Source organism: Pleurodeles waltl, chromosome 4_1 (assembly GCF_031143425.1).
Source record: "Pleurodeles waltl isolate 20211129_DDA chromosome 4_1, aPleWal1.hap1.20221129, whole genome shotgun sequence".
Classification (NCBI taxonomy): domain Eukaryota; kingdom Metazoa; phylum Chordata; class Amphibia; order Caudata; family Salamandridae; genus Pleurodeles; species Pleurodeles waltl.
Window position 1 is genome coordinate 5,404,654 of NC_090442.1, and position 144,179 is coordinate 5,548,832.

The following is a 144,179-nucleotide window of genomic DNA, read 5'->3' on the forward strand; positions in this document are numbered from 1 at the left end:
ATACTAGGCTCTGATTGAAAACGTGGAACAGGGAAGGCTGTGATTGCAGATTAGTGAATCAGTTCCTAGATGATAAACCACATGAGGAAAAACCTAATAAAACCATTTAATTTCTTGAATTTGGTTCACAGTTCAGGGTAGGGATGTTGTCGCTGGCAAATTTTATGTGTTAATGGAGGTATAAAAATCATACCAATTCTTTTAGGAGAAAAGAAAAATATGGAGCATATTTTTGCCCTTTATTTTTATCTATAAAGATATCCTGCGGTGAGATTATTCTACAACTCAGATTAAATCCATGGGAACCTGAATGATATAATACACCATCCATGTTAACATGTAGAGGGTGGCATAAGTGGTAAAAATACATCCTTGTGTGTACATAAGTTGTAACTTGTTATGTATTTTGAGCATGTACTCGGATTGAGATAGAAAGATCCTGCTTGCAAGGCTTACTACAAGTGAGAAGCTGATGGAAGGACAAGTGCACCTGCTGGTGTACCTAGGATATAATGTGAGTGTTAGAAATGGGGTTCCTGGTTGGCTAGGGTAGGCACCTCAGGCAGGAACTGTGAGAAAGTAGCCTCTTTCTAGCCTTGTTACCCCCACTTTTGGCCTGTTTGTGAGTGTATGTCAGGGTGTTTTCACTGTCTCACTGGGATCCTGCTAGCCAGGGCCCAGTGCTCATAGTGAAAACACTATGTTTTCAGTATGTTTGTTATGTGTCACTGGGACCCTGCTAGTCAGGACCCCAGTGCTCATAAGTTTGTGGCCTATATGTATGTGTTCCCTGTGTGGTGCCTAACTGTCTCACTGAGGCTCTGCTAACCAGAACCTCAGTGGTTATGCTCTCTCATTTATTTCAAATTGTCACTAACAGGCTACTGACCAATTTTACCAATTTACATTGGCTTACTGGAACACCCTTATAATTCCCTAGTATATGGTACTGAGGTACCCAGGGTATTGGGGTTCCAGGAGATCCCTATGGGCTGCAGCATTTCTTTTGCCACCCATAGGGAGCTCTGACAATTCTTACACAGGCCTGCCACTGCAGCCTGAGTGAAATAACGTCCACGTTACTTCACAGCCATTTTACACTGCACTTAAGTAACTTATAAGTCACCTATATGTCTAACCTTTACCTGGTAAAGGTTAGGTGCAAAGTTACTTAGTGTGAGGGCACTAGCCAAGGTGCCCCCACATTGTTCAGAGCCAATTCCCTGAACTTTGTGAGTGCAGGGACACCATTACACGCGTGCACTACATATAGGTCACTACCTATATATAGCTTCACAATGGTAACTCCGAATATGGCCATGTAACATGTCTAAGATCATTGAATTGCCCCCTCTATGCCATCCTGGCATTGTTGGTACAATTCCATGATCCCAGTGGTCTGTAGCACAGACCCTGGTACTGCCAAACTGCCCTTCCTGGGGTTTCACTGCAGCTGCTGCTGCTGCCAACCCCTCAGACAGGCATCTGCCCTCCTGGGGTCCAGCCAGGCCTGGCCCAGGATGGCAGAACAAAGAACTTTCTCTGAGAGAGGGTGTGACACCCTCTCCCTTTGGAAAATGGTGTGAAGGTAGGGGAGGAGTAGCCTCCCCCAGCCTCTGGAAATGCTTTGTTGGGCACAGATGTGCCCAATTCTGCATAAGCCAGTCTACACCGGTTCAGGGACCCCTTAGCCCCTGCTCTGGTGCGAAACTGGACAAAGGAAAGGGGAGTGACCACTCCCCTGACCTGCACCTCCCCTGGGAGGTGTCCAGAGCTCCTCCAGTGTGCTCCAGACCTCTGCCATCTTGGAAACAGAGGTGCTTCTGGCACACTGGACTGCTCTGAGTGGCCAGTGCCACCAGGTGACGTCAGAGACTCCTTGTGATAGGCTCCTTCAGGTGTTAGTAGCCTATCCTCTCTCCTAGGTAGCCAAACCCTCTTTTCTGGCTATTTAGGGTCTCTGTCTCTGGGGAAACTTCAGATAACGAATGCATGAGCTCAGCCGAGTTCCTCTGCATCTCTCTCTTCACCTTCTGATAAGGAATCGACTGCTGACCGCGCTGGAAGCCTGCAAACCTGCAACATAGTAGCAAAGACGACTACTGCAACTCTGTAACGCTGATCCTGCCGCCTTCTCGACTGTTTTCCTGCTTGTGCATGCTGTGGGGGTAGCCTGCCTCCTCTCTGCACCAGAAGCTCCGAAGAAATCTCCCGTGGGTCGACGGAATCTTCCCCCTGCAACCGCAGGCACCAAAAAGCTGCATTACCGGTCCCTTGGGTCTCCTCTCAGCACGACGAGCGAGGTCCCTCGAATCCAGCAACTCTGTCCAAGTGACCCCCACAGTCCAGTGACTCTTCAGTCCAAGTTTGGTGGAGGTAAGTCCTTGCCTCACCTCGCTGGGCTGCATTGCTGGGAACCGCGACTTTGCAGCTACTCCGGCCCCTGTGCACTTCCGGCGGAAATCCTTTGTGCACAGCCAAGCCTGGGTCCACGGCACTCTAACCTGCATTGCACGACTTTCTAAGTTGGTCTCCGGCGACGTGGGACTCCTTTGTGCAACTTCGGCGAGCACCGTTTCACGCATCCTTGTAGTGCCTGTTTCTGGCACTTCTCCGGGTGCTACCGGCTTCAGAGAGGGCTCCTTGTCTTGCTCGACGTCCCCTCTCTCTGCTGGTTCAATTTGCGACCTCCTGGTCCCTCCTGGGCCTCAGCAGCGTCCAAAAACGCTAACCGCACGATTTGCAGCTAGCAAGGCTTGTTGGCGTTCTTTCGGCAGGAAAACACTTCTGCACGACTCTCCACGGCGAGAGGGATCCGTCCACCAAAGGGGAAGTCTCTAGCCCTTTTCGTTCCTGCAGAAACCTCAGCTTCTTCTGTCCAGTAGAAGCTTCTTTGCACCCGCAGCTGGCATTTCCTGGGCATTTGCCCATCTCCGACTTGCTTGTGACTTTTGGACTTGGTCCCCTTGTTCCACAGGTACCCTAGATTGGAAATCCACAGTTGTTGCATTGCTGGTTTGTGTCTTTCCTGCATTATTCCTCTAACACGACTACTTTGTCCTTAGGGGAACTTTAGTGCACTTTGCACTCACTTTTCAGGGTCTTGGGGAGGGTTATTTTTCTAACTCTCACTATTTTCTAATAGTCCCAGCGACCCTCTACAAGGTCACATAGGTTTGGGGTCCATTCGTGGTTCGCATTCCACTTTGTGCCAGCTGAGGGTGCAAGGAAGCTGCCACCGGATGGAAAAAGCTTTGTGTTCTGCAAGAACGAAGAGGACTAGGAACTTCCCCTTTGGAGGATGGATGTCCCACGTCGTGAAGAAGCTTGCAGAGGTGTTCCCACGCAGAAAGACCGCAAACAAGCCTTGCTATCTGCAAGGGTCGCGGTTAGGGTTTTTGGATGCTGCTGTGGCCCAGGAGGGACCAGGATGTCGCCACTTGGATGAGGAGACAGAGGGGGCGCCCAGCAAGTCAGGGAGCCCTCACAGAAGCAGGCAGCACCTGCAGAAGTACCGGAACAGGCACTTAGAAGAGGAGTGAACCGGAGTCCACCCGAAGTCACAAAAGGGAGTCCCACGACGCCGGAGGACAACTCTGAAGGTTGTGCACTGCAGGTTAGAGTGTCGGGGCCCAGGCTTGGCTGTGCACGAAGGAAATCCTCGAAGCATGCACAGGAGCCGGAGCAGCTGCAAATCACGCAGTACCCAGCAATGCAGTCTAGCGTGGGGAGGCAAGGACTTACCTCCACCAAACTTGGACTGAAGAGTCACTGGACTGTGGGAGTCATTTGGACAGAGTTGCTGAGTTCCAGGGATCACGCTCGTCGTGCTGAGAGGGGACCCAGAGGACCGGTAATGCAGTCTTTTGTTGCCTGTGGTTGCAGGGGGAAGATTCTGTCGACCCACTGGAGATGTTTTCTGGTGCAAGAAGGAGGCAGGCTACCCCCAGAGCATGCACCACCAGGAAACAAGCGAGAAAGCCATCCGGATGAAGCGATACAAGGTTGCAGTAATCGTCTTTGCTACTTTGTTGCGGTTTTGCAGGCGTCCTGAGCAGTCAGCGGTCGATCCTTTGGCAGAAGGTGAAGAGGGAGTTGCAGAGGAACTCTTATGAGCTCTTGCATTCGGTATCTCCAGAATTCCCAAAAGCAGAGACCCTAAATAGCCAGAAAAGGAGGTTTGGCTATGTAGGAAGGAGGATAGGCTAGTAACACACGTAAGAGCCTATCAGAAGGAGTCTCTGACGTCACCTGCTGACACTGGCCACTCAGAGCAGTCCAGTGTGCCAGCAACACCTCTGTTTCCAAGATGGCAGAGGTCTGGAGCACACTGGAGGAGCTCTGGGCACCTCCCAGGAGAGGTGCAGGTCAGGGGAGTGGTCACTCCCCTTTCCTTTGTCCAGTTTCGCACCAGAGCAGGGCTGGGGGATCCCTGAACCGGTGCAGACGGGCTTATGCAGAGATGGGCACCATCTGTGCCCATAAAAGCATTTCCAGAGGGTGGGGGAGGCTACTCCTCCTTAGCCCTGACATCTTTTTCCAAAGGGAGAGGGTGTAACACCCTCTCTCTGAGGAAGTCCTTTGTTCTGCCTTCCTGGGCCAAGCCTGGCTGCTCCCCAGGAGGGCAGAAACCTGTCTGAGGGGTTGGCAGCAGCTGCAGTGAAACCCCAGGCAAAGGCAGTTTGGCAGTACCCGGGTCTGTGCTAGAGACTCGGGGGATCATGGAATTGTCTCCCCAATGCCAGAATGGCATTGGGGTGACAATTCCATGATCTTAGACATGGTACATGGCCATGTTCGGAGTTACCATTGTGACGCTATACATAGGTAGTGACCTATGTATAGTGCACGCGTGAAATGGTGTCCCCGCACTCACAAAGCCCGGGGAATTTGCCCTGAACGATGTAGGGGCACCTTGGCTAGTGCCAGGGTGCCCACACACTAAGTAACTTTGCACCCAACCTTCACCAGGTGAAGGTTAGACATATAGGTGACTTGTAAGTTACTTATGTGCAGTGTAAAATGGCTGTGAAATAATGTGGGCATTATTTCACTCAGGCTGCAGTGGCAGGCCTGTGTAAGAATTTTCAGAGCTCCCTATGGGTGGCAAAAGAAATTATGCAGCCCATAGTGATCTCCTGGAACCCCAATACCCTGGGTACCGCAGTACCATATACTAGGGAATTATAAGGGTGTTCCAGTATGCCAATGTGAATTGGTAAAATTGGTCACTAGTCTGTTAGTGACAATTTTGGTATACAGAGAGAGCATAACCACTGAGGTTCTGGTTAGCAGAGCCTCAGTGAGACAGTTAATCATCACACAGGGAACACATACATATAGGCCACAAACTTATGAGCACTGGGGTCCTGGCTAGCAGGGACACATAACAAACATACTGAAAACATAGAGTTTTCACTATGAGCGCTGGGCCCTGGCTAGCAGGATCCCAGTGAGACAGTGAAAACACCCTGACATATACTCACAAACAGGCCAAAAGTGGGGGTAACAAGGCTAGAAAGAGGCTACTTTCTCACACAACCCCCAAACCCCCCATATGAAGGACAATAAGGCTAACCATGGCCAGTTGAGAGTTTATTGTCTAAGTGGTGATAAGTGTAGAGTGTAGGAAAGTACCATCTTGCCTGGCATGTTACCCCCATATTTCACTGTATATATGTTGTTTTAGTTGTATGTGTCACTGGGACCCTGCCAGCCAGGGCCCCAGTGCTCATAAGTGTGCCCTGTATGTGTTACCTGTGTTATGTCTAACTGTCTCACTGAGGCTCTGCTATCCAGAACCTCAGTGGTTATGCTCTCTCATTTTCTTTCCAAATTGTCACTAACATGCTAGTGACCAATTTCACCAATTTACATTGGCATACTGGAACACCCTTATAATTCCCTAGTATATGGTACTGAGGTACCCAGGGTATTGGGGTTCCAGGAGATCCCTATGGGCTGCAGCATTTCTTTTGCCACCCATAGGGAGCTCTGACAATTCTTACACAGGCCTGCCACTGCAGCCTGAGTGAAATAACGTCCACGTTATTTCACAGCCATTTTACACTGCACTTAAGTAACTTATAAGTCACCTATATGTCTAACCTTTACCTGGTAAAGGTTAGGTGCAAAGTTACTAGCACTAGCCAAGGTGCCCCCACATTGTTCAGAGCCAATTCCCTGAACTTTGTGAGTGCGGGGACACCATTACACGCGTGCACTACATATAGGTCACTACCTATATGTAGCTTCACAATGGTAACTCCGAATATGGCCATGTAACATGTCTATGATCATGGAATTGCCCCCTCTATGCCATCCTGGCATAGTTGGCACAATCCCATGATCCCAGTGGTCTGTAGCACAGACCCTGGTACTGCCAAACTGCCCTTCCTGGGGTTTCACTGCAGCTGCTGCTGCTGCCAACCCCTCAGACAGGCATCTGCCCTCCTGGGGTCCAGCCAGGCCTGGCCCAGGATGGCAGAACAAAGAACTTCCTCTGAGAGAGGGTGTGACACCCTCTCCCTTTGGAAAATGGTGTGAAGGCAGGGGAGGAGTAGCCTCCCCCAGCCTCTGGAAATGCTTTGTTGGGCACAGAGGTGCCCAATTCTGCATAAGCCAGTCTACACCGGTTCAGGGGACCCCTTAGCCCTGCTCTGGCGCGAAACTGGACAAAGGAAAGGGGAGTGACCACTCCCCTGACCTGCACCTCCCCTGGGAGGTGTCCAGAGCTGCTCCAGTGTGCTCCAGACCTCTGCCATCTTGGAAACAGAGGTGCTGCTGGCACACTGGACTGCTCTGAGTGGCCAGTGCCACCAGGTGACGTCAGAGACTCCTTCTGATAGGCTCCTTCAGGTGTTAGTAGCCTATCCTCTCTCCTAAGTAGCCAAACCCTCTTTTCTGGCTATTTAGGGTCTCTGTCTCTGGGGAAACTTTAGATAACGAATGCAAGAGCTCATCCGAGTTCCTCTGCATCTCTCTCTTCACCTTCTGCCAAGGAATCGACTGCTGACCGCGCTGGAAGCCTGCAAACCTGCAACATAGTAGCAAAGACGACTACTGCAACTCTGTAACGCTGATCCTGCCGCCTTCTCGACTGTTTTCCTGCTTGTGCATGCTGTGGGGGTAGTCTGCCTCCTCTCTGCACCAGAAGCTCCGAAGAAATCTCCCGTGGGTCGACGGAATCTTCCCCCTGCAACCGCAGGCACCAAAAAGCTGCATTACCGGTCCCTTGGGTCTCCTTTCAGCATGACGAGCGAGGTCCCTCGAATCCATCGACTCTGTCCAAGTGACCCCCACAGTCCAGTGACTCTTCAGTCCAAGTTTGGTGGAGGTAAGTCCTTGCCTCACCTCGCTGGGCTGCATTGCTGGGAACCGCGACTTTTGCAGCTACTCCGGCCCCTGTTCACTTCCGGCGGAAATCCTTTGTGCACAGCCAAGCCTGGGTCCACGGCACTCTAACCTGCATTGCACGACTTTCTAAGTTGGTCTCCGGCGACGTGGGACTCCTTTGTGCAACTTCGGCGAGCACCGTTTCACGCATCCTCGTAGTGCCTGTTTCTGGCACTTCTCCGGGTGCTACCTGCTTCAGAGAGGGCTCCTTATCTTGCTCGACGTCCCCTCTCTCTGCTGGTCCAATTTGCGACCTCCTGGTCCCTCCTGGGCCTCAGCAGCGTCCAAAAACGCTAACCACACGATTTGCAGCTAGCAAGGCTTGTTGGCGTTCTTTCGGCGGGAAAACACTTCTGCACGACTCTCCACGGCGAGAGGGATCCGTCCACCAAAGGGGAAGTCTCTAGCCCTTTTCGTTCCTGCAGAAACCTCAGCTTCTTCTGTCCAGTAGAAGCTTCTTTGCACCCGCAGCTGGCATTTCCTGGGCATTTGCCCATCTCCGACTTGCTTGTGACTTTTGGACTTGGTCCCCTTGTTCCACAGGTACCCTAGATTGGAAATCCACAGTTGTTGCATTGCTGGTTTGTGTCTTTCCTGCATTATTCCTCTAACACGACTTCTTTGTCCTTAGGGGAACTTTAGTGCACTTTGCACTCACTTTTCAGGGTCTTGGGGAGGGTTATTTTTCTAACTCTCACTATTTTCTAATAGTCCCAGCGACCCTCTACAAGGTCACATAGGTTTGGGGTCCATTCGTGGTTCGCATTCCACTTTTGGAGTATATGGTTTGTGTTGCCCCTATCCCTATGTTTCCCCATTGCATCCTATTGTAACTATACATTGTTTGCACTGTTTTCTAAGACTATACTGCATATTTTTGCTATTGTGTATATATATCTTGTGTATATTTCCTATCCTCTCACTGAGGGTACACTCTAAGATACTTTGGCATATTGTCATAAAAATAAAGTACCTTTATTTTTAGTATAACTGTGTATTGTGTTTTCTTATGATATTGTGCATATGACACTAAGTGGTACTGTAGTAGCTTCACACGTCTCCTAGTTCAGCCTAAGCTGCTCTGCTAAGCTACCATTATCTATCAGCCTAAGCTGCTAGACACCCTATACACTAATAAGGGATAACTGGGCCTGGTGCAAGGTGCAAGTACCCCTTGGTACTCACTACAAGCCAGTCCAGCCTCCTACACCCCGTCCATCTCTCCATCTAACCAACAGGAGAGAGAGAGAGAAAGAGCAGAAAGAAGGAAGGAAAAATGCAATACAACGCCCCCACAGAGCACAACACCGCAACGCTATCAGCGCAGAGAGAGAGAAAACAAATAAATAAATATGCGAGAGCACGGCACTGCCTGCCTTGCCTGCTCCACTGGAGTGGACACCTACCACTCGATCAATCACCGGGCACAACCTGCCCTTCCTGCTGGGGTGGACAATCACCACCCCCTCTGGCCAAAGTATCCCTCCCCAGCCCCTCCGGCTGGGAAATGTTGCCCCAACCCTTTCCGGTTGGGAGCTGTGGCCACACAGCGCCGTCCACTGTGTACCGAGACCATACCACTAACAGCCTCACACACATAGCGTCGCTGGATAATCAGAAACCCTTGGCTAATATTTACAGCAACTACTGAACCATGAATTCCTTAGCACTGAGAACAAAAGAGGGAAGGAAATGGCGCAATAAGGCAGAAACGATAATATCAACACAAAACTCCAGCACGCGGCCATCTGAAGGCCATCATCTGAATGTCTGAACGAGGTACTATAGAAGAGTCTGGAATAATGGGGACAGGAACATCCGCATGCCACCGTAAACAAAGAACAAACATAACAAGAAAGAACAGCAGGCTAATAGGAATAGCATATAGTACAATTATCCACAACTCCATTTAGAAGTGCAAACATAAATCACCCCGCCACCTCCCCCCTATACAACACCCTTTGCGAACAGAGGGAGAGAGAGAGAAGAAGAGGGAAACAAAACTTAAAACATAAACAGACGGGACCGAGGAAATGACAGATACTCACGACAGCACCAACACCCTGCCCCGGAGGGGGCCCGACCAGCCCAAAACGCCGTTGCCCCCCCTCCGCAGAGAGGCAGGAGCTGAGCCTGTGAGATCGTAGATCCAATCGCAATCCTCCACCAGATGTCGAAGTCAAGATATCGAAGCCAAGTCAGAGTATTTCAGATCCAGACAATTCAGGAAACAAACCGAGACCAGCCGCTCTTCTTTAGATTACTTTTAATAAGAACTAGTAAGACACAATAAGAAATACGTGTACACGGAGACTTGAGCGGGCAAAATCCAGCTCGAACAGTCTACCCAAAGAAGTAATGCATGATCTTTTATAGCATTAAACCGCTGACATTTTAATACATTTTCATTGGTTCTTGCTAATGTCGTATGATTAAATGTTTCTATATAGCACACGTGATGCTCCATATAAGGGTTAGAATCATGGACAGGAAGCTTGCACAATGTCCTCTGAATCAAATGTCTTGTGATACATCTATATGTGGAGAAAGAGGAACCATAAGTGCATACGTTAGTACTTTTAGCAGTGAGGATTTCGCAAGCTAGCATGCTGTGGTGTCTTGTGATGGCCGTCAGTTTAGCAAGCCTTGCAACATAATGCGTTTCAAGCACAATAGACATTTCTTCAAGGCCTAGTTAATTCAACATTGTAATGTGTTCAACAGAAACAGGCCTGTATTTTCATTGTGTATCACAGGGTCTACTAGGTCCAAATGGATCCAGGAGAACGTGATTCCACAGGAACACCTCTGCAAGCTTCTTCACAATGTGGGACATCCATCCTCCAAAGGGGAAGTTCCTAGTCCTCTTCGTTCTTGCAGAACTCCAAGCTTCTTCCAACAGGTGGCAGCTTCCTTGCACCCTCAGCTGGCATTTCCTGGGCTCCTGCCCACTCTCGACACTGTCGCGACTATTGGACTTGGTCCCCTTGTCTTACAGGTACTCCGGTCCGGAAATCTACTGTTGTTACATTGCTGGTGTTTGTTCTTCCGGCAGAATCCCCCTATCACAACTTCTGTGCTCTCTGGGGGTAGTAGGTGCACTTTACACCTACCTTTCAGGGACTTGGGGTGGGCTATTTTTCTAACCCTCACTGTTTTCCTACAGTCCCAGCGACCCTCTACAAGCTCACATAGGTTTGGGGTCCATGCGTGGTTCGCATTCCACTTTTGGAGTATATGGTTTGTGTTGCCCCTATACCTATGTGGACCTATTGCAATCAATTGTAACTTTACACTGCTTGCATTACTTTTCTTGCTATTACCTGCATAATTTTGGTTTGTGTACATATATCTTGTATATATATCTTATCCTCATACTGAAGGTACTCACTGAGATACTTTTGGCATATTGTCATAAAAATAAAGTACCTTTATTTTTAGTACTTCTGTGTATTGTGTTTTCTTATGATATTGTGCATATGACACCAGTGGTATAGTAGGAGCTTTACATGTCTCCTAGTTCAGCCTAAGCTGCTCTGCTATAGCTATGTTCTATCAGCCTAAGCTGCTAGAACACCTCTATTCTACTAATAAGGGATAACTGGACCTGGCACAAGGTGTAAGTACCTTTGGTACCCACTACAAGCCAGGCCAGCCTCTTACAATGTGGAAGTAGCTTTAGTCAAATATCACAATTACAAAGACATCAGCAAACACACTGGCGAAAAAACATTCAGTTGAACTGAGTGTTTGAAGAGCTTCAGTCACTCAGCACTCCTAATAAGACATCAACGTACACACTTCAGGGAAAAACCATTCAGATGCAGTGAATGTATGAAGAGTTACAGTCGCTTAGCACACTTCCAAATACACTATCGAACACACACTGGGGAAAAACCATACAGTTGCAGTGATGTTATCAAGAGCTTTAGTTGGTTATCACACCTCCAAGTACATCAGTGAACACACACAGGGGGAAAAGCATTCAAGTGCAGCGAATGTGTGACAAGCTTTAGTCAATTACCAAGCCTACAAAGCCATCAGCGAATTACAGAAGAAGATAAAATTACAACTATGAGGGACATGCAAAAGCCAGATGATGAAAACATTGATGATAGAAGTCCCGACTAGTCAGAAAAGAAAAATCACACTCAAAGCTTTGTAGAATTATAAGAGTGTCTGTTGTCAGTGATTGCTCATTTCATTTCTCTACAAATAAGAAAAAAAAAAAGAAGTTGCAAGGTACACATTAATACACCAGCAGAGTGTGGACTAAAAGATAGGAAACCTTTTTTCTCCCATGAAGTAGAGTTATATAAAAAAACATCCAAGCACATCTGTCATTGCTGCTCAACCAGTGCTTGGACTAACAAGTGTATTTTCAGCTAACTGGGATTTAGTGCTAAAACCTATAAACCCATCACACTCAAACTGATTTAACAAGCACACCCTGGAGAATATTCATAGCTGGTTGTGGTGTTTAGTACTTGTATGCAACATTGATGGTTGATTGACAGCAGCCAGAGAACAGTGTCCAAAAGCATGAGAACTGAAAGTAGGGAAAGCAAGATGGCGGCCGCTTGATTCGTCCGTGAACGTCTGCTCTGGCCAGATCCCCTTCAGTGCAGCGGTAGCAGCTCTCTTTTGAGCCGGGGGTTTCTTTGGGCGCCGGCCTAGGGGGAAGCGGTTATCTTTGTGGCTGGATACATTGTATCGGCGGGCTGCTACAAAGAAAATATTGTGGATGCTGTTGTTGCCGACGGATTGCACGTCCCCTCCGAGGAATGTGCTCTGGCTCACTCCCACTTTCGTTTGAGGGCAACGCCCGTTTTGTGGCCACGGACGCCACTCCTGGAAATCTTCTAACGCAGATTTACAAAATGGTTAGAATTTTTTTCTACTATCGGCGCCTGGCATTCAGTATTTATTGCAGTAACGCATCTGTGTTTAGGAGAGTGAAGGGGATAAAAATGCCGCCTAAAGGAGCGAAAACTACGACTTTGACTGGACGTGGAAAACCGTTAAGGATTAGTGCGTCAATTCAACAGGGGGCAACAGCGGATATAAAACATGGCTCGGGGGAGAAGACGAATCCTAAAACCAAGAATGCCTCGCTGGATAGGTTTCTTGAGAGAGGGAAGGATATATCGGTAGGGGGTATAGATGCGAGGGCCCCCTCTGCTGTTGTGGTGGCTGATCAATTAACGACTATCGAGATGGAGGCTGATGAAGGGCTCCCACCGCAGGAAGGGGGGGGCAGGTCTACACCTCAGATGTAGTGTGCTCAAAAAAGCATGTTGCCGACAATCAGGTGGATCGGCTGAAGAGCTTTCAAAATGATATGACACTGTCACATGTAGAAGTGGTGGGCCAACAACAGCAACAACAAAACTCCCCCAGTTGTGATGGAGCTAATAGGGTCGATAGCCCAGTAGAGGACCTGTTACACTTCACTGGTACAAGCTCATTAAAACAGGGTCTTATTGCGTCACGAGACAATGAGATAACGCAAGGAGACAAGTTCTTTTCATTATCGGATCATTCAAGCTGGTCAAGCAATGAGCAACTGAACTTAGAGGCTGATAGGACTTCCTCGGAGCTTGACTCTGAAATGTCCTCCTTAGTGCTAGGGAAGGAATCACATGAAAGTAGTAAGAATGCCACGGTAAGGAAGAAACAGAGGAAGAGAAGTGAACAATTAGGGCTCAATAAGCACTCTACTAATTCCCTGGATACTAAGGGTCTTCAGTGGGAATATTCTAAGGGTGATTTGACCCTGCATGATAATACCGAAAAACAATCTAACCCTGTGTCATTGGAAACCATATATCAAAGTAATATGGAACATCGAGAAGAATCTAAGTCTGAGAGCCGCAGGACCCAATTAGCCTGTTGAAAGATGCAAATCCAAATTCGCTGGGTGGCTAAAACATGTTCGGAGTTTGCTACGCGGATGGAAGAAGTGGAGACTCGTATCTCTCATTTGGAAGACGAGGCTGGATCGCAGCAAGTGACTCGAGAATCTATGGAGAAACAACTTGAGGATACTCAGTGGAAACTGACGGATTTAGAGGACAGACTAAGGCGTAATAACCTGCGAGTACTGGGTATACCAGCAGTGACTCTGCGGTCTTCCTGGTCCCACTGCGGATGTCCTCCCACCTCTTTCGGCAGTGGGTGCCCCGTCTGTTGTGGACCCCCAGGTCCCGGACTTCCTTGGCGATGACACGCCAAATGTCGACTTTCTGATGGGCGCTGACCTATTTGACATGTACAGGGTGGGAAAGGAATTTTCAACATTTTTCTGCATGTTAGATGTGATTGCCCCCCCCCTCCCCAACCCTGCCATGTGGCACATGCTCTCATCTGTCGTGCTTTGCACTCCTCATTCGCTCCCCACCCCACCATCTTACATCCACCATACACAACCCAGGCATAGCCCATTCAACGTGCACCCAGTGTACCCTGTTGGTCTGGAGGACCGTAGAGCAGCGCATACTGGGGCAGGACCCCATCCACAAGTTTCTCCAACTCTTCTGAAGTGAAGGCAGGGGCCCCTTCCCCAGTCGCAGCAGCCATTGTCTCTTCCAGACTGAGGTCACAGCAGCACTTGCAGTATAGGTCCTCTCCTGTGGATGATCAGGTCTCGAGTGATTAAGCAGATAGAAAATGGCGGTCACGCCCACGGCGGTGCGTACCGCGGCGGTGCGTACCGCGACCGCCGGCGCACATCGTCATTGGCTCCTGAGACCCATAGGGTTCAATGTTAACCAATGCTGCTTTGCGTCGCGGTCTTCGACCGCCTACCGCCACGGTGTGCCACACCAGCGCAGTGACCTCACATCCCACTGTCACACTTCACAGGTCAGGCAGCGGCCATTTCAAGGGCCCACATGGCATGATTTCTACTGCGTCACACAGGCCTAGGCCTTGCATTGCCACTCATACAAGCCTTTCAATGCATAGCGATTCGTGTACTGTGCAAGCTGTGTGAACGAACCTGTGGGTTGCTTGACTCTGTGCTCCATGTTGTCCTTCCTAGGCACCGTCCGCTGGGACTTGCGAGGAGAAGGATGAATCCTCCCGTGTACCGACCGCTGGTGGACCTGTCGACAATGGAAGAACGACACATTATACTTAGATACAGGCTTGACCGAGCCACTATACATGAACTGTGTGCCCAGCTGGAGCCAGACCTGATGTCCCCCATCCGCCAACCCACAGGGATTCCCCCTCTGGTGCAGGTTCTGTCAGTACTCCATTTTTTGGCAAGTGGGTCTTTTCAGACAACAGTGGCCATGTCATCAGGGATGTCTCAGCCTATGTTTTGTAAGGTTTTGTCCAGAGTGTTGTCTGCCCTGATGAAATACATGCGGAGATACATTGTTTTCCCTGAGGAGGGTGATTTGGCCACTGTAAAGGGTGATTTCTATGCCCTTGGACATATCCCCAACATCATTGGTGCCATTGATGGGACCCATGTGGCTTTAGTACCCCCAAAAGACAATGAGCAGGTGTACAGAAATAGAAAAAATTACCATTCGATGAATGTCCAGGTGGTCTGTTTGGCTGACCAATACATCTCCCATCTAAATGCCATGTTCCCGGGGTCAGTGCATGACGAATATGTCATGCGAAATAGCAGCATCCCATATGTGATGGAACAGCTATAGAGACACCGTGTGTGGCTAATAGTTGACTCTGGTTACCCCAACCTGCCTTGGCTATTGACCCCAGTGAGGAATCCCCGGACCAGGGCAGAGGAACGGTACATTGAGGCACATGGGCGAACTAGGAGGATTATAGAACGGACCTTCGGGGTCCTGAAGGCCAGGTTTAGGTGCCTGCATATGACAGGGGGATCCCTCATGTACTCACCAAAGAAGGTGTGTCATATCATCGTGGCCTGCTGTATGCTTCACAATCTTGCATTGCGACGCCAGGTGCCTTTCCTGCAGGAGGATGGTCCAGATGGTGGTGTTGTAGCAGCTGTGGAGCCTGTGGAGAGTGAAGAGGAGGAAGACGACGGGGACGACACGGACAACAGGGACACAGTTATACAACAGTATTTTCAGTAGCACACAGGTAAGAATCACCCACGCCATTTTACATTTACTTCTGGCCTCCTGCATCTCTACTTTCTGTGTTTCCCCCCAGTTCCTTTTCACTGATTTTTTACTTTCCCTTCCCTTTTCAGAGCTGTATGACCCACAGCGTGACTTCTGCTTTGTTTGCCCATGGACTAATGCTTATTGACACTGGTATGTTGTCATCACAATGTAAATGAACATTATTGCACCGTTATGTGTAATACATTTGTAAAGAATACAAGCAGACTCCTGACATTTGAAGTGCAATTGGTGATTTATTTTAAGTGCTGCGTATAGGTCCATGATAGTAAAACGGTGATGGGTGGGGGTGGGGTAATGTCCATGGCAGAGTCCAGTTCTCAGTAGCACAGGTGCATTGCCCATATGCCTGTGGAAGGATGGAGCAGGGGCAGTTCAAGGTTGGACAGGGTGACAATGTGGGACAGTGGGATGACATCAGGGGGTATCTTATGCTGGTGGGGGTCTTGGCATCCTACTCTGTCTTCTTGTGTGATCTCAGGTTCCGCTTGCGGGGTGGTTGATCTTCAGCAGGAGGTGGGGTTCTGGTGGCCTGTCGAGGTGTGGGGGCCTCCTGTCCACTAGCGCCGGCGGAGGTGGTAGGCTGTTCGTCGTCCGGGCTGGTGACAGGGGCCCTTTGAGGGTGCCACATGGTCCCGCAATGTGGTGACTATCTGGTTGAGGGCCAGGACGATGGTCCCCATTGCGATACCGATATTCCTGAGTTCGTCTCTGAACCCCATGTACCGTTCCTCCTGCTGTGCCTGGATCTCCTGGAACCTGGCCAGTACCGTCGCCATCGTCTCCTGGGAGTGGTGGTATGCTCCCATGATGGTGATGAGGGCCTCTTGGAGAGTGGGTTCCCTGGCCGGTCAACCCCCTCTCGCACAGCAGCCCTCCCAGTTGCCCTGTTTCCCCGGGCCTCTGTCCCCTGGACGGTGTGCCCACTACCACTGCCCCCAGGTCCCTGTTGTTGTTGGGGTGGTGGGTCAGCCTGGGTGCCCTGTAGTGGCGGACTCACCGCTGATTGACGCGTCCTGGAGACAGAGGCATGGGCCCGCTGGGTGGGAGCTGTGCTGGTATTCCCAGAGGGGGTTGGGTCTGCTGTGGCCTGTGTCTGTGTGTGGGGAACCGACTGTCCAGAGGTCCCCGATGGTCCGGGCTGGTCATCAGGTTCTAGGTCGACAGAGCTGCTGTCATCACTGGGGGCCTGTTCTGGGGGCGGGATGGACAAATCTGGACCCTCCTGGCCGGTGTGTTGGCGTTCGGGCCCTGCAGGGGTAAAAGAGTATGGTTATTGCTTCTGTGTGTGCCATGGCGTGCGATTTGTGGGTGCCCTTGTGTAGGAGGCTGGACTGGCTTGTAGTGAGTACCAAGGGGTACTTGCACCTTGCACCAGGCCCAGTTATCCCTTATTAGTGTATAGGGTGTCTAGCAGCTTAGGCTGATAGATAATGGTAGCTTAGCAGAGCAGCTTAGGCTGAACTAGGAGACGTGTGAAGCTACCACAGTACCACTTAGTGTCATATGCACAATATCATAAGAAAACACAATACACAGTTATACTAAAAATAAAGGTACTTTATTTTTATGACAATATGCCAAAGTATCTTAGAGTGTACCCTCAGTGAGAGGATAGGAAATATACACAAGATATATATACACAATAGCAAAAATATGCAGTATAGTCTTAGAAAACAGTGCAAACAATGTATAGTTACAATAGGATGCAATGGGGAAACATAGGGATAGGGGCAACACAAACCATATACTCCAAAAGTGGAATGCGAACCACGAATGGACCCCAAACCTATGTGACCTTGTAGAGGGTCGCTGGGACTATTAGAAAATAGTGAGAGTTAGAAAAATAACCCTCCCCAAGACCCTGAAAAGTGAGTGCAAAGTGCACTAAAGTTCCCCTAAGGACAAAAGAGTCGTGTTAGAGGAATAATGCAGGAAAGACACAAACCAGCAATGCAACAACTGTGGATTTCCAATCTAGGGTACCTGTGGAACAAGGGGACCAAGTCCAAAAGTCACAAGCAAGTCGGAGATGGGCAGATGCCCCGGAAATGCCAGCTGCGGGTGCAAAGAAGCTTCGACTGGACAGAAGAAGCTGAGGTTTCTGCAGGAACGAAAAGGGCTAGAGACTTCCCCTTTGGTGGACGGATCCCTCTCGCCGTGGAGAGTCGTGCAGAAGTGTTTTGCCGCCGAAAGGACGCCAACAAGCCTTGCTAGGCGCAAATCGTGCGTTTGGCGTTTTTGGACGCTGCTGGGGCCCAGGAGGGACCAGGAGGTCGCAAATTGGACCTGAAGAGAGAGGGGACGTCGAGCAAGACAAAGAGCCCTCACTGAAGCAGGTAGCACCCGGAGAAGTGCCAGAAACAGGCACTACGAGGATGCGTGAAACGGTGCTCGCCGAAGTTGCACAAAGGAGTCCCACGTCCCGGGAGACCAACTTAGAAAGTCGTGCAATGCAGGTTAGAGTGCCGTGGACCCAGGCTTGGCTGTGCACAAAGGATTTCCGCCGGAAGTGCACAGGGGCCGGAGTAGCTTGCAAAGTCGCGGTTCCCAGCAATGCAGCCCAGCGAGGTGAGGCAAGGACTTACCTCCACCAAACTTGGACTGAAGAGTCACTGGACTGTGGGGGTCACCTGGACAGAGTCGCTGGATTCGAGGGACCTCGCTCGTCGTGCTGAGAGGAGACCCAAGGGACCGGTAATGCAGCTTTTTGGTGCCTGCGGTTGCAGGGGGAAGATTCCGTTGACCCACGGGAGATTTCTTCGGAGCTTCTGGTGCAGAGAGGAGGCAGACTACCCCCACAGCATGCACAAGCAGGAAAACAGTCGAGAAGGCGGCAGGATCAGCGTTACAGAGTTGCAGTAGTCGTCTTTGCTACTATGTTGCAGGTTTGCAGGCTTCCAGCGCGGTCAGCGGTCGTTTCCTTATCAGAAGGTGAAGAGAGAGATGCAGAGGAACTCGGCTGAGCTCATGCATTCGTTATCTGAAGTTTCCCCAGAGACAGAGACCCTAAATAGCCAGAAAAGAGGGTTTGGCTACCTAGGAGAGAGGATAGGCTACTAACACCTGAAGGAGCCTATCAGCAGGAGTCTCTGACGTCACCTGGTGGCACTGGCCACTCAGAGCAGTCCAGTGTGCCAGCAGCACCTCTGTTTCCAAGATGGCAGAGGTCTGGAGCACACTGGAGGAGCTCTGGACACCTCCCAGGGGAGGTGCAGGTCAGGGGAGTGGTCACTCCCCTTTCCTTTGTCCAGTTTCGCGCCAGAGCAGGGGCTAAGGGGTCCCTGAACCGGTGTAGACTGGCTTATGCAGAATTGGGCACCTCTGTGCCCAACAAAGCATTTCCAGAGGCTGGGGGAGGCTACTCCTCCCCTGCCTTCACACCATTTTCCAAAGGGAGAGGGTGTCACACCCTCTCTCAGAGGAAGTTCTTTGTTCTGCCATCCTGGGCCAGGCCTGGCTGGACCCCAGGAGGGCAGCTGCCTGTCTGAGGGGTTGGCAGCAGCAGCAGCTGCAGTGAAACCCCAGGAAGGGCAGTTTGGCAGTACCAGGGTCTGTGCTACAGACCACTGGGATCATGGGATTGTGCCAACTATGCCAGGATGGCATAGAGGGGGCAATTCCATGATCATAGACATGTTACATGGCCATATTCGGAGTTACCATTGTGAAGCCACATATAGGTAGTGACCTATATGTAGTGCACGCGTGTAATGGTGTCCCCGCACTCACAAAGTTCAGGGAATTGGCTCTGAACAATGTGGGGGGCACCTTGGCTAGTGCCAGGGTGCCCTCACACTAAGTAACTTTGCACCTAACCTTTACCAGGTAAAGGTTAGACATATAGGTGACTTATAAGTTACTTAAGTGCAGTGAAAAATGGCTGTGAAATAACGTGGACGTTATTTCACTCAGGCTGCAGTGGCAGGCCTGTGTAAGAATTGTCAGAGCTCCCTATGGGTGGCAAAAGAAATGCTGCAGCCCATAGGGATCTCCTGGAACCCCAATACCCTGGGTACCTCAGTACCATATACTAGGGAATTATAAGGGTGTTCCAGTAAGCCAATGTAAATTGGTAAAAATGGTCACTAGCCTGTTAGTGACAATTTGGAAAGAAATGAGAGAGCATAACCACTGAGGTTCTGATTAGCAGAGCCTCAGTGAGACAGTTAGTCACTACACAGGTAACACATTCAGGCACACTTATGAGCACTGGGGCCCTGGGTTACCAGGGTCCCAGTGACACATACAACTAAAACAACATATATACAGTGAAAAATGGGGGTAACATGCCAGGCAAGATGGTACTTTCCTACACCTTGTCCCCCAGTGCTGGCATTCCCTTGTGGGAGGAGTTGTGAGGGTGGTTTGTGGGGGGGGATGGGTATGTGCAGTGGTCATGCTTAGGTGATGGGTGTCCATGGTTTGTGTTGGTATTCAGGGATTGGGGTTGTGTTGGGTGGGTTGTGCTGGTGAGACATTGGCAGGGAGGATGTGTGCTGGGGGGTTGGGGGTGAGGGCGGGGGTGTGGGTTGGCATGCTGGTGTTTGGGGGGGGTAAGGTAGTTGAGATTAGACTTACCAGAGTCCATTCCTCCGCCTACTCCAGCGAGGCCCTCAGGATGCAGGATGTTCAAGACCTCTTGCTCCCATGCTGTGAATTCGGGTGGAGTGGGTGGGGGTCCGCCGCCAGTCTTCTGCACAGCGATGTTGTGTTGTGACACCATCGACCGCACCTTCCCCCGTAGGTCGTTCCAGCGCTTTCGGATGTCTTCCCGGTTTCTGGGATGCTGTCCCACAGCGTTGACCCTGTCGACGATCCTTTGCCATAGCTCCGCCTTCCTGGCTATTGTGGTGTGCTGCACCTGTGTGCCGAATAGCTGGGGCTCTACCCTTATTATTTCCTCCACCATGACCCTGAGTTCTTGGTCCGAGAACCTGGGGTGTCTTTGGGGTGCCATGGGGTGGTGTGGGGTGGTGTTTGTGGTGATGAGTGTGGTGTGTGTGGTGGTGTGTGGTGTTTTGTGCGTGGATGTAGTGTGGGTGATGATGTTGTGTTCCTGTGTGTGTTGGGGTTTTCGATAGCTGTGCTCTCTCTCTCTCTCTCTCTCGCCTTCTCTCCGAATTTCTAGTAGTGGGGGTTTGTGGGTGATGTGGGTGTGTGTTTTATAGTTGATTGGATGTGTGGGTGTGGTGTGTGTATGTGTATCAGGTGTGTGTATTTCGAATTGTCCAATGTGGCTGTGTTTTGTAAAGGTGCGTGGATTCGTGGGTCGTAATGGCATGGGCGTGTTTGTGTTGGCGTGACGGTGGAGGTTTGGCCATCTCCAGTTTATCGATGACCGCTGATGAGGCGGCCTTCCGTGGATGTCGGGTTTTTGGCGGTTTGGCAGTTGTGGGTCAGAATGACCGTGGCGGTTTACCGCGGCCGCGGCGGTAGAATGGCGGACTTCTGACCGGCGGTAAGAGCCTTTTACCGCTGAGGTCAGAATGACCCCCAAAGTGTATTAGATGCACCAATTCAAATTGGAGAGATAATTGAAGCTGTGAGTTCCCTGGCAGCGGGGAAGGCGGCTGGGCCTGATGCCATATCACTTAAATTTTATAAGGTTTTTTGACAGACATAAAAAGGGACATACATATCACCTTTTGCAAATCACAGGCAGGCCAAGCACCCTTATCTTGGGAACACGCTAATATTATAGTGTTAAAAAAAAAGGATAAACCAGCAGAGCTTCCCAGCTCATATAGACCAATATCTTTGCTGAATGTAGACGGGAAGATCTATGCAAAGGTTTTGGCCAGTAGTTTGGCAAATGTAATAGCTAGTTTGGTAGGGAAACAACAACATGGATTTATTCCCGGCAGAGATACGATCGATCATATAAGAAGAAGAATATCTATGTTTGATCTTGCAGAGCTGCATCGAACAACTCTTGGGCTATTACTACTAGATGCCGAAAAGGCATTTGATCGAGTATCATGGAAGTTTCTATGGGAAACTCTGCAGTGGAAGGGTATAGGGAGAGGGTATATCACAGCTATAAAAGCCTTATATGTAGCCCCTAAAGCTAAAATTTGTATTGCGGGCTTGGAGTCAGGCATTATTTCAATTTCAAGGGGGACCAGACAGGGGTGCCCTTGCTCCCCCTTGCTTTTTGCTTTATGTATTGATCCTTTTCTATTAAGATTAGAAGAATGCAAAAATATTAAACCATTATTATATCATGGAGAAGCATACAAGGTGTTTGCTTATGCTGATGATGTAGCCATAGTGACAAGTAGTCTGGAGGATGCTATTAAGGCAGTTGAAATAGAGGCAAGAGAGTTTGGAAGATACTCCGGATATAAGTTGAATTCTGGCAAGACGCAGTTCATATGTTCTGAGCATACCTTATTAATAGACAAGCGGTGGTATCTGATGCGGTGTATTTGGGGGTTAAAATCACTTCTGCGGTCAATCGATTGGTGGAACTTAATTTTGCTCCATTGTTAAGTAGAATAAAAAGTGATTCAGATAGAATGCATAATTTGCACTTATCACTGGAGGGTCGTTGTAATGTTTTAAAAATGATGGTTCTCCCGAAAATACTATATTTATTTCGGGCTATTCCCCTCGAGGTTACTAAAAATTGGCTTAAAAGATTGGAAAAAATAGGGAATAACTTCTTGTGGGGATACGCTAAATCTAGAAGGGCAATGAAGTATATGACACTTTCTAAGGGTCGTGGTGGCTGGTCAGTTCTCAATTTTACACTGTATTACTATGCTTGTTGTCTCCAACACATGGATGAACTTATAAGGGGAAGCCCCAGAGGAGTTATAGAAGTAAATCAAACCTCTATTTATATTATGATGGCGGGTGGGGAAGCAAGCGGGTGGGTGTCGAAATTTGAGGAACCAAGTTATTTAAAAAAAGTAAGATTTAAGCCTTTTTTAGCTGCCTACAAGGTTTGGGCCCAGGTAAAACGGAGTATGGGATTGGGAAGGATTACAGTTTATACGCCAATTAATTTCTCTGCTATTACTACTTATATTTTTAAAGATCCTATATTAGTGTCTTGGCGTTCTAGGGGAATAAAGAATGTTGGAGACATGTATTGTAAATCTGGATGTAAATCCTTTATGGAGTTGCAATCTCAATATGGTTTACCTAAGACTCATTTCTTTAAGTTTTTGCAAATACAATTTTTTTTTTGCTGTCAGAAGCACGACATGCCAAAAATGACTGAGATTCTATTAATTGAGGCTATTAATTGTGGTGCAAATATTGGCATGATATATACTTTGCTAGTCGATCTACAATCAGACGATATGGCACATCAGAATGAAAGATGGACTACACGGTTTTGCATGGCTGGGGACTGGATGGATCAGTCTTTAGCTATGGCTGACACAACACTTCTCTCAGCTAATCTGAAAACCCAGCATTATAAAACATTGGTGGATCTATATTACACACCTGCTAAGCTGAAAGAATGGGGGGAAACCTCTGGGCTTTGTACTCATTGTGGGGAGGAGGAAGCTAAGATACTGCATATGTTTTATGCATGTCCAATGTTGCGGGTATTTTTGTGTGGGATAGAGGTATTCCTCAAGAAGATTGCGGGCTGCAACGTTCAGTTATCTGTTATGCTGGTATTACTCAGGGTTATGGATTCAACTGAAGGTATGGAGCCCTCATTGTATAAAATAAGGCGATTTTTATTTGTAACATTGGCAATAGATCGTCTTTGTATTGCAACAGACTGGATCAAAAAAGAACCCCCTACGTTTGAGGGATGGCAATCTAGATTACTTGCCATCTATAATATTGAACTAAGCTTGTATAAACTAAAAGGTTATAAGAAGAGACATAGGGGGGAACAAATTTGGGCATCACTGACCAAATGGCTGGAAAATCAAGATACACCATAGAGGTTGTTGGCTATTTTGATATGTGATGAATATATCTGTCTCCTTCCAGTTTTTTTTGTTTTTTGTGTTTGTGGAAATATCATGTTTCTTTATTTGTATAGTCCTTCTCTTCTGACATGTTAATAAAGAAAAAAAAAAAAAGAGAACTGAAAGTAGGAAAATGTGAGCTGTAACTCTCTGGGTTAATGTTTGCAGTGCACGACATTTACCTCCCAAGGCCTGATGCAGGAGAAGTGATGCTCATTTCCATCATCATATGGTACTTCCCCAGTGACGTCCTTAGGAGACTGGACGGCTCACCATGGAGTATGTAAATGATTCATTGTTAGAATAATTGCATGTAAATATATTTTATGAGTTTCTTATTTGCACAGAATTATTCAACCAAATCCTGTTTGGTTCAAAGAGCAAATCAGTGTATGGCAATCAAGGAGCGAATCGGTGTATGCTAATCGAGGAGCGAATCAGTGTATGCTAATCAATTATTAATAACTTTATTTAGTTGTTCCCAACCGTAAAGTGCATTATTACCATTTGTACAAAAACCCATGTACCCACCATATCATGTAGTATTTCATCATGAACAGCTTCTAAGAATCACAACTGTCCATAGCAGTTGCCTTCAACCCTAACGTGCATTATTCAAACATAATTAAGATCACAGTCACATTTTATAGCTTCTATAAAGTCCATAAACAAAAAACATAAACAGACTTAAGATCAGGTATTAAAACTTATCAATAAAATCACGGGTATCTTAAAATAAGATTATTTTAAAATGAACTATTAACTAGGTGCGTCGAGAGACATGTTATCTACGAATATGATAAATCACTACTCCCATCCTTTAATTGGCTGACTTCCTTCTAATTTTGTATTATTAATAGCTTTGCATATGCCAATATAGTATATTGTCCTAGATGTACGTATGGTGCTTTTTCAATAAGAGCATTTATAGTAGTAGCAAATTTTGCTCCACGACATGCCAAAGGGATTGACGGTCCTGATAGGCAAATAATAATGGCTTGCCTACAAGCGCGTATATTAATCTCCTTGAAAGTTGGTTTAAAAGATTACTTCTTGTAAGTAGTGACTCTTGGACATGTGCACATTAAATGACAAAGTGACTCTAATCTATAACCTCATAAGTGACATTTTGTTTCTGTCTTTTCACCCTTCTACGCTGGGGTGAGATCTTTGGACTCAAATATGGCAAATCGAAAAAATTTGAAACGCTGTTTAGAGACATGATGGAAGTGAATGGCAATGTATGCTTGAGGTTTCCAACTGGTATACATATCCATAACAGTCCAGGCGTGCCGTCGTTTTACTAGGATTTCTTTAATCTAAAATGAATTGCTTGTTTTTTGAAGAAAGATTACTGCACCTAGCAAATGCTGCATGCCCCATCTTACTTGCCCAAGCCTCCTGTAGACCTAGCTCTGTCATAGCTTCCTCAAGATAGACATGAGTTGGCTTGCTTTCCATCCATCTGGGCCTTTATCTCCAGCCAGCAGAGACTAGTCAAAGCTCCTCTTTCTGCGATACGGAGACACCAACATAATTTCACGAAGGCATTTAGTTGTTTGAACTTTTGATGTTCAAGTCGAAATTCCAAACAAACCTGTGCTGGAGAAGTTTCTTTTGGGAGGCAAAAGAATGCCTTGTAGGCCTTTGTTTGAACCTGATTTAAAGTAGCAGTTTCTTTGCCGTGCCAGAGTGCAACACCATATGTCAGAGAGGGTAAATCAATAGTAAACAAACAACAAATTGCGCCCCACAGACACTCCCAGGTATTTATATGAATAAACAGATTCAACCTGCTGGCCTTTTATAAACCACCTGTGTGCTTTATATTTGAAGTCCACCAGCCGCACAACTTTTGTTTTCTGTAAGTTCAGCTCTAACCCTTGCTTTTCAGTATAACTTGCCAGAGCATTGATCGATATTTGAAGGCCTATGAGAGTTTGACTTAGTATTACTATGTCATCTGCATGTTGCAGGAATACTATCTTCTCCTTCGCTTATACTGGAGGGTGGCTATCTTCAATTGACAAATATTTATACAAATCTGCTAGGTATAAATTAAAAAGGCACAGGGCTAAAACACATCCTTGTTTTAAGCCATTCCTTGTACAAATTTTTGAAGTGAGCCTACTGCCACCCCCTAATTTCACCTGGACCCACATATCACTATATACGCCAATAATTGCAGTTAGCATTTTCTCTGGCATGCCCCAATGCTCCAATTTCCTCCATAGACGGGTTTGCGGCACTCGATCAAAAGCTGACTAAAGATCAATAAAGCAGGCAAACAACCTTGATAGAATCAGTGTATGATAGCAACATTATTGCTAGGAGAAAAAGACATTGAAAAGTTTAGTTCCTAACAGGCTTTTGAAGGCTTGACGGTTAAGTAAAGACTGAGGCGGTCATTATGAACACGATGGGAAACACCGCCGACCGCCGTGGCGGCAGTGAACAGAATGCCGCCGTTGGCGGTGAATGGAAACCCGCCATATAGCGAACTGAAATTCCGACCCGCCAAAATCACCAGACCACCACTCCCCGCCATGACCCTGTTGGCGGGAATGCCGGACCTCCCCAACCAGCCACCGCCGACCATACCGACATCCCGCCCTCCAAATAATGATGCACAAATCACCTTGGCGGACAGTGGAGACCGGACGACCATTGGCGGTGCCGACCGCCACGGGCGGCAAGTGGACTTAACAGCAAGAAATGCACACATTGGATAAGCGTGCAACCCACACACCTGACACACATCCATAACCCCATAAAACACCCCTAGACATACCCCACAATCCTTTGCAACAAAACCAGGCCAAGAAGACAGAGAGCACCAGAGGCAGACACCGAACGCCACCATACACGAGACGCACACCGGCCCACAGAAGACCAACCTTACCGCGTTCCCAGCCCCGACACTATTCACCACACTCACCATGTCACCCCCCAAATATCCACGCTTCACAGAAAAGGAGTTAAGGGCCATGGTGGGCGAGATCCTGGAGGTGGAGGCACAAATATTCGGGGCCGAGGTGCAGTACACACCCATCGCAACGAAGATGGAGCCGTGGCAGACCATTGTGAACAGGGTCAATGCAGTGGGACACCTTCCACGTACCAGGGACGACATCCGGAAGAGATGGAACGACCTGCGGGGGAAGGTCAGAGGCATGGCATCAAGGCACCACATTACACCAGAATACACAGACTGGGAGGAAAAGGTACTGGCCATCCTGCACCCTGAGGGACTCACTGGACTCACTGGAGGAATGGACTCGGGTAAGTCATCAACGTTTACGTAATATACACCATACCTGTAATGCATGCACTACCCCACCCCACCCACACCCACCAGGACCAATAGCTCACCCAGGCAACAGCCACTGAATCCACCCCCCGAAGTATCCCTGGACACTGATGAGCAGGCAGGCCCCTCACACCTCACACAGTCCTGGACTGTCACCATGCAGCAGCCCCACCCAGGAAACCACTGTCACCCCTACCAGCCGCCCAGGGCAAGTGTCCCCACACCAGTGTATCCAGGCCACAGACTGGTGGAACACAGGTACAGAGGCCACAGTCTCCCACTCCCACCATGCAAGGCGGCGAGGGCCCCAGCGCAAGTGTTACTTCCAGACCTGTGCAGGGGACACAGGCACGGGGGCTAGGGCAAGTGCAGGGTCTCAGTGGGCCGGGGGGAGGCCACAGGATGGATGCAGCAGCCCAGGAAGTGATATCAGAGTTATTGGGGGCCTACCAGCATACCCATGACAGGTTGGCACAGATAGTGTCCACCCTGGAGCACAGTCAGAGGATGCAGCAGGAACACCACCAACAGGCCATAGAGAAGTGGAAACAGCACAATGCCACAATGGCCAGCATAGCAGGAGCACTACTGCAGCTGGTACAAACCCAGTCTGAGACCCACAAAGGACAGGAGGCCCCCACTACAGCACCGGACACCCACCATGAAATTACCCCATCAGTAGAAACATCCCAGGAACTTCCCTCACAGGAAACCCAAGGGCCTACCATGTCATCCCCTCAAGATCAACAGCAGGCGCCCAAACGACCCTCAGGTCAAGATATGGCACTGAAACCCCAGCAAAGAACAAGGCCCCCATCAAGAAGTCATTCTGCAACAATCTGCACAGCAACCATCCCACTCAATCAGCCACCACACATTGCTAAGAGGCAATATGAAATAATGTAAGAAATGATGGACCCATCAATACTACTAACAAGGCTGCCACCATGTTGGCATTGAGGACACCCACCCCTTACGACTTGCCATCACTGTAAATAGCACTATTCACTCTCTGCAACCTATAAAACACATATCACACCTGTAACACTGTCCCCTGTGTTAAATTGTGAACAAAGTGAAGTATGGATGCAACTGGCTGATACCACTTTATTGTCAAATCTGTACATGAAGGGATTCCTGTGTGCCTAAATGTGGGCCCTAACTAAATGCAGAAAGTATCAATCTGTACCATGCAAAACTGGACCATGTTTCACATATCATTATCATACCCCCCCTATATGACTGAGCACACTGACAGTATGTGTCACAAACCCCAATGTCAGCCCAAAGTCCCACACAGTTTTTGGAAGTAGAGTTGTATCAGTTGGGTCCTGGAATGGACATCTTCCCCTTCCGCATCATCACCATCACTCTCCTCCCCTCTCTGAGGTAGCTGGTCAGGACATACAGCACCCTCCACCTCCAAGAGGGGGATAGAATGTCTCACTGCCACGTTGTGCAGCATGCAGCAGGCTGCCACTATTCCACACACCTTTTCAGGCCCATAGGTCAGGGAACCCCCAGAGATATGTAGACAACAAAATCTAGCCTTCAGGAGATCTATTGTGCGCTCTATCACCCTCCTAGTACGTCCATGGGCCTCATTGTAATTCCTCTCTGCATCCGTCCTACGATTCCTCACTGGTGTCAGGAGCCAGCGCAAGTTTGGATAGCCAGAATCACCTAGAAAAAGGTGCACTACAGAGTAGTCACTGTTAAGCCCCTTAGTAAGACAGCCTGGCTGTTTGCTATGTGTCAGTTTGTCACAGAAACACTTACCTATGATCTACCCTCTGTCCTCTTGGAGTTGTTCCATCCTCTGTGGCACACTACTGTTCCTCAACACAAAGGAATCATGGACTGAACCTTGGAACATGGCATTCACATGTGAGATGTACTGGTCGGCAGTACATACCAATTGGATGTTCATGGAGTGAAAGTTCTTTCTGTTTCTGTACACCTGTTCACTGACTTTTGTGGGGATGATCGGAATGAGGGTGCCATCGATGGCACCTATCACATGGGGTATGTTGGCAATAGGATAGAATTCAGACTCGATGGCAGGGAGGTCAGTACTTTGGGGAAACCTCACATAGGACTGCAGGTGTCGTACAAATGCATTTAGAAATCTTGTTAGTACCATGCTGAACATTGGCTGTGAAAATCCAGCACCCATGCCCACTGTCACTTGAAATGATCCCGTGGCCAGGAAATGGAGTGCGGAGAGCACCTGCACTTCAGTAGGGATGGCATGCTGATTACGATTTCCCGGAGTTAGTGCAGGATCCAGTAAAGCACAAAGTTCCTGAATTGTTGCATGTGTGAGTCTGTAATTGATTATGATCTGACGCTCCACCATGAACCTCATATCCACAAGTGGTCCTTACACCAACGGTGCCCTTCCTCGCTAAATGGGTCCATACCTACGAGGGGTATCAAAAAGGTGTGATGAACACACATACATAGGCACACATTGTCATAAATTGTGCACTGCATATTTCTTTGTAGTGACTCAACATTAACAGCTTCTTGACGGATCTACATCTACACCTCAATGGTGTAAACACCCCCATATACCACAGAATAGCAAAACAAGTGTTATTGCCCCTTGTCTTTCTCTACATTTTTCCCTTCCAAATGTAAGCCAGTGTGTAAAAAAGGCGTCTATTTGAGAAATGCCCTGTAATTCACATGCTAGTATGGGCACCCCGGAATTCAGAGATGTGCAAATAACCACTGCTCCTCAACACCTTATCTTGTGCCCAATTTGGAAATACAAAGGTTTTCTTGATACCTATTTTTCACTCGTTATATTTCAGCAAATTAATTGCTGTATACCAGGTATAGAATGAAAACCCACTGCAGGGTGCAGGTCATTTATTGGCTCTGGGTACCTAGAGTTCTTGATGAACCTACAAGCCCTATATATCCCCGCAACCAGAGGAGTCCAGCAGACGTAACTGTATATTGCTTTCGAAAATCTGACATTGCAGGAAAAAGTTACAGAGTAAAACGTAGAGAAAAATTTATGTTTTTTTCACCTCAATTTCAATATTTTTCATTTTCAGTTATTTTCTGTAGGAAACCCTTGTAGGATCTACACAAATGACCCCTTGCTGAATTCAGAATTGTGTCTACTTCTCAGAAATGTTTCGGTTTCTGGGATCCAGCATTGGTTTCATGCCCAAGGCTGAAAGCACCAAAAATTGTAAAAATGGGGTATGTCCCAGTAAAATGCAAAAAGTGTGTTGAAAAATTGGGTTTTCTGATTCAAGTCTGCCTGTTCCTGAATCAAATCAAATCAAATCATTAACATTTATAAAGCGCGCTACTCACCCGTGCGGGTCTCCAGGCTCTAGGGGAAAAAGGGGGGTTATCGCTGCTCGAACAGCCAGGTCTTTAGGAGTCTCCGGAAAGCGGAGTGGTCCTGGGTGGTCCTGAGGCTGGTGGGGAGGGAGTTCCAGGTCTTGGCCGCCAGGAAGGAGAAAGATCTCCCACCCGCCGTGGAGCGGCGGATGCGAGGGACAGCAGCGAGTACAAGGCCAGAGGAGCGGAGGAGGCGGGTGGGGACGTAGAAGCTGAGGCGTCTGTTGAGGTATTCCGGTCCCTTGTCGTGGAGGGCTTTGTGTGCGTGGGTGAGAAGTCGGAAGGTGATCCTTTTGCTGACTGGGAGCCAATGCAGGTGTCTCAGGTGTGCGGAGATGTGGCTGCTGCGGGGTACGTTGAGGATGAGGCGGGCCGAGGCGTTTTGAATGCGTTGCAGGCGATTTTGGAGTTTGGCTGTGGTCCCGGCGTAGAGGGTGTTGCCGTAGTCCAGGCGGCTCGTGACGAGGGCGTGGGTCACGGTTTTTCTGGTGTCGGCGGGGATCCAGCGGAAGATCTTGCGGAGCATGCGGAGGGTGAGGAAGCAGGCGGAAGACACCGCGTTGACTTGCTTGGTCATGGTGAGAAGAGGGTCCAAGATGAAGCCGAGGTTGCGGGCGTGGTCTGTGGGGGTCGGTGCGGTGCCAAGGGCCGTGGGCCACCAGGAGTCGTCCCATGCGGTCGGGGTGTTGCCGAGGATGAGGACTTCCGTTTTTTCAGAGTTCAGCTTTAGGCGGCTGAGCCTCATCCAATCTGCGACGTCCTTCATGTCCTCTTGTAGGTTGGACTTAGCGCTGGCGGGGTCCTTGGTGAGGGAGAGTATAAGTTGGGTGTCGTCGGCGTAGGAGGTGATGATGATGTCGTGCTTGCGTACGATGTTGGCGAGGGGGCTCATGTAGACATTGAAGAGTGTTGGGCTGAGCGATGAGCCTTGAGGTACGCCGCAGATGATCTCGGTGGGTTCTGAGCGAAACGGAGGGAGGTAAACTCTTTGGGAACGGTTTGCGAGGAAGGAGGCGATCCAGTCCAGGGCCTGGCCTTGGATCCTGGTGGAGCGGAGGCGGGTGATTAGGGTGCGGTGACAGACGGTGTCAAAGGCAGCCGAGAGGTCGAGAAGAATGAGGGCGACTGTTTCACCGTTGTCCATCAGGGTTCTGATGTCGTCTGTGACTGAGATGAGGGCGGTTTCAGTGCTGTGGTTGGTTCGGAATCCGGTTTGTGAGAGGTCGAGCAGGTTGTTGTCTTCCAGGAAGGTGGTCAGCTGTTTGTTGACGGTCTTCTCTATTACTTTGGCTGGGAAAGGCAGAAGAGAGATGGGGCGGAAGTTTTTCAGGTCGCTCGGGTCAGCCGTAGGTTTCTTTAGTAGGGCGTTGACTTCGGCGTGTTTCCAGCATTCGGGGAAGGTAGCAGAAGAAAAAGAAGAGTTGATGACGGTGTGGAGGTGCGGGGCGATGATGTCGTCGGCTTTGTTAAAGATGAAGTGCGGGCAGGGGTCCGAAGGGGCGCCGGAGTGGATAGAGTTCATGATGGATTTGGTTTCTTCCGTGCTGATGTGGGTCCAGTTGTTGAGGGTGATGGCCGGGGATGTGGGTTCGGTGGTGTTTGGTTGGGTCTGGTGTCCGAAGCTGTCTTGGAGGTCGCTGATCTTGCGGTGGAAGAAAGTGGCGAGGGATTCGCACAAATCCTGTGAGGGCGTGACGGCGTTGGCGCTGGGGTTGGAGAACTCCTTGACGATGCTGAAGAGTTCTCTGCTGTTGTGGCTGTTGTTGTCCAGTCTGTCGGTGAAAAAGTTCCTTTTGGCAGCGCGGATCAGGTGGTGATGTTCGCGGGTAGCGTTCTTGAGGGCGGTCATGTTGTCAGCGGTGTGGCGACAAGTTTTCTCAAACCCTTTGTTGATGTCATTTTCAGGGGAAAAACCACAAGCCTTCTTCTGCAGCTACTTTTTCAAAATTTTTGGAAAAAAACTAAATTTCCACTGTATTTTGGCTAATTTCTTGGCCTCTTTCAGGAGAACCCACTAAGTCTGGGTACCTCTAGATTCCCTAGGATGTTGTGAAAAAAAGACACAAATTTGGCGTGAGTATGCTTCATTCACAAATGAATGAGTTTTTTGGGATCAAAAACTCTCCAAAAATTCTGTTAGATTCCCGCGTCTCGGCGCCACGCGCGGTGCGGCGATCAGCGGAGAAGACAACGAAACCGGTGCGCGGCGGCTGCTTACAGCGGTCACAACACGCGAGACCCGCCAATGCTAGGGCAGCTTTCAGTAGGCCGACTTAATTCAATATCACGTAGGTTATTGAGTGTGTAACCAGAGCTCCACCTTTCAGTTTAAATAAACGTCTGTTTTAACCGCGCTCACGAGACGGGCGCTTATCGCGGTGGTTTGTGGGTATGCATATATTAGTGTGTCGCCCCAGGCCTCCACGGAATACCAGTTAGAATGGCTCGGGACCTAATGACGTCCTCAGAGCGCGCGCTCATCACACACCCCTGTGCTGCCGTACCACCGGCCGCCACTAGGCGTCCCTGCACCAGAACGGTGTCTACAGTGAGCGCCGCGTGGAGTACGTCATAGGCCCCGCCCCTAGCACTGCAGCGGCCGTCCTGTGCGCGTGGCAACGCAAACAAATACCTGCTTACCCAGAAGGCGCCGCGATAAACTGGCATTTCTTGAGAACGGGTGAAACAAACGTTAATTAAATATTATAACGTGTAACTCTGATTACACATTCACGAACGTTCATATTATTGAATATAACTCGGACTTGTCCTACTCGCCCTACATCAGTGAGGTTAGAGGTTGCTGTTGAAGGCGCTCTGCCGCGATCGCCTGAGACCGGCCCCGCGGCGCGAGAGGAGCCCGCGGAGAGGCTCTTCCACGGCTTCCGTCCAGCGCGAGCCGAGCCCCGGGCCTCAGGGAGCCTGCGCGGGAGGAGGTGACCGCAGCGGCTTCCAAGCGCTAGAGACAGCGGGTGGGTGAAGGCGGTGGTCAGGAAGATGAAGGCGGGGGGTTTGGGAAGGTGAACGCTGGGGTTGGAAGGTGAAGGCGGGGCTTGTGGACTGACGAAGGATGAGGGTTTGACGGCGGAAGATGAAGGTGGGGTGAAGGCGGGGGTTGGAAGATGAAGGCGGGGGTTGGAAGATGAAGGTGGGGGTTGGGAACGATGAAGGCGGGGGTTGGAAGATGAAGGCGGGGGTTGGGAAGATGAAGGCGGGTGTTGGGAAGATGAAGGCGGGGGTTGGAAGATGAAGGCGGGGGTTGGGAAGATGAAGGTGGGGGTTGGGAAGATGAAGGTGGGGGTTGGGAAGATGAAGGCGGGGGTTGGAAGATGAAGGCGGGGGTTGGAAGATGAAGGCGGGGGTTGGAAGATGAAGGCGGGGGTTGGGAACGATGAAGGCGGGGGTTGGAAGATGAAGGCGGGGGTTGGGAAGATGAAGGCGGGGGTTGGAAGATGAAGGCGGGGGTCGGGAAGATGAAGGCGGGGGTCGGGAAGATGAAGGCGGGTGTCGGGAAGATGAAGGCGGGGGTTGGAAGATGAAGGCGGGGGTTGGAAGATGAAGGCGGGGGTTGGGAAGATGAAGGCGGGGGTTGGAAGATGAAGGCGGGGGTTGGAAGATGAAGGCGGGGGTTGGGAAGATTGGGAAGATGAAGGTGGGGGTTGGGAAGATGAAGGCGGGGTTGGGAAGATGAAGGCGGGTGTTGGGAAGATGAAGGCGGGGGTTGGGAAGATGAAGGCGGGTGTTGGGAAGATGAAGGCGGGGTCGGGAAGATGAAGGCGGGGGTCGGGAAGATGAAGGCGGGGGTCGGGAAGATGAAGGCGGGTGTCGGGAAGATGAAGGCGGGGGTTGGAAGATGAAGGCGGGGGTTGGGAAGATGAAGGCGGGGGTTGGAAGATGAAGGCGGGGGTTGGAAGATGAAGGTGGGGGTTGGGAAGATGAAGGCGGGGGTTGGGAAGATGAAGGCGGGGGTTGGAAGATGAAGGCGGGGGTTGGGAAGATGAAGGCGGGTGTTGGGAAGATGAAGGTGGTGGTACTTCCTGCTCAAGTTCCTGCCCCTGTTGTTGAAGCTGCAGAACCGGCACAGTGCGGTGTACATCGGCCTCCGGGTGCTAGATCTGCTCTGCAATGGAAAAAGCGCAAGGACCCCCAGAGATCTGCAGCAGCTCGCAGTCCCATCATTGCAGTCCAGTGGCAAGACCGAGAAATGGAGAAGACCACGGAAGCAGTAAAACACAAAAGTAGAGGTGGGAAGAGGGCTTGAAGAACCAAGCGCTGCCACTTCAGCTAGACAGCAGCGTGCTGTGCTAGAGGAGCCGCAACCACATATCACGATTAAGGAATCTTTTCTGATAACCCCTCTACTGAGGTAACTAAACCACAGCTGATGACCCCGGACACACCCCTCTTGTGCTGCATCTGCTGCAGCGGGTGCAGTCACGAGCAGTGCTTGAGTGACCTGCATCACCGAAGGCAACTCTTATCAACTGCTGCCTAACTTCAACAATGCCGAAAAAGTTTCAAATCTACCAGCAATGTCTGCACTAAACTCACTGGCTCTTTTATAAATATACTGTAAAAAAATATCTCCATCCAATGGTCTCTTGAAAATCTTTTTTTACGTTCAGATACTACACGTCATGTCGGTTGACTACCTCAGATGTGCTGCACTTGTGCTGGATTCCTCGTGGACTTATCTTCTATAAAAGCTGAAGGTTCAACTGCTTTTTTGTGGCAAACGTTGATTTGAAGAGAAATCAAACTACCAGCTCCGCCGGGTTTGTGAACAGAGATCGCGCTGTCAGCCACTAAATGACAGATTTAAGTGAACTTAATACAAAAAAGTCTCCCTCACGTGCCCCTCGCTCAGCATCCCTTGCTCTTTCTTCTTAAAACTAAACCTTGGCAACACATCAGTGTCTAAAATGTCGCTTTTAGAAAGCTTTCTGTCTGTTAAACCAAATGCTGCAGAGCTCTAGTGTCTACCTTTCAAATATAGTAAAAATATTGCTTTTGAAATATATATAAAAAAATAAGATTCATTTTTTTAAAATGGCAGGGGTGGCGGTCGGGAGTGAAGTGGAACTGTGATTTAACAACGGTCAGTGATTGCTCAACCGTTTTGTCATTGTGGTGTTTTGCTCTCTTCGCTTGAATCTTCTCACCTCAATTTGAGAACTTAAACTGCAATATTATATTTACTCCTCATCTCCTCCCTTTTTGATATTGCTTTCAAATATTTCACTTCTATTGATACCAGTGTTGATTGATGGCTTTTAACCGGCCCATTTGTTACATTTTTAAATCTATCGATTTGTTCCTAAATTCAAAGGAGGAGCAGTAAAATCTGCAGCTTGCAAGTTGTGGTGAATTACAAAACAGCTGCTTTATTTGCTATTTCCAGCACTGATCTTGTTATCTCATGCCACTGCACTGAACCATCCTTGCAGACCCAACCTTAATATTGAAAATCTCAGTGATGCGTATTTGAAGACTGAGAAGGGCTCAGGCTTTTCTTGGGTGATTGTTTTAAGTGTTTGCAAACTTGTATTACAGTAACTGTGGCAATATTAAACGTCTCACCTATTTTGATAATGTTCTCACCAAAAAGTAAATTGTGGCTCCAAAAAAGAATTGTCTGAAAAGCAGTAGTGGTGCCTTCTACAAGCAGATCAATGTTAACTTATTTAGTGATCTTCATTAATTATCAATATTGGCCACAGAAAACCTATTGAGCACTTAACTTATATCCTATAGGTCAGTGGTTCCCAAACTTTTTCGACCTGCGGCTCCCATCACCTATATTTGCCATTGCCCGCGGCTCCCCATTATGTTACTTTTTTTTTTTTCGGGTGGGCGATGTAAGCCCAGCCTCGGGAGTACTTTAATTATATCAACGAGCATAACATGGATGTTTTGTATGTTTCCTCCTCCCTGCTAGACCACATCTCCTCCAATTCAACCTCTCATTCTTAAACGTCTAAAAAATGTAGCCACATTTCCCCCCTGTGTCACACTTGCTGTCCTCCATGCACGTATTTTCTTCTCTGTTTACAACGTCATTACATTGCCTTGACCACACACACATCTCACACCTCACCTTTGGTGCACACATGCTGCCTTCAATCTGGACACTTTCTCCTCTAAAACTACTTAACAGTACTTGATCATTCACCAGTGCTTAATTTGTGCTTGTTGTTTCCGGTGCTAAGCAAAGAAGAGAAAAACGAAATAGTGTCACAATGGGAGAAAACAGAAAGCTGCAAGAGTGAGCTGAAGGGGCAGGGAGTGGCTTTAAAATCATTGAAGAGGCCTGAGATGGCTTCAGTATTACACTGCCTCAGTATTCCATTTTCGCACATTTAATTGCAGCAGCCACATGTTTAAAAGGAGGATTTTGGGCACTGGCACGTTTTTATTTACAAATTAAGAACTGCCGTTCACACTCCCACTCTGCAGTTTCTTGAGAATTTAGGAGGCACCGCTGCCTTAAATTATTTCAAAGGCTTCAGCTTTTGATAACTGTGCTTTCCAAGTTCCACTTGGTCTGTACCTCCCATAGCCGTTTTTCTGGCATCCCAACGAAAATTGCCTTCCCCTGGCAGTAAGACTCAGTAAGTAATCTGATTTGGGCATGCAAGTGAAGGAGGACTGTGGTCCTATAATTTATTTTTAACAATTTACTAGCATTTAGTAAACACAAATGGGGGAAAAAAGGAAAGGTGTGCTTAATAATAAGAAAAGGGTGGAAGGTTAATCTTTCACAAAGCAGAAATGCTGCAATTTTCCCCTGGACTTGTCATCAACAAGGAACTAATAATTCTAATAATGTCTTCTAACCTAAATAAACAAACTCAACTTCTGTGTGTGTGCTGAATCAAGCTGTTAGCAGTTTTCTCCTGTCCGGAAACTACACAGGGGCCTCGTGCCCCTGGGAAATATCCATCTGTTTTATAAACAGAACATTAGTTATTAATAATACTATAGTTACTATATCGGCGCTGCTTAGGAGAATTTCCTGCACATTCCTGTGATCTCCGGTCCTGCCGTGCCCTCTCTCTCACCCTAGATTAGAAATCCTAATAATAATAACTATAATTACCTGATTATTGTAAATTCAACAAGGAACACGTCCGATGTGCACACTTCAAGAGGATACCACGGGAGCAATAACATTCCAGTGCTCTCTTCTGAATTTCCGACCGGCTGGCAATGACGAAGGCTTTTATTTAAGAACTAATCACGTTTGGTGAAACCATGCTGCAGAGGGCAAGACCTTGACAGGTGGGGCTTATGTAACTCCCCCACATAAAATGCTAAAGAGTTACTCGGCCGCAAAATACTTTTAACTCGTCATTAACAGGTCATTTATAAACTGCACGGATAAATCTTTTAAAAATGTTCATATCATGTTTCCAAAATGTGTGTGGCGCCTCTGGCAACTTTTAACGGCGCACCAGGGTGCCGCGGCGCACAGTTTGGGAACCACTGCTATATGTGATACCTGTTGGATGCAGGCAGGTTGTTTATATAGGATGAATAAACACTGCTTCCAATTTGCTTTAACAGCTCCTCATGTTATTTTGCGTCTCTAGGTTTGCACATACAAGGGATGAATCTTTGTTGTGAAACCTGAATGATGACACAAGCTGCTCATATCGGTTCCGTATAATGCAATTATGCGCAATGCTTGTATTTTAATAAACATCACGTGGTATGCTACCTAGCGAGGTAGTCCAAATATGGCTGGACTATCTTCCTTTATGTTGAACCGTTATCTTGAAGGTCATACACCTTGTATTTAATGGAGGTGGCCGTCCCCTGGCGCACTGCCCTTTGCTCTGAAATCATATAGCACAATGTGGGGGCCATTAAAAGTAACCAGAGGTTCTTTAAACAATGTACGAACAGTGGGAGTGTTTGAAACAAAAATAGATATGGGGAAGTAAAGAATGCAATCTTAGAATTTAAAAAAAGGGGGGACACGTCAAGTAGCGGAGGGGTGTGAGAGTAGCGGAGGTGCGTGAGAGTAGCGAAGGGACGCATGATAGAGTGTGAGAGTGGGCAAAGGATACCTAAAGGGCTGTGAAAGCAGGGAAGTAGCAACAGGTGGAGGGGCGTGCGAGCTGGGAAGGGACATGTCAAGTAGGTGACAGTGGGAAAGGGACACCTGAAAGAGCAGAGAGCGGGGAAGGGACACGTCAAGTAGTGGAGGGGTGTGAGAGTAGCAGAGGTGCGTGAGAGTAGCGGAGGGGCGTGAGAGTATTGAAGGGATGCATGATAGAGCGTGAGAGTGGGCAAGGGATACCTAAAGTGCTGTGAGAGCAGGGAAGGAACAACAGGTGGAGGGGCGTGCAAGCGGAGATGGGGCACGTGAAGGAACGTGAGAGCTGGGAAGGGACACTGTGGTAGATGGCAGAATGGAAGGGATTCTATGCCTGGGGCTGATGTCATACTTGACATCAGATTAGAGTGTTGAAGGGTGAAGTTCTGTGTTGGATTCTGGTGGAGAGCGGTTAGACAGAGGGTATCTTTCTGTTGTCATGGATAAGATACTCCTAATAAAGGACCTACTCATCTGTATCCGGACTCCTTTCTTCATTACATTTGGCGACGAGGATGACTTGTAAAGAGTATCTTAACACTGGGACAAAGAAGTCTCTACTGGAAGTATTTGAACGGAGCATTCAAGGATTACTGTTTCACCTGCAGTGAACTGTCTACTTATACAGGTGAAAGGATTACTGTTTCCCCTGCGCTGAACTCTCTGCTTATACAGGTGAGCCTTAAAGTTTAACCTTAAAGCCTCTCTATCTTCGTTATAGGTGAAAACTTTCTAGTTTTTCAACAATTTTTATTGCCGCGCGCTTCCCCATGCGCTTTCTTCATGGGCGTTTACTTTTAAATACAGCCTGCGGTGAAAACGAACACGTGCCGGCGCACGTGCTACCATCCAAAGATCAGAGGATCGCACGCGTTAATCGCGCGTGCATCAGCCTCATCTTACACGCGCATTCGTTAGTCTTACCTGACCTCCGCGCTGAGGTTGATTTTCTTTGCAGCGTTGCCTTCTCTAGCTGTCCTCTAGGTAAAAATCGAGGCGGACTCTATGATTGCATAAATAAAAAAATTTAAAAAAGGAAGTAATACAAGGGATATTTTCCTTCGAAAACACATTGAAGGTTTACTTTAAACATAATAAAAAAGAGAGTACAAAAGAGAAATCGTTTTTTTCTATATAACTGAGCAAACCACATTTTGTAAAGTACTTCACTATTTGGAAGTTTACTAAAACGAATTTATCAAGTATACAAAGGATTCCTGTAAGAAACACAGTAAGCAGAATATTTCTCCTCCACCTTTTTTCCTAACTGTGCCAGGAGAGCCACCTATCAAGTGGTCCAAATGGAAAAATACATTTCTTCATTATTCCAGGGTTTGTGGCACCAACTTATCAAATGAAAGTAAAACAGCGTTACTAATGCATTGTTTAGGGTGTGAAGGGCAGGACATTTTTGAGACTTTACCGGATGCAGGAGATGAAGAACAGATTTAAATGAATTTGAAATGTGTTTAAAGAAGCTAGATCTGCATTTTCTACCAAAAGTCAGTACTATTTTGGAGCGGTACCATTTTGGCATGAGAGAACAAAAGCCAGGGGAAAGTATTTGTTAGAAATGGGGTTTTTGGTTGGCAGTCAGGTTACCCTCTGTCCAAGCAAAAGCCCTCACTCTAGTCAGGGTAAGTCACACACTATCCAAGATTATCCTGTGCCCACCCTCTGGTAGCTTGGCACGAGCAGTCAGGCTTAACTTAGAAGGCAATGTGTAAAGTATTTGTGCAATAAATCATACAATACTACCATATAGCACCACAAAAATACACCACACAGTGTTTAGAAAAATATATAATATTTATCAGGATAATTGTAGGTCAAAAAGAATAAAGTTGCAATGGAAAATTGTAGAACTATCACAGGGAAGTGATATAAAGTGTCTTATGTCTTTAGAATATAAACAAAGTCTCTTTCAAGCACAAGTACCTGGTTGGGAGTGGAAAAATCTCCTCAGAGGGCCACAAGAGAAGAGGTGCGTGGAAAAAGGGTGTGTGCGTCGATTTCTCCCCAGCACACACGGACTTGCGTCGTTATTTTTCACGCGGGGAAGTCGGGCGTCGTTTTCCGGCGCGCGGACAGTCTCTTTCTGTGGATCGCGGGGATTACCAGATGTCCCGGGTCTGTGCGTGGATTTTCCTGCTTGTTCTCCGGCTGCGCGTCGGTCTGCGGGGCTGCGCGTCAAAATTACGATCTCACGGCAGGCGTCGCGTCGATTTCTCCTCTAGACTTCGATCTGCGGAGCTGCGCGTTGAAATTACGATCTCACGGCAGGCGTCGCGTCGATTTCTCCTCTAGAGGTCGGGCGGCGTTGTCCTTGCGAGGCCGTGCGTCGGATCTTCGATCGTCCCAAGAGCGTCGCGTCGATCAGCGTCGGAGTGCAGCGTTTTTCTCACCGCGAAACAAGCTGTGCGTCGAAATTTTTGGCGCACGGAGCGTCCAAGTAAAAGAGAGAAGTCTTTTTGGTCCTGATACTACAGGGAACAGGAGGCAAGCTCTATCCAAGCCCTTGGAGAGCACTTTCACAGCCAGACAAGAGTTCAGCAAGGCAGCAGGGCAACAGCAAGGCAGCAGTCCTTTGTAGAAAGCAGACAGGTGAGTCCTTTGAGCAGCCAGGCAGTTCTTCTTGGCAGGATGTAGTTTCTGGTTCAGGTTTCTTTTCCAGCAAGTGTCTGATGAGGTAGGGCAGAGGCCCTGTTTTATACCCAAATGTGCCTTTGAAGTGGGGGAGACTTCAAAGAGTGGCTAAGAAGTGCCCCAGGTCCCCTTTCAGTTCAATCCTGTCTGCCAGGGTCCCAGTAGGGGGTGTGGCAGTCCTTTGTGTGAGAGCAGGCCCTCCACCCTCCCAGCCCAGGAAGACCCATTCAAAATGCAGATGTATGCAAGTGAGGCTGAGTACCTTGTGTTTGGGGTGTGTCTGAGTGAATGCACAAGGAGCTGTCAACCAAGCCCAGCCAGACGTGGATTGTAAGGCACAGAGGGCCAGATGCAGGAAGAAAGCAAATTGCGACTTGCAATTTGCGAGTCCGTGCGACTCGCAAATTGCAAGTCGCAATTTGCTATGCAGAAAGGTGTCTCAGACACCTTCTGCAACTCGCAATGGGGTCGCAAAGACCCACCTCATAAATATTTATGAGGTGGGTCGCAGTTTGCGACCCCATTGCGAGTATAGGCACTCGCTAACATGGAGGCCTGCTGTAGTCAGCAGGCCTCCATGTTAGCGACCTGCTTTTAAATAAAGCAGTTTTTTTTTTTTTTTAAATGTAGCCCGTTTTCCCTAAGGGAAAACGAGCTGCATTTCAAAAAATCCGAAACCTTTTGTTTCGTTTTTTTCAGGGCAGGGAGTGGTCCCTTGGACCACTCCCTGCCCTGAAAAAATTTTTTGGGGTCCATTCACAAAGGGGAAGGGGTCCCATGGGGACCCCTTCCCGTTTGCGAATGGGTTACCATCCACTTCAAGTGGATGGTAACTGCGACTCCATTTGCGACCGCATACGCGGTCACAAATGGAATTGCATACCATTGCGAATCGCAAATAGGAAGGGAACGCCCCTTCCTATTTGCGATTCGGAAATGCATTTTGCGAGTCGGATCCGACTCGCAAAATGCATTTCAACATAGCAAAGTGGCTTTTGCGAGTCGCAAATGGCGTTTTTCGCCGTTTGCGACTCACAAAACCCTTGCTACATCTGGCCCAGAAGGATTTAAGTGCAAAGAAATGCCCATTTTCTAAAAGTGGCATTTCTAGAATAGTAATATTAAATCCGACTTCACCAGTCAGTAGGATTTTGTATTACCATTCTGGCCATACTAAATATGACCTTCCTGCTCCTTTCAGATCAGCAGCTGCCACTTCAACAGTGTATGAGGGCAGCCCCAATGTTAGCCTATGAAGGGAGCAGGCCTCACAGTAGTGTGAAAACGAATTTAGGAGTTTTACACTACCAGGACATATAACTACCCAGGTACATGTCCTGCCTTTTACCTACACAGCACCCTGCCCTAGGGGTTACCTAGGGCACATATTAAGGGTGGCTTATTTGTAGAAAAATGGGAGTTCTAGGCTTGGCAAGAACTTTTAAATGCCAAGTCGATGTGGCAGTGAAACTGCACACACAGGCCTTGCAATGGCAGGCCTGAGACCAGGAGAAGGGGCTACTTAAGTGGGTGGCACAACCAGTGCTGCTGGCCCACTAGTAGCATTTAATTTACCAGCCCTATGCACATAGAGTGCACCTTACTAGGGACTTATAAGTAAATTAATAGTCCAATCAGGTATGATTCCAGGTTACCATGTTTTAGGGGAGAGAGCATATGCACTTTAGCCCTGGTTAGAAGGGGTAAAGTGCGCAGAGTCTATAAACCAGCAAAAACAGTGTCCAAAAAGTGGAGGGAGGCAGGCAAAAAGTTAGGGGTGACTACCCTAAAGCTGTCAGGTCTAACAGTATTGAAGAATATATAACGGCTTTAAGGAAGTTAGCATCTACGTGCAAATTTGGAACCACGATTGATGAGCGCATCAGAGACCAGTTTATGTTGAGATGTTCTAGTGATAAAATAATACAGGAATTGTGGAGCAAGGATGACCCGCTGTTGCATGAAGTTATCATTCTAGCTAAAAGTGTGGAACACACTTTAGCTTGTGTTGAACAATTGGAAAGAGGCAGAAATCTGGTGATAAATAAAATTACTGCGAGAAAAGAAAACTTAAAGAAAGAAGGAGACTGTGATAAGGGAGAGGAGAGAGCTACTCAGGAGCAATGGTCCAAATTCAAGGACTCAAAGGTGGTCATTACAACATTGGCGGTAAAAGCCGCTTACTGCCGTGAAGAAGACCGCCACGACCATTATGACCCACAGCTCGCAATCCGCCAAAATTGAGATACCCACAAAAGTCCGCCACACCAAAGGTCAGTGAGAAACTGGTGAAAAAAAAAACTCCACCGTCAGGCCAACAGGAATCCGCCCACACTATCACGACCCATGAATCCACGCGGTGGTCTTTCAACCGCGGTATTCCATTGGCGGTACACACCGCATCGCTCAAAATACACACACATATCCAAAACACTACCACATTGGACAATTCAAAATACACACACCTGATACACATACACACACCACTCCCACACACCCAATACAATATAAAACACACACCCACATCACCCACAAACCCCTACGACCAAAATCCCGAAAGAAGGCCAGAGAGAGACACTACAATCTACAACCAAGCATCCACAGGCACACAACACCATCACCCACATAACATCCACGCATCCCACACAACACACCACTAAATATCACCCCACATATCACAACACACTTTCCCCACACATCACCCACACCACCCCATGGCACGGCAAAGACACCCCAGGTTCTCTGAGGAGGAGCTCAGGGTCATGGTGGAGGAAATCATCCGAGTAGAGCCACAGCTATTCAGATCACAGGTGCATCACACCTCCATAGCTAGGAAGATGGAGCTATGTCGCAGAATAGTGGACAGGGTCAACGCGGTGGGACAGCACCCAAGAAATAGGGATGACATCAGGAAGAGGTGGAACGACCTACGGTGGAAGGTGCGTTCCGTGGTATCCAGACACCACCTTGCAGTTCAGAGGACTGGTGGTGGACTCCCACCTCCTCCCCCACAACTAACAACATGGGAGGAGCAAGTCTTGGCGATTCTGCATCCTGAGGGCCTCGAAGGAGTAGCTGGAGGAATGGACTCCGGTAAGTCAAACCTTAACTACCTTATCCCCCACCCTACTTGCATGCTATCACATACCCCAACCCTCGCCCTCACCCCATCACTCCAATTCCTCACAGTTGTTCCACTATCACAAACCACACATCCCAACATCAAGCCCTGCATGCAACACCAAAGCATGGACACCCATCACCAATGCATGGCCACAGCACATAACCATAACACCCCCCTAAACCATCATCACACAAGGTCCCACACAGGAATGCAAGCACTGGGGTACACGGTCATCCACCCTTTGCACACCATGGTACACACAGACGCAATAATCATGCTTTTACACCCAACGTCACCGCACAGGAGGGTCCACACATGTCCACACCACCAACAGAAGAGGCCCACAGTGATGACAGCAGCTCTGTCCAACTGGATCTAGACGACCAGCCCGGCCTATCTGTGACCTCTGGACAGTCGGTTCCCCTCACACAGTCACAGGCCACCAAAGAGCTTCCCCCCTCTGGAAACACCAGCACAGCACCCACCCAGCGGGCCCATACCTCTGTCCCTAGGACACGCCAAGCAGCAGTGTGTCCACCACTACAGGGAACCCAGGCTAACCCACCACCCCAACAACAACAGGGACCTGGGGGCAGTGGCAGTGGGCGCACCGTTCAGGGGACAGAGGCCCAGGAACACAGGAACTGGGAGGGCTGCTGTGCGACAGGGGGAGGACAGGCCCAGGGAACCCACTCTCCACGAGGCCCTCTCCAGCATCATGGGAGCATACCATAATTCCCAGGAGACGATGGCAACGGTACTGGCCAAGTTTCAGGAGACCCAGTGGCTGCAGGAGGAACAGTATTTGGGCTTCAGGGAGGAACTCAGATCCATCAATTCCACCTTGGGCACCATCGTAGGGGTGCTGAAGAAAGTCCTCAACACCAGGAGGGACACTGTGGCCCAACAAGGGGCCCCTGACACTAGCCTGGAAGATGAACTGCCCACCACCTCCGCCGGCGCTAGTTGACAGGAGGCACCACCACACCAGCACCCCACCCCCTGCAGATGGAGAACCACCCGCAAACGGTCCATGAGATCAGGACAAAGACAGAGAACAATGCCAAGACCCTCTGCCAAGAAATGAGACTGCCCTGAATGTCATCCTTTTGGCCCACCTTGTCACCCTATCCATCCATCAACTGCCCCAGCTCCACTTCCTATGCCCCTTTGGGCAATGCACCTGTGAGACTAATAGACTGGACTCTGCCATGGACATTCTTCCTCCATCACCCCTCACCATTTCACTACCTCCTCCAATATTGAACACTTAAATAAACACCCTTAAAGCACAAAACAATCTGGAGTCTGTCTGTGATTTCGAAATAGTGTATTAACAATTACATTGACAAAATGCTCTTTCTATTGTAATGTCAACATACCTATGTCACACAGCTCTAGTCCTTGAGGAAACAAAGCAGATGTCACACTGTGGGACCCACATCTGTGAAATCGTAAGGGAAAGTGACAACTCAGTGACCATACACTGGGTGAAAAGGAGAGACAGTAGAGAAGTAGTAGTGTCAAAGTACATGTAGTAGGGAGGTCTGTACTCTTACCTGTGTCTCACTGGAAGTTTTGCAAGATAACCGAGTTCCTGTTGTCGATGTCCTCTTCTTCTGCTTCCTCGTCTTCACTGTCCACAGGTTCCACAGCTGTCACAACACCTCCATCTGGACCATTCTCCTGCAGAAAAGGCACCTATTGTCGCAAAACTAAGGGGGTGATTCTAACCCTGGCGGTCGGTGTTAAAGCGGCGGCCAACCCGCCAACAGGCTGGCGGTAAAAAATATGGGATTCTGAGCCTGGCGGGAACCGCCAACACAGACAGCCACTTTAACACTCCGACCACCACGGCGGTACAAACAAACAGCGCGGCGGTCACCGCCAACAGACAGGCGGCAGACAATGTACCGCCTACACTATTCCAACTCACCAATACGCCACCTTTTCCGGGGCGGGAGCACCGCCGATAAAAACACGGCGGAAACAGACTACGGACGGGAAAACGCTCACCACTACGCACTCCAGGAGGAAGGAGGACAGCATGGAACCCGAATTAAACATCCTACCTGCTCTCGTCTACCTTCTCATCTACCACGAGTACGAAGTCCGGCGCAGACGACAACGGTGAGTACTGCACCTACGACACACGGGAGGGGGAGGACGAAAGGTTACGGGCACACACATATGCGACCCCCCCCCCCCCAACTATGTACTCACCAATGCAGAGCACCAAGTCACAGTGACACCACCCAAACACCCCTGAAAAATGCTAGGACATAATCAAATTTGGAATAAATATTTATGTACCAAAAAGCTCCAGAAAATTATCGTACAACCATGAAAGATATCCACAACAAAACTAATGACATACACATCAGTGTATAACTGAAGTAACAAGTCCTGCACATCCTACGAATTCAGCATGTCCGTGGGCCAAAGTCTTGAGAAATAAGGGCAAAGCCCACACAGGAGACCTGAGTCCTTTGGAGAGAACACTGCAGGGGCATCAGATGTAAAAACTACAGGCACCTCAGGGGGAAGGGAAGGGGGGGGCACCACAGCCACATGAGTCCACGACGCCAGATCCACGAGGAGCCACCATGCCCACTGTACCATCCTGGGGAGTGCAAAGCCACAGTCTCTCATTGTCTCTAAAGTGGGTGGGCTGCCCACTGGACCATCCTGGGGAGTGCAAAGCCACAGTCCATCAGGTGGATGACAGTCTCCACTGGTCAAGGAGGAGGCATGGTGGGCACAGTGAACCATAAACGGTGCTTGAGACGGCGGTGCCCAGCGGATCGGTGCTTGAGAGGAAGGGCCCAGCGGAGCGGTGCTTGAGAGGAAGGGCCCAGCGGAGCGGTGCTTGAGAGGAAGGGCCCAGCGGAGCGGTGCTTGAGATGAAGGGCCCAGCGGAGCGGTGCTTGAGACGGCGGTGCCCAGCGGAGCGGTGCTTGAGAGGAAGGGCCCAGCGGAGCGGTGCTTGAGATGAAGGGCCCAGCGGAGCGGTGCTTGAGAGGAAGGGCCCAGCGGAGCGGTGCTTGAGAGGAAGGGCCCAGCGGAGCGGTGCTTGAGATGGCGGGGCCCAGCGGAGCGGTGCTTGAGAGGAAGGGCCCAGCGGAGCGGTGCTTGAGATGAAGGGCCCAGCGGAGCGGTGCTTGAGATGGCGGTGCCCAGCGGAGCGGTGCTTGAGATGAAGGGCCCAGCGGAGCGGTGCTTGAGATGAAGGGCCCAGCGGAGCGGTGCTTGAGATGGCGGGGCCCAGCGGAGCGGTGCTTGAGAGGAAGGGCCCAGCGGAGCGGTGCTTGAGATGAAGGGCCCAGCGGAGCGGTGCTTGAGATGAAGGGCCCAGCGGAGCGGTGCTTGAGATGGCGGTGCCCAGCGGAGCGGTGCTTGAGAGGAAGGGCCCAGCGGAGCGGTGCTTGAGAGGAAGGGCCCAGCGGAGCGGTGCTTGAGATGAAGGGCCAACCGGAGCGGTGCTTGAGACGGCGGTGCCCAGCGGAGCGGTGCTTGAGAGGAAGGGCCCAGCGGAGCGGCGCTTGAGATGAAGGGCCCAGCGGAGCGGTGCTTGAGATGAAGGGCCCAGCGGAGCGGTGCTTGAGATGAAGGGCCCAGCGGAGCGGTGCTTGAGATGAAGGGCCCAGCGGAGCGGTGCTTGAGATGGCGGTGCCCAGCGGAGCGGTGCTTGAGAGGAAGGGCCCAGCGGAGCGGTGCTTGAGAGGAAGGGCCCAGCGGAGCGGCGCTTGAGATGAAGGGCCCAGCGGAGCGGTGCTTGAGATGAAGGGCCCAGCGGAGCGGTGCTTGAGATGAAGGGCCCAGCGGAGCGGTGCTTGAGATGAAGGGCCCAGCGGAGCGGTGCTTGAGATGGCGGTGCCCAGCGGAGCGGTGCTTGAGATGAAGGGCCCAGCGGAGCGGTGCTTGAGATGAAGGGCCCAGCGGAGCGGTGCTTGAGAGGAAGGGCCCAGCGGAGCGGTGCTTGAGATGAAGGGCCCAGCGGAGCGGTGCTTGAGATGAAGGGCCCAGCGGAGCGGTGCTTGAGATGGCGGTGCCCAGCGGAGCGGTGCTTGAGAGGAAGGGCCCAGCGGAGCGGTTCTTGAGATGGCGGTGCCCAGCGGAGCGGTGCTTGACAGGAAGGGCCCAGCGGAGCGGTGCTTGAGATGGCGGGGCCCTGTTCAGCGGTGCTCTTCTTCACCGCGGGCCCTGTTCAGCGGTGCCTATCTCCACGGCGGGGCCCTGTTCAGCGGTGCTCTACTCCACGGCGGGCCCTGTTCAGCGGTGCTCTTCTCCACGGCGGGCCCTGTTCAGCGGTGCCTATCCCCACGGCGGGGCCCTGTTCAGCGGTGCTCTACTCCACGGCGGGCCCTGTTCAGCGGTGCTCTTCTGCACCGCGGGCCCTGTTCAGCGGTGCCTTTCTCCACGGCGGGGCCCTGTTCAGCGGTGCTCTACTCCACGGCGGGCCCTGTTCAGCGGTGCTCTTCTGCACCGCGGGCCCTGTTCAGCGGTGCCTTTCTCCACGGCGGGGCCCTGTTCAGCGGTGCTCTACTCCACGGCGGGCCCTGTTCAGCGGTGCTCTTCTGCACCGCGGGCCCTGTTCAGCGGTGCCTTTCTCCACGGCGGGGCCCTGTTCAGCGGTGCTCTACTCCACGGCGGGCCCTGTTCAGCGGTGCTCTTCTGCACCGCGGGCCCTGTTCAGCGGTGCCTTTCTCCACGGCGGGGCCCTGTTCAGCGGTGCTCTTCTGCACCGCGGGCCCTGTTCAGCGGTGCTCTTCTCCACGGCGGGCCCTGTTCAGCGGTGCTCTTCTGCACCGCGGGCCCTGTTCAGCGGTGCTCTTCTCCACGGCGGGCCCTGTTCAGCGGTGCCTATCTCCACGGCGGGCCCTGTTCAGCGGTGCTCTACTCCACGGCGGGCCCTGTTCAGCGGTGCTCTTCACCGCGGGCCCTGTTCAGCGGTGCTCTACTCCACGGCGGGCCCTGTTCAGCGGTGCTCTTCTTCACCGCGGGCCCTGTTCAGCGGTGCTCATCCAGCAGGTCAAGGGAGCCAAACCTGGCCTGGACTCCCTGCTCAGTCGCCCTCGGACCGTGACGTTTCTGGACCCTTCGGGGACGGACTCCTGGCCTCCTTAGTGTCCTCCTTCCCAGCTGGGATGTGGCATGTGGGGTCCACCTTCTCCGCGCTCCTGCTGCCCTTCCGCTCCTTTGATGGGGCTCTCGGGCCCTTGCCTCCCCTAGATGGTGTGGGTGGTGAAGTGGCCGCACATTGCTCCTTGGGGGCAGCCCTGTCGGTCCTCGCACGGCAGCCCTTGTTTTTGCGGGTCCTCTTGCCGGGGGGGGGGGCTGGACGTGTCCTTGCTGCTGATCGATGTGTCACTGCTGGCAAAGGTTGGGCTCCAGAACCCAGGCACAACAGTGACACCCGAAGCTGGGCTGGTGGTGGCTGCGGTGCTCTTGGGACTCTTTGAAGATGGATGGGGGAGCTCATCGGGGGGAAAGAGGTTAAGGTTAGCCATGAAGAGTTTTTTAGGGCCAAGGTAAAGGGTAGGAGAAGTGGAGATGGAAGTGGAGGTAGAGGAGGTGGTTGTAGGAGAGTCAGGTGTGCTGTCATTGGGTGAAGGTGCTGGTGCTGTAGGCTGTCGTGAGGTGGATGGCTGTTGGGTGGGTGGCTGCCTGCGTTTGTGTGTCTTGGAAGAGGGGGTGACAGACACAGTGGGAGAGGACACAGGGGACGTGTAAATGGCAGTGGGGGTGGTGACTGCACGAGTGTGGACTGTAGTGGAGGGTGAGGTGGTGATGGAAGCACTGGCTGATGTTGGGGTGCATGCAGGTGTGAGTGTAGACGTCACAGGGAGGGAGGAGGGAGACGAGGAGGAGGGGGACACAGGGGTGGCAGTGGCTGTTGGCATGTCTGCATCTGGGTGTTGCTTGGGTGAGTGTTTGTGGGATCTGTGGTGCTTGTGTTTGGATGAGCTGCTCTTGGGTGTTGAGGTGTGTGCAGGCTGATCTGATGGTGTGGATGGGATAGGCTGAGGAACAGGAGACAGAGAAAGGCTGGAGGCAGTAAGAAGAGGGAGGCTGGAAACAGGGACAATGGCTGCCGTCAGTGCTGAGGCCAGAGCAGTGAACGCTCGTTGATGGGCAGCCTGACCCGAATGAATGCCCTCCAGGTACGCATTGCTCTGTTGCACCTCCCTTTGCACACCCTGGATGGCATTCAAAAGGGTCGTCTGCCCAACAATGAGCGTCCTTACCAGGTCAATTAGCTCCGCACTGAGGGCAGCAGGGGCAACAGGGGCAGGGGCTGAGGTGCCTGGGGCGAAGGAGACGCGCGCCTTCCTGGGCGAACCGGCACGGAGCGAAGACTGAGGGGCTGCTGGGAGGGCGGGGCTGGTGCGCTGGGTGGCGGCTGTACCTGTAGAAGCGGGGGGCACGGATGTTGCCGCCACCCCTAGGGAGCTCCCATCCGAGGACGTGTCGCTTTCGCTGCTCTTACCAGCGGTCCCCGTCGTGGTGCTCCCCTCGCCCTCCGGATCACTGGTGCCCTCGGTGTCTGTTCCTGGGCCCACCGGGGCCTTGTGTCCTGCAGCTCCCTTGTGCTCCGATGCCAAATCTCCTCCGCCTGATGATGCTAATGCACACATGCACAAGAAGATGAAGAGAAAGGGTGGGGGGAGAAAAAAGAAGACCAGGTTGAGTGCATGCAATGTCAACACCGTTGGCGGAGAGGACAGACACAGGTGCCTAATGCACTAAGCCGCGCATTCGGGGTACACTACTCAGTACTACTGACTAAGACAACAGGCCAAGAGACGTCAAACGCGCACATGGGAGATGCTGGACCTTCAATGGCTGTACTTGTCACCCTACCGAGGTGGGGGCCGGGGGCACAGGGCTATGCCTAAGGGAGAGGACTACACTACAGAAAGCGCCCTGGCCTAATGTCACCCACAGCCCTCCTCCCCCACCCAGACGCCTCCACTGCGCAGAAAGATAGGAGAATGTGATGATACTCACCCCCTTGTGTCTGCTGTGATGTCTTAAAGCGCCCATCCAATTCAGGGTAGGCCACCGCCAGGATCCGGGACATCAGGGGGGTCATGGTGCGACTGGCACCCCTCCTAGGTTGGGAGGCCATCCCCAGCAGTGTTTCTGCGGTCTTCCTTGTTCCGCGGCGGATGTCCTCCCACCTCTTGCGGCAGTGGGTGCCCCGTCTGTTGTGGACCCCCAAGTTCCGGACTTCCTTGGCGATGGCACGCCAAATCTCAATCTTCTGATGGGCGCTGACCTATTTGACATGTACAGGGTGGAAAGGAGGAAATCATGAATGACCTGCATGTTAGATGTGATTGGCCCCCCCCACCAACTTTGCCATATGGCACATGCTCTCATCTGTCGGGCGTTGCACTCCTCATTCGCCCCCCACCCCACCAACTTACATCCACCCCAATCCACACAGGCATAGCCCATTCCATGTGCACCCGGTGTACTCACTTGTTGGTCTGGAGGACCGTAGAGTAGCGCATACTGGGGGAGGACCCCATCCACGAGCTTCTCCAACTCTTCAGACGTGAAGGCAGGGGCCCTTTCCCCAGTCGCAGCAGCCATTGTATCTTCCAGACCGAGGTCACAGCAGAACTTGCAGTATAGGTCCTCTCCTGTGGATGATCAGGTCTCGAGTGATTAAGCAGATAGAAAATGGCGGTCACGCCCGCGGCGGTGCGTACCGCGACCGCCGGCGCACTTCGTCATTGGCTCCTGAAACCCATAGGCTTCAATGTTAACCAATGCGGCTTTGCGCCGCGGTCTTCGACCGCCTACCGCCACGGTGTGCCCCGCCAGCGCATTGACCTCACATCCCATTGTCCCACTTCACAGGTCAGGCAGCCGCCATTTCAAGGGCCTACATGGCTTAATTTTGACTGCGACACACAGGCCTAGGCCTTGCATTGCCACACATACACGCCTTTCAACCCATTGCCATTCTTTAACTGTGCAAGCTGTCTGTACGTACCTGTGGTTTGGCTGACTCTGTGCTCCATGTTGTCCTTCCTAGGCACCGTCCGCTGGGACTTGCGATGAGAAGGAGGAATCCTCGCGTGTACCGACCGCTGGTGGACCTGTCGACAATGGAAGAACGCCATATAATACTTCGATACAGACTTGACCGTGCCACTATCCATGAACTGTGTGCCCAGCTGGAGCCAGCCCTGATGTCCCCCATCCGCCAACCCACAGGGATTCCCCCTCTGGTGCAGGTTTTGTCAGTCCTCCATTTTTTGGCCAGTGGGTCATTCCAGACCACAGTGGCCATGTCATCTGGAATGTCTCAGCCTATGTTTTCTAAGATTTTGAGCAGAGTGTTGTCTGCCCTGATGAAACTCATGCGGAGCTACATCATTTTCCCAGAGGAGGGTGACTTGCCTACAGTGAAGGGTGATTTCTATGCCCTTGGACATATCCCCAACATCATTGGTGCCATTGATGGGACCCATGTGGCTTTGGTACCCCCAAAAGACGATGAGCAGGTGTACCGAAACAGAAAAAATGATCATTCGATGAATGTCCAGGTGGTCTGTTTGGCTGACCAGTACATCTCCCATGTAAATGCCAAGTTCCCAGGGTCAGTGCATGACGCGTATGTGATGCGAAATAGCAGCATCCCCTATGTGATGGAGCAGCTACAGAGACAACGTGTGTGGCTAATAGGTGACTCTGGTTACCCCAACCTGCCGTGGCTACTGACCCCAGTGAGGAATCCCCGGACAAGGGCAGAGGAACGCTACAATGAGGCCCATGGGCGTACTAGGAGGGTGATTGAGCAAACCTTTGGCCTCCTGAAGGCCAGGTTTAGGTGCCTGCATATGACAGGTGGATCCCTAATGTACTCACCAAAGAAGGTGTGCCATATCATCGTGGCGTGCTGTATGCTTCACAACCTGGCTTTGCGACGCCAGGTGCCTTTCCTGCAGGAGGATGGTCCAGATGGTGGTGTTGTAGAAGCCGTGGAGCCTGTGGAGAGTGAAGAGGAGGAAGACTCAGAGGACGACACAGACAATAGGGACAGAGTGATACAACAGTATTTCCAGTAACACCCAGGTAAGAATCACCCACGCCATTTCACAATTGCTTCTAGCCTCCTGCATCTGTACTTTCTGTAGTTCCCACCAGATCTTTTTGGGTAATTTTTGATTTTCCCTTCCCTTCTCAGTGCTGTATGACGCAGTGCCTGACTTCTGCTTGGTTTGCCCATGAACTACAGCGTATTGACATTGGTATGTTGTCATCACTAATTGACAGAACAGATATTGAACAGTAATATGTAATACATTTGCTAATAATACAGCATGACTCCAAACTGATTTGTGTGCAATATGTGATTTATTTACAGGGCTAGATATTGGTACATGTGATTATAAGGGTGATGGGTGGGGGTGGAGTAATGTCCATGGCAGAGTCCAGTTCTCAGTCTCACAGGTGCATTGTCCTTTTGCCTGTGGAAGGATGGAGCAGAGGCAGTTCATGGTTGGACAGGGTGGCAATGTGGGACAGTGGGAAGAGTTCAGGGGGTATGTCCTGCTGGCGGGGGTCTTGACATCCTACTCTGTCTTTTTTTTGGATCTCAGGCTCCTCTTACGGGGTGGTTGTTCTTCAGCAGGAGGTGGGGTTCTGGTGGCCTGCCGTGGTGTTGGGGCCTCCTGTCCACTAGCGCCGGCGGAGGTGGTAGGCTGTTCCTGGTCCGGGCTAGTGACAGGGGCCCTGTGTGGTGCCACATGGTCCCGCAACGCGTCTTCTATCCTGTTGAGGGCCAGGACGATGGTCCCCATTGCGGTCCCGATGATTCTCAGCTCCTCCCTGAACCCCATGTAGCGTTCCTCCTGCTGTGCCTGGATCTCCGTGAACCTGGCCAGTACCGTCGCCATCGTCTCTTGGGAGTGGTGGTAGGCCCCCATGATGGTGGTGAGGGCCTCTTGGAGAGTGGGTTCCCTGGGCCTCTCCTCCCCCCCCTGTCGCACAGCAGCCCTCCGAGCTGCCCGGTTTCCCCCGGCCTCTGTCTCCTGGACGGTGTGCCCGCTCCCACTGCCCCCAGGTCCCTGTTGTTGTTGGGGTGTTGGGTTAGCCTGGGTGCCCTGTAGTGGCAGACACACCGCTGATTGACGTGTCCTAGAGACAGAGGCATGGGCCCGCTGGGTGGGAGCTGTGCTGGTGTTGGCAGAGGGGGTCGGGTCTGGTGTGGCCTGTGTCTGGGTGAGGGGAACCGACTGCCCAGAGGTCCCCGATGGTCCGGGCTGGTCATCAGGTTCAGTGTCGACAGAGCTGCTGTCCTCACTGTGGGCCTGTTCCGGGGGTGGGATGGACATTTCTAGACCCTCCTGGCTGGTGTGTTGGCGTTCGGGTCCTGCATGGGGTAAGAGAGTTTGGTTATTGTTTCTGTGTGTGCAATAGCGTGCGTGTTATGGGTGCCCTCATCCCCCAGTGCAGGCATTCCCTTGAGGGAGGTGTTGTGAGGGTAGTTAGTGGGGGGGGGGAGTAAGTGCAGTGGTCATGCTTGGGTGATGGGTGTCCATGGATTGTGTTGGCATGCAGGAGTTGGTGTTGGGATGGGTGGGTTGTGCTGGTGAGACATTGTCAGGGAGGATGTGTGCTGGGGGGTTGGGGGTGAGGGTGGGGGTGTGGGTTGGCATGCTGGTGGGGTGGGGGGGATATAGTAGTTGAGATTGGACTTACCAGAGTCCATTCCTCCGGCTACTCCTGCGAGGCCCTGAGGATGCAGGATGTTGAAGACCTCTTGCTCCCATGATGTAAATTCGGGAGGGGTGGGTGGGGGTCCGCCGCCAGTCTTCTGGACCGCGATGTTGTGCCTGGAGACCATCGATCGGACCTTCCCCCGTAGGTCGTTCCATCGTTTGCGGATGTCCTCCCTATTCCTGGGATGCTGTCCCACCGCGTTGACCCTGTCCACGATCCGCTGCCATAGCTCCGCCTTCCTAGCTATACTGGTGTGCTGCACCTGTGAGCCGAAGAGCTGGGGTTCCACTCTTAGGATTTCCTCCACCATGACCCGGAGTTCTTGGTCCGAAAAGCGTGGGTGCCTTTGGGGTGCCATGGGTTGGTGTGGGTGAGGTGTGGGGTGGTGTATGTGATGATGAGTATGTTGGTGTGTGGTGCTTTGTGCTACTATGTGGTGTGTGTGATGGTGTAGTGTGCCTCAGTGTGTATTGCTATGGATTGTCTGCTGTGTCTCTCTCTCCTTCTCTCAGTAATTGTGGTCGTAGGGGTTTGTGGGTGATGTGGGGGTGTGTTTTATAGTTGATTGATTGTGTGGGAGTGGGTTGTGTATGTGTATCAGGTGTGTGTATTTGTAATTGTCCAATGTGCCTGTGTTTTGGTGCTGTGTGTGTATTTTGACCGCGGCGGTGTGTACCGCCAATGGAATCCCACGTTGGAAAGCCCACCCCGTTGATTCGTGGGTCGAAATGGCATGGGCGTATTTCTGTTGGCGTGACGGTGGAGGTTTGGTCATCTCCAGTTTATCGCTGCCCGCTGATGTGGCGGGCTGCAGTGGAGGTCGGATTTTTGGAGGTTTGGCCGTTGTGGGTCAGAATGACCGTGGCGGCTTTCCGCGGCCGCGGCGGTGTTATGGCGGTCTTCTGACCGGCGGTAAGCGCCTTTTACCGCCGAGGTCAGAATGACCCCCTAAGTTGTGAAGCATACAGCAGGCCACGATGATCTGGCACACCTTCTTTGGTGAGTAAAATAGGGAACCACCTGTCATATGGAGGCACCTGAAACTGCCCTTCAGGAGGCCGAAGTCCTCTCTATAATCCTCCTAGTTCACCCATGGGCCTCATTGTAGCGTTCCTCTGCCCTTGTCCTGGGATTCCTCACTGGGGTCAGTAGCCATGACAGGTTGGGGTAACCAGAGTCACCTGAAAAAGGCAAGGGACAACTGTTAGACACACACTAACCTGTAGGGATATCCCCAGACCCAGACAACTATTCCCACTGACTTGCTTCAAGGTGCTCACCTAATAGCCACACACGGTGCCTCTGGAGTTGACCCATCACATAAGGGATGCTGCTATTCCTCAGAATGTAAGCGTCATGCACTGAGCCAGGGAATTTGGCATTAACATGGGAGATGTACTGGTCTGCCAAACACACCATCTGCACATTCATCGAATGATAACTCTTCCGGTTTCTGTACACCTGTTCACTCCTGCGGGGGGACCAAGGCCACATGTGTCCCATCAGTGGCACCTATGATGTTGGGGATATGTCCCATGGCATAGACGTCACCTTTCACTGTAGGCAGATCCTCCACCTGAGGGAAAACGATGTAGCTCCGCATGTGTTTCAGCAGGGCAGACAACACTCTGGACAACAGGTTGGAAAACATAGGCTGGGACATCCCTGATGCTATGGCCACTGTTGTTTGAAATGACCCACTTGCAAGGAAATGGAGTACTGACAGCACCTGCACTTGAGGGGGGATTCCTGTGGGATGGCGGATAGCTGACATCAGGTCTGGCTCCAGCTGGGCACACAGTTCCAGGATTGTGGCACGATCAAGCCTGTAGGTGATGATTACATGTCTTTCCTCCATTGTCGACAGGTCCACCAGCGGTCTGTACACCGGAGGATGCCGCCATCTCCTCACATGTCCCAGCGAACGGTGCCTATGAAGGACAACAGCGAGCACAGAGTCAACCAACTCAGAGGTACGTACACACAGTTTACTCAGAACACGATTCATAATCCGAAAATTGCATGTATGAGTGTTGAGGCAAGGCCTAGGTATTTGTGACGCAGTTAAAAATAAAGCCATGTGGGCCCCTGATATGGCGGCTGCCTGACCTGTAAAGTGGGACAATGGGATGTGAGGTAACTGCGCTGGCGTTGTACACCGTCGCGGTAGGCGGCCGAAGACCGCGATGCAATTCTGCATTGGTTAACATTGGACCCTATGGGTCCCAGGAGCCAATGACGATGTACGCCGGCGGTGACGGTACGCACCGCCGCGGACATGACCGCCATTTTCTATCTGTTCAATCACTCGATACCTGATCTTCAACAGGAGAGGACCTACACTGCAAGTGCTGCTGTGACCTCAGTCTAGAAGAGACAATGGCTTGTGCGTCTGGGGAAAGGGCCTCTGCCTTCAGCACGGAGGAGTTGGAGAAACTCATGGATGGGGTCTTCCCCCAGTACACGCTACTCTACGGTCCTCCAGACAAACAGGTGAGTTCACTGGGAGCATGCTGTATGGGCTATGCCTGTGTGGAGTGGGGTGGATGAAAGATAGGGCCGATGACTGTGACGGTGCAGTTGGTAATAACTTCTCTTTTTCCCCTGTACAATTCCTGTAGGTCACCACCCACCAGAAGAAGGATATTTGGTGTGCCATCGCCAAGGACGTCAGGATCATGGGGGTCTATCACAGACGGAGCACCCACTGCCGTAAGAGATGGTAGGAAATTCGCCGCTGGAGCAAGAAGACGGCAGAGGCCCAGCTGGGGATGGCCTCCCAACGTAGGAGGGGTGCCCGTCGCACCATGACCCCCTGGATCCTGGCAGTGGTGTACCCGAAGTTGGATGGGCGCTTGAGGGCATCACAACAGCAACAAGGGGGTGAGTACACTCTCATTCTGCTGATTCAGCGCGCAGTGGAGGTGTCTGGGTGGGGGAGGTGGGCTGTGGGTTTCCCTAGGCCAGGGCAAGTGTGCTATTTAGATCCCCTTTTTCAGGCAGACCCTGTGGCACCCCACCTGTGTAGCCAGCTACACCTAGTCAGGCTCCTGTGACATCCATGTGTGCAGATGTCGGCCATAGCCTTGTAGACCATGTCCCAGGGATTAAATAGTGGACCCCAAGTGCGCGGCTTAGTGCAGGGGGCTTCTGTGTCTGTCATGTCCGCCAACGGTAGCGGTAATGCATGCACTCAACATGTCTTTCTTCTGTTGTTCCCCCCCTTTTTGTGGTCTCCCTGTTCTTGTGTGCATTAGCATCATCAGGCGGAGGAGCAGTGGCACCGGAGCAGGAGGGAGCTGCATCCCACATGAACCTGGAGGGCGACACTACAGAGTCTGATTTCACCTTTGGGACGGAGGGCGAGGGGAGCTCCACGGCGGGGACAGGAGCTGACACCAGTCATACGGACTTTTCCTCTGATGGGAGCTCCCTTGTGGTGGCGGGCCCATCTGTGCCCCCTGCATCTACAGGTACCGCCGCCACCCCCCTACCAGCACCGCCTCCCAGCAGCCCCTCAGCCTTTGCCCCGTGCCCGCTCACCCAAGAGGGTGGGCATCTCCTTCGCCCCAGGCACCTCAGGCCCTGCACCAGTCACCTCTGCTGCCCTCAGTGAGGAGGCCATTGACCTCCTCAGGTCCCTCACTTTTGGGCAGTCTACCATTTTGAATGCCATCCAGGGTGTAGAGAGGCAGTTGCAACAAACCAATGCATTACTGTAGGGCATTCATTCTGATCAGGCAGCCCTCCAGTGAGCTTTTCAGACTCTGGCCTTAGCACTGATGGCAGCAGTTGTCCCTGTCTCTAGCCCCCCCCCCTCCAACTTCCTCCACCCAGAACCAATCCCCTGTCCCTCAGCCTATCCCAAGCACACCATCAGACCAGCATGCACACACCTCAACACACAAAGAAAGCTCAGGCAAACATAAGCACCACACATCCCACAGGCACTCATGCAAGCATCACACACATGCAGACATAGCAACATCCACTGCCTCCATTGTGTCCCCCTCCTCCGCGTCTCCCTCCTACCTCCCAATCTCGTCTACACTCACACCTGCATGCACTACCACTACAGCCACTACGTCCCGCACCATCACACCCACCACCACACCCCGCTCACGTGCACTCACCACCCCCACTACCATTCACACATCCCCTGTGTCCTCTTCCAGTGTGTCTGTGACGCCACCTCCCTAGATACACAAACGCAGCCACACACCCACCCAACAGCCATCCACCTCACTACAGCCTCCAGCTCATGCACCTTCACCCAAAGTCACCAAACGTACACCTCCTATAACCACAACCTCTTCCTCCACTCCCAAACCCTCTCCATCTACCCATCCCAGTGTTCCCAAGAAACTTTTCCTGTCCACCCTTGACCTCTTTCCCTCACCTCCCCCACCCCGTCAGTCTCCGAGGGCCCGACTCTCCTGGTCCCAACCTAGCACCTCAGCCACAACATCTGCGGGATCAGTGGTGCCAGTAGTCACCGGATTCTGGAGTGCACCAGACAGCAGGGCAGCCAGTGTGGCAAGGAGCCACAGCACGGACAGTCCCCCACCTGTCAAGCATCAAAAGTTGTCCAGTGCCCGGCGGGAAAGGGGGAAGACACCAGCCACCAAAGCCGTTCCCAGGGGTACAGGTGGGAGTGTGGAGTCAGCTGCAACACCTTACAAAGTGGGAAAGGGGCACAAGAAACCCGCCAAGTCTGGGAAGATCAGCACGGCGGAGAAGACTGCCATCAGCCCCGCTGCCCAGGAGGTGACTGCAATCAGCCCCGCTGCCCAGGAGACGACCGCCATCAGCCCCGCTGCCCAGGAAGCAACCGCCATCAGCCCTGCTGCATAGGAGGCGACTGCCAGCACGAGCCCCGCTGCCCAAGAGGCGACCGCCAGCACCAGCCCCGCTGGCCCAGACAGGACCACCAGCAGCAGCCCCGCTGGCCCAGACAGGACCACCAGCAGCAGCCCCGCTGGCCCAGACAGGACCGCCAGCAGCAGCCCAGCTGCCCAGGAGGCGACCGCCATCAGCCCAGCTGCCCAGGAGGCGACCGCCATCAGCCCAGCTGCCCAGGAGGCGACCGCCATCAGCCCCGCTGCCCAGGAGGTGACCGCCAGCAGCAGCCCCGCTGGCCCAGAAGGCGACTGCCAGCACCAGCCCCGCTAGCCCAGACAGGACCGCCAGCAGCAGCCCCGCAGGCCAGGAGGTGACTGCCAGCACCAGCCCCGCTGGCCCAGACACGACCGCCAGCAGCTGAGTCGCTGCCAAGGACACCGCATAAGCACCGCTGAACAGGACACCGCCGCCACAAGCACCGATGAACAGGACACCGCCGCCACGAGCACCGCTGAACAGGACACCACCGCCACGAGCACCGCTGCCAAGGACACCGCCGCCACAAGCACCGCTGAACAGGACACCGCCACCACAAGCACTGCTGCCAAGGACACCGCCGCAACAAGCACCGCTGGCCCATGATCGCCAAGAGCACTGACACTACTGAGTCCACCATGAGCAGGATGAAGCACTCTGGGCACCAAGCCCCCTCCAGAACCATTGGAGATTTACATCCACTACCTCGGTCCTTGGCAGGATGAAGCACTCTGGGCACAAAGCCCCCTCCAGAACCAGTGGAGAAAGGCATCCACTACCTCAGTCCTTGGCAGGATGAAGCACTCTGGGCACAAAGCCCCCTCCAGAACCAGTGGAGACTGTTATCCACTTGAGAGATTGTGGCTTTGCACTCCCCAGGATTGAACAGTGGGCAAACGACCCACTGTAGAGACTTGTAAGACTGTGGCTTTGCACTCCCCAGGATTGAACAGTGGGCAAACCACCCACTGTAGAGACTTGTGAGACTTTCCCTTCCCCCTGAGGTGCCTGTTTTATTTCTATCTGATGCCCCTGCAGTGTTCTCTCCGTCATGTTCGGGTACCTTGTGTGGGCCTCGACCATGCAGTGTGGGTCCAGTGTTCCACGGACTTAAATGGAGCAATATAATATACTTAAAGGGAAGAAGCATAAAGGGAAAGAAAGTGCTCCCAACAATCCCCTCATAAAAATAAGAAAACTATATCACTTAGAGATACGGTGCTCCCGGCCTCGGAGGATTCTCCCCTACCTCCAATACTGTGTAAACACAGATATAAAGAACTTCATAACATAGACCTAGGCACTCGTATATGAATTTATAGCTATAAGATTAATGATACAGAATTTTCAAAATCGTGTTTCTATAACCCACAATCACATAAGACATGCAGATGAACAGAAATCCAGTGGAATCCTTTTGAGTGAAGAGTCCATCTTTAAAAAGACACAGAACAGCCAACACGTGTTTCGTCATGGGAGTGAATACGTCCAGTGACTTTTTCAAGGCTGCAAAACATATCAGACATAAGATACATATATAATATAACATTAGTCACTATATACACTGTACATAACACACAAGACTTGTTTCAATCAAACTACCACAAATAGAGGAAATCAATTAGTTATATAATCCACGCTTTTAAATTCGAATTAGAGATCCCATTATTTACAATCATTTACATCAATTTAGTACTGAAATGAACCCAAAGATTAGCCCCATCTAGTATGAAAATGAACGGGAGGAACCAAGGCACAATCCGCGAGAAATAATGACACTCTATAAAATAAAATCAAAGCCACTGCAATTACAAGCAATCTGTAATTGAGACGATACAAGAAATGCAAAATCAACCAGTGCACTCCCAAAAAAAAAAGTATAATAAATAAACATAGAAAATATCCACGTACACCAATTGTGTGCAAGGAATCACTAAGTGTATCCACAGTGACCCAAAACAAAGCAATTCATACCTCAGCTGGGTAAAATACGGGAACCATCAGTATCCCAAAGTTCTTAACCAATAAATAGAATCGACTCTGTAAACAACAATGTGTTATATATAACTGTCAGAGCCCAACAAAAAAGCCAAGAAATAATGAGTGAAGAGATAGACACCTTGTGAGATCCACCCAAGGTTTAACATAAACACCTACCCGCCGATGGTCATATATATGTGGCTGCATACAGAATCAAGGTGTATCATAGACACCTAGGACAATAAAATTAACATAAGTTGAAGCGATGGGTATATACACCCAATAATACCATCAAGTGATATTTACTGTGCTAACAGCGCATGTGGTAATATGCCACCCCCACTCACCTTAATTAAATTCCATCAAAAGGTACAAAAAATGGAGCTCGAATTGCCAGCTCCGAAAGACGAGAGGCAAGGCGTTCCATTAATCCGCCATTATTTAAATAGCACGGTGAATCCCTTCCCAATATCGCGAGAAGACGAAGTTCCCTGCGCGCGTCAAAGACTCAAACGCGAACGCAGCATCTTGTGCGCATGTAGAAATAAGGAAGAAGAAACACAGGCGCCATCTTAGATAGAGAAACCCTGATATTGTGCGTATCCCCGGCGTACCCTAATTACTAGTCCCGAGAGCCACTTGTTTTTAATACATACGTGACAAGAGAGAATTTCTCCATACAAAGGGAGAAACAAAAATAACGGAAGGAAAAAAGTTGGTTTCCCCATTGCAAGTAAAAAAAAAAAAAAAAACACAACAAGCAAATAAGTTTAATACTCATCACAACTATAAGGATCCACCTATTAGTCATATGTCCTATAACTGAAATCAAATCATGTTTGTGCCCGGTCCCTACCTCACAAGTCAAACCAGATGGTAGCATATTCATCAAGGATAAAAGAGAAAAAATAAGGAGAAAACGTCCTCTGTTTACATTGTAAGTCAGTAGCATCAAATAACAAACAAACAACTTGGAGAAGGCCACCATATGGTATCTAATAGTGACTTGGAGAAGGCCAACACATAGAATCGTCATTATCAGTTAGTTTATAATTATTAACTTAAAATTACATAGTTTAGACCTATAAACACAAAGAAAAAATTAATTATTATCCGACTACCCAAATAATTTGAAATAAAAGACGATGTTATATTGAAGATTGTACAGTAAAATAAATACAAATGAGAGGTTAACTTCACCAACATTTGCCTCAATAATGAGGACCCATATATGAATAGTGCTAAAGTAATATAGGAGATAAAGCATCAGCACTTATAATATTAGATCAATCCAAAAAATATTCCATCTCATAGTTGGTATTGAGACCCATCTCCACCGCTCGTAATTTGAGAATCCAAAGGCATTCCCTCTTCCTCAGTTCTAACTCTCTGTTCCCACCACGTGGACTGGCATGTACCATCTCGAAGCCAAAGAACTCAAAAGCCCACGTACCAATCTGTTTGGGGCATTGATACATGTGTATGACTATGGGATAGCGTTCATCCCGCTGTATAAGAGATCTGTAGTGTTCGCTAATTCTAACTTTAAGGGATCTTATAGTGCTCCCAATGTAATATAAACCACATTTGCACACAATCATGTAAATGATAAAGCAGCTGTCACACGTGATGTGGGAGGTGATATGAAATCTATCCCCCATCAGACTATCGAAAGTGGAAATCCCTGATCTGCTCCATTTACACATCCCACATCGACCACAATTGTCCTGTTGGGGTATCAGTGGATAGCTAGGACATAAAATGTATTTAAGGGTTCTTCCTCTGCGATAAGTGAAGATAGGTGACTCCGATATTTGATCCTTCAGGGTTATATCTGCCTTAAGTATGTGCCAATGTTTTCTCATGCATCTCCGAAGGGCCGCTGAAGCAGTAGTATAGTCGACTACACACCTTACATTATTATCTGTCATTTTATTCCTACGTCTCAAGGTGTCAGCCCTAGATAAGCGTCCAATTCTGCTACATGCTTTGTCCAGAGTGCCAGTAGGATAGCCCCGTGATTTGAACCTGGCCGTCATGTCTTTAATATTGTCTCTAAAGTCCACTTCCAAACTACAATTTCTCCTGGCACGTACCATTTCCCCATAGGGAATAGAGTGAATTTGATGTCTCGGATGTGCACTGCTTGCGTGCAGAATTAAATTGCAGGCTGTGCTTTTTCTAAATAAGCGACTCTCGATCTTATCTTGAAGGATGAAGAGTTCCACATCCAAAAAGGTTATGTTGGTTTTACTGTGTTCCCAAGTAAACCTTATATTGAAATGATTAGAGTTAAAAAAATTGACAAATTCATTCAGTTGGATAATGTCCCCTGTCCAAATCATAATGCAATCGTCGATGTATCGACCCCAAAAAAGTATATTCGAATTCCAAGTTTGTGCCTCCTTTTACCCCAAATCAGTTCATGCTCAAGGAACCCCATAAAGAGGTTCGCATACGCTGGTGAAAAACGAGACCCCATAGCTACACCTCTTTTCTGACGATACCACTCACTTTTGAAAAGGAAGAAGTTGTTATCTAAAATCATCCTGATCATGTCCAACACCGTGTTAGTATGTCCATATAGACTGGCCGATTGACTGTATAGAAAGTGGCGTAGGGCTGTCATGCCCAAATCATGATCAATACTTATGTATAATGAGGTAACATCCAACGTCACTAATGTCATACCTTGCTCCCAAGTAATGTCACTCAGGATACCAAGAATATGCTTGGTATCCTTAATAAAAGAGGGGAGATTAGTAGCAAATGGCTGTGAGAAAATGTCAACGTACTCTGAGAACCTCTCCATTGGGATGCCCATTCCTGATACTATAGGTCTGCCAGGAGGTAAGCGAGAGTCTTTATGAATCTTAGGTAGAGTGTAAAGACATGGGTATCTAGGTCTAAACACTTGCAAGTACATATATTTGTCCTCCCTCAATAGTTGTTGATCCAAGCAAAGTTTCAGGAATCTATTAATTCTGTTAGAGAGACCTGGTATGGGGTTAGACCTGATTCTCTCATAGCAGTCTGGATCACCCAACTGTCTGGCGATCTCCGATTCATAATCCTGGGTGTTCATAATTACAATATTCCCGCCCTTATCAGCCTCTCTGATGGTAATCTCATTGCAGGTACGTACGTTTGTAAGGCACTCCAGTTCTCCTTGATTCAGATTACTGCGCCGAGTCCGACAGCGAGCCTTATTCTTATTCTCAGCCTGCAATGCAGTTACCTCCACTGAGAATAGGTGTCCATCTTGACTTGGATTTGAGACCACTTGCCATGGTATCTGGAACGATATCTAGATCCTCCAGAATCTTGGAAATTGAGTTAGGATCCTGTTCGTAATCAGTGATAGAAAGCAGCACAGCTGTATCATGTATGTCTTTAACCCCTTCGCTGCCAGGCCTTTTCCCCCTCCTGTGCCGAGCCTTTTTTTGGCTATTTGGAGCAGTTCGCGCTTAGGCCCTCATAACTTTTTGTTCACGTAAGCTACCCACGCCAAATTTGCGTCCTTTTTTTCCAACATCCTAGGGATTCTAGAGGTACCCAGACTTTGTGGGTTCCCCAGAAGGAGGCCAAGAAATTAGCCAAAAACCAGTGAAAAATTCGTTTTTTTAAAAAAAATTGGAAAAATGGGCTGCAGAAGAAGGCTTGTGGTTTTTTCCCTGAAAAGGGCATCAACAAAGGGTTTGCTGTGATAAAATCACCAGCTTCCCAGCTTTCAGGAACAGGCAGACTTGAATCAGAAAACCCAATTTTTCAACACAATTCTGGCATTTTACTGGGACATACCCCATTTTTATGATTTTTTGTGCTTTCAGCCTCCTTCCAGTCAGTGACAGAAATGGGCATGAAACCAATGCTGGATCCCAGAAACCGCAACATTTCTGAAAAGTAGACAAAATTCTGAATTCAGCAAGGGGTAATTTGTGTAGATCCTACAAGGGTTTCCTACAGAAAATAACAACTGAAAAAGAAAAATATTGAAATTGAGGTGAAAAAAACATCCATTTTTCTCTAAGTTTTACTCTGTAATTTTTTCCTGCAATGTCAGATTTTCGAAAGCAATATACCGTTACGTCTGCTGGACTCTTCTGGTTGCAGGGATATATAGGGCTTGTAGGTTCATCAAGAACTCTAGGTACACAGAGCCAATAAATGACCTGCACCCTGCAGTGGGTTTTCATTCTATGCCGGGTATACAGCAATTCATTTGCTGAAATATAAAGAGTAAAAAATAGCTATCAAGAAAACCTTTGTATTTCCAAAATGGGCACAAGATAAGGTGTTGAGAAGCAGTGGTTATTTGCACATCTCTGAATTCCAGGGTGCCCATACTAGCATGTGAATTACAGGGCATTTCTCAAATAGATGTCTTTTTTACACACTGTCTTACATTTGGAAGGGAAAAATGTAGAGAAAGACAAGGGGCAATAACACTTGTTTTGCTATTCTATGTTCCCCCAAGTCTCCCGATAAAAATGATACCTCACTTGTGTGGGTAGGCCAAGCGCCCGTGACAGGATATGCCCCAATACACAACGTGGACACATCACAGAAAACAGACCTGTTTTTAGCAAAGTGCCTACCTGTAGATTTTGGCCTGTAGCTCAGCCGCCACCTAGGGAAACCTACCAAACCTGTGCATTTCTGAAAACTAGAGACCTAGGGGAATCCAAGATGGGGTGACTTGTGTGGCTGGGACCAGGTTCTGTTACCCAGAATCCTTTGCAAACCTCAAAATTTGGCTAAAAAAACACATGTTCCTCATATTTCTGTGGCAGAAAGTTCTGGAATCTGAGAGGAGCCACACATTTCCTTCCACCCAGCGTTCCCCCACGTCTCCCGATAAAAATGATACCTCACTTGTGTGGGTAGGCCTAGCGCCCGCGACAGGAAACGCCCCAAAGCGCAACGTGGACACATCACAGAAAACAGACCTGTTTTTAGCAAAGTGCCTACCTGTAGATTTTGGCCTGTAGCTCAGCCGCCACCTAGGGAAACCTACCAAACCTGTGCATTTCTGAAAACTAGAGACTTAGGGGAATCCAAGATGGGGTGACTTGTGTGGCTCGGACCAGGTTCTGTTACCCAGAATCCTTTGCAAACCTCAAAATTTGGCTAAAAAAACACATGTTCCTCACATTTCTGTGGCAGAAAGTTCTGGAATCTGAGAGGAGCCACAAATTTCCTTCCACCCAGCGTTCCCCCACATCTCCCGATAAAAATGATACCTCACTTGTGTGGGTAGGCCTAGCGCTCGCGACAGGAAACGCCCCAAAGCGCAACGTGGACACAGCCAAATTTTTGAAGGAAAACAGAGGTGTTTTTTGCAAAGTGCCTACCTGTAGATTTTGGCCTGTAGCTCAGCCGCCACCTAGGGAAACCTACCAAACCTGTGCATTTCTGAAAACTAGAGACCTGGGGGAATCCAAGATGGGGTGACTTGTGTGGCTGGGACCAGGTTCTGTTACCCAGAATCCTTTGCAAACCTCAACATTTGGCTAAAAAAACACATGTTCCTCACATTTCTGTGGCAGAAAGTTCTGGAATCTGAGAGGAGCCACAAATTTCCTTCCACCCAGCGTTCCCCCACGTCTCCTGATAAAAATGATACCTCACTTGTGTGGGTAGGCCTAGCGCCTGCGACAGGAAACGCCCCAAAGTGCAACGTGGACACAGCCAAATTTTTGAAGGAAAACAGAGGTGTTTTTTGCAAAGTGCCTAACTATAGATTTTGGCCTGTAGCTCAGCCGCCTCCTAGGGAAACCTACCAAACCTGTGCATTTCTGAAAACTAGAGACCTAGGGGAATCCAAGATGGGGTGACTTGTGTGGCTGGGACCAGATTCTGTTACCCAGAATCCTTTGCAAACCTCAAAATGTGGCTAAAAAAACACATGTTCCTCACATTTCTGTGGCAGAAAGTTCTGGAATCTGAGAGGAGCCACAAATTTCCTTCCACCCAGCGTTCCCCCACGTCTCCTGATAAAAATGATACCTCACTTGTGTGGGTAGGCCTAGCGCCCGCGACAGGAAACGCCCCAAAGCGCAACGTGGACACATCACAGAAAACAGACCTGTTTTAGCAAAGTGCCTACCTGTGGATTTTGGCCTGTAGCTCAGCCGCCACCTAGGGAAACCTACCAAACCTGTGCATTTCTGAAAACTAGAGACCTAGGGGAATCCAAGATGGGGTGACTTGTGTGGCTGGGACCAGGTTCTCTTACCCAGAATCCTTTGCAAACCTCAAAATTTGGCTAAAAAAACACATGTTCCTCACATTTCTGTTGCAGAAAGTTCTGGAATCTGAGAGGAGCCACAAATTTCCTTCCACCCAGCATTCCCCCACGTCTCCCGATAAAAATGATACCTCACTTGTGTGGGTAGGCCTAGCGCCCACGACAGGAAACGCCCCAAAGCGCAACGTGGACACAACCACATTTTTGAAGGAAAACAGAGGTGTTTTTGGCAAAGTGCCTACCTGTAGATTTTGGCCTGTAGCTCAGCCGCCACCTAGGGAAACCTACCAAACCTGTGCATTTCTGAAAACTAGCGACCTGGGGGAATCCAAGATGGGGTGACTTGTGTGTCTGGGACCAGGTTCTGTTACCCAGAATCCTTTGCAAACCTCAAAATGTGGCTAAAAAAACACACGTTCCTCACATTTCTGTGGCAGAAAGTTCTGGAATCTGAGAGGAGCCACAAATTTCCTTCCACCCAGCGTTCCCCCACGTCTCCCGATAAAAATGATACCTCACTTGTGTGGGTAGGCCTAGCGCTCGCGACAGGAAATGGCCCAAAACACAACGTGGACACATCACATTTTTTCATAGAAAACAGTGCCTACGTGTGCATTTTGGCCTCTAGCTCAGCCGGCACCTGGGGAAACCTAGCAAACCAGCGCATTTTTGAAAACTAGAGACCTAGGGGAATCCAAGATGGGGTGATTTGCGGGCTCTGACCAGGTTCTGTTACCCAGAATCCTTTGCAAACATCAAAATCTGGCCAAAAAACACTTTTTCCTCTCATTTCGGTGACAGAAAGTTCTGGAATCTGAGAGGAGCCACAAATTTCCTTCCACCCAGCGTTCCCCTAAGTCTCTCCATAAAAATGGTACCTCACTTGTGTGGGTAGGCCTAGCGCCCACAAAAGGAAATGGCCCAAAACACAACGTGGACACAACATATTTTTTCACAGAAAACAGAGGTGTTTTTTGCAAAGTGCCTACATGTGGATTTTGGCCTCTAGCTCAGCCGGCCCCGGGGGGGGGGAAATGCCCTAAAATAAATTTGACCCCCCCACCCCCCCAAAACCCCCCTGACCAGGTGCGACCCTTGCCTACGGGGTCGCTACCCCTGCATGACATTGGCGCCAAAAAACAAATTCCCAGTGCCGACCAATCTGCCCCCAAAGGGGGCAGAAATGCTCTAAATACAGTTTGCCCCCCAGGGAAGCGACCCTTGTCTGATGGGTCGCTCCCCATCTCTAAAAAAACAAACAAACAAAAAACAAACAAAAAAAAAAAAACATTTGCCCTGGCGCCTAGAGGTTTCTGCCCCCCCTGGGGGCAGATCGGCCTAATAATAGGCCGATCTGCCCCCAGGGGGGGCAGAAATGTCCTAAAATAAATTTGCCCCCTGAACCCCCCCCCGGAGCGACCATTGCCTACGGGGTCGCTCCCCCTGCGTGACATTGGCGCCAAAAAACAAATCCCCGGTGCCTAGTGGTTTCTGCCCCCTTGGGGCAGATTGACCTAAAATCGACCAATCTGCCCCCAAGGGGGGCAGAAATGGTCTAAACACAGTTTGCCCCCCAGGGGAGCGACCCTTGTCTGATGGGTCGCTCCCCATCTCTAAAAAAACAAACAAACTAAAAAAAAAACACCAAAAAAAATTTGCCCTGGCAACAAGAGGTTTCTGCCCCCCCTGGGGGCAGATCGGCCTAATAATAGGCCGATCTGCCCCCAGGGGGGGGCAGAAATGGCCTAAAATAAATTTGCCCCCGAACACCCACCCCCCCACCCCCCGGAGCGACCCTTGCCTACGGGGTCGCTCCCCTTGCGTGACATTGGCGCCAAAAAACAAATCCCCGGTGCCTAGTGGTTTCTGCCCCCTTGGGGCAGATTGACCTAAAATCGACCAATCTGCCCCCAAGGGGGGCAGAAATGGTCTAAATACAATTTGCCCCCCAGGGGAGCGACCCTTGCCTGATGGGTCGCTGCCCATCTCTAAAAAAAACCAAACCAAAAAAAAAACACACAAAAAAAATGTGCCCTGGCGCCTAGAGGTTTCTGCCCCCCCTGGGGGTAGATCGGCCTAATACCAATAGGCCGATCTGCCCCCAGGGGGGGCAGAGATGGCCTAAAATAATTTTGCCCCCCCCACCCCCCACCCCGCCGGGGAGCGACCCTTGACTACAAGGTCGCTCCCCTTGTGTGACGGCGCAAAAAAAAGATCCCTGGTGCCTAGTGGTTTCTGCCCCCCTTGGGGGCAGATTGACCTCAAATCAGCCGATCTGCCCCCAAAGCGGGCAGAAATGGCCTAAATACATTTTGCCCCTCCAGGTCGCTCCCCATCTGTAAAACAGAAAAACAAAAAAATCCCTGGTGCCTAGTGGTTTCTGCCCCCCTTGGGGGCAGATCAGCCGAATCAAAATAGGCTGATCTACCCCCCCCAGGGGGGCAGAAATGGCCTAAAATAATCCCCCCCCCCAGGGAGCGACCCTTGCCTAAGGGGTCGCTCCCCTTGCGTGAAATTCACGCAAAAAAAAAAACTCCCTGGTGTCTAATGGTTTCTGCCCCCCTTGGGGGCAGATTGGCCTCATCAAAATAGGCCAATCTGCCCCCAAGGGGGGGCAGAAATGGCCTAAATATAATTTGCCCCCTAGGGGAGCAACCCTTGCCTAAGGGGTCGCTCCCCACCTAAAAAAAAAAGAAAACATAACAAAAAGAAAAAAAAAAAAAAGATCCCTGGTGCCTAGAGGTTTCTGCCCCCCCTGGGGGCAGATCGGCCTAATAATAAGAAATTCTCTCTTGTCACGTATGTATTAAAAACAAGTGGCTCTCGGGACTAGTAATTAGGGTACGCCAGGGATAGGTACAATAGCGGGGTTTCTCTATCTAAGATGGCGCCTGTGTTTCTTCTTCCTTATTTCTACATGCGCACAAGACGCTGCGTTCGCGTTTGAGTCTTTGACGCGCGCAGGGAACTTCGTCTTCTCACGATATTGGGAAGGGATTCACCGTGCTATTTAAATAATGGCAGATTAATGGAACGCCTTGCCTCCCGTCTTTCGGAGCTGGCAATTCGAGCTCCGTTTTTTGTACCTTTTGATGGAATTTAGTTAAGGTAAGTGGGGGTGGCATATTACCACATGCGCTGTTAGCGCAGTAATTATCACTTGATGGAATTATTGGGTCTATATACCCATCGCTTCAACTTATGTTAATTTTTTTGTCCTAGGTGTCTATGATACACCTTGATTCTGTATGCAGCCACATATATATGACGATCGGCGGGTAGGTGGTTTATGTTAAACCTTGGGTGGATCTCACAGGGTGTCTATCTCTTCACTCATTATTTCTTGTCTTTTTTGTTGGGCTCTCACAGTTATATATAACGCATTGTTGTTTACAGAGTCGATTCTATTTATTGGTTAAGAACTTTGGGATACTGATGGTTCCCGTATTTTACCCAGCTGAGGTATGAATTGCTTTGTTTTGGGTCACTGTGGATACACTTAGTGATTCCTTGCATACAATTGGTGTACGTGGAGATTTTCTATGTTTATTTATTATACTTTTTCTTTTGGGAGTGCACTGGTTGATTTTGCATTTCTTGTATCTTGTCAATTACAGATTGCTTGTAATTGCAGTGGCTTTGATTTTATTTTATAGAGTGTCATTATTTCTTGCGGATTGTGCCTTGGTTCCTCCCGTTCATTTTCATACTAGATGGGGCTAATCTTGGTGTTCATTTCAGTACTGAATTGATGTAAATGATTGTAAATAATGGGATCTCTAATTCGAATTTAAAAGCGTCGATTATATAACTAATTGATTTCCTCTATTTGTGGTAGTTTGATTGAAACAAGTTTTGTGTGTTATGTACAGTGTATATAGTGACTAATGTTATATTATATATGTATCTTGTGTCTGATATGTTTTGCAGCCTTGAAAAAGTCACGGGGAGTATTTACTCCCATGACGAAACACGTGTTGGCTGTTCTGTGTCTTAATAAAGATGGCCTCTTCACTCAAAAGGATTCCACTGGATTTCTGTTCATCTGCATGTCTTATGTGATTGTGGGTTATTGAAACACTATTTTGAAAATTCTGTATCATTAATCTTATAGCTATAAATTCATGTACGAGTGCCTAGGTCTATGTTATGAAGTTAAATGGAGCAATACCTGGACTTCTTTTCTTGGTGTATATATTTGTTTATAGTGTATATATATTTTTGCGTACTGGATTTTAATAGATTACAATGGTTACACTAATTTCCTTTTGTCTTTGCATTCTTCCAGGGGGGTTGTAACTGTAATGTATCAATATGTATTAGTGTGTGAGTTGTCGTGGGTGGGGGTGGGAGTGTTAGTGTGTGTGTGTCCCTGTTTTTTTCCCTCCCCCCTCCCCTGTGTCGTAGGTGCAGTACTAACCGTGGTCTTCGCCGCCGGCGTTCGTGCTCCTGGTAGAGGAGCAAGAAGATAAAGGCTGGAAAAATGTGAAGCTCTGGTTCCATGGCGTCCTGGTTCCTCGTGGGGTGTGTACAGGTGAGCGTTTTTTCTTCTAAGTCCAGTTTCTGCCGTGTTTTGGTTTGCGGTGAATCTGCCCCGGAAAAGGTGGCGGATTGGTAGGTTGTGATACTGTGGGTGGTACATTGTCTCCCGCCTGTCTGTTGGCGGTGACCGCCGCGCTGTTTGTTTGTACCGCCGTGGCGGTCTGAGTGTTAACGTGGCTGTCTTTGTTGGCAGTTTCCGCCACGGTCGTGATCCCATTTTTTTACCTCCGGCCTGTTGGCGGTCTTTCCGCCGCTTTAACACCGACCGCCAGGGTTGTAATGACCACCAAAGTGTTTTCGCTGTGGCAGCAATGGGCATTATTGTAGGAAAGTACCATCTTGCCTGGCATGTTACCCCCATTTTTCACTGTATATATGTTGTTTTAGTTGTATGTGTCACTGGGACCCTGCCAGCCAGGGCCCCAGTGCTCATAAGTGTGCCTGAATGTGTTACCTGTGTTATGACTAACTGTCTCACTGAGGCTCTGCTATCCAGAACCTCAGTGGTTATGCTCTCTCATTTCTTTCCAAATTGTCACTAACAGGCTAGTGACCAATTTCTCCAATTCACATTGGCATACTGGAACACCCTTATAATTCCCTAGTATATGGTACTGAGGTACCCAGGGTATTGGGGTTCCAGGAGATCCCTATGGTCTGCAGCATTTCTTTTGCCACCCATAGGGAGCTCTGACAATTCTTACACAGGCCTGCCACTGCAGCCTGAGAGAAATAATGCACACATTATTTCACAGCCATTTTCACTGCACTTAAGTAACTTATAAGTCACCTATATGTCTAACCTTTACTTAGTAAAGGTTAGGTGCAAAGTAACTTAGTGTGTGGGCACCCTGGCACTAGCCAAGGTGCTCCCACATTGTTCAGGGCAAATTCCCCGGACTTTGTGAGTGCGGGGACACCATTACACGCGTGCACTACACATAGGTCAATACCTATGTGTAGCTTCACAATGGTAACTCCGAATATGGCCTTGTTGGCACAATCCCATGATCCCACGGGTCTGTAGCTCAGACCCGGGTACTGCCAAACTGCCTTTTCAGGGGTTTCACTGCAGCTGCTGCTGCTACCAACCCCTCAGACAGGTTTCTGCCCTCCTGGGGTCCAGCCAGGCTTGGCCCAGGAAGGCAGAAGAAAGGACTTCCTCAGAGAGAGGGTGTTACACCCTCTCCCTTTGGAAAAAGGTGTTAAGGCAGGGGAGGAGTAGCCTCCCCCAGCCTCTGGAAATGCTTTCATGGGCACAGATGGTGCCCATTTCTGCATAAGCCAGTCTACACTGGTTCAGGGTCCCCTCAGCCCTGCTCTGGCGCGAAACTGGACAAAGGAAAGGGGAGTGGCCACTCCCCTGACCTGCACCTCCCCTGGGAGGTGCCCAGAGCTCCTCCAGTGTGCTCCAGACCTCTGCCATCTTGGAAACAGAGGTGCTGCTGGCACACTGGACTGCTCTGAGTGGCCAGGGCCAGCAGGTGACGTCAGAGACTCCGTCTGATAGGCTCCTTCAGGTGTTGCTAGCCCATCCTCTCTCCTAAGTAGCCAAACCCTCTTTTCTGGCTATTTAGGGTCTCTGCTTTGGGGAATTCCTTAGATAACGAATGCAAGAGCTCATCAGAGTTCCTCTACATCTCTCTCTTCACCTTCTGCCAAGGAATCGACTGCTGACTGCGCTGGAAGCCTGCAAAACTGCAACAAAGTAGCAAAGACGACTACTGCGAGCTTGTAACGCTGATCCTGCCGCCTTCTCGACTGTTTTCCTGGTGGTGCATGCTGTGGGGGTAGTCTGCCTCCTCTCTGCACTAGAAGCTCCGAAGAAATCTCCCGTGGGTCGACGGAATCGTCCCCCTGTAACAGCAGGCACCAAAGAACTGCATCACCGGTCCTCTGGGTCTCCTCTCAGCACGACGAGCGAGGTCCCTTGAACTCAGCAACTCTGCCCAAGTGACTCCCACAGTCCAGTGACTCTTCAGTCCAAGTTTGGTGGAGGTAAGTCCTTGCCTCCCCACGCCAGACTGCATTGCTGGGAACCACATGTTTTGCAGCTACTCCGGCTCCTGTGCACTTTTTCAGGATTTCCTTCATGCACAGCCAAGCTTTGTCCACAGCACTCTAACCTGCATTGCACGACCTCCTGAGTTGCCCTCCGGCGGTGTGGGACTCTCTTGTGCAACTTCGGGTGAGCACTGTTTCACTCCACTTCATAGTGCCTGTTCTGGCACTTCTCCGGGTGCTGCTTGCTTCTGAGAGGGCTCCTCGTCCTGCTGGGCGCCCCCCTCTATCCCCTGATGCAATTGGTGACATCCTGGTCCCTCCTGGGCCACAGCAGCATCCAAAAATCCCAACCCCGAGCTTTGCAGCTAGCAAGGCTTGTTTACGATCTTTCCGCAGGAAAACACTTCTGCACGACTCTTCATGACGTGGGACATCCATCCTCCAAAGGGGAAGATTCTAGCCCTTGTCGTTCTTGCAGAATCCTCAGCTTCTACTGTCCAGTAGCAGCTTCTTTGCACCCACAGCTGGCATTTCCTGGGCATCTGCCCACTCTCGACTTGATCGTGACTTTTGGACTTGGTCCCCTTGTTCCACAGGTACTCTAGTCTGGAAATCCATCGTTGTTGCATTGCTGGTGTTGGTCTTTCCTGCAGAATTCCCCTATCACGACTTCTGTGCTCTTTGGGGAACTTCAGTGCACTTTGCACTCACTTTTCAGGGTCTTGGGGTGGGCTATTTTTCTAACCCTCACTGTTTTCTTACAGTCCCAGCGACTCTCTACAAGGTCACATAGGTTTGGGGTCCATTCGTGGTTCGCATTCCACTTTTGGAGTATATGATTTGTATTGCCCCTATCCCTATGTGTCCCCATTGCATCCTATTGTAACTATACATTGTTTGCACTGTTTTCTAAGACTATACTGCATATTTTTGTTATTGTGTACATATATCTTGTGTATATTTGCTATCCTCATACTGAGGGTACTCACTGAGATACTTTGGCATATTGTCATAAAAATAAAGTACCTTTATTTTTAGTATATCTGTGTATTGTGTTTTCTTATGACATTGTGCATATGCCACTAGTGGTACTGTAGGAGCTTCACTCGTCTCCTAGTTCAGCCTAAGCTGCTCTGCTAAGCTACCATTATCTATCAGCCTATGCTGCTAGACACCCTATACACTAATAAGGGATAACTGGGCCTGGTGCAAGGTGCAAGTACCCCTTGGTACTCACTACAAGCCAGTCCAGCCTCCTACAACTGGGCAGTGTCCTTGATCACTCAGTGGTTACTGTACAGTGACCTGTATAGGTCCTAGGGCTGTCAGTTACTGGGCAGTGACCACTATAGGTCCTGGGGCACTTAGTGGTTACTGGGCAGTGTCCTGTCTGAGTTCTTGGGTGCTCAGTTGTTAGTGGGCAGTGTCCTGGGGTACTCAGTGGTTACTGGGCAGTGTCCTGTCCGAATCCTGTGGCACTCATTTGTTACTGGGCAGTGTCCTGGGGCACTCAGTGGTTACTGGGCAGTGTCCTGTCCGGTACCTGGGGCACTCATTGGTTACTAGATAGGTGTCCTGTGCCACTCAGTGGTTACTGGGCAGTGTCCTGTCTGAGTCCTCGGGCACTCATTGTCCTGTTTGAGTCCTCGGGCACTCAGTGGTTACTGTGCAGTGTCCTGTCCAAGTCCTAGGACACTCAGTAGTTACTGGGCAGTGACCTGTATGGGTCCTAGAACACTCAGTGGTTACTGGGCAGTGTCCTGTCCAAGTCCTAGAACACTCAGTGGTTACTGGGCAGTGACCTGTCCAAGTCCTAGGACACTCAGTAGTTACTGGGCAGTGACCTGTATGGGTCCTAGAACACTCAGTGGTTACTGGACAGTGTCCTGTCTGAGTCCTGGGGCACTCAGTAGTAATTGGGCAGTGTTTTGTCTGAGTCCTCAGGCACTCAGTGGTTACTGGTCAGTGTCCTGAGTCCTTGTGCACTCAGAGGTTACTGGGCAGTGTCCTCCCTAGTTCCTGGGGCACTCAGTGGTTACTGGGCAGTGTCCTGTCTGAATCCTTGAGCACTCAGTGGTTACTGGCAGTGTCCTGTGGCACTCTTTTGTTACTGGGCAGTGTCCTGTCTGAGTCCTCAGGCACTTACTGTCCTGTCTGAGTCCTCGGGCACTCAGTGGTTACTGTGCAGTGTCCTGTCCAAGTCCTAGAACACTCAGTAGTTACTGGGCAATAACCTGTATGGGTTCTTGGGCACATAGGGATAGGGGCAACACAAACCATATACTCCAAAGTGGAATGCGAACCACGAATGGACCCCAAACCTATGTGACCTTGTAGAGGGTCGCTGGGACTATTAGAAAATAGTAAGGGTTAGAAAAATAGCCCATCCCAAGACCCTGAAAAGTGAGTGCAAAGTGCACTAAAGTTCCCCAAAGGACATAGAAGTCGTGATAGGGAAATTCTGCAGGAAAGACACAAACCAGCAATGCAACAACAATGGATTTCCAGTCGAGGGTACCTGTGGAACAAGGGGACCAAGTCCAAAAGTCACAAGCAAGTCGGAGATGGGCAGATGCCCAGGAAATGCAGCTGTGGGTGCAAAGAAGCTGCTACTAGACAGTAGAAGCTTAGGTTTCTGCAGGAACGACAAGGGCTAGAGACTTCCCCTTTGGAGGACGGATCCCTCACGCCGTGTAGAGTCGTGCAGAAATGTTTTCCCGCCGAAAGACCGCCAACAAGCCTTGCTAGCTGCAAATCGTGCGGTAAGGGTTTTTGGACGCTGCTGTGGCCCAGGAGGGACCAGGATGTCGCAAATTGCATCAGGAGACAGAAGGGACGTCGAGCAAGACAAGGAGTCCTCTCAGCATCAGGTAGCACCTGGAGAAGTGCCAGAAACAGGCACTACGAGGATGTGTGAAACGGTGCTCACCCGAAGTCGCACAAAGGAGCCCCACGTCGCCGGAGAACAACTTAGGAGGTCGTGCAATGCAGGTTAGAGTGCCGTGGACCCAGGCTGGACTGTGCACAAAGGATTTCCGCCGGAAGTGCACGGAGGCCGGAGTAGCTGCAAAAGTCGCGGTTCCCAGCAATGCAGTCTGGCGTGGGGAGGCAAGGACTTACCTCCACCAAACTTGGACTGAAGAGTCACTGGACTGTGGGAGTCACTTGGACAGAGTTGCTGGATTCAAGGGACCTCGCTCGTCGTGCTGAGAGGAGACCCAGGGGACCAGTGATGCAGTTCTTTGGTGCCTGCGGTTGCAGGGGGACGATTCCGTCGACCCACGGGAGATTTCTTCAGAGCTTCTAGTGCAGAGAGGAGGCAGACTACCCCCACAGCATGCACCACCAGGAAAACAGTCGAGAAGGCGGCAGGATCAGCGTTACAGAGTTGCAGTAGTCGTCTTTGCTACTATGTTGCAGTTTTGCAGGCTTCCAGCGCGGTCAGCAGTCGATTCCTTGGCAGAAGGTGAAGAGAGAGATGCAGAGGAACTCGGATGAGCTCTTGCATTCGTTATCTAAAGTTTCCCCAGAGACAGAGAACCTAAATAGCCAGAAAAGAGGGTTTGGCTACCTAGGAGAGAGGATAGGCTAGCAACACCTGAAGGAGCCTATCAGAAGGAGTCTCTGACGTCACCTGGTGGCACTGGCCACTCAGAGCAGTCCAGTGTGCCAGCAGCACCTCTGTTTCCAAGATGGCAGAGGTCTGGAGCACACTGGAGGAGCTCTGGGCACCACCCAGGGGAGGTACAGGTCAGGGGAGTAGTCACTCCCCTTTCCTTTGTCCAGTTTCGAGCCAGAGCAGGGCTAAGGGGTCCCTGGACTGGTGTAGACTGGCTTATGCAGAAATGGGCACCAAATGTGCCCATGAAAGCATTTCCAGAGGCTGGGGGAGGCTACTCCTCCCCTGCCCTCACACCATTTTCCAAAGGGAGAGGGTGTAACACCCTCTCTCAGCGGAAGTCCTTTGTTCTTCCATCCTGGGACAGGCCTGGCTGGACCCCAGGAGGGCAGAAGCCTGTCCGAGGGGTTGGCAGCAGCAGCAGCTGCAGTGAAACCCCAGGAAAGGCAGTTTGGCAGTACCAGGGTCTGTGCTACAGACCACTGGGATCATGGGATTGTGCCAACTATGCCAGGATGGTATAGAGGGGGCAATTCCATGATCATAGACATGTTACATGGCCATATTCGGAGTTACCATTGTGAAGCTACATATAGGTAGTGACCTATATGTAGTGCACGCGTGTAATGGTGTCCCCGCACTCACAAAGTCAGGGGAATTGGCCCTGAACAATGTGGGGGCACCTTGGCTAGTGCCAGGGTGCCCTCACACTAAGTAACTTTGCACCTAACCTTTACCAGGTAAAGGTTAGACATATAGGTGACTTATAAGTTACTTAAGTGCAGTGTAAAATGGCTGTGAAATAACGTGGACGTTATTTCACTCAGGCTGCAGTGGCAGGCCTGTGTAAGAATTGTCAGAGCTCCCTATGGGTGGCAAAAGAAATGCTGCAGCCCATAGGGATCTCCTGGAACCCCAATACCCTGGGTACCTCAGTACCTTATACTAGGGAATTATAAGGGTGTTCCAGTAAGCCAATGTTAATTGGTAAAATTGGTCACTAGCCTGTTAGTGACAATTTGTAAAGAGAGAGCATAACCACTGAGGTTCTGGTTAGCAGAGCCTCAGTGAGACAGTTAGGCATCACACAGGGAACACATACCTATAGGTCACAAACTTATGAGCACTGGGGTCCTGACTAGCAGGGTCCCAGTGACACATAACAAACATACTGAAAACATAGGGTCTTCACTATGAGCACTGGGCCCTGGCAAGCAGGATACCAGTGAGACAGTGAAAACACCCTGACATACACTCCCAAACACGCCCAAAGTGGGGGTAACAAGGCTAGAAAGAGGCTACTTTCTCACAAGTGTGTCATTACCTCTGTCTCCTCTCTCTGCAGCGCTGGGGTCTCTGGGCTGGGCAGTGATATGCCTGCGATCACACAGTGCGTCATTAACTCTCTCCTGTCTACAGTGCTGGGGTCTCTAGGCAGGGATATGCCTGAGGTCATACAGTGTGTCATTACCTCTCTCTCCTCTCTCTTCAGTGCTGGGGTCTTTGGGCTGGGCAGTGATACACCTGAGCTCATATATTGTATCATTCTCTCTCTCTCTCCTCTGTCTGCACTGCTGGGATCTCTGGGCTGAGCAGTGTTACGCCTGAGATCATACATTGCGTCATTAACTGTCCTTTCTCTCTCTGTAGTCCTGCGGTCTCTGGGCAGTGATATGCCTGAGGTCACACAGTGTGTCATTAACTCTCTCTCCTCTCTCTGCAGTGCTAGTGTCTCTGGAAAGCAATACATCTGAGGTCACATAGTGTGTCATTACCTCTCTCTCCTCTCTGCAGTGCTGAGGCCTCTGGGCAGTGATATGCCTGAGGTCACACAGTGTGTCATTACCTCTTTCTCATCTCTCTGCAGGGCTGGGGTCTGTTGGCTGGGCAGTGCTACGCATGAGATCACACAGTGTGTCATTACCTCTCTCTCCTCTCTCTTCAGTGCTGGGGTGCCCAGGCAGAGATGGCCTAAAATAATTTTGCCCCCCCCACCCCCCACCCCGCCGGGGAGCGACCCTTGACTACAAGGTCGCTCCCCTTGTGTGACGGCGCAAAAAAAAGATCCCTGGTGCCTAGTGGTTTCTGCCCCCCTTGGGGGCAGATTGACATCAAATCAGCCGATCTGCCCCCAAAGCGGGCAGAAATGGCCTAAATACATTTTGCCCCTCCAGGTCGCTCCCCATCTGTAAAACAGAAAAACAAAAAAATCCCTGGTGCCTAGTGGTTTCTGCCCCCCTTGGGGGCAGATCAGCCGAATCAAAATAGGCTGATCTACCCCCCCCAGGGGGGCAGAAATGGCCTAAAATAATCCCCCCCCCCAGGGAGCGACCCTTGCCTAAGGGGTCGCTCCCCTTGCGTGAAATTCACGCAAAAAAAAAAACTCCCTGGTGTCTAATGGTTTCTGCCCCCCTTGGGGGCAGATTGGCCTCATCAAAATAGGCCAATCTGCCCCCAAGGGGGGGCAGAAATGGCCTAAATATAATTTGCCCCCTAGGGGAGCAACCCTTGCCTAAGGGGTCGCTCCCCACCTAAAAAAAAAAGAAAACATAACAAAAAGAAAAAAAAAAAAAAGATCCCTGGTGCCTAGAGGTTTCTGCCCCCCCTGGGGGCAGATCGGCCTAATAATAAGAAATTCTCTCTTGTCACGTATGTATTAAAAACAAGTGGCTCTCGGGACTAGTAATTAGGGTACGCCAGGGATAGGTACAATAGCGGGGTTTCTCTATCTAAGATGGCGCCTGTGTTTCTTCTTCCTTATTTCTACATGCGCACAAGACGCTGCGTTCGCGTTTGAGTCTTTGACGCGCGCAGGGAACTTCGTCTTCTCACGATATTGGGAAGGGATTCACCGTGCTATTTAAATAATGGCAGATTAATGGAACGCCTTGCCTCCCGTCTTTCGGAGCTGGCAATTCGAGCTCCGTTTTTTGTACCTTTTGATGGAATTTAGTTAAGGTAAGTGGGGGTGGCATATTACCACATGCGCTGTTAGCGCAGTAATTATCACTTGATGGAATTATTGGGTCTATATACCCATCGCTTCAACTTATGTTAATTTTTTTGTCCTAGGTGTCTATGATACACCTTGATTCTGTATGCAGCCACATATATATGACGATCGGCGGGTAGGTGGTTTATGTTAAACCTTGGGTGGATCTCACAGGGTGTCTATCTCTTCACTCATTATTTCTTGTCTTTTTTGTTGGGCTCTCACAGTTATATATAACGCATTGTTGTTTACAGAGTCGATTCTATTTATTGGTTAAGAACTTTGGGATACTGATGGTTCCCGTATTTTACCCAGCTGAGGTATGAATTGCTTTGTTTTGGGTCACTGTGGATACACTTAGTGATTCCTTGCATACAATTGGTGTACGTGGAGATTTTCTATGTTTATTTATTATACTTTTTCTTTTGGGAGTGCACTGGTTGATTTTGCATTTCTTGTATCTTGTCAATTACAGATTGCTTGTAATTGCAGTGGCTTTGATTTTATTTTATAGAGTGTCATTATTTCTTGCGGATTGTGCCTTGGTTCCTCCCGTTCATTTTCATACTAGATGGGGCTAATCTTGGTGTTCATTTCAGTACTGAATTGATGTAAATGATTGTAAATAATGGGATCTCTAATTCGAATTTAAAAGCGTCGATTATATAACTAATTGATTTCCTCTATTTGTGGTAGTTTGATTGAAACAAGTTTTGTGTGTTATGTACAGTGTATATAGTGACTAATGTTATATTATATATGTATCTTGTGTCTGATATGTTTTGCAGCCTTGAAAAAGTCACGGGGAGTATTTACTCCCATGACGAAACACGTGTTGGCTGTTCTGTGTCTTAATAAAGATGGCCTCTTCACTCAAAAGGATTCCACTGGATTTCTGTTCATCTGCATGTCTTATGTGATTGTGGGTTATTGAAACACTATTTTGAAAATTCTGTATCATTAATCTTATAGCTATAAATTCATGTACGAGTGCCTAGGTCTATGTTATGAAGTTAAATGGAGCAATACCTGGACTTCTTTTCTTGGTGTATATATTTGTTTATAGTGTATATATATTTTTGCGTACTGGATTTTAATAGATTACAATGGTTACACTAATTTCCTTTTGTCTTTGCATTCTTCCAGGGGGGTTGTAACTGTAATGTATCAATATGTATTAGTGTGTGAGTTGTCGTGGGTGGGGGTGGGAGTGTTAGTGTGTGTGTGTCCCTGTTTTTTTCCCTCCCCCCTCCCCTGTGTCGTAGGTGCAGTACTAACCGTGGTCTTCGCCGCCGGCGTTCGTGCTCCTGGTAGAGGAGCAAGAAGATAAAGGCTGGAAAAATGTGAAGCTCTGGTTCCATGGCGTCCTGGTTCCTCGTGGGGTGTGTACAGGTGAGCGTTTTTTCTTCTAAGTCCAGTTTCTGCCGTGTTTTGGTTTGCGGTGAATCTGCCCCGGAAAAGGTGGCGGATTGGTAGGTTGTGATACTGTGGGTGGTACATTGTCTCCCGCCTGTCTGTTGGCGGTGACCGCCGCGCTGTTTGTTTGTACCGCCGTGGCGGTCTGAGTGTTAACGTGGCTGTCTTTGTTGGCAGTTTCCGCCACGGTCGTGATCCCATTTTTTTACCTCCGGCCTGTTGGCGGTCTTTCCGCCGCTTTAACACCGACCGCCAGGGTTGTAATGACCACCAAAGTGTTTTCGCTGTGGCAGCAATGGGCATTATTGTAGGAAAGTACCATCTTGCCTGGCATGTTACCCCCATTTTTCACTGTATATATGTTGTTTTAGTTGTATGTGTCACTGGGACCCTGCCAGCCAGGGCCCCAGTGCTCATAAGTGTGCCTGAATGTGTTACCTGTGTTATGACTAACTGTCTCACTGAGGCTCTGCTATCCAGAACCTCAGTGGTTATGCTCTCTCATTTCTTTCCAAATTGTCACTAACAGGCTAGTGACCAATTTCTCCAATTCACATTGGCATACTGGAACACCCTTATAATTCCCTAGTATATGGTACTGAGGTACCCAGGGTATTGGGGTTCCAGGAGATCCCTATGGTCTGCAGCATTTCTTTTGCCACCCATAGGGAGCTCTGACAATTCTTACACAGGCCTGCCACTGCAGCCTGAGAGAAATAATGCACACATTATTTCACAGCCATTTTCACTGCACTTAAGTAACTTATAAGTCACCTATATGTCTAACCTTTACTTAGTAAAGGTTAGGTGCAAAGTAACTTAGTGTGTGGGCACCCTGGCACTAGCCAAGGTGCTCCCACATTGTTCAGGGCAAATTCCCCGGACTTTGTGAGTGCGGGGACACCATTACACGCGTGCACTACACATAGGTCAATACCTATGTGTAGCTTCACAATGGTAACTCCGAATATGGCCTTGTTGGCACAATCCCATGATCCCACGGGTCTGTAGCTCAGACCCGGGTACTGCCAAACTGCCTTTTCAGGGGTTTCACTGCAGCTGCTGCTGCTACCAACCCCTCAGACAGGTTTCTGCCCTCCTGGGGTCCAGCCAGGCTTGGCCCAGGAAGGCAGAAGAAAGGACTTCCTCAGAGAGAGGGTGTTACACCCTCTCCCTTTGGAAAAAGGTGTTAAGGCAGGGGAGGAGTAGCCTCCCCCAGCCTCTGGAAATGCTTTCATGGGCACAGATGGTGCCCATTTCTGCATAAGCCAGTCTACACTGGTTCAGGGTCCCCTCAGCCCTGCTCTGGCGCGAAACTGGACAAAGGAAAGGGGAGTGGCCACTCCCCTGACCTGCACCTCCCCTGGGAGGTGCCCAGAGCTCCTCCAGTGTGCTCCAGACCTCTGCCATCTTGGAAACAGAGGTGCTGCTGGCACACTGGACTGCTCTGAGTGGCCAGGGCCAGCAGGTGACGTCAGAGACTCCGTCTGATAGGCTCCTTCAGGTGTTGCTAGCCCATCCTCTCTCCTAAGTAGCCAAACCCTCTTTTCTGGCTATTTAGGGTCTCTGCTTTGGGGAATTCCTTAGATAACGAATGCAAGAGCTCATCAGAGTTCCTCTACATCTCTCTCTTCACCTTCTGCCAAGGAATCGACTGCTGACTGCGCTGGAAGCCTGCAAAACTGCAACAAAGTAGCAAAGACGACTACTGCGAGCTTGTAACGCTGATCCTGCCGCCTTCTCGACTGTTTTCCTGGTGGTGCATGCTGTGGGGGTAGTCTGCCTCCTCTCTGCACTAGAAGCTCCGAAGAAATCTCCCGTGGGTCGACGGAATCGTCCCCCTGTAACAGCAGGCACCAAAGAACTGCATCACCGGTCCTCTGGGTCTCCTCTCAGCACGACGAGCGAGGTCCCTTGAACTCAGCAACTCTGCCCAAGTGACTCCCACAGTCCAGTGACTCTTCAGTCCAAGTTTGGTGGAGGTAAGTCCTTGCCTCCCCACGCCAGACTGCATTGCTGGGAACCACATGTTTTGCAGCTACTCCGGCTCCTGTGCACTTTTTCAGGATTTCCTTCATGCACAGCCAAGCTTTGTCCACAGCACTCTAACCTGCATTGCACGACCTCCTGAGTTGCCCTCCGGCGGTGTGGGACTCTCTTGTGCAACTTCGGGTGAGCACTGTTTCACTCCACTTCATAGTGCCTGTTCTGGCACTTCTCCGGGTGCTGCTTGCTTCTGAGAGGGCTCCTCGTCCTGCTGGGCGCCCCCCTCTATCCCCTGATGCAATTGGTGACATCCTGGTCCCTCCTGGGCCACAGCAGCATCCAAAAATCCCAACCCCGAGCTTTGCAGCTAGCAAGGCTTGTTTACGATCTTTCCGCAGGAAAACACTTCTGCACGACTCTTCATGACGTGGGACATCCATCCTCCAAAGGGGAAGATTCTAGCCCTTGTCGTTCTTGCAGAATCCTCAGCTTCTACTGTCCAGTAGCAGCTTCTTTGCACCCACAGCTGGCATTTCCTGGGCATCTGCCCACTCTCGACTTGATCGTGACTTTTGGACTTGGTCCCCTTGTTCCACAGGTACTCTAGTCTGGAAATCCATCGTTGTTGCATTGCTGGTGTTGGTCTTTCCTGCAGAATTCCCCTATCACGACTTCTGTGCTCTTTGGGGAACTTCAGTGCACTTTGCACTCACTTTTCAGGGTCTTGGGGTGGGCTATTTTTCTAACCCTCACTGTTTTCTTACAGTCCCAGCGACTCTCTACAAGGTCACATAGGTTTGGGGTCCATTCGTGGTTCGCATTCCACTTTTGGAGTATATGATTTGTATTGCCCCTATCCCTATGTGTCCCCATTGCATCCTATTGTAACTATACATTGTTTGCACTGTTTTCTAAGACTATACTGCATATTTTTGTTATTGTGTACATATATCTTGTGTATATTTGCTATCCTCATACTGAGGGTACTCACTGAGATACTTTGGCATATTGTCATAAAAATAAAGTACCTTTATTTTTAGTATATCTGTGTATTGTGTTTTCTTATGACATTGTGCATATGCCACTAGTGGTACTGTAGGAGCTTCACTCGTCTCCTAGTTCAGCCTAAGCTGCTCTGCTAAGCTACCATTATCTATCAGCCTATGCTGCTAGACACCCTATACACTAATAAGGGATAACTGGGCCTGGTGCAAGGTGCAAGTACCCCTTGGTACTCACTACAAGCCAGTCCAGCCTCCTACAACTGGGCAGTGTCCTTGATCACTCAGTGGTTACTGTACAGTGACCTGTATAGGTCCTAGGGCTGTCAGTTACTGGGCAGTGACCACTATAGGTCCTGGGGCACTTAGTGGTTACTGGGCAGTGTCCTGTCTGAGTTCTTGGGTGCTCAGTTGTTAGTGGGCAGTGTCCTGGGGTACTCAGTGGTTACTGGGCAGTGTCCTGTCCGAATCCTGTGGCACTCATTTGTTACTGGGCAGTGTCCTGGGGCACTCAGTGGTTACTGGGCAGTGTCCTGTCCGGTACCTGGGGCACTCATTGGTTACTAGATAGGTGTCCTGTGCCACTCAGTGGTTACTGGGCAGTGTCCTGTCTGAGTCCTCGGGCACTCATTGTCCTGTTTGAGTCCTCGGGCACTCAGTGGTTACTGTGCAGTGTCCTGTCCAAGTCCTAGGACACTCAGTAGTTACTGGGCAGTGACCTGTATGGGTCCTAGAACACTCAGTGGTTACTGGGCAGTGTCCTGTCCAAGTCCTAGAACACTCAGTGGTTACTGGGCAGTGACCTGTCCAAGTCCTAGGACACTCAGTAGTTACTGGGCAGTGACCTGTATGGGTCCTAGAACACTCAGTGGTTACTGGACAGTGTCCTGTCTGAGTCCTGGGGCACTCAGTAGTAATTGGGCAGTGTTTTGTCTGAGTCCTCAGGCACTCAGTGGTTACTGGTCAGTGTCCTGAGTCCTTGTGCACTCAGAGGTTACTGGGCAGTGTCCTCCCTAGTTCCTGGGGCACTCAGTGGTTACTGGGCAGTGTCCTGTCTGAATCCTTGAGCACTCAGTGGTTACTGGCAGTGTCCTGTGGCACTCTTTTGTTACTGGGCAGTGTCCTGTCTGAGTCCTCAGGCACTTACTGTCCTGTCTGAGTCCTCGGGCACTCAGTGGTTACTGTGCAGTGTCCTGTCCAAGTCCTAGAACACTCAGTAGTTACTGGGCAATAACCTGTATGGGTTCTTGGGCACATAGGGATAGGGGCAACACAAACCATATACTCCAAAGTGGAATGCGAACCACGAATGGACCCCAAACCTATGTGACCTTGTAGAGGGTCGCTGGGACTATTAGAAAATAGTAAGGGTTAGAAAAATAGCCCATCCCAAGACCCTGAAAAGTGAGTGCAAAGTGCACTAAAGTTCCCCAAAGGACATAGAAGTCGTGATAGGGAAATTCTGCAGGAAAGACACAAACCAGCAATGCAACAACAATGGATTTCCAGTCGAGGGTACCTGTGGAACAAGGGGACCAAGTCCAAAAGTCACAAGCAAGTCGGAGATGGGCAGATGCCCAGGAAATGCAGCTGTGGGTGCAAAGAAGCTGCTACTAGACAGTAGAAGCTTAGGTTTCTGCAGGAACGACAAGGGCTAGAGACTTCCCCTTTGGAGGACGGATCCCTCACGCCGTGTAGAGTCGTGCAGAAATGTTTTCCCGCCGAAAGACCGCCAACAAGCCTTGCTAGCTGCAAATCGTGCGGTAAGGGTTTTTGGACGCTGCTGTGGCCCAGGAGGGACCAGGATGTCGCAAATTGCATCAGGAGACAGAAGGGACGTCGAGCAAGACAAGGAGTCCTCTCAGCATCAGGTAGCACCTGGAGAAGTGCCAGAAACAGGCACTACGAGGATGTGTGAAACGGTGCTCACCCGAAGTCGCACAAAGGAGCCCCACGTCGCCGGAGAACAACTTAGGAGGTCGTGCAATGCAGGTTAGAGTGCCGTGGACCCAGGCTGGACTGTGCACAAAGGATTTCCGCCGGAAGTGCACGGAGGCCGGAGTAGCTGCAAAAGTCGCGGTTCCCAGCAATGCAGTCTGGCGTGGGGAGGCAAGGACTTACCTCCACCAAACTTGGACTGAAGAGTCACTGGACTGTGGGAGTCACTTGGACAGAGTTGCTGGATTCAAGGGACCTCGCTCGTCGTGCTGAGAGGAGACCCAGGGGACCAGTGATGTAGTTCTTTGGTGCCTGCGGTTGCAGGGGGACGATTCCGTCGACCCACGGGAGATTTCTTCAGAGCTTCTAGTGCAGAGAGGAGGCAGACTACCCCCACAGCATGCACCACCAGGAAAACAGTCGAGAAGGCGGCAGGATCAGCGTTACAGAGTTGCAGTAGTCGTCTTTGCTACTATGTTGCAGTTTTGCAGGCTTCCAGCGCGGTCAGCAGTCGATTCCTTGGCAGAAGGTGAAGAGAGAGATGCAGAGGAACTCGGATGAGCTCTTGCATTCGTTATCTAAAGTTTCCCCAGAGACAGAGAACCTAAATAGCCAGAAAAGAGGGTTTGGCTACCTAGGAGAGAGGATAGGCTAGCAACACCTGAAGGAGCCTATCAGAAGGAGTCTCTGACGTCACCTGGTGGCACTGGCCACTCAGAGCAGTCCAGTGTGCCAGCAGCACCTCTGTTTCCAAGATGGCAGAGGTCTGGAGCACACTGGAGGAGCTCTGGGCACCACCCAGGGGAGGTACAGGTCAGGGGAGTAGTCACTCCCCTTTCCTTTGTCCAGTTTCGAGCCAGAGCAGGGCTAAGGGGTCCCTGGACTGGTGTAGACTGGCTTATGCAGAAATGGGCACCAAATGTGCCCATGAAAGCATTTCCAGAGGCTGGGGGAGGCTACTCCTCCCCTGCCCTCACACCATTTTCCAAAGGGAGAGGGTGTAACACCCTCTCTCAGCGGAAGTCCTTTGTTCTTCCATCCTGGGACAGGCCTGGCTGGACCCCAGGAGGGCAGAAGCCTGTCCGAGGGGTTGGCAGCAGCAGCAGCTGCAGTGAAACCCCAGGAAAGGCAGTTTGGCAGTACCAGGGTCTGTGCTACAGACCACTGGGATCATGGGATTGTGCCAACTATGCCAGGATGGTATAGAGGGGGCAATTCCATGATCATAGACATGTTACATGGCCATATTCGGAGTTACCATTGTGAAGCTACATATAGGTAGTGACCTATATGTAGTGCACGCGTGTAATGGTGTCCCCGCACTCACAAAGTCAGGGGAATTGGCCCTGAACAATGTGGGGGCACCTTGGCTAGTGCCAGGGTGCCCTCACACTAAGTAACTTTGCACCTAACCTTTACCAGGTAAAGGTTAGACATATAGGTGACTTATAAGTTACTTAAGTGCAGTGTAAAATGGCTGTGAAATAACGTGGACGTTATTTCACTCAGGCTGCAGTGGCAGGCCTGTGTAAGAATTGTCAGAGCTCCCTATGGGTGGCAAAAGAAATGCTGCAGCCCATAGGGATCTCCTGGAACCCCAATACCCTGGGTACCTCAGTACCTTATACTAGGGAATTATAAGGGTGTTCCAGTAAGCCAATGTTAATTGGTAAAATTGGTCACTAGCCTGTTAGTGACAATTTGTAAAGAGAGAGCATAACCACTGAGGTTCTGGTTAGCAGAGCCTCAGTGAGACAGTTAGGCATCACACAGGGAACACATACCTATAGGTCACAAACTTATGAGCACTGGGGTCCTGACTAGCAGGGTCCCAGTGACACATAACAAACATACTGAAAACATAGGGTCTTCACTATGAGCACTGGGCCCTGGCAAGCAGGATACCAGTGAGACAGTGAAAACACCCTGACATACACTCCCAAACACGCCCAAAGTGGGGGTAACAAGGCTAGAAAGAGGCTACTTTCTCACAAGTGTGTCATTACCTCTGTCTCCTCTCTCTGCAGCGCTGGGGTCTCTGGGCTGGGCAGTGATATGCCTGCGATCACACAGTGCGTCATTAACTCTCTCCTGTCTACAGTGCTGGGGTCTCTAGGCAGGGATATGCCTGAGGTCATACAGTGTGTCATTACCTCTCTCTCCTCTCTCTTCAGTGCTGGGGTCTTTGGGCTGGGCAGTGATACACCTGAGCTCATATATTGTATCATTCTCTCTCTCTCTCCTCTGTCTGCACTGCTGGGATCTCTGGGCTGAGCAGTGTTACGCCTGAGATCATACATTGCGTCATTAACTGTCCTTTCTCTCTCTGTAGTCCTGCGGTCTCTGGGCAGTGATATGCCTGAGGTCACACAGTGTGTCATTAACTCTCTCTCCTCTCTCTGCAGTGCTAGTGTCTCTGGAAAGCAATACATCTGAGGTCACATAGTGTGTCATTACCTCTCTCTCCTCTCTGCAGTGCTGAGGCCTCTGGGCAGTGATATGCCTGAGGTCACACAGTGTGTCATTACCTCTTTCTCATCTCTCTGCAGGGCTGGGGTCTGTTGGCTGGGCAGTGCTACGCATGAGATCACACAGTGTGTCATTACCTCTCTCTCCTCTCTCTTCAGTGCTGGGGTGCCCAGACAGTGATGCGCCTGACATCACACAGTGTCATTACCTCTCTCTGCAGCCCTGTGGTCTCTGGGATGGGCAGTTGTTAGAAATGGGGTCTTTGGTAGGCAGTCAAGTTATCCTCTGTCCAAGTAAAGACCCGCACTCTAGTCAGGGTAAGTCACACACAATCCAAATTATCCTGTGCCCACCCTCTGGTAGCTTGGCACTGAGCAGTCAGGCTTAACTTAGTAGGCAATGTGTAAAGTATTTGTTGAAATATCACTGTAAAAATGATATAAGGGTCTTTAGTCTCCTAAAAACCAACAAGTGTCTCTTGCAAGCACAAAGTACCTGGTTTGCGTTCAACATCTCCGCAAGGAACCGCAGAAGAGGAGATGCGTGGAAAACAGGGAGATGTGCGTCGATTTGTCAGGCCGCACATGGCGATGCATCATTTATTTTCCACGTTGGGAAGGCTTTGCGTTGATTTCTGGCGCTCAGGCTTGGATCCTCTTCGGTTGTTGGGTTTTCGGGCGCCCCGGGGATGATGCGTTGAAATCCAGCGCTTGCAGGACGAAGTCACAGGGCCTGCATCGATCTGGTGGGCGTTGCGTGGAAATTTCTACCACACAGCAGGCGCTGCGTCGATTCCTCTCAGGAAGTCGGGCTGCATCGTTCCCGCTCAGCTTTGCGTCGATCCAATGGGCCGTGCGTCGAATTTCCGGTCACTGTGCTGGCGGTGCGCCAGTCTTCTCCTTGCGAAGTCGGGATGCATCGTTCTGGTTCAGCGTGCAGTGATTTTCTCACTGTGATGCAGGCTGTGCGTCATTTCTTGCAGGCTGTGATTCGATTTACGCCGCACCGGGAGTTCTTCTTGCAGGAATAAATAATTTTTGGTCCTGAGACTCCAGGGAACAGGAGGCAAACTCTATCCAAGCCCTTGGAGAGCACTTTTCAGCACAGTTAGAGAGCAGCAAGGCAGCAGAGCAACAGCAAGGCAGTAGTCCTTCTCATAAACCAGTCAGGTGAGTCCTTTGGGCAGCCAGGCAGTCCTTGGCAGGTTGCAGGTTCTGGTTCAGGGTTTCTTCTCCAGGAAGTGTCTGTGACAAGAGTGTCTTGTCAAGAAGTGTCTAAGTTGGTAGGGTAAGAGACCCTGTTCAAATACCCAAGTATTCCTTTGAAGTGGGGGTGGGGGGAGTTCAAAGAGTGGCTTAGAAGTGCACAAGGTCCCCTTTCAGTTCCATCCTGTCTGCCAAGGTTCCAGTAGGGGTTATGGCAGTGCTTTGTGTGAGGGCAGGCTACTATCCATTGGCATGTAAGTGTCAAGGCCTCCATCCTCCCTCCCAGCCCAGGAAGACCCATTCAATATGCAGATGTATGCAAGTGTGACCGAGCATCCTGTGTTTGGGGTTGTCTGTGTGAATGCCCAAGGGAGCTGTCAACTAAACCTACCCAGACGTGGATTGTAAGGCACAGAAGGATTTAAGTGTAAAGAAATGCTCACTTTCTAAAAGTAGCATTTCTAAAATAGTAATATAAAATCCAACTTCACCATTAAGCAGGATTTTGTAGCACCATTCTGGTCATACTAAATATGACCTGGCTACTCCTTTCAGGTCAGGATCTACTACTCAAACAGTATATTAGGGTAGCCCTAATGCTATCTCATGAAAGGAGCAGGCCTCACAGCAGCCTAAAAAAGAATTTAGGAGTTTTACACTCCCAGGACATACAGAACACACATGTTCATGTCCTGGCTTTTACCTACATAGCACCCTGCCCTATGGGCTACCTAGTCAAAGTGGCAGTGAAACTGCACACACAGGCACTGCAGAGGCAGGCCTGAGACATGGTTAGGGGATACTTATGTGGGTGGCACAACCAGTGCTGCAGTCCACCAAAGCATTTAGGCCCGTATTTATCCTTTTTTTGCGCCACATTTGCGTCGTTTTTTGACGCAAAAACGGCGCAAACTTGCAAAATGCCATTGTATTTTGTAGGTTTGCGCCGTTTTGCGTAAAAAAGCGGTGCAAATGCGGCGCTAAAAAAAGTATAAATACGGGCCCTAATTTATAGGCCCTGGGCACATGTAGTACACTTGACTAGGAACTTATAAGTAAATTAAATAAGTCAATTGAGTATGAGCTAATGTCACCATGTTTTAAAGAGAGAGCATATGCACTTTAGCACTGATTAGAAATGGTAACGTGCACAGAGTCCTAGAGCCAGCAAACATTAGGTCAGAAAAAGAGAAGGAGGAAGGCAAAAAGGTTTGGGTGACCCTGCAGAAAGGCCGTTTCCAACAGCAGTGATATGTGATAGGTCACACAGTGTGTCATTACCTCTCTCTCTCCTCTGTCTGCAGTGCTGAGTTCTCCGGGCTGGGCAGTGATACGCCTTAAATCACACAGGGGGTCATTCTGACTTTGGCGGTCCATGACCGCCATGGCGGAGGGCGGCGGAAGCACCGCCAACAGGCTGGCGGTGCTTCCTGGGCGATTCTGACCGCGGCGGTAAAGCCACGGTCAGAAAAGGGGAGCCGGCGGTTTCCCGCCGGTTTCCCGCTGGCCCAGGGAATCCGCCATGGCGGCGCTGCTTGCAGCACCGCCATGGGGATTCCGAGCGCCTTCCCGCCAGCCTGTTTCTGGCGGTGTCCACCGCCGGAACCAGGATGGCGGGAATGGCTGCCGTGGGGCCCCCTAACAGGGCCCCACAAAGATTTTCACTGTCTGCTGTGCAGACAGTGAAAATCGCGACGGGTGCCACTGCTCCCGTCGCACCCCTTCAACTCCGCCGGCTCCATTCCGAGCCGGCTTCATTGTTGAAGGAGCTGTCCCGCTGGGCCGGCCGGCGGTCTTCTGGCAGTCGCCCGCCGGCCCAGCGGGAAAGCCGGAATGGCCGCCGCGGTCTTTTGACCGTGGAGCGGTCTTTCGGCCAGAACCGAAAGACCGCAGAATGACCGCCACAGTGTGTCACTATCTCTCTCTCCCCTCTCTGCAGTGCTGGTGTCTCTGATCAGTGATACGCCTGAGGTCACATAATGTGTCATTACCTCTCCCCCCTCTCTGGAGTTCTGGGGTCTCTGGGCAGTGATATGCCTGAGGTCACACTGTGTCATTAACTCTCTCTCCTCCCTCTGCAGTGCTGGGTTTTCTGGGCTGGTCATTGATACGCCTGAAGTCCCACAGTGTGTCATTAACTTTCTCTCCTCTCTGAAGTCCTGGGGTCTCTGGGCAGTGATATGCCTGAGGTCACACAGTGTGCCATTAACTCTCTCTCCTCTCTCTGCAGTGCTGGGGTCTTTGGGTAGCGATACATCTGAGGTCACATAGGCCCCCATCATGACATTGGCAGTAAAAAACGATTACTGCTGCGGTGACTGCCGCCAACATACCGCCGCGGAAACGAATATCCATCTTCCAGATTATGACACATACACACAAAACCGTCAGAAAACAGCCACAACCACAAATCCGCCACACCCACTGAACTTAATAAACTGATGGAACTACTATCCTTACCGTTATGCCACCAATATCACGCCCTCCAAATTATGAACTACAAATCACCACTGCGGACATTCAATGACGGTAAACCACTGGTGGTGAAGACCGCTGCGGCAGATATGGCCACACAAATACAAAACAACATTGGCCAGAACAAAAAACCCACACCTGACACAAATACACACACCCCAAACACCCAGCAACAGCACTATAAACCACACACCCACATCACCCACAATCCTTTGCTAACACAACATGATGGCTACAATTTGTGACGACAATCCAAAGAAGAACTGCACACACATCACAACTACCAAGTCACCCGACGAGCACCACACACACCACCACAGCACACATTACCTAGGGCACAACCTACACACACCACAAAACACCCATGTCCCCACAAAGGCACCCCGTTTCACTGATGAGGAATTGTGGGTCATGGTTGAGGAAATCGTCAGGGTAGAGCCACAGCTGTTTGGAACACATGTCCAGCAGATTTCCCTTGCCAGGAAGATGGAGCTATGGCAGAGGATCGTGAACAGGGTGAACACCGTGGGACTACACCCACGCACAAGGGATGACATAATGAAGAGTTGGAACGACCTACGGGGGAAGGTGCTATCCATTGCAGCAAGGAACCAGCTCGCCATCAGGAGGACTGACGGTGGACCCCGCCTCCTTTCCAACAGCTGACAGCATGGGAGGAGCAAGTCTTGGTACTCCTGAGGGACTCACTGGAGTTGCAGGAAAACTGGACACTGGTAAGTCAAAATTTACTAACTATCCTCCTCCTTACCTGCATGCCATCCCGACCCCTCACCCTGACTCCCATCACCCTACTCCATCCCACTCAGTGCACCACCACAAAGAACAAACCCATACGCCAAGCCCTGCATGCCATACCCACTGCATGCACATCCCTTCCAGCCCTGCATGTACACCCTCCACCAATGCATGCACAGCGTTGGAAAACTAACTATCCCACAATCCATCATCTTACACAAACAAAGGTGGCAGGGCAACATCAATAACACTGTGGAAGCTAGTGATGCAGTATCTGTCACAGACATGTAGCATAATACACCACTTGCATCCCCACAGGTGCCCCAGCCAATGTCAGCAGCGAGGAGGTGCCACGGCTGACCAGTCCTCCACCAGAAGATACCCCCAGTGATGACAGCAACTCTGGAGCTCTGGATCTGGATGAACTCCCTGGCACATCAGGGACCACTGGTCAGTTGGCTACTCTATCCCACACCCACCCAGCCCACCACAGTATCCAACACCACAGCACACACCCAACGTCCCCAGACCTCAGTCCCCAGGACACGTCAATCAGCAGTGTGCCCACTTGTACAGGGACCCCAGTCCACACCTCACAGCCAGGACAATGAGGGTCCAGGGGTCAATGGCAATGGCAGTGGGCACACCATTCAGGGGACACAGGCACATGGGGCCAGGGTTGGTCAGAGGACAGCTGTGTGCCAGGGGGAGGACAGGCCCAGGGAACACACTGCACAGGAGGCACTCACTAATCCCAGGACAAGATGGGTCAGGTGATCAACATCATGCAGGAGAACCAGAGGTACCAGGGGGACACCACCAGGAGATCAAACAATAATTGCAGGCCCTGAACACCACCATAGTCTCCATTGCAGGGGTGCTGGGTGACATGGGCAACATCATGCGGGAGTACACAGCACACCAGCGGGCCCCTTCCAATAGCCAGTGTACTGACCAGCCCTCCACATCTCCTGCAGCTAGTGGACAGGAGGCCCTGCTACAGGACCCACAGGCAACCAGCACCCCTCCCCCTGCTGCAGGTGAACCACCCCGCAACGCAAACGGTCCCTGCAACCCAGACAGACACCAGAGACACTTGCCAAGACAAAGACCACAGCCAGGAGATGAGCCCCTTCTGAACGTCCCCCTTGTGTTTCACTGTGTCACCTTGTCCACTTTGAACTGCCATTGCTCCCCTTCCTCTGGTACTTGGACACTGGACCTGTGCTACAAACAGACTGGCCCACTACACTTGACTATTCCTAACTATCACCCTACTCTATTGCACTTCCCATTGTATACAAAATTCCAATAAACACCCTTGGACACAACTTGAGTAATAGTCCTTTATCTACAGGTAATGTACAATGCATTGAACTGTAATGAACTGCATAGTCCTGTGTAAATGTCCAGTAACATGTTGATCCATCCCACAAATGTGCCTCAGCAGTCTGTACACATCACAGCAGTAAACTGTTAGAACAACACCAACATCTGCAATAAGGGAACATATAGATGACAGTCAGGTGGGATGCAAAGGTAATGACTTGCATCATGCTACAGTCACACAGCACAACACTAAAATGTAGAGATGTATAGTCCAACAGTCTTACCTGAGTGTCATTGAAGGTACTACAGGATCAAATGTGACCTGTTGTCCACACACTACTCTTCCTCCTCCTCACTGTCCATGTCTGCCACAGCTGCATTGTCACCCCACCCCCCCTCCTGCAGAAAGGGCACATGGCGTCCGAGGGCCAAACTGTGCAACATGCAGCACACAACAACGATTCTGCAGACCTTCTCAGGGGCATAGCATAGGGATCCACTTGTCAAATGGAGGCTTCTGAAACCTAGCCTTCAGGAGACCGAAGGTCCTTTTGACAATCCTGCTGGTACGCCCATGAGCATCATTGTACCTATTCTCAGCCCCTGTTCTCGGATTCCTAATAGGGGTCAGGAGCCAGGACAGGTTTGGGTAGCCGAAATCACCTGCAAGAAGTAAGGGACACACATTAGCCCTGCACAATAGCATGGGAAATGACTCCGCAAGGCATACACTCACATACATCGGGTGGGAACTCATGCTCACCTATTAGACACACTCTGTGCCTCTGTAGTTGTGCCATCAGCTGTGGGACACTGCTATTCCTCAGGACATAGGCATCATGCACCGACCCTAGATAATTGGTAATGACGTGGGAGATGGACTGGTCAGCAAGGCACACCATCTGGACATTGAGTAAGTGGAAACTCTTCTGATTCCTGTACACTTGCTCATTGGCCCGGGGGGGACTAAGGCAATATGGGTCCGTCAATGGCCCCAATAACATGTGGTATATGTCCCATTGCATAGAATCCAGCCTTGACATCAGGTGATTCATCTACCTGGGGAAATGCGATGTAGCCGCACTTGTTTTTGAGCAAGGCATCCAGGACCCTTGCTAGCACAATAGAGAACTTTGGCTGTGACATCCCTGCAGCCAAGCCCATTGTCACCTGGAATGAGCCAGTTGCCAGGAAATGGATCACTTAGAGTACCTGCACAAGAGGGGGATTGCTGTGGTGCTACAGATAGCAGGTATCAGATCAGGCTCCAATTGTTCACACAGCTCTGTGATTGTGGCCCTGTCCAGACGATAGGTGAGGATGATGTGCCGGTCCTCCAGTGTAGCCAAGTCCACAAGGGGTGGAGAATGGAACCAATGATGGTCAACGCCGGCGGTGACGGTGTTCACCGCCCCTGATGTGACCGCCATTTCATTTCTACCACTTCACTTGATTCCTGACTTTCCACAGGATGACATCTTCACTGCGTATGCTGCTGTGACCTGTGTCTGGAATCCGCCATGGCTCATGCAACAGGGGAAAGGGCCCCAGCCTTCACGTCGGAGGAGTTGGAGAGCCTCGTGGATGGGGTCCTACTCCAGTATGGGCAGTTGTATGGGCCTCCAGACCAACAGGCGAGTACACCATGGTACGTTGTACGTGACATGGCTGCATGGAGATGTGTGTGTCTGGTGGCAGTGTGTCAGATGGGGGGAGGGTATGGCTGCTGGCAGCACTTATATAGATGTACGGGTCATGTGTGTGCCTGATGAAGGGATAATGCTTTTTGTGGGCCAGATGTGTAACAGGCTGGATTGTCTGGTTCATGGTGTCCCACCTTCTGTGTTTCCTCTGCAGGTCAGCGCCCATCAGAAGAAGGGGTTGTGGCGTGCCATCACCAAGGACGTGCAGACCCTGGGGTCTATTGCAGGCAGAGTACCCACTGCAGGAAACAGTGGGAGGACCTGAGACACTGGGCACGGAAGACTGCGGAGGTCCAGCTGGGGACGGCCTCCCAACAAGGGAGGGGTGCCCATCAGAACCTGCCCGCCCTGATGGCCCGCATACTGGTGGTGGCCTACCAAGAGCTAGATGGGTGCTTGAGGGCATCACAGCAGCCACAAGGGGGTGAGTAAAGTGTGTTTGTCAACCAACTCTGTTGCCTGGCATGGAATTTGGGTGCAGGGTACTAGTCAGTGGATGCCCCAATATGCCAGTTCAGACATTGCTGCGTGGTCCAGCTCAGGTTAATAGGGTGGAAAGCATGCATTAGATAGCAGGTACGTGGCTTCCCATGTCAGAGAGGGCTTAGCTGGTCCCAGTTGGTGTGTAGCTTGCAGTATTTGGCTCCTACCTCCTATGGTGATTAGCCAATGGGTATTCCATTGTGGTCCATACTGCCCATTCTCAGTCTCTGTGTGACAGTGATGTGTTTGCCATCTGTGCTATTGGTGCTGAGATTGACTCTGCGCTCTCTCTCTCTCTCTCCCTTCTCTCTCCTTTTGTCTACCTATCCTTGTGTGCGTTAACATCATCTGGCAAAGAAGCAGGGGCACCAGCGAGTGAGGGAGCTCCAGCCCATGGGACTCAGTGGGACGGAGGGTGAGGGGAGCACCACGGCGGGGACAGGAGGTGATACCACTCACTCTGATTCGTCCTCCAATGGGAGCTCCCTGGTGGTGGTGGACCCCTCTGGGACCACCTCAGCTACAGGTTCTACCGCCATCCCCGTACCAGCACCACCCACTCAGTAGCCCCCCACCGAGTTGCACATGCCCAAACACCCAGGAGGGTGGGCATCTCCTTCGCCCCAGGCACCTCAGGTCCTCCCCAGTCTACAGTGAGGAGGCTATTGACCTCCTGAGATACATCACTGTAGGGTAGTCAACCATAGTGAATGCCATCCAGGGGCTAGCATCCCAGATGCAACAATGCAATGCAAAACATTCACGGGAGCCTGGCGGCACTACAGAGATCGTTTCAGGCTCTGGCCTCTTCACTGACGGCAGCCAGTGTCCCTGTTTCATCCATCCCCCCTCCAAGTACCACTACCCAGTCCCAGTCTCCTCACCCCCAACCCATCCCACGCACACATTCTGACAGGCATACACCCAAAACAACATACAAGACTCGCACAGACAAACACAGGCAGCACACGTCAGTCCACAAGCACTCACATAGCCAACACACAGATGCACACACAACATCATCCACTGCCTCCACTGTGTCCCCCTCCTCCTCCTGCAGTCACATACTCACTCACACCTGCATGCACTGCATCAACAGTCCCAGAACCTGCCACCTGCACAGCCTTGCCCACAGTCACAACAGCAGACCCACAGACATGTACCCCACACACCACATGCGCAGTCACCACCACTACCACCTCATGCAGCACACCCACCTTACTTGCAGACACCACCACAACATCCATCCATATGTCCTGCTTATCCTCCCCCACCCTGTCTACCTACCCTCCAGAGACACACACACACTCTCGCACTGAGACCCCCAACAGCCATCCACCTCGCACATGAACACTGTCCATACACCTGCACCCAAGTCTAGCACACCTTCTCCTCCTACAACCACTCCTTCGACCTCCACTCCCATCCGTCCTCCCACATCCTACCCCATTGGCCCTAAGAAGCTTTTCCTTGCCCGCCTTGACCTCTCCCCTCCCACCTGCCCGTAAGAGGAAGGTCCCACCACCCCAGCCCAGTACCTCATGCTCCCAGCCTCACACAGCTCAACCCCCAAAGTCTCCAGCTGCCACTAAGGGGCGCATGAGTGTGACGCCAGCCCCCGCACCAAGGACAGTCCTCCCCACCAAAACGAAGGACTAAAGTGCCGCCCCCTCCCAAACAGACTAGCAAGGCCATGGGGCCACCTCCAAAATCTAGGGGCGAGGAGGCCCCACCAAAATCCCAGGACAAGGAGGCCCCAACCAAATCCCTGGCCAAGGAGGCCCCACCAAACTCCAAGGCCAAGGAGGCACACCCAAATGCGAGGCCAAGAAGGCCTCAACCAAAATCAAGGCCAAGGAGGCCCCACCAAAATCTAAGGCCAATGAGGCCCCAACCAAATCCAAGGAGGCCCCAACCAAATCCAAGGCCAAGGAGGCCACACCAAAATCTAAGGCCAATGAGGCCCCAACCAAATCCAAGGAGGCCCCAACCAAATCCAAGGCCAAGGAGGCCACACCAAATTCTATGGCCAAGGAGGGCCCTCACAAATCCATGCCCAAGGAGCCCCCACTCGAAACCATGGCCAAGGAGGCCTCTCTCAAAACTATGCCCAAGGAGCCCCATCCAGAATCAAAGGCCATGGAGCAGCATCCCAAACCAGAGGCCATGGAGCAGCATCCCAGACCAGAGGCCAAGGAGCAGCATCCCAACCCAGAGGCCAAGGAGAACCATCAATAACCAGTGGGCGGGCAGCCCCCTCCAGAACCAGAGGGCAGGCAGCCCCCTGCAGAACCAGTGGGCAGACCGCCCACCCCAGAACCAGTGGGCAGGAAGCCCCCTACCAATGAGTGTCCGCCCCCCAACCCCACACCCCCTGAGGTGTCTGCCCATTTCCAACATGATGACCCAGAACAGCGGAGTCCCGTTGTTGTCAGGAGTCAGGTTACATAACATATGCATCTCAGGTCCAGCTTCGGGCACATAACTTGAAGGGCGCTGATAGAGCGTTCCGGCCTAATAATTTACCTGGGTTTTGGATGCTCTTGGGCCGATGAATCTTTTGACCAAGTGGGACTCTCTTCTCCCGAGATCAGTCAATTTAATCTAATCAATAATCAATAACGAACATATGCAATACCCTGATCAACATAACACTTAACAATTAATCCAGAAAACATTTCGACGAACCATGACCTTTCGGTCATGGATAACCACACCAGTTTATTCGAAGCTAATGAATTTATTTCCCTATATTAACAAAGCTAGCACAATATATATGTGTCTTAACACCAAATGATATATGTAAATGAACATTAATAGCTGTCCATAACGGCGGAAAAGATGCAATCTATGCAGCATTTGAATAACAATGCATTCAATAATAGCAACGCAAACTACTAAAACTATAATCTGTAATGAGCTAATTGCATACATTAGTCAGCATAACAAGGTCTCAAATTGCATCGTGCAACAAAAGGAATCCTCATCTAACCTCAAATTAGCATCGGCATGTGGGACTTCATGCAAAAACAATTTAGCAACATTAATTTGGAAAACTCCTAGCTAGGGCTCTTATCAAAAATCAGCAGTTGGCTACCTAAAAGAAACACAATGCAATTGTACAATTTCCTTTCATATTTACCAAATGCAATCAGCATTCAAGGAAGTCTTCGTCTCACAGGTATCGTTTTCGATCAGCATGGGACGGGGCAAAGGGGGCAATTGCCTCACAGCGGCAAGATGAACTACTACTTCATGCAAAAGGGACAGATCAAAGTTAAAGTCTCTAGGGCAAGAATTTCTTAAAGTCTCTTTCTCTCGATTAGAGAAAGCATCAAAGTCTCATTCAAAATGGCATCGAACACCAATTGGCATCGTAGAAGATGGCAAAATGATGAGGTCGACAAGACGGGCCATGATGGCTGCAATGTCCTGCAAAATGGCGGGTATCGGGCGATGTCTCTCGTAATGTCTGTAATTGCTGGTAAAATTCGTAATGGGCAAAAATGGCGGGCAATGGCTGGTAATGGCTGCTTTCTTCTCGTGCACCAGGTTTAAATAGACAACAGTTCAAATCCAGTAGGGTCTTCCATTGGAGGGTTCATAGGTTGGCTTCAAATTGTCCAATCAAAAACAACAGTTCTCAAGCTTCTACCTAGGCATACATTATCCTTGGAGACGGGTACGTAAGTTGCAACATATTATACCAATTAACTCACTTTCAGAGCTTCCATTGTCCGCACCTGCAGATTGACCTTGGAGCAAAGAAGAAGATGCCAGGCTGGCACGAAACCTTAAGATAAGCATGTGAACGATCTCAGTGGAAAAGTACAGCTTCAAGCAGAAATACATGTTTATTAGCTCATTGGAAAAACACGAGCATCTAAATCGTGAGACAAGGCAACTAGGCCAAAGCCTCCACTAAAGTTATGCTAAGCTAGAACATTTCAAACGAGTAAATGATAGCACACGTTTACGATTATGTCAGATTCGTACAATTCTAATACATCACGTTATATAAAGCACGCTTATAAATGTTGGCAAACTACTCTGAGGGCACACTTGTCCCCGTACAATCTTTATTCGTTCGATTAAAGTCACACTTGATTATTGCGGCACTACGTTTAAGCGCTAATAAATGTAAAACCTTGGTTTCTGCGTCATCAATCCCTCCTCTGATGACTACTTGTCATCACACGAAACTATTCCCACAAATTTTATTCCATTAAAATTCTGTCAGTTCTCTTTGCCTTTTAGTTCCCCTTGTCCTTGCTTTGTACTCTTCTGCCATTCTTTTCATCATTTTCTCTTCCTTCCTTCTCTTAATTCTTGCCATGATCATTAATATTCCTCTTTTTATTCCCCAAATCCCAAAGATGCAAATCAGTACTATTAATATTCCCTGTATTATTTTTAGCAATATTCCATTCCAAATGCCACCAAGCCAATTTCCTACTGAAGCAAGTCCCTTTCCAACCTTCTCCCACACTCCTTGTTCTTTCAATTCCTTCAAATCTGCACTCTCTTTTTTTAGATTAGCAAGCATTGTTTTAATTTTCACACTGTTGTCTGGAATATACGTACAACAGTGACGCGCACCAAGCATTTTGCAAACGCCGCCATCCTTTGCTAAAAGAATGTCTAAGGCAAGCCTGTTTTGAAGAGTCATAGCTCTTTCTGCTGCAAGTTCAGCATCCATCAGGATCATAGCACCTGAAAACTTTGTCAACATGTTATCCACTATAGTAGACAACTTTCTTATTTTGATGGAATTCAACACAACTCCCAATGAAGGAATCATGGCTCCAAATATATCTCCTACCACAGCAGCTGCGGTCTCTCTTTTCTGGATACGATGGGATCCAGATGTCTTTGGAATCATCGATAGGTCATCCAGTTGATAAACCTTTGGGAACACTATACCCAAATAACATCTCCCCCACCATCCTTTTGGAAGACGATAATAGGCATTATGCCCACAAATGTAATATACACCAGGTATGACAGGGTCAAGTCCGTTCATCATGAATGTCCATTTGGCTTTAAAGATAAACGTATGTTTACATTCACTCGCTCCTACGAAAATGTTATCATAATAAAATTCACCTCGATATATACAAAATTTCCCTACATGCCAAGCATCTAAAGCTATTCTCCCTTGTGTTTTTATTGCGGCAAAAGCATAATTATCTACTGAAGTCCTCTTATGTAGCTCCTTTTCTAATTTCGCATTCATTTGTGCCCTTCTATCATCTGTGCGATCTAAAAAGCTTATTTCTACTGCAGATAGGGAGCAGGTAAGATTTTCCCTGTGAGCGTGAGCTGTCTCAAAAGGTTGCATTGGCTCGAAAAATTCCCTCATTATTTTTGCATCCCAATCTTTAGCAATCTGGCTTAGCTGCGCTATTATAGGAACATATGCAAATGTAACATCATAATTTGAGTAAAAATACTGTATGTTGGTTTGACCATAAAATCTAGAAGTTACTATACTACATGTAATCCCATATGTAAGAGGCATGTGGTGATAAGTCACCCCTTCGGTTACCGATGTCGGTATCTGTGTACACACATAACAATCTTTCGCATCCATAGTCTCAACATATTCTGTTAGCAAGCGATAGAAAACATTATACGAAAGTTCTTTCTTATCATGCAAGTGTCTCTCATCTAATTCTAGTCTTTTCAATGCGGTTAGTTCAGTGACAGTAACAGGAGCAAAAGTAGAAGCATCAATTTTCTCATTCTCACCCTTTCCACGTGTAGCAAGCACTATTGCCATTATTATTAGTACACATGCAGTTATCAAGCCTATACACGCATATTTACAATATTTCACTCTACTGTTTTGTGTAGCCATTATCTGTATAGAATTAGAGAGCTAGAAGCACTTATAAAGAAACTATTTAGCAATTTAGTTACAAAGCTGAACGAGCGCAATGTTCACACAGTTTTCTTCAGGAGCCCAGTCACTTATCGGTTAGCAGCATTTGTCTCAATTCGGCAATAACTCAGTCTTTTTTTTTTTTTTTTTTTTCTTTCAAAGTTCAATCAATAACTCAGTCTTTTTTTTTTTTTTTTCAAAGTTCAATCAATAACTCAGTCTTTTATCAGTTCAGCAAATGTCTCATCCGGTTTAGCAATGTCTCAGCTGGTTGTATCACATTAGATTGTAGCAAGCAATGTCATTTATCACCCTTTCAATCAACAGTGTCCATAAAACTTTTCTTTTCTATTGGTATCTCTTCTTCTTCGTTCTCGAGGCTTAGAGATACAAATTCATCAGTCCAATCGTCATTGACTGCATATGCCCATTCTGGACCAGAATATCTCCTGTTTGGTATTCTTTTCCTTTTCAATTTTGCTTCTCTTTTCTATTCTGCCTCACTGGTACTTTCCTCTTTTGCCAAGTCTTTTCCTTCACTTGAGGTTGGTACCACGACAGACACTTCCTTTCTTTTCTCTTTCACTTTTGGCCTTTCTCTGTCGTTCAATTTTTCTCTAGTTCTTAGTTTTATTGGTGATATACTTAGTCTCCTCTTTGCACCGTGTCCACTTGATGGACCTGCGATCTCTTCTGTGGAAGCTTGAACAGTTTCGTTCTGTTCCGCCTTGTCCCCTCCTTCTGGGGAATCAATCAGGTTCTCTTTTTCTTTTTCTGTATCGTCTGCTTCTGGGAAAGCCCTCCTCTGATCAGGCTCTCCTGCTTCTTCACCTCTTTCGAGCCCTTCGTCACCGTTACTTTCGTCAGGCTCTTTATCACTTTCAGCTGCTTCAGGCTCTTTGTCACCTTCAGCTGCTTCAGGCTCTTTGCTACCCTCAGCTGCTTCAGGCTCTTTGTCACCTTCAGCTGCTTCGTCGCTGTCTGAGGTTTCTCCTTGGTCTTCCCCAAGTGAATCTGTTGTTTCGTCCTCAGAGAATATCTCTCTCTCTCCTTTTTCTGCCTGTTCGCTTCTAGTTCTGTTTTGCTCTGTCTCAGCGCTCATCACTTTGTTATCAGAAACTGGCAGTTTCAGCGCTTCAACTTCCTCATCTGTGGGACACAACACTTTCTTTGTATGACTGGCGTGAATCCAGTTGGGAACTCCCGCACACTTCACAGCGGTAGTGGTCGTCAGAATCACTTGGAAAGGGCCTTTCCAACGGGGTTCCAGACACGACTTCCTAACGTGCTTCTTTATCACGACCCAGTCACCTGTTTTCTTCAGTGTGTGTCCTGGACCTTGGATCGGTGGCAAGGTGGTTACTTCCACCTGGTGAGAGAAAGAGCGAACCACGTCAGCCAGACCTTTGCAGTAGTCTAACACCATATCATCTGTAATATTCAAAAGCGCGTTTGCGGGAACTGCAGGAAGTCTCATGGCCCTGCCCATGAGAATTTCATGCGGGGACAATCCAGTCTTTCTGTCAGGGGTGTTTCTCATTGACATTAACACCAAAGGCAATGCGTCAGGCCATTTCAAATTTGTCGATGCACATATTTTCGCCATTCTTTATTTCAGTGTACCATTCATTTGTTCCACCAGTCCTGAGGCTTCAGGGCGATAGCTACAATGCAGTTTTTGCTCAATGTTCAGCGCTGCGCAAAGTAACTTTATCACCTCGTTATTGAAGTGACTTCCTCTATCTTATTCTAAAGAGATCGGGAATCCGAAACGTGGTATCAACTCCCTCAACAATAGTTTTGCTACTGTAAGGCTGTCATTTCTACGTGTGGGGTATGCTTCAATCCAGTGACTAAAAATGCACACAATCACCAACACATACTTCAGACCTCCATGCACAGGCATCTCAATAAAGTCCATCTGCATTCTGCTGAACGGGCCACTCGCCCTACCAATGTGGCTCGCGTTCACAACCGTTCCCTTCCCCGGGTTCATCTGCTGACAAATGACACATCGATGGCAAACTGCTTCTGCAGCTTGACGGAATCTGGGGTTAAACCAATCAGTTTTGAACAATCTTATCATGGCATCTCTCCCTAGGTGAGCCTGCCCATGATAGAACCGCGCTAGCTGCGATAAGAGACTATTTGGCAAAACAAATTTTCCCTCATTTGAAACCCAAAACTCATCTGGTCTCTTTGTACATTGTGACTTAATCCAGGAATCTCTTTCATCCTCCCTGACGCTATTCTGTAATGCTTTTAGTTCATCCATTGTATCCACGACCTTCAAGGCAAATGCTTCAGCTTGTTCGAGTTCTGGTTCGCTTATCAAATTCCATTCATCCCTGAGCAATATACAGTTCAAGGCACAAAATCTTGCGACTTGATCCGCATATGCATTTCCCAGAGAAACATAGTCCTGTCCTTTTGTATGAGCACTACACTTTACCACTGCAATTTCGGCTGGCATTTGAATGGCGTGTAACAATTCCCTTATTCTCTCCCCGTTTTTCACTGGGGATCCTGAAGAGGTCAGGAAACCTCTCTGTGACCATAGTTGCCCAAAGTCGTGCACAATTCCAAACCCGTACTGACTATCAGTGTAAATTGTAACCTTCATCAATGTAGACAGTTGGCATGCTCTTGTAAGTGCTACAAGCTCTGCTACTTGTGCGGAATAGACTCCTTGGAGCCAGGATGCTTCCAAGACACCTGTTACAGTACATACAGCATATCCTGCTTTCAAAATTCCCATCCCATCTCTTAGACATGAACCATCAACAAAAACAATTTGGTCATTTTCATCAAGCTTAGTATCCTTAATGTCAGGTCGAGGTTTTGTGCAAAATTCAGTCACCTGAAGGCAGTCATGCTCGACGTCTTCAGCGTTCTCAATTTCAGCATTTTCACCAGGAAGCAAGGTTGCTGGATTCAACATAGTGCACCTTTTCAGCTGCACATTCGGTGAGCCCAGAATTATTGTCTCATATCTTGTGAGTCTTGCTCCAGTCATGTGTTGCGTTCGGGAGCGGGTCAAAAGTATCTCAACTGAGTGAGGGACCGTGACTGTTACTGGGTGTCCCATCACTATTCCTTCACTCTGAGGCCCATATTTATACTTTTTGACGCTAAACTGCGCTAACGCAGTTTAGCGTCAAAAAGTTTTGCGCCGGCTAACGCCATTCTGAAGCGCCATGCGGGCGCCGTATTTATTGAATGGCGTTAGCCGGCGCAAGCAGACCGGCGCTGCCTGGTGTGCGCGAGAAAAACCACGTACACCAGGCAGCGCCGGCGTAGGGGGAAAATGGCGCATGGGCGTCTTAAAATGGTGCAAGTCAGGTTACGTCGAAAAAATCGTCGTAACCCGACTTGCGCCATTTATTTTCGACGCCCATCCCCCATCAACATGACTCCTATCATTGTAAAGATAGGAGTCATGCCCCCTTGCCCAATGGCCATGCCCAGGGGACTTCTGTCCCCTGGGCATGGTCATTGGGCATAGTGGCATGTAGGGGGGCACAAATCAGGCCCCCCTATGCCAAAAAAAATTATTAAAAAAAAATAAAAAAATACTTACCTGAATGTCCCTGGGGTGGGTCCCTCCAGCCTTGGGTGTCCTCCTGGGGTGGGCAAGGGTGGCAGGGGGGGTCCCTGGGGGCAGGGGAGGGCACTGTGGGCTCATTTTGAGCCCACTTGTCCCTTAACGCCATGCCTGACCCAGGCGTTAAAAAGCGGCGCAAATGCGCCGTTTTTAGCCACGCCCACTCCCGGGCGTCTCTTTTGCCCGGGAGTATAAATACCACGTAAAGGCCTGGGAGTCATTTTTTAGACGGGAACGCCTCCCTTGCATATCATTAACGCAAGGAAGGGGTTCACGCTAAAAAATGACGCACATTCCGGGAACTTTGGCGCTAGACGCCTCTAACGCCATAGTATAAATATGGCGTTAGTTGGCGTTAGTTTAGCGTCGAATTTGCGTCGAAAAAAACGACGCAAATTCGGCGCAACCAGAGTATAAATACGGCCCTGAGTGAGGCTGATACCAACTGCTGCTACGGCGCGCAAACACCCTGGAAGTGCTGCTGCGACCGGATCCAAAGTAGCTGAAAAATACGCTACTGGTCTGTTTATGCCACCATGGGCTTGGGTCAAGACAGACAAAGAACATGCATCACGTTCATGACAAAACAATGTGAAAGGCTTTGTGTAATCAGGCATACCTAAAGCTGGAGCCCTGCACATGCATTCTTTCAATTCAATAAAAGCATCCATCTCATCTCCTTTCAGCTCAATTTGATCCAAGGCATCCTTCTGGGTCAGTTTCAGTAAAGGCTTGGCTAGAGTTGAGAAGTTGGGAATCCACTGGCGACAGTAGCTCACCATTCCCAAAAAATTTCTCACCTCCCTCCTTGTCTTTGGTGGACTCATTTGGAGTACACTTGTTATTCTTTCCTTCATTATTCTCCGTGACTGTAGGAAAGTACCATCTTGCCTGGCATGTTACCCCCATTTTTCACTGTATATATGTTGTTTTAGTTGTATGTGTCACTGGGACCCTGGTAACCCAGGGCCCCAGTGCTCATAAGTGTGCCTGAATGTGTTACCTGTGTAGTGACTAACTGTCTCACTGAGGCTCTGCTAATCAGAACCTCAGTGGTTATGCTCTCTCATTTCTTTCCAAATTGTCACTAACAGGCTAGTGACCATTTTTACCAATTTACATTGGCTTACTGGAACACCCTTATAATTCCCTAGTATATGGTACTGAGGTACCCAGGGTATTGGGGTTCCAGGAGATCCCTATGGGCTGCAGCATTTCTTTTGCCACCCATAGGGAGCTCTGACAATTCTTACACAGGCCTGCCACTGCAGCCTGAGTGAAATAACGTCCACGTTATTTCACAGCCATTTTACACTGCACTTAAGTAACTTATAAGTCACCTATATGTCTAACCTTTACCTGGTAAAGGTTAGGTGCAAAGTTACTTAGTGTGAGGGCACCCTGGCACTAGCCAAGGTGCCCCCACATTGTTCAGAGCCAATTCCCTGAACTTTGTGAGTGCGGGGACACCATTACACGCGTGCACTACATATAGGTCACTACCTATATGTAGCTTCACAATGGTAACTCCGAATATGGCCATGTAACATGTCTATGATCATGGAATTGCCCCCTCTATGCCATCCTGGCATAGTTGGCACAATCCCATGATCTCAGTGGTCTGTAGCACAGACCCTGGTACTGCCAAACTGCCCTTCCTGGGGTTTCACTGCAGCTGCTGCTGCTGCCAACCCCTCAGACAGGCATCTGCCCTCCTGGGGTCCAGCCAGGCCTGGCCCAGGATGGCAGAACAAAGAACTTCCTCTGAGAGAGGGTGTGACACCCTCTCCCTTTGGAAAATGGTGTGAAGGCAGGGGAGGAGTAGCCTCCCCCAGCCTCTGGAAATGCTTTCTTGGGCACAGATGTGCCCAATTCTGCATAAGCCAGTCTACACCGGTTCAGGGACCCCTTAGCCCCTGCTCTGGCGTGAAACTGGACAAAGGAAAGGGGAGTGACCACTCCCCTGACCTGCACCTCCCCTGGGAGGTGTCCAGAGCTCCTCCAGTGTGCTCCAGACCTCTCCCATCTTGGAAACAGAGGTGCTGCTGGCACACTGGACTGCTCTGAGTGGCCAGTGCCACCAGGTGACGTCAGAGACTCCTGCTGATAGGCTCCTTCAGGTGTTAGTAGCCTATCCTCTCTTCTAGGTAGCCAAACCCTCTTTTCTGGCTATTTAGGGTCTCTGTCTCTGGGGAAACTTTAGATAACGAATGCATGAGCTCAGCCGAGTTCCTCTGCATCTCTCTCTTCACCTTCTGATAAGGAATCGACTGCTGACCGCGCTGGAAGCCTGCAAACCTGCAACATAGTAGCAAAGACGACTACTGCAACTCTGTAACGCTGATCCTGCCGCCTTCTCGACTGTTTTCCTGCTTGTGCATGCTGTGGGGGTAGCCTGCCTCCTCTCTGCACCAGAAGCTCCGAAGAAATCTCCCGTGGGTCGACGGAATCTTCCCCCTGCAACCGCAGGCACCAAAAAGCTGCATTACCGGTCCCTGGGGTCTCCTCTCAGCACGACGAGCGAGGTCCCTCGAATCCAGCGACTCTGTCCAAGTGACCCACACAGTCCAGTGACTCTTCAGCCCAAGTTTGGTGGAGGTAAGGCCTTGCCTCACCTCGCTGGGCTGCATTGCTGGGAACCGCGACTTTGCAGCTACTCCGGCCCCTGTGCACTTCCGGCGGAAATCCTTTGTGCACAGCCAAGCCTGGGTCCACGGCACTCTAACCTGCATTGCACGACTTTCTAAGTTGGTCTCCGGCGACGTGGGACTCCTTTGTGCAACTTCGGCGAGCACCGTTTCACGCATCCTCGTAGTGCCTGTTTCTGGCACTTTTCCGGGTGCTACCTGCTTCAGTGAGGGCTCTTTGTCTTGCTCGACGTCCCCTCTCTCTTCAGGTCCAATTTGCGACCTCCTGGTCCCTCCTGGGCCCCAGCAGCGTCCAAAAACGCCAAATGCACGATTTGCAGCTAGCAAGGCTTGTTGGCGTTCTTTCGGCGGGAAAACACTTCTGCACGACTCTCCACGGCGAGAGGGATCCGTCCACCAAAGGGGAAGTCTCTAGCCCTTTTCGTTCCTGTAGAAACCTCAGCTTCTTCTGTCCAGTAGAAGCTTCTTTGCACCCGCACCTGGCATTTCCTGGGCATCTGCCCATCTCCGACTTGCTTGTGACTTTTGGACTTGGTCCCCTTGTTCCACAGGTACCCTAGATTGGAAATCCACAGTTGTTGCATTGCTGGTTTGTGTCTTTCCTGCATTATTCCTCTAACACAACTTCTTTGTCCTTAGGGGAACTTTAGTGCACTTTGCACTCACTTTTCAGGGTCTTGGGGAGGGTTATTTTGCTAACTCTCACTATTTTCTAATAGTCCCAGCGACCCTCTACAAGGTCACATAGGTTTGGGGTCCATTCGTGGTTCGCATTCCACTTTTGGAGTATATGGTTTGTGTTGCCCCTATCCCTATGTTTCCCCATTGCATCCTATTGTAACTATACATTGTTTGCACTGTTTTCTAAGACTATACTGCATATTTTTGCTATTGTGTATATATATCTTGTGTATATTTCCTATCCTCTCACTGAGGGTACACTCTAAGATACTTTGGCATATTGTCATAAAAATAAAGTACCTTTATTTTTAGTATAACTGTGTATTGTGTTTTCTTATGATATTGTGCATATGACACTAAGTGGTACTGTAGTAGCTTCACACGTCTCCTAGTTCAGCCTAAGCTGCTCTGCTAAGCTACCATTATCTATCAGCCTAAGCTGCTAGACACCCTATACACTAATAAGGGATAACTGGGCCTGGTGCAAGGTGCAAGTACCCCTTGGTACTCACTACAAGCCAGTCCAGCCTCCTACAGTGACCCTTTCTCTATTTGATGACCCAAGTATTTCACTTTCTTCTGACAGAACTGCAACTTTGAAGGAGACACCTTGTGTCCATTCCTTCCCAAATGGTTCAGTAGGGCAATGGTGTCGGCTGTGCAGCCACTTTCTGTCTTAGATGCAATCAGTAAGTCATCAATGTACTGTACTAGGGTTGACTCGAATGGCAATTCTAACGCTTCCAAGTCTTTCTTTAGAATCTGATTGAAAATTGACGGTGACTCAGAAAACCCTTGAGGAATTCGACACCAACTGTAAACTCTGTCTAAGAATTTGAAACAAAAGAGAAATTGGCTGTCCTCATGAAGAGGCACCGAAAAGAATGCTTGTGACAAGTCAATGACTGAGAACCACTCGGCATCGCAGGGTACTTGAAACATTATCACAGCTGGATTCGGTACGACAGGGCAACATTTAACTATAATGTCATTTATTTTCCTCAAGTCCTGCACTATTCGGACCTTTCCACTTGGCTTTATTAGTCCCATTATTGGTGAATTACATGGACTGCTTAACACTTCTTTCAGTACTCCCTGTTTTACAAACTTGTCAATGAGTTGGGCAACTTTCATGAGGGTGTCTTGTGCCATGTGGTATTGTGGGGTCTGAGGAAAGGTTACATTGGGTTTTACAGTCACTTTCACTGGTTCCACTCCTTTCATCAATCCCACCTCTTTTCCTGTCATGTCCCACACTTCCTTTCCGACTGTTTCCCGTAATTCAGCTGGAATATCTTCTTCAGTTATCATCGGGAAAATGTTAATCAGAGGATACTCTTCATCGACAGTTTCCATCTCATCCCCTTCTACACTGTCCTCTTCTTCCCCATCACTGCTCGTCTGAATTCTAATTCCATCGTTCGAACACATAATCGAACATCCCAATTTGCACAATAGGTCTCTCCCTAACAGTGCTATCGGGCTTGAGTCACATACCACAAATTTATGTAACCCTTGATAGTTACCAATGCTGACTGATACTGGATCTGTTATTGGGTTCGTCAGGTGCCTGTTTGCTACTCCCACCACTTGAACTGTTTTCCCTGAGAGTGGCAAATTTGGTACTTCAATGCTCTTAACAGTTGAACGTGTGGCTCCTGTGTCAACCAAGAATGAAACACTATGACCCATAACTCTTCCCTCCACATATGGACCCTTTTGATCAACTTCCAAGGATGCTGCAAGCACACAATTTCCCTCCTCATCTGAACTTTCACTCTCCCATACATTGTTTATTCCATTCTCACTGTGTAATGGGAACTGTTGTACTGTGCCATTTGTACTCCTCACCTGACCCGAGACCTGTGGAGGAACCATCACTTGCTGCTGACTCATTGGTGCCAAAGGTATTTGCATTTGCTGATTAGGTACCATCGGAAACTGCTGTTGCATTGGCTGCATTTGCGTCATCTGCATGCGGGGCATCTGCATCTGCTGCGGCTGCATGGGCTGTAATCCCTGCAGCTGATTTATGGTCTGAAAATTTGGGTTTGGACCTCTCATTTTCTGTCCCCTCATTGTCTGGAATGCATTGACATCATTGTTTTGCTGACCAACACCTGCACCTTCCTGCACCACCATCGGACACTCGCGTTTCCAATGACCGACTATTCCGCGCACGTGACACGGCATCACCCTTTTCAATGCCTGCACACCATTCGGAGTCACAACAGTGTTCAAATCCAGTCCATTATTCCCAAAACCTCCTCTGCCTCTGCCTCTCGCCTGTGGCTGAAACATCATATTTCCCTGCAACTGCGGCTGCGGTTGCGGTACCTGCTGTTGGAACCCTTGCAACCCTTGCAGACCTGTCTGAGCTGCTTTAAGTTGCATCATCATCACTTTCTCTTTCAACCTTTTCTGTTTCACTTCAATTTCGTCGCTACAGTATTTCGCATAATTCAACACCTCATCAATCGGTTTCGACTGCCAACAAATCAAATGCGTCTTTATCATCTGACTTATCTCTGGTCTCAGCCCTTCCACAAATCTAAACACAAAATGAAGCATGTCCTTCGCCTCTATTGTTTCCGTGCCACTGTAGTTCTTGAACGCCTTCAACAACCTCTCATAGTAACCATGAATCGACTCTTTAGCCTCTTGGGCAGTTCGATCAATCTTCTGCCAATCCACATTTTTCGCGGCAACCTTCGTCTTCAAATGCTCAATCACCTTATAGTACAAGCTCATCACCATAGGTGATGGTGCACCCGTATCCCTGTCTCTCTCTGGTTCACTTGTCGGCCAACCTACAGCTCTTTTGCAATCCTCCCACAAATCTGCCGGAACCACAATCTCAAAGAGGGTGTTCAGGTCTTCCCAAAGACATTTTGCAAGCTTCACAAACCTATCAGTCTGTTGATACCATTCTATCGGTTTCTCTCTTAGTTTGGGAAAATCATCCGTAAAAGACTGAATGTCGCTTCTGTGCCACGGTACATGTATTAATTTTCCCCCTGCTGTCTCCCTCATTGGTAACATGGTTATTGCATCACTACTCTGTGGCCTTTTCTCATTGTGCTCTGGAGCACTGTCTTTCTTCTTTTCCTTTCTCTTTACCCATCTGCTTTCCCATTTGTCTAAGCACCTCCACACTTGGGCACTCTGCAGCAATTCTCTAAGGTGCGTTTTCATGCCTGCTGACCTCATGTGTTCAAAGTCTATGGTCCCGAAATCCAATCTATAGCTCCTGCTCAAGTGTTTTGTCTTGTCTATCTCAACCCCGTTTTTGTCAGCTATTTCTTGCAACCTTCTATGTACCTTGTTCACTTCTCTCGTAATCCTGGGACATAGATACCTCAGCTCTTCTTCCGAGTAGGACTCTAACCTATTCACACCCATAGTCCCTTCCACCAATTCTTGTGCTTCCATGTTCAACCTGACCCTATTCAGATAGTCTTCTCCCTTCCCACTGGCTGAGCTTTGTGTGGAATTCAGACTGTTGAACCACTGTGTCAGCTGTTGCGCATTCAACCCCATCAGTGTAGCATTCACATCAACTGCCATTGATGGTTGCGGCAACTTTTCAGTGTTCGATGATAGCGGTATCATCAGTGGGGGACTCGACCTCACCACTGTTGACTGAGCACATATGGGACTAAACTCCATCAAGGACCCAGATCCAGTTGGCAGAGCCGCTATCGGAGTTGTCTCTGGAGTGTTTTGAATGCACCTCCTTTCCATCCCACTCTGCACCATTGATCCTTGACTGCTCATACCTGAGTTAGGCTGAATGTACAAAGGTACCGGTGGACCTACAGTAATGGGTAGAGATATCGCATCTGCGTTCTGTCCATTCCCCATGTTCTGAGACATGTTCATTCCCACACTATGGGTCATCATTGCCGGCATGCCCATCTGACTCCCCATCATCTGAGCATGTACGGTTCCCCCCTGCATCTGCTTTTGAGGCATCAAAAACTGGGTTTATTCAGCTTGTGCCAATGTTGAGTTGCGACCATTCTGTACTCCCATTACGGTTGGATCTAGAATCATTCCCGTACTGTTGTCACTGCTGTAGTACCTTGGGACCTGCGGCTGATAATTTTCTGCTGTTTTCAATATCGGCACATCTGGATATATTCTCCTAACCTGCGGTATCTGCGGGGTGAACAGTAAACTCGGGTCCTTAGATCCCGATGGCGTTCCTGAACTCGGAGTTTCATTATTCTGTACCGGTGCCAGAGGGGCAGGACTGGTACTTGGACCTTGTCCACTCTCTGCATAAGGTGGTGGACGGTCGTTCAGCAATTGCATTACTAACTCCTCATCCTCTAACTCCTCTTCTCTCCTTAACTTTTCCTCGTCCTCTCTATCTTTGGAACACCTCCTGTTTGTCTTACAGGTAACTTTCTTGCCTGTCGCCTCTTCTTCCTTAGCAATTGCGGGAAACAATTTTATCCCCTGCAATACATCTGACCTCCACACCTTCTGTGAATTATCCCACCTAGCGTCCGCTAGTGTCTTTTCTACCTTTCTTATCCTGGTCTCGAACTTATTTTGCTGTTGCTGTCTAGCCATTAGTTCCCAAATCGGTAGAGCCTCAAACTGTGCTGGCCTTGGGGGTACCTTCATGTCGTACATCGCGAATCTCAAATTCTCTAGGATCCTTATATTGAATGTCCCATGGATCGGGAACGCTACGCTCCCATGTTTCTCTGTCAGCTTGTGCCATTACTTTAGCCAAAGGCACGGAGCTGCCCCTTTTTTATCCATTACAATGTAAGCTGGTGTACCTTCGGGTGGCGTCTCCTCTCCTACGCTCGCTTTAATGTAAGACTCCCCCTTCATCGCACTCTTTAATGCTTTAAAAAATTTAATTTTCTCGTCTTTTATTTCACAAAGTTTGTAATCAATAAGTGACTTTGATTCCCGGAATACTCTTCGCTTGCCTTTCCCCTTCCAATCGGGCCCCACGGACTGCGTCCAATCCGTGCGCGACCCTTCTCTACAACCAACCTATCCCAGCGCGGCTCCTAGTGACGTCACACTCACACACACTGCGGCTGACAAGGCCTCGCGGCTAGTCCTCCTTCACTCAGCTCCTCTCGTAACAACTTCTAGCATGTATCGCGAGCAACCAAATAATAATAAAACAGATCTGTCAGTTTGCTACAGGAAGGGTAAAACAATCGCTTCAGGACCTTAGGGATTTTTCACTAGCCTCGGCAGTTATTCCATCTTTCTCGGTCCCCACTTTCACAAGCAAATCTGACCCGCAGACTCTGCTCTCAACTTGTCAATGATCTATTCTAGTGCACTTAGAATTTGTCAAAGCCCGAAGTCGAAGTTTTCTTTCACTCCCTTAACACACGTACCGACTCGTTGACCACGCCCGGTCAACCTATTAAACCGACCAGACCACAACATAAAACAAGTGTCTCATACACTTTTCAACTTACTCCGGAGTCTCTTGACCTCGCAGGGCCCGTCTCAACAACAACCACGTGGACCTTTTTCTGCACAAAGCGCCACATGCACATGAAGTTCGACGACTTCCCTACTCTCACACTCGGAGTCGCACCTCCGCTATTCTCTAAAATCCTCGGAGTCGCACCTCCGCTATTCTCTAAAATCCTCGCAACCTTTTCAAACAATCTGCGGCAATAAGCTGTGCAAGCGCAAAACCCTAACTTCACTCATACCGTCACTAGTACCGCCAACGCCGATTTCACACCTCCATTCTCTCCATTCGCACGCTCCGAGATCCCGGGAAAGTCGCGGGGGACCTAGCCCATCATCATTTTCTCAATCTGTTTTACCCAAGAAAAATCTAATTCAACACCATATACCTCTCGAGCGGGGTCCCAAAAGTCTAAACCGTCCTCTGCTACCATCTACTGATAGAGCGTTCCGGCCTAATAATTTACCTGGGTTTTGGACGCTCTTGGGCCGATGAATCTTTTGACCAAGTGGGACTCTCTTCACCCGAGATCAGTCAATTTAATCTAATCAATAATCAATAACGAACATATGCAATACCCTGATCAACATAACACTTAACAATTAATCCAGAAAACATTTCGACGAACCATGACCTTTCGGTCATGGATAACCACACCAGTTTATTCGAAGCTAATTAATTTATTTCCCTATATTAACAAAGCTAGCACAATATAGATGTGTCTTAACACCAAATGATATATGTAAATGAACATTAATAGCTGTCCATAACGGCGGAAAAGATGCAATCTATGCAGCATTTGAATAACAATGCATTCAATAATAGCAACGCAAACTACTAAAACTATAATCTGTAATGAGCTAATTGCATACATTAGTCAGCATAACAAGGTCTCAAATTGCATCGTGCAACAAAAGGAATCCTCATCTAACCTCAAATTAGCATCGGCATGTGGGACTTCATGCAAAAACAATTTAGCAACATTAATTTGGAAAACTCGTAGCTAGGGCTCTTATAAAAAATAAGCAGTTGGCTACCTAAAAGAAACACAATGCAATTGTACAATTTCCTTTCATATTTACCAAATTCAATCAGCATTCAAGGAAGTCTTCGTCTCACAGGTATCGTTTTCGATCAGCATGGGACGGGGCAAAGGGGGCAGGGTGAACGGGGCAATTGCCTCACAGCGGCAAGATGAACTACTACTTCATGCAAAAGGGACAGATCAAAGTTAAAGTCTCTAGGGCAAGAATTTCTTAAAGTCTCTTTCTCTCGATTAGAGAAAGCATCAAAGTCTCATTCAAAATGGCATCGAACACCAATTGGCATCGTAGAAGATGGCAAAATGATGAGGTCGGCAAGACGGGCCATGATGGCTGCAATGTCCTGCAAAATGGCGGGTATCGGGCGATGTCTCTCGTAATGTCTGTAATGGCTGGTAAAATTCGTAATGGGCAAAAATGGCGGGCAATGGCTGGTAATGGCTGGTAATGGCTGCTTTCTTCTCGTGCACCAGGTTTAAATAGACAACAGTTCAAATCCAGTAGGGTCTTCCATTGGAGGGTTCATAGGTTGGCTTCAAATTGTCCAATCAAAAACAACAGTTCTCAAGCTTCTACCTAGGCATACATTATCCTTGGAGACGGGTACGTAAGTTGCAACATATTATACCAATTAACTCACTTTCAGAGCTTCCATTGTCCGCACCTGCAGATTGACCTTGGAGCAAAGAAGAAGATGCCAGGCTGGCACGAAACCTTAAGATAAGCATGTGAACGATCTCAGTGGAAAAGTACAGCTTCAAGCAGAAATACACGTTTATTAGCTCATTGGAAAAACACGAGCATCTAAATCGTGAGACAAGGCAACTAGGCCAAAGCCTCCACTAAAGTTATGCTAAGCTAGAACATTTCAAACGAGTAATTCATAGCACACGTTTACGATTATGTCAGATTCGTACAATTCTAATACATCACGTTATATAAAGCACGCTTATAAATGTTGGCAAACTACTCTGAGGGCACACTTGTCCCCGTACAATCTTTATTCGTTCGATTAAAGTCACACTTGATTATTGCGGCACTACGTTTAAGCGCTAATAAATGTAAAACCTTTGTTTCTGCGTCCTCAGCGCTGCCTTACTTACATAACATATGCACCCCGGGTCAAGCTTACTAGTATTTTCCAATTAAAGAAAGAAGGAAGGCGCTAAATGTGGTAAACACCAGGAAGGAACTGGGCTGCATATGTTTTAGCGCTCCTTGTTTCATCAGTTTCAGCGAAATAATGATAAATAATTGTTTTTATTTAGAGGCAACAAAAGACATTTAGATCTTTGCAATGTTGAGTATTGCCTCTCGGGAACCTTGAAGTGCACAGACTAGACAGGCCCAATGCTCTGTCTGTGCCATCATCGGAGACAACACACAGCTGTGTCTTTCAAGGCTTGCAGGAAATGATCGAATTACTGCTTGCTTTGCAAACAATGCAGCGTGCCATAAGAATGACATCAGCAGGGAAGTGAACTAATGACAGAAAATCTCTCATACGACTGATCACTGTGATCAAGCAGGTGGCAGATGGGCGTAAAAACATTTAGGGGCATATTTATACTCTGTTTGCGCCGAATGTGCGTCAAACTTTTTGACGCACATTCGGCGCAAACACTGCCCCATATTTATACTTTGACGTCCGACGCAGCGGGCGTCAAAGTTCCACCATGTGTGCCATTTTTTAGAAGGGGGAACCAGCCTTGCGTTAATTATATGCAAGGTAGGCGTTCCCTTCTAAAAAATTACTTTAAGGCCTGTGCGCCTTATTTATACTGTGACGTCATTTTGACGCACAGGAGGGGGCAGGCCTTAAACAACGGCGCCCAGCCTGATGGGCGCCGTTTTTTAACGCCTGGGTCAGGGCAGGCGTTAAGGGACCTGTGGGCTCAGAAGGAGCCCAGAGGTGCCCTCCCATGCCCCCAGTGACACCCCCTGCCGCCCTTGCCCACCCCAGGAGGACACCCAAGGATGGAGGGACCCATCCCAGGGAAAGAAAGGTAAGTGCAGGTAGGTATTTGTTTTCGCATTTTGTTTGTGGCATAGGGGGGCCTGATTTGTGCCCCCCTACATGCCACTATGCCCAATGACCATGCCCAGGGAACATAAGTCCCCTGGGTATGGCCATTGGGCAAGGGGGCATGACTCCTGTCTTTGCTAAGAATAGAGTCATTTCAATGGGGGTTGGGCGTCAAAAATAATGGCGCAAATCGGGTTGAGGCCAAAATTTTGCCTGAGCCTGACTTGCCCCATTTTTTGACGCCCAAGCTCCATTTTCTCCTACGCCGGCGCTGCCTGGTGTGAGTGATTTTTTTTTACGCACACCAGTCCGCAGCGCCGGCTAACGTCATTCAATAAATAAGGCGCCCGCATGGCGCTTTGGAATGGCGTTAGCCGGCGTTAACATTTTTGACGCACAACTGAGTTGGCGCAGTTGTGCGTCAAAAAGTATAAATATGGGCCTTAATATCCGAGAAACACATCCAGCAGACCAGCATCAACACTACTGCCCAAGTATCGTTTTTGGATGAATGAGTATTCACACTTTCATCCAAGTTTCAGTTTGGAGGAGCCGTTCGGACACTTTTTGAAATGTAATTACGGAAAGGCAGCAAGTGGAATAAAATACTGACCTTACAGCAAGCTGCAGGGTTAGTGTAGGAGGCTGGCCTGGTTTGTAATGGGTACCAGTGGTACTTATACCTTATACCAGGTCCAGTTATCCCTTATTGGTAGAGTGTAGTAGTGTTCCAGCAGCTTAGGCTGATAGAGGTAGCTATAGCAGAGCAGCCAGGCTGAATTAGGAGACATGCAAAGCTCCTGCAATACCACTATATCACATAGGTACCATATCATAACAAACACAATACTCACAGTTACTAAAAATAAAGGTACTTCATTTTAGTGACAATGTGCCAAAAATATCTCAGTGGATAAACTTCCTTGGGAGGTAAGTAACATACACAAATAACCAAATCAGGTAAGTAAAACAGTCAGAAAGTAGTGCAAAAACTGTAGAACAGAATAGAATGCAATGGGCCTAGGGGCAACACAAACCATATACTAAGTAAGTGGAATGCAAACCACAAATGCACCTCTAGGCAAGTGTAGTGTGTAGAGGGTCGCTGGGATTTTAAGAAAACACCAAGGGTGTAGAGGAGACCCCACCCCAGGACCCAGGAAAGCAGGAGTAAAGTACTACTATTTCCCCCAAAACACACTAGTCGTGATAAAGGATTTTGCAAGGCCCACACCAGACTGCAAAGCACTGAAGAAGGATTCCTGGACCTGAAGACCTGTAAAGGAAGGGGACCACATCCAAGAGTTGCTAAAGTGTCCGGGGGGGGCAGGAGCCCACTAAACCCCGGATGAAGGTGCAAAATGGCTGCCTCCAGTTGGAAGAAGATGCTGGTTTTGCACCAACTAGTGAGGTAGGAGGTTCTGCTTTGTGCAGAAGATGTCCCATGGCGTGCTGGTGGATACAGGGTGGTTTCCTTGGCAAAATACCGCAAACAGGCCTTGCTACACGTAAGAGTCGTGGTTGAACAAAAAGGGTGCTGCCCGGGCCCAGGAAGGACCAGGATGTTGTCACTCAGGAGGGGAGAACGTGGGGGCCCTCAGCAACGTAGAGATTCCACTGGAAGGAGGAAAGCACCCGCAGGAGTCCTTGAACACGGGTTAAAGAAGTCTGAACACTGCGGTCGTCTCAACACTGCAAAGAGAGGTCCATCAACACCATAGGTCAACTCAGGGAGCTGCAGCAGGTGCAGTGCACTGGTACACAAGTACTGGTGATACTTATGTGAGCAGTAGGTGCAGTGCACCGGGACAGAAGTACTTGTGATACTTACATGAGCAACAGGTGCTGTGCACCGGGACACAAGTACTGGTGATACTTACATGAGCAGCAGTTGCAATGCACTGGCACACAAGTACTAGTGATACTTACATGAGCAGCAGGTGCAGTGCACCGGGACTCAAGTACTGGTGGTACATGAGCAGCAGGTGCAGTGCACTGGGACACAAGTACTGGTGATACTTATATGAGCAGCAGGTGCAGTGCACTGGGACACAAGTACTGGTAATACTTACATGAGCAGCAGGTGCAGTGCTCCGGGACACAAGTACTGGTGAAACATGAGCAGCATGTGCAGTGCACCGGGACACAAGTACTGGTGATACTTACATGAGCAGCAGGTGCAGTGCACTGGAACACATGTACCGGTGATACACGAGCAGGAGGTGCAGTGCACCAGGACACAAGTACTGGTGATACTTACATGAGCAGCAGGTGCAGTGCTCCGGGACACAAGTACTGGTGGTACATGAGCAGCAGGTGCAGTGCACTGGGACACAAGTACTGGTGATACTTATATGAGCAGCAGGTGCAGTGCACTGGGACACAAGTACTGGTGATACTTACCTGAGCAGCAGGTTCAGTACACCGGAAGACAAGTACTGGCGATGCTAACATGAGCAGCAGGTGCTCTGCACCGATACACAAGTACTGGTGAAACATGAGCGGCAGGTGCAGTGCAATGGGAGACAAGTACTAGTGATATTTACATGAGCAGCAGGTGCAGTGCACAGGAAGACAAGTACTGGCCATACTAACGTGAGCAGCAGGTGCAGTGCACCGGACACAAGTACTGGTGATACATGAGCAACAGGTGCAGTGCACTGGGACATACGTACTGGTGATACTTACACGAGCAGCAGGTGCAGTGCAGTGGGACACAAGTACTGGTGATACATGAGCAGCAGGTGCAGTGCAGCGGGAAACAAGTATTGGTGATACATGAGCAGCAGGTGCAGTGCACGGGACACAAGTACTGGAGATACACGAGCAGCAGGTGCAGTGCACTGAGACACAAGTACTGGTGATACTTTCATGAGCAGCACGTGCACTGCACCAGGACACAAGTACTGGTGATGCACGAGCAGCAGGTGCAGTGCACTGGAACAAAGTACTTGTGCTACACACATAAGCAGCAGGTGCAGTGCACCGGGACACAAGTGCTGGTGATACTTACATGAGCAGCAGGTGCACTGTACCAGGACACAAGTACTGGTAATACTTACACGAGCAGCAGTGCACCGGGACACAAGTACTGGTGATACTTACATGAGCAGCAGGTGCAGGGCACCGGGACACAAGTGCTGGTGATATACGAGTAGCAGGTACAGTGCACTGGTACACAAGTACTGCTGATACTTACATGAGCATCAGGTGCGGGGACACAAGTACTGGTGATACACAAGCAGAATGTACAGTTCAAGGGGACTCAATAACTGGTGACACTTACATGTGCAGCAGGTGCAGTGCACCAGGGCACAAGTACTGGTGATACACGAGCAGCAGGTGCAGTGTTCCCGGGACACAAGTACTGATGATACACGAGCAGCAGGTGCAGTGCACTGGTATACAAGTACAGGTGATACACGAGCAGCAGGTGCAGTGCACTGGTACATAAGTACTGCTGATACTTACATGAGCATCAGGTGTGGGGACACAGGTACTGGTGATACTTGCATGAGCAGCAGGTGCAGTGCACGGGGACTCAAATACTGGTAATACTTACATGAGCAGCAGGCGCAGTTCACCGGGACACAAGTACTGGTGATACATGAGCAGCAGGTGCAGTGCACCAGGACACAATTGGTGGTGATAATTACATAAGCAGCAGATGCAGTGCACCTTGACACAAGTACTGGTGATGACGGAGCAGCAGGTGCAGTGCAACGGGACACAAGTACTGGTGATACATGAGCAGCAGGTGCAGTGCACCGGGACACAAGTACTGGTGATACGTACATGAGCAGCAGGTGCAGTGCACCATGACACAAGTACTGGGGATACATGAGCAGCAGGTGCGGGCACAAGTACTGGTGATACTTACATGAGCAGCAGGTGTAGTACACTGGGACACAAGTACTGGTGATACTTACATGAGGAGTAGGTGCAGTGCACTGTGACACAAGTACTGGTGATACACGAGCAGCAGGTGCAGTGCACTGGTACACAAGTACTGGTGATACTTACGTGAGGAGTAGGTGCAGTGCACCGGGGCACAAGTACTGCTGATACTTACATGAGCAGCAGGTGCAGTGCACCGGTGTAGGAGGCTGGACTGGCTTGTAGTGAGTACCAAGGGGTACTTGCACCTTGCACCAGGCCCAGTTATCCCTTATTAGTGTATAGGGTGTCTAGCAGCTTAGGCTGATAGATAATGGTAGCTTAGCAGAGCAGCTTAGGCTGAACTAGGAGACGTGTGAAGCTACCACAGTACCACTTAGTGTCATATGCACAATATCATAAGAAAACACAATACACAGTTATACTAAAAATAAAGGTACTTTATTTTTATGACAATATGCCAAAGTATCTTAGAGTGTACCCTCAGTGAGAGGATAGGAAATATACACAAGATATATATACACAATAGCTAAAATATGCAGTATAGTCTTAGAAAACAGTGCAAACAATGTATAGTTACAATAGGATGCAATGGGAAAACATAGGGATAGGGGCAACACAAACCATGTACTCCAAAAGTGGAATGCGAACCACGAATGGACCCCAAACCTATGTGACCTTGTAGAGGGTCGCTGGGACTATTAGAAAATAGTGAGAGTTAGCAAAATAACCCTCCCCAAGACCCTGAAAAGTGAGTGCAAAGTGCACTAAAGTTCCCCTAAGGACAAAAGAGTCGTGTTAGAGGAATAATGCAGGAAAGACACAAACCAGCAATGCAACAACTGTGGATTTCCAATCTAGGGTACCAGTGGAACAAGGGGACCAAGTCCAAAAGTCACAAGCAAGTCGGAGATGGGCAGATGCCCAGGAAATGCCAGCTGCGGGTGCAAAGAAGCTTCGACTGGACAGAAGAAGCTGAGGTTTCTGTAGGAACGAAAAGGGCTAGAGACTTCCCCTTTGGTGGACGGATCCCTCCCGCCTTGGAGAGTCGTGCAGAAGTGTTTTCCCGCCGGAAGGACGCCAACAAGCCTTGCTACACGCAAATCGTGCGTTTGGCGTTTTTGGATGCTGCTGGGGCCCAGGAGGGACCAGGAGGTCGCAAATTGGACCTGCATAGAGAGGGGACGTCGAGCAAGACAAAGAGCCCTCACTGAAGCAGGTAGCACCCGGAGAAGTGCCAGAAACAGGCACTACGAGGATGCGTGAAACGGTGCTCGCCGAAGTTGCACAAAGGAGTCCCACGTCGCCGGAGACCAACTTAGAAAGTCGTGCAATGCAGGTTAGAGTGCCGTGGATCCAGGCTTGGCTTTGCACAAAGGATTTCCGCCGGAAGTGCACAGGGGCCGGAGTAGCTGCAAATTTGCGGTTCCCAGCAATGCAGCCCAGCGAGGTGAGGCAAGGACTTACCTCCACCAAACTTGGGCTGAAGAGTCACTGGACTTTGGGGGTCACTTGGACAGAGTCGCTGGATTCGAGGGACCCCGCTCGTCGTGCTGAGAGGAGACCCAAGGGACCGGTGATGCAGCTTTTTGGTGCCTGCGGTTGCAGGGGGAAGATTCCGTCGACCCACGGGAGATTTCTTCGGAGCTTCTGGTGCAGAGAGGAGGCAGGTTACCCCCACAGCATGCACAAGCAGGAAAACAGTCGAGAAGGCGGCAGGATCAGCGTTACAGAGTTGCAGTAGTCGTCTTTGCTACTATGTTGCAGGTTTGCAGGCTTCCAGCGCGGTCAGCGGTCGTTTCCTTATCAGAAGGTGAAGAGGGAGATGCAGAGGAACTCGGCTGAGCTCGTGCATTCGTTATCTAAAGTTTCCCCAGAGACAGAGACCCTAAATAGCCAGAAAAGAGGGTTTGGCTACCTAGGAGAGAGGATAGGCTACTAACACCTGAAGGAGCCTATCAGCAGGAGTCTCTGACGTCACCTGGTGGCACTGGCCACTCAGAGCAGTCCAGTGTGCCAGCAGCACCTCTGTTTCCAAGATGGCAGAGGTCTGGAGCACACTGGAGGAGCTCTGGACACCTCCCAGGGGAGGTGCAGGTCAGGGGAGTGGTCACTCCCCTTTCCTTTGTCCAGTTTCGCGCCAGAGCAGGGGCTAAGGGGTCCCTGAACCGGTGTAGACTGGCTTATGCAGAATTGGGCACCTCTGTGCCCAACAAAGCATTTCCAGAGGCTGGGGGAGGCTACTCCTCCCCCTGCCTTCACACCATTTTCCAAAGGGAGAGGGTGTCACACCCTCTCTCAGAGGAAGTTCTTTGTTCTGCCATCCTGGGCCAGGCCTGGCTGGACCCCAGGAGGGCAGCTGCCTGTCTGAGGGGTTGGCAGCAGCAGCAGCTGCAGTGAAACCCCAGGAAGGGCAGTTTGGCAGTACCAGGGTCTGTGCTACAGACCACTGGGATCATGGGATTGTGCCAACTATGCCAGGATGGCATAGAGGGGGCAATTCCATGATCATAGACATGTTACATGGCCATATTCGGAGTTACCATGGTGAAGCTACATATAGGTAGTGACCTATATGTAGTGCACGCGTGTAATGGTGTCCCCGCACTCACAAAGTTCAGGGAATTGGCTCTGAACAATGTGGGGGCACCTTGGCTAGTGCCAGGGTGCCCTCACACTAAGTAACTTTGCACCCAACCTTTACCAGGTAAAGGTTAGACATATAGGTGACTTATAAGTTACTTAAGTGCAGTGTAAAATGGCTGTGAAATAACGTGGACGTTATTTCACTCAGGCTGCAGTGGCAGGCCTGTGTAAGAATTGTCAGAGCTCCCTATGGGTGGCAAAAGAAATGCTGCAGCCCATAGGGATCTCCTGGAACCCCAATACCCTGGGTACCTCAGTACCATATACTAGGGAATTATAAGGGTGTTCCAGTAAGCCAATGTAAATTGGTAAAATTGGTCACTAGCCTGTTAGTGACAATTTGAAAGTAATGAGAGAGCATAACCACTGAGGTTCTGGTTAGCAGAGCCTCAGTGAGACAGTTAGGCACCACACAGGGAACATATACATGCACACCTATGAGCACTGGGGCCCTGTGTGACAGGGTCCCAGTGACACATACATATAGGCCACAAACCTATGAGCACTGGGGTCCTGACCAGCAGGATCCCAGTGACACATAACAACCATACTGAAAACATAGTGTTTTCACTATGAGCACTGAGGCCTGGCTATCAGGATCCCAGTGAGACAGTGAAAACAGTGACAAACACCCTGACATACACTCACAAACAGGCCAAAAGTAGGGGTAACAAGGCTAGAAAGAGGCTACCTTCTCACACAACCCCCCCCCCCAAACGAAGGACAATAAGGCTAACCTTGGCCAGTTGAGACTTTATTGTCTAAGTGGTGATAAGTAGAGAGTAGCTCTGCAATAGACTGGTTACTCCCTTTATCATCCACTATATGGTTACTTCCCTGTGGGGATGTAAACCACCCTGTTTGAAGTTTTTTAGCTAAGCAACAATGTGAAGATGTATTTTCAGAGTTTCTATCAGTAAGTTTTAGTTTAGCGCAGTGGGAATTGTCCACTGAACCTATTTGTAGTGATGGAAATGCCAGACAGGGATGCTGTCTCAGAAAAGCCATAGCTGGGCAAAAACTTTGTCCATCTGGCTGGAAGAGAGAACAGGGATGCTGTTTCTCTTGAGTTGGAGCAGGGCAGGGATGCTGTCCTATGAGCTCCACACTAGGGCAGGGATGCTGTCCTAAGTGTTGTGAGGTAGTGCAGGGTTTCTGCACTAAAGTTTCTCTGGGAGGGTTGGAGGGATGCACCATGTTAACTAAAATGGTGCTGTTTTTCTCACCAATGTTAGTTATCCCACAGAGAGGTACTTCCACCTCAGGGAGTACAGTTTTGCCAACTGATGAGTCCCTTGGAACAGGTGCCACCCCAGGAGAGGTTTCTCCCACCACAGGAATGGTATCCTGAATGGTAGGGTGGTTAGGGGATACTGTGATACCCTTTTTACCTGTTGATGGAGAGGGATCCTGAGTTTTCAGGCCTTCTCTCCTTTGCTTTTTCATTTCAGTAGAAATGAGAGGGAACAATTCCTCAGGGATGCGCAGCATGGCTGCATGGGCATAAAACTCTACATCAGCCCAACCTGAGGCCTCTAGGTCATTACCTAAGAGACAATCTACAGGTAAGCTAGGTGATACCACCACCTGCTTAGGGCCAGTAACTCCACCCCAACTAAACTGAATTATAGCTAAGGGAAGAAACTTAGTGGAGTTATGGACATCAATAATCTTATACTGTTGTCCAATGATGTGTTGTTCAGGAGGCACTAGGTTTTCAGTCACCAAAGTGAAACTGGCACCTGTGTCCCTGTAGGCCAAGGCCTCAACACCATTTATTGAAACTGTCTGCCTGTACTTATCCATTGTAAGGGGACAAGCAGCCAGTGTGGCATGGCCAATGCCACTAGGTGTGACAGAAACTGTCTTGGGAGTGACTACTTCAGTTTCTACTATGGACCCATAAGTGAACCCAACTACACCCTTTGCTTGACTGTTGCCAGCAGTCCCACCACTAGTACCACTACTGCTAGGGGCACTAGAGCTTGATGTATTAGTGGTGGTAGGCTCAGGGGGTTTACCTGGACAGGACTTATCCCCTGGCCTATGGCCTCTATTTTTACACACAAAGCACCAAGGCTTTTTAATGTGTGCAGGTTGGGAAGAAGAGGAAGAATTTGTTTTATCCCCACCCTCTGAAGAGTGTTTAAGATTTGAAGTGGGATCTTTGGTTTTACCCTTATCCCCATGCTTATCTTGAGATTTTTCACCATCTTTCTTCTTATTGCCATCTTTGTCACCCCCTGTATGAACTTTTCTGTTCACCCTTGTTCTGACCCATTTGTCTGCCTTCTTTCCCAATTCTTGGGGAGAGGTCAGATCAGAGTCTACCAGGTACTGGTGCAACAAATCAGACACACAATTATTAAGTATATGCTCTCTCAGGATTGTGTTATACAGGCTTTCATAATCAGTAACTTTACTGCCATGTAACCACCCCTCCAAGGCCTTCACTGAATGGTCAATGAAATCAACCCAGTCTTGTGAAGACTCCTTTTTGGTCTCTCTGAACTTTATCCTGTACTGTTCAGTGGTTAAGCCATAACCATCCAGGAGTGCATTCTTAAGAACTGTAAAATTATTGGCATCATTTTCTTTCACAGTAAGGAGCCTATCCCTACCTTTTCCACTAAATGATAGCCATAGGATAGCAGCCCACTGCTTTTGAGGGACATCCTGTACAGCACAGGCCCTCTCAAGTGCAGCAAACCACTTGTTAATGTCATCCCCCTCCTTATAAGGGGGAACTATCTTGTGCAGATTCCTGGAATCATGCTCTTTTGCAGGATGACTATGGGGAATACTGCTGCTGCCACCATGGGTATCTAAACCCAACTTCTGTCTTTCCTTCTCTAATTCTAAAGACTGTCTATCCAAATCCAGCTGTTGCTTCTTGAGCTTCAGTCTGGTTTGTTCCACTCTCAATCTATTGAGCTCCCTTTCTAACAATCTGTCATCAGGGTGGGTGGGAGGGACATTTCTAGATACAGAGGTATGATTGGAATGAACAGAAGGAGACCTGTCCCTTACAGAGGGCACCCTAACAGCTTGGCTGACAGTATAATGTGAGAGCACACCATCAGTATGGTGTGATTCAACCTCTGTACCAACTATGCTAGACTGTCTAGTAATGGGCAGGCTGAGAAGTTTCTTTCCTGAATCTTTTCCTGGGGGAGTCCCTGGATCAGATTGAGAACCATTAGCTACTTTTTCACCAGATTGGGCACTTATGGCCTTATCCTGTACTCTAAGCATGTTAATTAACAGTTCTAAGGAAGGATTCTTCCCTACACTCAAACCTCTCTCTATGCAGAGACTCCTTGCTCCTTTCCAGCTAAGGTGATCATATGCAAATTTGGACAGTTCAACACTTTGGCCTGTGCCAGACATTTTTAGAGAGAGTTAAAGTGATAGAAAAAGAGAAAAAAGTTTTCAGAACTTTTTGGAAAGACAGAAAAAACTTTTTAAACTTTTAAGAACTTTTTGAAAGTTTTAGAAGTACTTTTCAGCACTTAGAAAAGAGTGAAAAGAGGAAATGCAAAACTTTTTGGCTATGTGTATATACACTGACCTTGTTTTGTATATTTTTCTCTTATGAAAAGTACAATGACAAGAGTGGTAAGTAGTCTCAAGCACTTATCCCACCACTGCACAACCAATGTAGGAGGCTGGACTGGCTTGTAGTGAGTACCAAGGGGTACTTGCACCTTGCACCAGGCCCAGTTATCCCTTATTAGTGTATAGGGTGTCTAGCAGCTTAGGCTGATAGATAATGGTAGCTTAGCAGAGCAGCTTAGGCTGAACTAGGAGACGTGTGAAGCTACCACAGTACCACTTAGTGTCATATGCACAATATCATAAGAAAACACAATACACAGTTATACTAAAAATAAAGGTACTTTATTTTTATGACAATATGCCAAAGTATCTTAGAGTGTACCCTCAGTGAGAGGATAGGAAATATACACAAGATATATATACACAATAGCAAAAATATGCAGTACAGTCTTAGAAAACAGTGCAAACAATGTATAGATACAATAGGATGCAATGGGAAAACATAGGGATAGGGGCAACACAAACCATGTACTCCAAAAGTGGAATGCGAACCACGAATGGACCCCAAACCTATGTGACCTTGTAGAGGGTCGCTGGGACTATTAGAAAATAGTGAGAGTTAGCAAAATAACCCTCCCCAAGACCCTGAAAAGTGAGTGCAAAGTGCACTAAAGTTCCCCTAAGGACAAAAGAGTCGTGTTAGAGGAATAATGCAGGAAAGACACAAACCAGCAATGCAACAACTGTGGATTTCCAATCTAGGGTACCTGTGGAACAAGGGGACCAAGTCCAAAAGTCACAAGCAAGTCGGAGATGGGCAGATGCCCAGGAAATGCCAGCTGCGGGTGCAAAGAAGCTTCGACTGGACAGAAGAAGCTGAGGTTTCTGCAGGAACGAAAAGGGCTAGAGACTTCCCCTTTGGTGGACGGATCCCACTCTCCTTGGAGAGTCGTGCAGAAGTGTTTTCCCGCCAGAAGGACGCCAACAAGCCTTGCTACACGCAAATCATGCGTTTGGCGTTTTTGGATGCTGCTGGGGCCCAGGAGGGACCAGGAGGTCGCAAATTGGACCTGCAGAGAGAGGGGACGTCGAGCAAGACAAAGAGCCCTCACTGAAGCAGGTAGCCCCCGGAGAAGTGCCAGAAACAGGCACTACAAGGATGCGTGAAACGGTGCTCGCCGAAGTTGCACAAAGGAGTCCCACGTCGCCGGAGACCAACTTAGAAAGTCGTGCAATGCAGGTTAGAGTGCCGTGGACCCAGGCTTGGCTTTGCACAAAGGATTTCCGCCGGAAGTGCACAGGAGCCGGAATAGCTGCAAAGTCGCGGTTCCCAGCAATGCAGCCCAGCGAGGTGAGGCAAGGACTTACCTCCACCAAACTTGGGCTGAAGAGTCACTGGACTGTGGGGGTCACTAGGACAGAGTCGCTGGATTCGAGGGACCCCGCTCGTCGTGCTGAGAGGAGACCCAAGGGACCGGTGATGCAGCTTTTTGGTGCCTGCGGTTGCAGGGGGAAGATTCCGTCGACCCACAGGAGATTTCTTCTGAGCTTCTGGTGCAGAGAGGAGGCAGGCTACCCCCACAGCATGCACAAGCAGGAAAACAGTCGAGAAGGCGGCAGGATCAGCGTTACAGAGTTGCAGTAGTCGTCTTTGCTACTATGTTGCAGGTTTGCAGGCTTCCAGCGCGGTCAGCGGTCATTTCCTTATCAGAAGGTGAAGAGGGAGATGCAGAGGAACTCGGCTGAGCTCGTGCATTCGTTATCTAAAGTTTCCCCAGAGACAGAGACCCTAAATAGCCAGAAAAGAGGGTTTGGCTACCTAGGAGAGAGGATAGGCTACTAACACCTGAAGGAGCCTATCAGCAGGAGTCTCTGACGTCACCTGGTGGCACTGGCCACTCAGAGCAGTCCAGTGTGCCAGCAGCACCTCTGTTTCCAAGATGGCAGAGGTCTGGAGCACACTGGAGGAGCTCTGGACACCTCCCAGGGGAGGTGCAGGTCAGGGGAGTGGTCACTCCCCTTTCCTTTGTCCAGTTTCGCGCCAGAGCAGGGGCTAAGGGGTCCCTGAACCGGTGTAGACTGGCTTATGCAGAATTGGGCACCTCTGTGCCCAACAAAGCATTTCCAGAGGCTGGGGGAGGCTACTCCTCCCCTGCCTTCACACCATTTTCCAAAGGGAGAGGGTGTCACACCATCTCTCAGAGGAAGTTCTTTGTTCTGCCATCCTGGGCCAGGCCTGGCTGGACCCCAGGAGGGCAGCTGCCTGTCTGAGGGGTTGGCAGCAGCAGCAGCTGCAGTGAAACCCCAGGAAGGGCAGTTTGGCAGTACCAGGGTCTGTGCTACAGACCACTGGGATCATGGGATTGTGCCAACTATGCCAGGATGGCATAGAGGGGGCAATTCCATGATCATAGACATGTTACATGGCCATATTCGGAGTTACCATGGTGAAGCTACATATAGGTAGTGACCTATATGTAGTGCACACGTGTAATGGTGTCCCCGCACTCACAAAGTTCAGGGAATTGGCTCTGAACAATGTGGGGGCACCTTGGCTAGTGCCAGGGTGCCCTCACACTAAGTAACTTTGCACCCAACCTTTACCAGGTAAAGGTTAGACATATAGGTGACTTATAAGTTACTTAAGTGCAGTGTAAAATGGCTGTGAAATAACGTGGACGTTATTTCACTCAGGCTGCAGTGGCAGGCCTGTGTAAGAATTGTCAGAGCTCCCTATGGGTGGCAAAAGAAATGCTGCAGCCCATAGGGATCTCCTGGAACCCCAATACCCTGGGTACCTCAGTACCATATACTAGGGAATTATAAGGGTGTTCCAGTAAGCCAATGTAAATTGGTAAAATTGGTCACTAGCCTGTTAGTGACAATTTGAAAGTAATGAGAGAGCATAACCACTGAGGTTCTGGTTAGCAGAGCCTCAGTGAGACAGTTAGGCACCACACAGGGAACATATACATGCACACCTATGAGCACTGGGGCCCTGTGTGACAGGGTCCCAGTGACACATACATATAGGCCACAAACCTATGAGCACTGGGGTCCTGACCAGCAGGATCCCAGTGACACTTAACAAACATACTGAAAACATAGTGTTTTCACTATGAGCACTGAGGCCTGGCTATCAGGATCCCAGTGAAACAGTGAAAACAGTGACAAACACCCTGACATACACTCACAAACAGGCCAAAAGTGGGGGTAACAAGGCTAGAAAGAGGCTACCTTCTCACAACCGGAACACAAGTACTGGTGATACATGAGCAGCAGGTGCAGGGAGTCAAGTACTCGTGATACTTACATGAGCAGCAGGTGCAGTGCACTGGGATACAAGTACTGGTGATACATGAGCAGTAGGTGCAGTGCAACAGGACACAAGTACTGGTTATACTTACATGAGCAGCAGGTGCAGTGCACTGGTACACAAGTTCTGGTGATACTTACATGAGCAGCAGGTGCAGTGCACCGGGACACAAGGTGCAGTGCACCGGGACACAAGTACTGGTGATACACGAGCAGCAGGTGCAGTGCACAGGGACACAAGTACTGGTGATACTTACATGATCAGCAGGTGAAATGCACCAGGACACAAGTACTGGTGATACTTACATGAGCAGCAGGTGCAGTGCACCGGGACACAAGTACTGGTGATACATGAGCAGCAGGTGCAGTGAACCGGGACACAAGTACTGGTGATACATGAGCAGCAGTTGCAGTGCACCAGGACAGAATTATTGGTGATACTTACATGAGCAGCAGGTACAGTGCACTGGGACACAAGCACTGGTGATACATGAGCAGCATGCGCAGATCACGGGGATACAAGTATTGGCGATAAATACATGAGCATCAGGTGCAGTGCACTGGTACACAAGTACTGGTGATACTTACATGAGCAGCAGGTGCAGTGCACCGGGACACCAGTAATGGTGACACTTACATGAGCAGCAGGTGCAATGCACCGGGACACAAGTACTGGTGATACTTGCTGGAGAGCAGGTGCAGTGCACCAGGACACAAGTACTGGTGATACTTGCATGAGCAGCAGGTGCAGTTCACAGGGACACAGGTACTGGTGATACTTACAGTGCCCCATGAAGGTGCAACAGCACCTGCTCCAATGAAACACGAGCCCCCCTCACTTACTCTGGTGGGGCAAAGCTCACCACAGAGCCGGAGCCCCCAGGGCTGGAGCAATAGCTCTTCGGCCGCTGATACTGAAACCAGCCAAGCTGACCTCCATGGAACCCGGGGCGGCTCTTCACTGGGCTCTGGCGGTGACCGGTGGATACAGCTGGGGAGACCAGGGAGGAGCCAGGAGACCACGAGACACTCTGCCTGCTGAGCACCGTGGAGGGGCCTGGGCTGCTCCTGTGCATGCACAGGAGAGAAGTGTTGTTTCTGACTGCGCACGCCCGGGAGATAAGTGACATGTGCTACTGGCAAGACCGAGAGAGATCTGTCATGCCTTAGTGCGCATGAGGAGCAGGTGCAGGGCACCAGGACACAAGTACTGGTGATACTTACATGAGCAGCAGGTGCAGTGCACCGTGACACAAGTGTAGGAGGCTGGACTGGCTTGTAGTGAGTACCTAGGGGTACTTGCACCTTGCACCAGGCCCAGTTATCCCTTATTAGTGTATAGGGTGTCTAGCAGCTTAGGCTGATAGATAATGGTAGCTTAGCAGAGCAGCTTAGGCTGAACTAGGAGACGAGTGAAGCTCCTACAGTACCACTTAGTGTCATATGCACAATATCATAAGAAAACACAATACACAGATATACTAAAAATAAAGGTACTTTATTTTTATGACTGTAGGAGGCTGGACTGGCTTGTAGTGAGCACCAAGGGGTACTTGCACCTTGCACCAGGCCCAGTTATCCCTTATTAGTGTATAGGGTGTCTAGCAGCTTAGGCTGATAGATAATGGTAGCTTAGCAGAGCAGCTTAGGCTGAACTAGGAGACGGGTGAAGCTACTACAGTACCACTTAGTGTCATATGCACAATATCATAAGAAAACACAATACACAGTTATACTAAAAATAAAGGTACTTTATTTTTATGACAATATGCCAAAGTATCTTAGAGTGTACCCTCAGTGAGAGGATAGGAAATATACACAAGATATATATACACAATAGCAAAAATATGCAGTATAGTCTTAGAAAACAGTGCAAACAATGTATAGTTACAATAGGATGCAATGGAGAAACATAGGGATAGGGGCAACACAAACCATATACTCCAAAAGTGGAATGCGAACCACGAATGGACCCCAAACCTATGTGACCTTGTAGAGGGTCGCTGGGACTATCAGAAAATAGTGAGAGTTAGAAAAATAACCCTCCCCAAGACCCTGAAAAGTGAGTGCAAAGTGCACTAAAGTTCCCCTAAGGATAAAGAAGTCGTGTTAGAGGAATAATGCAGGAAAGACACAAACCAACAATGCAACAACGCTGGATTTCCAATCTGGGGTACCTGTGGAACAAGGAGACCAAGTCCAAAAGTCACAAGCAAGTCGGAGATGGGCAGATGCCCAGGAAATGCCAGCTGCGGGTGCAAAGAAGCTTCTACTAGACAGAAGAAGCTGCGGTTTCTGCAGGAACGCAAAGGGCTAGGGACTTCCCCTTTGGTGGACGGATCCCTCTCGCCTTGTAGAGTCGTGCAAAAGTGTTTTCCCGCCGAAAGAACGCCAACAAGCCTTGCTAGCTGCAAATAGTGCGGTTAGCGTTTTTGGATGCTGCTGTGGCCCAGGAGGGACCAGGAGGTCGCAAATGGGACCAGGAGGTAGAGGGGACGTCAAGCAAGACAAGGAGCCCTCTTAGCAGCAGGTAGCACCCGGAGAAGTGCCAGAAACAGGCACTATGAGGATGCGTGAAACTGTGCTCACCCGAAGTCGCACAAAGAAGTTGCCGGAGAACAACTTAGGAGGTCGTGCAATGCAGGTTAGAGTGCCGTGGACCCAGGCTGGACTGTGCACAAAGGATTTCCGCCGGAAGTGCACGGAGGCCGGAGTAGCTGCAAAAGTCGCGGTTCCCAGCAATGCAGTCTAGCGAGGTGAGGCAAGGACTTACCTCCACCAAACTTGGACTGAAGAGTCACTGGACTGTGGGAGTCACTTGGACAGAGTTGCTGGATTCGAGGGACCTCGCTCGTCGTGCTGAGAGGAGACCCAAGGGACCGGTAATGCAGCTTTTTGGTGCCTGCGGTTGCAGGGGGAAGATTCCGTCGACCCACGGGAGATTTCTTCGGAGCTTCTAGTGCAGAGAGGAGGCAGACTACCCCCACAGCGTGCACCACCAGGAAAACAGTCGAGAAGGCGGCAGGATCAGCGTTACAGAGTTGCAGTAGTCGTCTTTGCTACTTTGTTGCAGTGTTGCAGGCTTCCAGCGCGGTCAGCAGTCGATTCCTTGGCAGAAGGTGAAGAGAGAGAAGCAGAGGAACTCGGATGAGCTCTTGCATTCGTTATCTAAAGTTTCCCCAGAGACAGAGACCCTAAATAGCCAGAAAAGAGGGTTTGGCTACTTAGGAGAGAGGATAGGCTAGCAACACCTGAAGGAGCCTATCACAAGGAGTCTCTGACGTCACCTGGTGGCACTGGCCACTCAGAGCAGTCCAGTGTGCCAGCAGCACCTCTGTTTCCAAGATGGCAGAGGTCTGGAGCACACTGGAGGAGCTCTGGACACCTCCCAGGGGAGGTGCAGGTCAGGGGAGTGGTCACTCCCCTTTCCTTTGTCCAGTTTCGCGCCAGAGCAGGGCTAAGGGGTCCCCTGAACCGGTGTAGACTGGCTTATGCAGAATTGGGCACATCTGTGCCCAAGAAAGCATTTCCAGAGGCTGGGGGAGGCTACTCCTCCCCTGCCTTCACACCATTTTCCAAAGGGAGAGGGTGTAACACCCTCTCTCAGAGGAAGTCCTTTGCTCTGCCATCCTGGGCCAGGCCTGGCTGGACCCCAGGAGGGCAGGTGCCTGTCTGAGGGGTTGGCAGCAGCAGCAGCTGCAGTGAAACCCCAGGAAGGGCAGTTTGGCAGTACCAGGGTCTGTGCTACAGACCACTGGGATCATGGGATAGTGCCAACTATGCCAGGATGGCATAGAGGGGGCAATTCCATGATCATAGACATGTTACATGGCCATATTCGGAGTTACCATTGTGAAGCTACATATAGGTAGTGACCTATATGTAGTGCACGCGTGTAATGGTGTCCCCGCACTCACAAAGTCAGGGAAATTGGCCCTGAACAATGTGGGGGCACCTTGGATAGTGCCAGGGTGCCCTCACACTAAGTAACTTTGCACCTCACCTTTACCAGGTAAAGGTTAGACATATAGGTGACTTATAAGTTACTTAAGTGCAGTGTAAAATGGCTGTGAAATAACGTGGACGTTATTTCACTCAGGCTGCACTGGCAGGCCTGTGTAAGAATTGTCAGAGCTACCTATGGGTGGCAAAAGAAATGCTGCAGCCCATAGGGATCTCCTGGAACCCCAATACCCTGGGTACCTCAGTACCATATACTAGGGAATTATAAGGGTGTTCCAGTAAGCCAATGAAAATTGGTAAAATTGGTCACTAGCCTGTTAGTGACAATTTGAAAGAAATGAGAGAGCATAACCACTGAGGTTCTGGTTAGCAGAGCCTCAGTGAGACAGTTAGGCACCACACAGGGAACACATACATATAGGCCACAAACTTATGAGCACTGGGGTCCTGACTAGCAGGGTCCCAGTGACACATAACAAACATACTGAAAACATAGGGTTTTCACTATGAGCACTGGGCCCTGGCTAGCAGGATCCCAGTGAGACAGTGAAAACACCCTGACATACACTCACAAACAGGCCAAAAGTGGGGGTAACAAGGCTAGAAAGAGGCTACTTTCTCACACAACCCCCCCCCCCCAAACGAAGGACAATAAGGCTAACCTTGGCCAGTTGAGACTTTATTGTCTAAGTGGTGATAAGTAGAGAGTAGCTCTGCAATAGACTGGTTACTCCCTTTATCATCCACTATATGGTTACTTCCCTGTGGGGATGTAAACCACCCTGTTTGAAGTTTTTTAGCTAAGCAACAATGTGAAGATGTATTTTCAGAGTTTCTATCAGTAAGTTTTAGTTTAGAGCAGTGGGAATTGTCCACTGAACCTATTTGTAGTGATGGAAATGCCAGACAGGGATGCTGTCTTAGAAAAGCCATAGCTGGGCAAAAACTTTGTCCATATGGCTGGAAGAGAGAACAGGGATGCTGTTTCTCTTGGGTTGGAGCAGGGCAGGGATGCTGTCCTATGAGCTCCACACTAGGGCAGGGATGCTGTCCTAAGTGTTGTGAGGCAGTGCAGAGCTTCTGCATTAAAGTTTCTCTGGGAGGGTTGGAGGGATGCTCCATGTTAACTAAAATGGTGCTCTTTTTCTCACCAATGTTAGTTATCCCACAGAGAGGTACTTCCACCTCAGGGAGAACAGTTTTGCCAACTGATGATTCCCTTGGAACAGGTGCCACCCTAGGAGAGGTTTCTCCCACCACAGGAATGGTATCCTGAATGGTAGGGTGGTTAGGGGATATTGTGATACCCTTTTTACCTGTTGATGGAGAGGGATCCTGAGTTTTCAGGCCTTCTCTCCTTTGCTTTTTCATTTCAGTAGAAATGAGAGGGAACAATTCCTCTGGGATGCCCAGCATGGCTGCATGGGCATAAAACTCTACATCAGCCCAACCTGAGGCCTCTAGGTCATTACCTAGGAGACAGTCTACAGGTAAGCTAGGTGATACCACCACCTGCTTACGGCCAGTAACTCCACCCCAACTAAACTGAATTATAGCTAAGGGAAGAAACTTAGTGGAGTTATGGACATCAATAATCTTATACTGTTGTCCAATGATGTGTTGATCAGGGTGCACTAGATTTTCAGTCACCAAAGTGATACTGGCACCTGTGTCCCTGTAGGCCAAGGCCTCAACACCATTTATTGAAACTGTCTGCTTGTACTTATCCATTGTAAGGGGACAAGCAGCCAGTGTGGCAAGGCCAATGCCACTAGGTGTGACAGAAACTGTCTTGGGACTGACTACCCCAGTTTCTATGATGGACCCATAAGTGAACCCAACTACACCCTTTGCTTGACTGTTGCCAGCAGTCCCACCACTAGTACCACTACTGCTAGGGGCACTAGAGCTTGATGTATTAGTGGTGGTAGGCTCAGGGGGTTTACCTGGACAGGACTTATCCCCTGGCCTATGGCCTCTGTTTTTACACACAAAGCACCAAGGCTTTTTAATGTGTGTGGGTTGAGAAGAAGAGGAAGAATTTGTTTTATCCCCACCCCCTGAAGAGTGTTTAAGATTTGAAGTGGGATCTTTGGTTTTACCCTTATCCCCATGCTTATCTTGAGATTTTTCACCATCTTTCTTCTTAATGTTCTCTTTGTCACCACCTGTATGAACTTTTCTGTTCACCCTTGTTCTGACCCATTTGTCTGCCTTCTTTCCCAATTCTTGGAGAGAGGTCAGATCAGAGTCCACCAAGTACTGGTGCAACAAATCAGACACACAATTATTAAGAATATGCTCTCTCAGGATCAAGTTATACAGGCTGTCATAATCAGTAACTTTACTGCCATGTAACCACCCCTCCAAGGCCTTCACTGAATGGTCAATGAAATCAACCCAGTCTTGTGAAGACTCCTTTTTGGTCTCTCTGAACTTTATCCTGTACTGTTCAGTGGTTAAGCCATAACCATCCAGGAGTGCATTCTTAAGAACTGTAAAATTATTGGCATCACTTTCTTTCACAGTAAGGAGCCTATCCCTACCTTTTCCACTAAATGATAACCATAGGATAGCAGCCCACTGCCTTTGAGGGACATCCTGTACAACACAGGCCCTCTCAAGTGCAGCAAACCACTTGTTAATGTCATCCCCCTCCTTATAAGGGGGAACTATCTTGTGCAGATTCCTGGAATCATGCTCTTTTGCAGGATGACTATGGGGAATACTGCTGCTGCCACCATGGGTTTCTAAACCCAACTTCTGTCTTTCCTTCTTTAATTCTAAAGACTGTCTATCCAAATCCAGCTGTTGCTTTTTAAGCTTCAGTCTGGTTTGTTCCACCCTCAACTTATTGAGTTCCCTTTCTAACAATCTGTCACCAGGGTTGGTGGGAGGGACATTTCTAGATACAGAGGTATGATGGGAATGAACAGAAGGAGACCTGTCCCTTACAGTGGGCACCCTAACAGCTTGGCTAACAGAAACATCAGTACCACTGTGGTGTGAGTAAATGCTTTTGCTATGATGTGAGACAACACTATTTGTATGGTGTGGCTCTTCATCATTACCAACTATGCTAGACTGTCTTGTAATGGGAAGGCTAAGAAGTTTCTTTCCTGAACCTTTACCTGGGGGAGTCCCTGGATCAGATTGAGAACCATTAGCTACTTTTTCAACAGATGGGGCACTTTTAGCCTTATCTTGTTCTCTAAGCATGTTAAGTAACAGTTCCAAGGAAGGATTCTTCCCTACACTCAAACCTCTCTCTATGCAGAGACTCCTTGCTCCTTTCCAGCTAAGGTGATCATATGCAAGTTTGGACAGATCAACATTTTGGCCTGTGCCAGACATTTTTAGAGAGAGTTAAAGTGATAGAAAAAGAGAAAAATGTTTGTCAGAGCTTTTAGAAAGACAGAGAAAAAAAACTTTTAAAACTTTTTAGAACTTTTTAGAAAGTTAGAAGTACTTTTCAGCACTTAGAAAAGAGTGAAAAGAGGAAATGCAAAACTTTTTGGCTATGTGTATATACACTGAACTTGTTTTGTATATTTTTCTCTTATGAAAAGTACAATGACAAGAGTGGTAAGTAGTCTCAAAGCACTTATCCCACCACTGCACAACCAATGTAGGAGGCTGGACTGGCTTGTAGTGAGTACAAAGGGGTACTTGCACCTTGCACCAGGCCCAGTTATCCCTTATTAGTGTATAGGGTGTCTAGCAGCTTAGGCTGATAGATAATGGTAGCTTAGCAGAGCAGCTTAGGCTGAACTAGGAGATGGGTGAAGCTACTACAGTACCACTTAGTGTCATATGCACAATATCATAAGAAAACACAATACACAGTTATACTAAAAATAAAGGTACTTTATTTTTATGACAATATGCCAAAGTATCTTAGAGTGTACCCTCAGTGAGAGGATAGGAAATATACACAAGATATATATACACAATAGCAAAAATATGCAGTATAGTCTTAGAAAACAGTGCAAACAATGTATAGTTACAATAGGATGCAATGGGGAAACATAGGGATAGGGGCAACACAAACCATATACTCCAAAAGTGGAATGCGAACCACGAATGGACCCCAAACCTATGTGACCTTGTAGAGGGTCGCTGGGACTATCAGAAAATAGTGAGAGTTAAAAAAATAACCCTCCCCAAGACCCTGAAAAGTGAGTGCAAAGTGCACTAAAGTTCCCCTAAGGATAAAGAAGTCGTGTTAGAGGAATAATGCAGGAAAGACACAAACCAACAATGCAACAACGCTGGATTTCCAATCTGGGGTACCTGTGGAACAAGGGGACCAAGTCCAAAAGTCACAAGCAAGTCGGAGATGGGCAGATGCCCAGGAAATGCCAGCTGCGGGTGCAAAGAAGCTTCTACTGGACAGAAGAAGCTGCGGTTTCTGCAGGAACGCAAAGGGCTAGAGACTTCCCCTTTGGAGAACGGATCCCTCTTGCCTTGTAGAGTCGTGCAAAAGTGTTTTCCCGCCGAAAGAACGCCAACAAGCCTTGCTAGCTGCAAATCGTGCGGTTAGCGTTTTTGCATGCTGCTGTGGCCCAGGAAGGACCAGGAGGTCGCAAATTGGACCAGAAGGTAGAGGGGACGTCGAGCAAGACAAGGAGCCCTCTTAGCAGCAGGTAGCACCCAGAGAAGTGCCAGAAACAGGCACTATGAGGATGTGTGAATCAGTGCTCACCCAAAGTCGCACAAAGAAGTCCCACGTCGCCGGAGAACAACTTAGGAGGTCGTGCAATGCAGGTTAGAGTGCCGTGGACCCAGGCTGGACTGTGCACAGAGGATTTCCGCCGGAAGTGCACGGAGGCCGGAGTAGCTGCAAAAGTCGCGGTTCCCAGCAATGCAGTCTAGCGAGGTGAGGCAAGGACTTACCTCCACCAAACTTGGACTGAAGAGTCACTGGACTGTGGGAGTCACTTGGACAGAGTTGCTGGATTCGAGGGACCTCGCTCGTCGTGCTGAGAGGAGACCCAAGGGACCGGTAATGCAGCTTTTTGGTGCCTGCGGTTGCAGGGGGAAGATTCCGTCGACCCACGGGAGATTTCTTCGGAGCTTCTAGTGCAGAGAGGAGCAGACTACCCCCACAGCATGCACCACCAGGAAAACAGTCGAGAAGGCGGCAGGATCAGCGTTACAGAGTTGCAGTAGTCGTCTTTGCTACTTTGTTGCAGTGTTGCAGGCTTCCAGCGCGGTCAGCAGTCGATTCCTTGGCAGAAGGTGAAGAGAGAGATGCAGAGGAACTCGGATGAGCTCTTGCATTCGTTATCTAAGGAAATCCCCAAAGCAGAGACCCTAAATAGCCAGAAAAGAGGGTTTGGCTACTTAGGAGAGAAGATAGGCTAGCAACACCTGAAGGAGGCTATCAGAAGGAGTCTCTGACGTCACCTGCTGGCACTGGCCACTCAGAGCAGTCCAGTGTGCCAGCTGCACCTCTGTTTCCAAGATGGCAGAGGTCTGGAGCACACTGGAGGAGCTCTGGGCACCTCCCAGGGGAGGTGCAGGTCAGGGGAGTGGTCACTCCCCTTTCCTTTGTCCAGTTTCGCGCCAGAGCAGGGCTGAGGGGTCCCTGAACCGGTGTAGACTGGCTTATGCAGAAATGGGCACCATCTGTGCCCATGAAAGCATTTCCAGAGGCTGGGGGAGGCTACTCCTCCCCAGCCCTAACACCATTTTCCAAAGGGAGAGGGTGTAACACCCTCTCTCTGAGGAAGTCCTTTGTTCTGCCTTCCTGGGCCAGGCCTGGCTGGACCCCAGGAGGGCAGAAACCTGTCTGAGGGGTCGGCAGCAGCGAAACCCCGGGAAAGGCAGTTTGACATTACCAGGGTCTGTGCTAGAGACCCGTGGGATCATGGGATTGTGCCAACAATGCCAGGATGGCATAGAGGGGGCAATTCCATGATCTTAGACATGTCACATGGCCATATTCGGAGTTACCATTGTGAAGCTACACATAGGTAGTGACCTATATGTAGTGCACGCGTGTAATGGTGTCCCCGCACTCACAAAGTCCGGGGAATTGGCCCTGAACAATGTGGGGGCACCTTGGCTAGTGACAGGGTGCCCACACACTAAGTAACTTAGCACCCAACCTTTACTAGGTAAAGGTTAGACATATAGGTGACTTATAAGTTACTTAAGTGCAGTGTAAAATGGCTGTGAAATAACGTGGACGTTATTTCACTCAGGCTGCAGTGGCAGGCCATTGTGTAAGAATTGTCAGAGCTCCCTATAGGTGGCAAAAGAAATGCTGCAGCCCATAGGGATCTCCTGGAACCCGAATACCCTGGGTACCTCAGTACCATATACTAGGGAATTATAAGGGTGTTCCAGTATGCCAATGTAAATTGGTGAAATTGGTCACTAGCCTGTTAGTGACAAATTGTAAAGAGAGAGCATAACCACTGAGGTTCTGGTTAGCAGAGCCTCAGTGAGACAGTTAGGCATCACACAGGGAACACATACATATAGGTCACAAACTTATGAGCACTGGGGTCCTGGCTAGCAGGGTCCCAGTGACACATAACAAACATACTGAAAACATTGGGTTTTCACTATGAGCACTGTGCCCTGGCTAGCAGGATCCCAGTGAGACAGTGAAAACACCCTGACATACACTCACAAACAGGCCAAAAGTGGGGGTAACAAGGCTAGAAAGAGGCTACTTTCTCACACAACCCCCCCCCCCCAAACGAAGGACAATAAGGCTAACCTTGGCCAGTTGAGACTTTATTGTCTAAGTGGTGATAAGTAGAGAGTAGCTCTGCAATAGACTGGTTACTCCCTTTATCATCCACTATATGGTTACTTCCCTGTGGGGATGTAAACCACCCTGTTTGAAGTTTTTTAGCTAAGCAACAATGTGAAGATGTATTTTCAGAGTTTCTATCAGTAAGTTTTAGTTTAGAGCAGTGGGAATTGTCCACTGAACCTATTTGTAGTGATGGAAATGCCAGACAGGGATGCTGTCTCAGAAAAGCCATAGCTGAGCAAAAACTTTGTCCATATGGCTGGAAGAGAGAACAGGGATGGTGTTTCTCTTGAGTTGGAGCAGGGCAGGGATGCTGTCCTATGAGCTCCACACTAGGGCAGGGATGCTGTCCTAAGTGTTGTGAGGCAGTGCAGAGTTTCTGCACTAAAGTTTCTCTGGGAGGGTTGGAGGGATGCTCCATGTTAACTAAAATGGTGCTCTTTTTCTCACCAATGTTAGTTATCCCACAGAGAGGTACTTCTGCCTCAGGGAGTACAGCTTTGCCAGCTGATGATTCCCTTGGAACAGGTGCCACCCCAGGAGAGGTTTCTCCCACCACAGGAATGATATCCTGAATGGCAGGGTGGTTAGGGGATACTGTGATACCCTTTTTACCTGTTGATGGAGAGGGATCCTGAGTTTTCAGGCCTTCTCTCCTTTGATTTTTCATTTCAGTAGAAATGAGAGGAACCAATTCCTCTGGGATGCCCAGCATGGCTGCATGGGCATAAAACTCTACATCAGCCCAACCTGAGGCCTCTAGGTCATTACCTAAGAGACAGTCTACAGGTAAGCTAGGTGATACCACCACCTGCTTAGGGCCAGTAACTCCACCCCAACTAAACTGAATTATAGCTAAGGGAAGAAACTTAGTGGAGTTATGGACATCAATAAT